The sequence below is a fragment of the Malaclemys terrapin genome, chromosome 10 (genome assembly GCF_027887155.1).
Source record: "Malaclemys terrapin pileata isolate rMalTer1 chromosome 10, rMalTer1.hap1, whole genome shotgun sequence".
In the NCBI taxonomy this organism is placed as follows: Eukaryota; Metazoa; Chordata; order Testudines; family Emydidae; genus Malaclemys; species Malaclemys terrapin.
In genome coordinates, this window is record NC_071514.1 from 40,490,169 (window position 1) to 40,631,794 (window position 141,626).

General features: G+C 50.1%; 4 protein-coding genes across 7 annotated transcripts in view; 1 reads left to right on the forward strand and 3 right to left on the reverse strand.

The window, feature by feature from the left end:
• Positions 1 to 4,100: 4,100 nt before the first annotated feature.
• Positions 4,101 to 17,862, reverse strand: DUOXA2 (dual oxidase maturation factor 2). Its single transcript, XM_054042073.1, has 7 exons — positions 17,807 to 17,862; positions 14,707 to 14,882; positions 11,808 to 11,865; positions 9,659 to 9,793; positions 8,859 to 9,072; positions 7,663 to 7,877; positions 4,101 to 6,600 (listed from the first exon to the last, which is right to left on the reverse strand). The coding sequence occupies exons 2-7, from the start codon at positions 14,851 to 14,853 to the stop codon at positions 6,401 to 6,403; spliced, it is 969 nt and encodes a 322-aa protein (XP_053898048.1). The 5' UTR covers positions 14,854 to 14,882; positions 17,807 to 17,862; the 3' UTR covers positions 4,101 to 6,400.
• A 165-nt stretch (positions 17,863 to 18,027) lies between these two features.
• Positions 18,028 to 62,418, forward strand: DUOX2 (dual oxidase 2). Its single transcript, XM_054042072.1, has 33 exons — positions 18,028 to 18,092; positions 23,345 to 23,455; positions 24,274 to 24,357; positions 25,755 to 25,919; positions 27,830 to 28,017; positions 31,635 to 31,836; positions 34,495 to 34,661; positions 34,792 to 34,852; positions 35,212 to 35,308; positions 35,848 to 35,941; positions 38,387 to 38,489; positions 38,913 to 39,073; positions 40,638 to 40,813; positions 41,274 to 41,392; positions 43,327 to 43,464; positions 44,472 to 44,585; positions 45,391 to 45,593; positions 46,492 to 46,677; positions 47,152 to 47,377; positions 49,121 to 49,214; positions 49,547 to 49,722; positions 50,062 to 50,131; positions 52,455 to 52,633; positions 53,385 to 53,615; positions 53,874 to 53,973; positions 54,276 to 54,325; positions 54,492 to 54,619; positions 55,748 to 55,901; positions 56,779 to 57,011; positions 57,473 to 57,631; positions 58,144 to 58,299; positions 58,717 to 58,845; positions 60,347 to 62,418. Exons 2-33 carry the CDS (start codon positions 23,386 to 23,388, stop codon positions 60,467 to 60,469), a joined length of 4,536 nt encoding a protein of 1,511 aa, XP_053898047.1. The 5' UTR covers positions 18,028 to 18,092; positions 23,345 to 23,385; the 3' UTR covers positions 60,470 to 62,418.
• Positions 62,419 to 102,661: 40,243 nt separating this feature from the next.
• SORD (sorbitol dehydrogenase) overlaps positions 102,662 to 141,626 on the reverse strand; it is a 40,075-nt gene continuing 1,110 nt past the window's right edge. The window contains exons 1-9 of one of the 4 annotated variants that reach the window (XM_054041026.1): positions 133,791 to 133,824; positions 133,406 to 133,536; positions 132,177 to 132,341; positions 129,611 to 129,770; positions 127,588 to 127,706; positions 127,024 to 127,089; positions 122,587 to 122,762; positions 109,901 to 110,022; positions 102,662 to 105,817 (exon numbers count right to left, since the gene is read on the reverse strand). In XM_054041026.1, coding sequence (XP_053897001.1) covers positions 105,652 to 105,817; positions 109,901 to 110,022; positions 122,587 to 122,762; positions 127,024 to 127,089; positions 127,588 to 127,706; positions 129,611 to 129,770; positions 132,177 to 132,327 — 960 coding nt within the window. In that variant the 5' untranslated portion in view covers positions 132,328 to 132,341; positions 133,406 to 133,536; positions 133,791 to 133,824 and the 3' untranslated portion in view covers positions 102,662 to 105,651. Of the gene's footprint in view, positions 105,818 to 109,900; positions 110,023 to 122,586; positions 122,763 to 127,023; positions 127,090 to 127,587; positions 127,707 to 129,610; positions 129,771 to 132,176; positions 132,342 to 133,405; positions 133,537 to 133,790; positions 133,825 to 141,626 lie in introns of those variants that run through there. The other 3 variants (XM_054041025.1, XM_054041027.1, XM_054041028.1) reach the window with 3 other exon arrangements.
• Positions 114,141 to 116,929, reverse strand: LOC128843900 (myb/SANT-like DNA-binding domain-containing protein 2). The gene is made up of 2 exons (XM_054041029.1): positions 115,397 to 116,929; positions 114,141 to 114,685 (listed from the first exon to the last, which is right to left on the reverse strand). Exon 1 carries the CDS (start codon positions 116,154 to 116,156, stop codon positions 115,620 to 115,622), a length of 537 nt encoding a protein of 178 aa, XP_053897004.1. The 5' UTR covers positions 116,157 to 116,929; the 3' UTR covers positions 114,141 to 114,685; positions 115,397 to 115,619.

The window sequence follows — 141,626 nt, forward strand, 5'->3', positions numbered from 1 at the left end:
CACCTAGTAGCCAGGGGAGGGGCTGGGGCTGTCTCAGGACGCTGTGCTGGGGCACGGTACTAGTGCATTGGAGACCCTATCGTCCCACCCTGCTCCCCCAACACAACACCCCTTGTGGCTCTGCAGCTCTTCGATGAGTGCTGCAAGTCATACGGCACTAGTATGCATTCTGCTGCCCTGCTCTCTCAGCTTAGCACCTGCTGACAAGGGGTGCAGACGTTTGTCCATCATTCCAAACGGAGTGGTGCCCTCTGCTTTCCCTGGCTTTGGTGGTGGCTTACGTGACTCCCAGCGTTTCTGTGATGAGGGGCAGCTGCTGCCTGCTCAGACCTGCTGCCTGTCCCTCCTTACAGCGATGGACCTGAGATTAGATCCCAAATTCCCCTCCAAAGATGGGCACTTGGGCAGAGGGAGTACGTGACCTATGCTAGGCCGCAGGGCTGAAGCCCAGGTTTATGGGGAACTATTATTCCATGTAAACATTATTAGTTTGCTGAACAGCAGCAAAGTGCACCCACCATAGGCCGGTGTGCACCCAACCAACCCACCCGACCTCTGCCCAGTCACGTCAGACTCTTCTAGCTGAGTGAGGCAGGGTTAGAGCATGTGGTCATGTGATTAAAGACTGGGTGGGGGAAGCAGAGGCACAAGGGGGCTGAATTAAGGCTGCAGAAGCAAGGTTAAAATTGGCATTTTCCAACTGTCAGGTGCTTGATTCTGCAACCTCAGTTATGGTTTTTTAATGCCATTTCCTAGGGGTGAAAAAGGCAAAAGTCACTTCCAGTTATGTGCACCTGCACCAGTCAGTTCATGACCTAGCATCATCAGGCTTTGAACCCTGAGTGGTCAGTACAGGCTGCTCCCACACGAGCCACAGAACTAACCTTGCCAGGGGGCCGTGGCGGAAAGCTGGGGAATGTGAATGAGCTGTTAACAGAGGCCAGCAACACACTGGGTTACCTAGGCCTGAGTGGCCCTGTTTTACAGTCAACATAGCCAAGGGGAAAGATAAGTGCTGAAAGCACGGTGGCTAATGGATGGCACTGGGCCTCCTGCTATAGTACGATGGGTTCTAATCTCAGCTTAATAATAAAAACAGTGAAGGATACAGAATTCTTAGCTCCGGTCTGTAGAATGACACAGTCTAGAGCTCCTGGGCTCCTGGGTCCCAGCACAGTGCCCCTTCCCTAGCCCACAGGGGAAAGCCAAAGGAGTCTGGCTGGTGATTGAGGTCTGTGTGCCAGGCTGAAGTGAGACACCAGGCTGGTGCATGCCCAGGGCTGGAGAATGTTGAGGCTCTGGGGCACACTGCTGAAACCAAGCGACCCATAGATGGGAGATGGTGTCTCAACAGTGTATAACTCAGAGCGGGGTGGATTAGGCCAGGAAAAGGCACCTCTGTGACGTTATTGACATAATCTGGGACCATATAGAACATGGTTGCAACCAAAGTCTTGTAGTGGCACCAAATCTTGTATAAAGGGGGTCAAATTAGGTGTCTAAGACAAGGTTATGGTTTGCTAGTTATGATTATGCTGTCTATATGTGTGTATCAATCTTGTAGTTAAAGTTATGAATATTGGCTCTATACTGTCTGTATTTCAAACTTATGCTATGCTTCTGGGAAACATCCCAGACAAGTTGGTGTTAGCTCTGCCTAGCCTGCCTGATGGCCCATTAAGGACCATTAGCTATACAATTGACCCATTGAGAGAAGGCAAATACGCCTTGTAACTCAGCAAAGTATGCAGGGACTGGCCCATGTGACTCCATTTTGCTGTAATTTTCCACAGTAAGAACAAAGAGGTGTTCTTACACCTGGAAAAGACTATAAAAGGCTGATGCCTTATTTCCAGCTGGTCTTCAATCCTGCTTCTTACCTCTGGAGGGACTTTGCTACAAACAGAAGCTCTACACAAAGGACTGATGACCCAAATCAAGTCTCTGGGATGTATTCCAGAGACTGATCTGAACCTGCAGTTTATTCTATCACTGCTACAAGCCTGAACCAAGAACTTTGCCATTACTTTATGTAATTGATTCCATTTAACCGATTCTAACTCTCATCTATATCTTTTTCCTTTTACAAATAAACCTTTAGATTTTAGATTCTAAAGGATTGGCAACAGCGTGATTTGGGGGTAAGATCTGATTTGTATATTGACTTGGGTCTGGGACTTGGTCCTTTGGGATCGGGAGAACCTTTTTTCTTTTAATGGGGTATTGGTTTTCATAACCATTCATCCCCATAACGAGAGATACTGGTGGTGATACTGGAGTGTCTAAGGGAATCGCTTGTGTGACTTGTGGTTAGCCAGTGGGGTGAGACCAAAGTCCTCTTTGTCTGGCTGGTTTGGTTTGCCTTAGAGGTGGAAAACCCCCAGCCTTGGGCTGTAACTGCCCTGTTTAAGCAATTTGTCCTGAATTGGCACTCTCAGTTGGGTCCCGCCAGAACCAGCATCGTTACAATCTCCTTGACCCCCAGGACCATTCCTTGGCCAAAGCTCAAGTCCTGCTACAGCTCAGGGGCGTGCAAGTGCTCTTGAAAGAAACCATCCCAAGAATTTTTATATTGGAAAGCATTAGCCAGCCTTAATACAGAGCTCTCTGCTTCTCCGCATATAGTGCTGTACAGCATCTCTCTTCCTTACAACAGGGCAAGGGAGCTCCTGGCTCAGCCCATGTGTGCGGGCATATGTGGGCACTCCAGCAGTAACTGGCATTTCCATAGAGGATACCATCTGCTAATCACTGCCAGAGTCATGCTGCCATCTCAGACATGTTCTTAAGTATAGACAGTATCAGCTGCTGGATCTGTTACCATCTCACTCATGTAATGAGCTTTTTTTTAAGATGTTGGGCTGTAACTTAACAGCCCATGAACCTCAACACACTTTTCTGCATGTTAGCTGTTAGCTCCCCACAGTCACCATTCAGCTTCAGTGTTGTTGCTGCCATGTTTGCATAAACAAATCCAGCATCATTCCTGGAACGGTCGTAGTGTATGGTTCTTGGCCTCTGTGTCCGACCTCTACAAGGAAGCATACTGCACAATCCCAGCTAAAAGCAAGCGGCTGGCAGTGAATCAGGCAGCACCTATTAGCTCTGAGTGGATAATACAAATCTCAGGACAGCTGCCACCCTTTCTTAAACAAATCCAGCGTTATTCCTGGAACAGTTGTGGATCTTGGCCTCTGTGTCCAACCTCTACAAGGAAGCATACAGCACAATCCCTGCTAAAAGGAAGCGTCTGTCAGTGAATCAGGCAGCACCTATCAGCTCTGAGTTGATAACACAGATCTCAGGGCATTACAGTGTGGAGAATGTGATATCATCGTTGGTAAATGATCCGCTCCTAGCTATGGCTGCTGGAGAGGTGTCAATCATGATGTCACCATGTCTGTTCACAGCCTTTGATACCAGGAACTGTGAAACTGTCTTGACTCATCATGTAATCCCTGAGCTGCAGGTCCCCTGCCCAATAAAGATTTTTGCCATAAGCAATGTCCTCTGAATGTGCCAGGTGTCAGATGCCCACAGCCTCAGGTAGGAAGATACCTAGTTTGCAGATAGGAAAGCTGAGTTTAAGTGACAAGAAGTAGAGGCATAGTGGGCTCATGACTTGGGTCCAGATCCTCCAAGGCATTTACGTGCCTAGTTCCCAGTGATTTCAGTGGAAGTGGGGAGCCTAAATACCTTTGATTTGGGCCTCAGAGACTGGGGACTAGATTCTGTTCTCCTCAGGCTTTCTACCACCTTGCAGCCTCTGAATTCTGGGTCTGCTGAGGGCTTTCTCAGACCCTGGTGCAATTAGAGCAGCCCCTGGGTTGACATTCAGTGTGACTTGTGCTCCTAACTCACTTAAGTGCTTTAGAAAATCCCATCTCACCTTTGCTTCAAAATGTGTCATTTGACACTTGCTGGGAGGCTGCTTTGAGGTGCTATTGAGGGAGTGGAAAAGACAGGAGAGCGCAGCCCCTCACAGAAGTGATCAGCCCTGGGGCATGGCTGGAGTTGCTCGGAGGCTCAGATCCCACTGTGTGAATTGCCCCTGGGAGCTGGCCCAGCCAATCAGAAAAGGTCAGGAGCCTGCACATTGCTACACTTCTCTTGTTTTTATTATGGTGTTCTTAGCATAAATACACAAACTCCAAAACTCACCCAGACATATCACAAATCACATGTGCACAGATGTTGAAGTGCAGCAGGGGATGTCGGATAAATAGAGGTCAGCCCAGCCAAGGGGAGCCAGCCACGAGATGATGGAGTCTCAGTGTGAGGTGACGCCTGCTCTCAGGACCAACTCAGTACAGAGAGTCGCCCAATCCCCTGAGCGGCTGCACACCGCAGCGCTGGCTCTGCGCGCTGGGTCATAGCTCACTTGAGGTCAGGCCCAGGTTTAGCAAAGGGAGCCAGGCCACTTCAAACACGCTGCTTTCCTTTTGTGCAGCCCTAGGACTGGCGCGTGTGCCTCCAGCTGGAGAGCCCCACAATGGCATGGCTGTCTGCGCAGTCCCATTCCCCACACCTGCATTCCTGCCCAACAGACACGCAGAGCCAGGGCATGGTCCCCCACCGCCTGCCCACTGTCAGACAGTCAGGTGCTGCCATGTGACCACCTGCCTGTGGGCCCCACGCTCAGCCTTAGTGTCTCCTTTGTGGAGCTCGCCTGCCTGTGGGCACTTACCCCACAAAACCTTTGCCCCAGCACATTCATAGAACCACTTGCCAGGGGCTTGGCTGACCACAGGGAGATTTACAGAGAACTCAGAGAGCTGGCCCCAGGATGGTGACTCACAGCACCAGGGAGGTGACAGCAGGGTCTCTGGAAGCAGTAGGTGATGGTGAACCCAAGTGCTGCCTCCCCAGGGGGAACAGGGAGCTAGATCTCCAAGGGGCGAGGCCCCAGGTGTGGCCCCTAGGGTTTGAGAGCTACAGGAGGAACATGAGCGTGGGCTGGCCTAAGACAGAGGACTTGCTGGCTCAGGTGCCAGCGAAGCCGTGGGACCTGGGGTGTGACTGGTACGTGGGACTGAATCCATGGCTTTAGGAGTCATTCAGCTTTGTACCCACCCAATGCATCTCTTTTTAAAGTGAAACCTCCCTAAGCCCTTGTTCCAGCAAGTGGATTAGGCCCATGGCTGTGCTATTAGCTACAGGCAGCATACAGCGCCTGCCCCATGTGGCTGCTGAAGCAGGCAAGGATACACGGTTTTTAAGGCCAGAATGGACCATTCAATCATCGAATGTAACCCTCCTATATGGCACGGGCCAGAGAACTTCACCCCCGTTGCCCCTGTATTGAGCCCCATAACTTGTGTTATGGGCCTTTTGCCAGAGTGGGTGGGGGAGGTTCTGTGGTCTGTAACACGCAGGAGGCTGTGATGGTCCCTTCTGGCCCTAAAGGCTGTGAGGCCCAGAAAGGTGCCAGCTGGAACTTGAAAACTTCCAGAGATGGAGAATCCACCCCTGCCTTGGGAGTTTGTGCCAGTCGTTATGCTCCCTCACTGTTAACAACTGGGGCCTTCTCTCCACTTTGAATTTGGCTGGCTTTAACCTCTGGCCATTGGTTCTTGTGCTGCCTTTTGCTGCTAGATTAGAGCCCTTTACTTGGCAACGTTTGCTCCCCATGAAGGTACTTCTACCCCCTTGCTGTACCTAACCTGGTTGCTGGCAGTGCTTTAGTGCAATGCTCCCCTGCTGTCTTGTTGTGCCAATATTCCAGCTGCCCTCCCTAACAGAGAGAGGTATAGTGCTGACCAGCGGGACTGCACCAGGAGGCAGCTCATTAGGGATCGTCATTGCATGACTTGATTGTTGTTCTTTGCGATCTCCCCTCATCCCCCCCGCCCAGAGCTGCTCATTGAACATACTAAAAAGCTTCAATATTCTTCATATTAGGTTTGGCCTTTTCAGTCTGTTACGTAGAATACTGGATGCCAGTAGCACTTCAGTCCTGCCTGCAGGATCCGAGTGTCTCTCACATACTTATTATATGTGGGTGTCACAGCCCCTCCATGCAAGATTCCATTCCCCCTACTCGTGGGTTCAACATCTGTAGCTGGATGTGAGTCCAGTGGGAAAAGGGAGAGTTTTGACTTGACTCCAGAAAGGGTGTGGAAGTGCAAGCGGAAACGGCCCCTGGGAACCCATTTGAGCAGAGCGACTATGCAGCGCAACTCCGAGGCAGCGTCTTCCCTTTCTCTGGAGATCACTGGAGAGGAGACGAACTTGGAGGGTTCTCAGCCCAGCAGAGCGTGGCAAGGCGCTTGCTGATCTCTCAGGTGCCAGCAGGACATGTGAGTTCGATCTCGGTGGAGAGCTGAAGAAGGATCTGGACTCCTTAGTGCTCTGCTTCCTCGTGCTTAGGGTCCAACTAGGGAGGGAGGAGGAGCTTCCTCTAGACCGCCTCAATGGTCAGTGCAAAGTTGTCATAAGGATTCTTTTTGCTTGCCCGGAAGTGGGGGTTGCCATATGCTTCCCCCAGCATCGCATCCCCTTCCTCTTCGTCCTCGCTCAGATCAAAGAAGGCTTTCAGTGCCTTAGGTCGGAGGTGGTGCAGCGCAACCACTACCACCCCAATCAGGAAACACAGCAAGCCTGGAAGACACAAGCAACGCACACACACTCAGCAAACTCCCCTACTGTGCACCCTCCACACAAGAAGGGCCCCTTGGGAGCAGCATGTCCCTTCCGCAGGGCGACAGATTGCACCCAGCTACCAGCCTGGGACACATCCCAGCTTCCACCCAGCTGATGCCCCCTGTGTGTATTCTGACAGGCAAGTGGGAACGGCCTCCAAATGGGGAACTATCACATCACCTTCCGCCTCTCATTGCAGTGACGGCACCATGGGCTGCTGTGCTCTGCCCTGCTTTCAAATCCCATGCCACACCCTACAGCGCCATCAGCTGGACGTTTTGGGAACATACATAGACTGTGGGAATTCTTACCACTACGGCTATTAAGCGCATACAAAACCCACAATCTACTGAAAAAGTCCCACAGTGGCCTGCCAGCCCACTCCGCTCCACCGCCAGGAGCGATGCTTTTCACTGTGCAAAGGAACTGGTACGTTTTGTTGAGCATGAAGCCTGTTTCTCCAAACAGCACCGGAGACCAGGCTGGCTGGGTGTTAGCGATTCAGAGCAGCTGCGGATACAGCCTGCTCAGCAGAGCTGTCTGGAGAATGACAGGGGTTTTTTGTGGAAAATTTTAATATTTTTTCCTTTTGATTTTTAAATTTCCTGTGATTTTTTTAATTTAACAAAAAAAAGTAGTTTTTTAAAAAACTGTTTTCAGTTAAAAAAACGAGTTTTTAAAAATCCCATTTTTTTTCCAAATGCCAAAACTTTTTACCCAAAACTAATAATTTCTATCAAAACATTTTCAGAAATGTCAATCACAGTCAAACGTCCAATGAAAAAACACCAGCTCCTGTGCTCCGTGGGAACACGTGCATTGCATCAGCCCCAGGGGGAGCTGCAGAGCATGGAGCAACACGGCCAGGTTCATAGCTGATGGCTCTGACCCTCACGGGTTGGCTGTGAGGGACTTAGAACTGGACAAGAAGCAGCAGGTGCACTGGGCGAATCTGCCTCCTCCTCAGCCACCTGGTCTCTCCTGGAACCATGTCACGCACAAAGCAAGTGTGATGCCTACTTGTTGCAAGTGTGAGCCAGAAGGATGCCCCGTAGACAGTCTGCAAGGAGGCTGGACCGAACTGGATGGCGCACATGGGGGAGTTCCTGACCGTGGAGAAGGAGAGCAGCGAGAAGATCATGAAGGCCCCAGTGACCAGGATCATGTAGCCCCCGTAGACCAGGACTGGCATGGAGAACAGCATGTTGGAAATGAGCCAAGCACAAAATGCCACCCTGGTGGGAACAGAAAGGCCACAAAATGATGAGACCCACACACAGCCGCTGGAACGGGCCACTGTCTTGGCCCCAAACTGACCGCTGGGCAAGCTCTGGCCTTGTAAACCCCTCGCTCCCTGAACGCTCACCTCCAGGGTGGTCTAGGAGCTCCAGGCTGTTCCTGGGCTTCCCACAGGCACTGCCAGGACAGTGTACTGGATGCCCCTCCCAGATTCCACGGGCCAAGACAGAGAGGCGGTACCCGTGGACAGAATGTGGCTCCTAATGTGGGACATGGCTGTTCCTTTGTAGGGAGTCAGGCAGCTTTTCTCCGTAGTTCTGCAAAGGGCCAGGAGGTGCTGAAAGCCATGCCAGGGGCAGGCTAAGGGAAGAGGCAGACTGCAGCAAATTCAGCCCCCTGTGCCCAGAGGGGTGGGCTCCAACCCTCAACTCCAAGTCAAAGGAAGGTTCCAAGTCAGATCGGAAGGACCGTATTTCCAGTTTCGCCCATCTGTCCAGCCCCAGTGGAGTTCACCCGCAGTCTCTCCACCCACTCATGCTTCCTGGATGTAGGCAACAGGGGCCAAGATTTTCAAAAACAGGAGCCTAAAGTCAGACTCCTCCATCCACATTTAAGCACCTGCCTGATTCTCAGCAATGCTGAGCACTCTCTAGCCCCCCTGGACCTACACCTGTGACCCCCAGGGCCTGGTTTCTGCTACAGATTGACTTGGCTGCTGTATGGTTATTGTGAATGGGCTGACTTGTGTAAACCCCATCGCAGTGGAGGATGGGGGGAGGCAGGCACCGCTGCAGGCCATGTCTGCTCCTAGGGAATGGGAGTCCAGTCTGGCTTTCCAGAGGAGTCTCCCAGCACAGCAGGCTTTGCTAGCAAACCCATTTCACTTGGAGCAGGCCCGGGCCAAACCCAGGATGCACAGTCTGCTCCTTTCAGGCAGGAAGACCGTCTGGCTCCCTATGAAGAAGGAGGAGGCTCACCAGAGAGTTGCTGATGCATAGTGGCCGGAGATCCTGTACTGGCTGTACACGCCGCAGGGGCTCTGCTGGCTGAACTTCTCTGCCACGTACAGGATGGGGCTGGGCAGCCCCTTCGCCAGGCCCTCGTTGTAGATTTGGTCGTAGTTTACGCCAAAGCGCCAGGCAAAGTGCTCGTTGTAGTTGATGGTTTCATTGATCTGATTCACTGGGTTCCCTGCAGGAAAGGGAAGCGTCTCATTAGCCTTGGGGCAGAACAGAGATTCCGCAGTGTGTGGGGATCCAGGGGGCCGAGCAGTAACCGAGGGGCCAGTTAGTTACCTCAAGAGCAGGGCTATTGCTGAGCTTACTGCCCCTTCATACCGCCAGCCTGCCTTGGGGTAGTCACCCCAGAAAGATGAGAAGCCCCATTGTCTCCCCTTCCCAGCTCTTCCCAGGCTGACCAGTTCTGGTGGGTTGTGTGTCATGGATGTGGCCCAGAATCCAGAAGTCAGACAGTACTGACTGGGTGGTGAGCAACTGTGCTCTCCCCAACCAGAGACAGGCATGTTACAGGCAGTTCCCCCCGCCCCCCCACCATGGATCTAGGTGGCCCAGCAAGCAGACTGGTACCCAGCATGCACTGGGAGCCAGAGGAGATGTACGAGGCCCCTGCGGCTGGTAGTGGAGTTGGTGACCTTACAACAAAGTGAGGGCCAACAGCTCATGCTACGATGTCCAAAGTCAAGGTTGGGGAGAGATCCCCACGTGCTGTGCACATGGGCCGCATCTCACTGGCTGATGCATCCCAGCGTTGCACTCACCTACTAGCGTGACGTTTACTCCCCCCAAGCCGATGTGCAGGCCAACGTCGGCGTTCACCATGGTGCGGCTGAAGGATTTGTAGGAGGTGTTTGCTGTCACCTGGCCAGTCTCCCAGTCCCCGGTGAACTGCACAGCTGGGAGGGGAGAGGAATCGTGGGTGGAATTAGTCAGGGGCTGGCACCAGGCGCTGCTGCCCTCATGATCACCAACTGTGGGCAGAGTCTGGGTTTGTAGGGATTTCAACTAACCCATGGACTCTGTGCAGTCATCTGTTCAAAGACAGAGGCCAGCCAAGCTCCAAAAGGCCCTGACTGGCTTCTCACTACTGAAATAAGCTCTTTAGGCTCACACCTAGCCCTGTCCGGGATCCCTCCAGGCAGAATTGCCCGGCCCTCTGGCAAATTGAAGCAGAGAGGAGCCTTTACATCTTGGATCCAAAGGGTCACCTTGACTAGGGCATGTTCCAGCAGGACCTGGGAAGCCAGTCACTGGCAGTGGTGCAAAGCAGTGGATGTGTGGCCTAGTGGATAGAGCACAGACGTAGGGTGCTGAGCTGCCCTGTGCTGCCCCCCTTGGTTGCTGAGCTGCCCTCTTTTAAAACAAACCATTTATTCATCCTTGAACCTTTCAGATTTTCAAAGCTCTAAAGATGGAGCCTGCACAGCCTTCCTGTCTCAGGCAGGTTCAGTCCATAGGGCCAGAATGCTCTCCTCCTCCTTCTCCCCCCAGGGGGAGACGCTCGGAGGTCTGGGAGTCTATGTGTGAAGAAGGAGTGGGGCAGAGGGGATGCATCAAATTGTCCCCCCTCCAGCCCATGGGGCATGTCAAGTTCATGCAACCTAAGACCCCTGGAGAACTGGCCTAGAAGGGGGCAGTGGTGGGGCTGGCACAGACCCTAGAGTTCTCAGCACCCCAGCTCCAATGACACTGCACTGCCAGGGAATAGGGGAGCCAGAGCTGGGGTGGCCTGCAACAGGTGGCCTTCAGCAGCCGCCTGAGATCCATGCAAAGCTCAGGGGCTGAACCTCCTGCTTCTGCTAGGGAGGCACAAACCCAGACCAGTTCCTTTCACCCAGGGGGAGAATTCAGAGGAAATGCCCCAAGGGCAAACTCTGAGATCTTGCTGTAGACACACTGCAGTCCAGAAGGACTGGGGGCTTGCAAAATGGTATGATCCCTGAGTACTCAGGAACCCCCCTTCCCCCCGCCAGTATTTGCTGGGGCGGGGTGTGTGTCACAGAGACGGAGTATCTATCTATGGAATCCAAACTGGGCTTCCGGGTGGTGCCAGACAGAGAAATTCTTGGCTTCAGCTCTGAAAACGATTCATTATTCTTGTGTGCCCAAGCAGCACTTGGACGTCTCGTTATGCTGAGAGCAGCATGTGGTGGCTCTCAAGTGCCTCAGGGAGGGTGGACTCACTCCCCGAGAAGGGCGTGGGGGCTGTGCCCGCTGCCTCTTGCCCCTTCTCTGAGAGCCAGACTTCTGCATTTCCTCAGAGCGCTCCCGTGTCACTTGGACTCAGGGAGCAGCCTGTAAAAATGGCAGGGACCGATCCTTAGGGCTATCGGGTGCTGCCAGTTGTAACAACACTCAGCATCTCTCCAGCAGCTGCCTTCTAAGGGTCCCAGTGTGCTTTACAAACAGGGATTCAGCCACACTCAGCACCTCTGAGAGAGGGGCAAATACGATAGTGTGTGCATGTATGTGTGCATGCACCACTGCCCTCTACTGGCTGGGAACTGTTCAGCTGTGCATCAGAGGCCTCCCTCCTGCTTACAGTCATTCTCCTGTAGATCACATAAGGGGCTGTGCTTTGGCACAGGGGGATTTGATTTCTATTCCCTGAGAAGCTCCGAGTGGCCACAGAGAGCAGAATAGTGACAGTTACAGCATTCCTAGATGGCCATGTATTTATTAAAATACTGTCAAGCCCATTATAGAGATGGGGAAACTGAGGCCCAGACAGGTTAAGTGACTTGTCCAGGTCACACAGGACGATTGAGTCAGAGTTGGGAATAGAACTCAGATCTCCTGTGCTCTAATCACTAGCTCATGCTTCCTGTGCACACACCCAAAGCCTCCCTACCAGGAAGTGCCCCTGCTTACAGCCGCAGGTGTCACTGGCTAGTTCAAGGGATCACTTACCAACAATCACCGCCCCAATGAAAAGGCTCAGGATAACCCGGAGTAGCCAATACAGCCTCTGTGAGGAGAGAGATGGGGGGGGGGGGGGTCAGCTGAAAGGAGTGGCCCAACAGGTCCTCAGTTCTCTGAGTCAGTGAATATAACAAAACCACTTAAAAGGCACAAAGCTAGTATGAGACTAAGTTCTCTGGGACAGAGACAGAAGCTCTGCACATGTTGGTGCAGCACCTCGCACCAATCCTGATCAGGGCTTCTAGGCTCTACTGTAATAGAAATATCATTAGACTTACAGCAAAACTGCTGTGAGGGGGGAGAGGCCAGGACTTGAGTAGCAGGAGGTGCAGCCTATCAGAGGGGAGGGGCAAATGCAGCGGTGGGGGAAGCCCAGGATTGGACTAGCAGGGGGCTGTGGGGCAGGGCTGGGGTGCCCTGGCAGAGCAGGGGGCAGGGCTATAGTGCTGGACTAGCAGGGGGCTGTGGGGCTGGGGTACCCTGGCAGAGCAGGGGGGCAGGGCTATAGTGCAGGACTAGTGGGGCGCTGTAGGGCAGGGCTGGGGTGCCCTGGCAGAGCAGGGGGGAGGGCTATAGTGCAGGACTAGCAGGGGGCTGTGGGGCAGGGCTGGGGTGCCCTGGCAGAGCAGGGGGGCAGGGCTATAGTGCTGGACTAGCAGGGGGCTGTGGGGCAGGGCTGGGGTGCCCTGGCAGAGCAGGGGGCAGGGCTATAGTGCAGGACTAGCAGGGGGCTGTGGGGCAGGGCTGGGGTGCCCTGGCAGAGCAGGGGGGCAGGGCTATAGTGCTGGACTAGCAGGGGGCTGTGGGGCTGCGCTGTGGTGCCCTGGCAGAGCAGGGGGGAGGGCTATAGTGCAGGACTAGCGGGGCGCTGTAGGGCAGGGCTGGGGTGCCCTGGCAGAGCAGGGGGCAGGGCTATAGTGCAGGACTAGCAGGGGGCTGTGGGGCAGGGCTGGGGTGCCTGGCAGAGCAGGGGGCAGGGCTATAGTGCTGGACTAGCAGGGGGCTGTGGGGCTGGGGTACCCTGGCAGAGCAGGGGGGCAGGGCTATAGTGCTGGACTAGCAGGGGGCTGTGGGGCTGCGCTGTGGTGCCCTGGCAGAGCAGTGGGGAGAGCTATAGTGCAGGACTAGTGGGGCGCTGTAGGGCAGGGCTGGGGTGCCCTGGTAGAGCAGGGGGGAGGGCTATAGTGCTGGACTAGCAGGGGGCTGTGGGGCAGGGCTGGGGTGCCCTGGCAGAGCAGGGGGCAGGGCTATAGTGCAGGACTAGCAGGGGGCTGTGGGGCAGGGCTGGGGTGCCCTGGCAGAGCAGGGGGCAGGGCTATAGTGCAGGACTAGCAGGGGGCTGTGGGGCAGGGCTGGGGTGCCCTGGCAGAGCAGGGGGCAGGGCTATAGTGCAGGACTAGCAGGGGGCTGTGGGGCAGGGCTGGGGTGCCCTGGCAGAGCAGGGGGCAGGGCTATAGTGCAGGACTAGCAGGGGGCTGTGGGGCAGGGCTGGGGTGCCCTGGCAGAGCAGTGGGGAGAGCTATAGTGCAGGACTAGTGGGGCGCTGTAGGGCAGGGCTGGGGTGCCCTGGCAGAGCAGGGGGGCAGGGCTATAGTGCTGGACTAGCAGGGGGCTGTGGGGCAGGGCTGGGGTGCCCTGGCAGAGCAGGGGGCAGGGCTATAGTGCTGGACTAGCAGGGGGCTGTGGGGCAGGGCTGGGGTGCCCTGGCAGAGCAGGGGGCAGGGCTATAGTGCTGGACTAGCAGGGGGCTGTGGGGCAGGGCTGGGGTGCCCTGGCAGAGCAGGGGGCAGGGCTATAGTGCAGGACTAGCAGGGGGCTGTGGGGCAGGGCTGGGGTGCCCTGGCAGAGCAGGGGGGCAGGGCTATAGTGCAGGACTAGCAGGGGGCTGTGGGGCAGGGCTGGGGTGCCCTGGCAGAGCAGGGGGGCAGGGCTATAGTGCAGGACTAGCAGGGGGCTGTGGGGCAGGGCTGGGGTGTCCTGGCAGAGCAGGGGGCAGGGCTATAGTGCAGGACTAGCAGGGGGCTGTGGGGCAGGGCTGGGGTGCCCTGGTAGAGCAGGGGGGAGGGCTATAGTGCAGGACTAGCAGGGGGCTGTGGGGCAGGGCTGGGGTGTCCTGGCAGAGCAGGGGGGCAGGGCTATAGTGCTGGACTAGCAGGGGGCTGTGGGGCAGGGCTGGGGTGCCCTGGCAGAGCAGGGGGCAGGGCTATAGTGCAGGACTAGCAGGGGGCTGTGGGGCAGGGCTGGGGTGCCCTGGCAGAGCAGGGGGCAGGGCTATAGTGCAGGACTAGCAGGGGGCTGTGGGGCAGGGCTGGGGTGCCCTGGCAGAGCAGGGGGCAGGGCTATAGTGCAGGACTAGCAGGGGGCTGTGGGGCAGGGCTGGGGTGCCCTGGCAGAGCGGTGGGGAGAGCTATAGTGCTGGACTAGCAGGGGGCTGTGGGGCAGGGCTGGGGTGCCCTGGCAGAGCAGGGGGCAGGGCTATAGTGCAGGACTAGCAGGGGGCTGTGGGGCAGGGCTGGGGTGCCCTGGCAGAGCAGGGGGCAGGGCTATAGTGCAGGACTAGCAGGGGGCTGTGGGGCAGGGCTGGGGTGCCCTGGCAGAGCAGGGGGCAGGGCTATAGTGCAGGACTAGCAGGGCGCTGTGGGGCAGGGCTGGGGTGCCCTGGCAGAGCAGGGGGCAGGGCTATAGTGCTGGACTAGCAGGGGGCTGTGGGGCAGGGCTGGGGTGCCCTGGCAGAGCAGGGGGCAGGGCTATAGTGCAGGACTAGCAGGGCGCTGTGGGGCAGGGCTGGGGTGCCCTGGCAGAGCTCTGGGGGGTGTCAGTGCCTGCACGGGTTAGGTGTGGCAGGTCAGAGCTCTCGGGCTCTCTGGGACCGGCTGGGGGCACTCACCGCTCGGCCCCGGATCCCCGGCAGGATGAGCAGGAAGCTGAGCCCCAGCGATAGGAAGACGGCGATGACGATGATGGAGCTCACATCGAACGCGTAGTCCTTCCTCGGCTGAGGGTAGAAGGGGTAGACGCCATCGAAGAGAGTCATTGTGCACGGCTGGGCAGAGGGCGGGAAACCTGAGAGAGAGACAGAGCGACTTAGACGTGCCCGGTGCCAGGGTGTCTAAGCACCGCCTCGGGCCTGGGATTCGCTCCGGGCATTGTGGGAGGGCCTGGGGCGAGGGCTGGGATGGCCCCAGGACCATCTGCTGCAACTCTGTCCTGGGGCTCGGGGGTGACTCCCGGCCCTGGCTCCTCCGCACTGAGCTGGGCTGAGTTCCCGAGCGGCGCCAGGAAACGCGGCCTGGGGCCAGAGGACACGCGCCGGACAAAGGCTCCGCTAGTCTGAGCGCCGGCCCCGTTCTCGGGGCGGGCTGGGCTTGTGGAAGCAGACGGTGCGGGGAGAGCCACGTCCCCACGGAGCGCCGCTCTGCTCCCCGCTGCTCAGCCTCCCGCTTCCCGGGACAGCCCGGACCCTAAGGCAGCCACCGCTCCGCGGGGACTAGCTGAGACCTGCCTGGCGCTGCAGCAGCCGGAATCGGGGCATGTGTATTTTGCGGTGCACCTTGCACTGCACCCGAAGGAGCGAGCGATCTCCCGGGCGAGCAGGCGCTCAGACCCGCCGCAGGCTGGGCTGTGCATTGGCTCTCCACCTATAACGCTGGCTTTGTATTCGCTCCGTTTCCTGGCCCTGGGTCTCAAATACCATTGGTGGGTTGGACATCGCTACCAGCAGCAAATAACCCCCGTTCCCGCCTGGCAGAGCAGGAATCCTGTATGCGCGCCAAAGGGGTGACAGGTGTTGCCCGAGGTCAAAGAGGGAGCAATTGGCAGAGTCAGGATTTGGCTTGGAGTTCCCAGCTCTAAACAGTCCCCCCTCCCCCCAGATTGGCTGGAGCACAGGTGTATTAGCTGGCATTTTCCAAAGCTGCCTAGGAGATTTAGATACATATTTGCCATCAGTTTTCATGGCAGCCGGGTCTGTTCTGTCCAGTTTGATTATCTCTTAAGATTGTTGTGTGATTTCTTTAGAAAATACACAGATTTAAAAAGCGTATTTCTATCTCATGATAGTCCGGACTGTTTGTCACTCTCCTCTTTCTCACAAATAGCTAAACTGATTTTGCTCAAACTTTCCAGCAAAAATCATTGCGTTTCCCCGGGAAGGCCCCGGAAGAGTTCAGCCCCAAAGGGGAAAGTTTCCGAATATTCCAATTCACTGAAAATAGGTGGAGGTTAGAAGGGGCAGAGCACGGGAACCTAAACTCAGTCGAATAAACACCCGACAAGACCTCTGACCTTTATAAAAAGGAATTTAGCGTATTTACTATGCGCTAGATTGGGATCTCTCCGTGTGTTTAAGGGTTTGTCTACACAGAGAAATTGACCGCAATAGCTACGGTGGAATAAGCTACGCCACAATAGCTCCCATGTAGAACCTCTCTTCCGGAGGAGAAATCACTTTATTCCAGAATAATTAACGCATTTCCAAAGCGGAGTAATTATTCGAGAATAAAATTACATTTATTCCAGAGCAATGATTCCACAAGAGCTTTTCCGGTCAATTCCCCCGTGTAGACAAGCCCTGAGTTAGAACCCACTCGCCTTCGCAAGCAGGGACTCCAGTGGGGTAACTCGCAGGGTAAGTGTGAATTGAGGAATCGGGTTCTGGTAAAGCCGCTCAGGCAGCTCTGAGATGCTGAGAAAAACCCGATACTCTGATCAGACGGCGTCAAACTTTGATCATTGAACGGCAGCCGGGCATTCTCTGGATCGCGCAGAAATGCCCTGCTCTGGGCAGGAATCTGCGCTGGACCCAACGCGCCGGCCCCAGCCCCATCATGCGAGGTAATTTTCTCAGTTCAAAAACCATCAGCCCCTGCCCACTTGCCGAGATTTCCCCTGATGAAACTATTCGGCCGTTGTAAGTCGCTACATTTGAACTGAAAATGTTTCCTGATGAAAAAGGGGGTTTTATAGATGTGTATATATATATATATATTTTTCCCCCCCACAGGAAAATGTTGGTTTCTAATTTTTTTAAATTATTATTTCTCAATGAGACATTTCAAAGCCAAACAACCATTTTCATCTGGCTTCATTCCGGATGGAAAGTTCACTTTTTGAAAGCGGAAAATTCTTTGAACTTTCAAAATTCTAGCCGGGGCGGCGTTCCCCCGTCTCTGGTGCTGGATCCAGGATTTCTAGACCTGGGGGTTAGTTTTTCCTCTTTTTCTCCCCTGAAATTTTTCAGAAGGCTGGGGGGAAATCGCAGAGGTGTTAAAAATGAAACGTGTGAACTCTGCGGCTCTGATAGTGTTCAAAGGGTGAAGGGGCTTTGAAAAGTTAGAGTGAGAAAAGAAAAGAAAGCAAAGTTGGCTGGCACGGTTCATCCTACCCCATTCAGCGGCAAAAGGAATCAAGGGGGAGCAAGCCGGGCGGGGAATGAAAACCAAACTCCGGCATTTTGGGGTGGGGGGGTTGTTGAAAAAAAAACCTGAATCGGAATCAACATCTCGCTCCGAATCCCGCCGCGGGCACGGGCCGATTTGTTTCCCAGCTCTCTTGCAAAAAGCGTCCTACGAAAATTCTCCCTTGGCAATTTCTGTCGGGGCTAGAAGAGGGTGTAGCTGGCTCTGGGGTGCCCCGGACGGGAAAGGCAAGTGATGAAATCCCACCCGGCCGCCGAGGGCTTCTCCGGGTATGGCCAATGCCCTGCCTGGGGGGGGGGGGGGGGGGCAGCCCGGACTTGGCTTCACGGTCCTTGCACCCACGCGTCCCCTGGGAACGAGGTCAGGCAAAGGGGCTGCGGGTCATGCCCCCAGGGATCTTCACGCAGGGACACAGCCAGTCCCCACGGGCTACACTGTGGCAACCCCGAGAAGCTCGGGGTGTTTGGCTTCTCCCTTGCAGCCCGCTCCGGGCAGAAATGCCCTGGCCGGGAGAGCATCTCCCTGCTGCCTGGAGCCCCAGCCCAGGATGGGCGCCTGCCCCTCGCTTACCTGTCCGGCAGGGCAGCGCTCAGGGTCCAGCAGTGCTGGCAATAGCTCGCGGGCTGCTCTCTTATAGTCCGCCCGCTCCCCTCTCGGGGTGCCCGCCCCACCCCGGGGTGCACGCCAGACTCCGGGGGCAGGTGTCTATGCAAATGTGGAAGCTGGGCCCCGCCCACAGCGCTTCCTCCCTGGCGCGGGAGCCGCCCAGCCCCAGTCTGCCAAGAGCCGGCCAGGCAGGAGGCACCGAGACAAGAGGGCTGCGCGGTACCGCATACAAGGCGCACCCGCTGTCTAGGTGAGTGTGCTGCCCTCTTAGGGCCGGGACCTGGGTTCGGGAGGTGCAGCGGGACGCACCTGCTGGGGGATTTGACCGGGAGCTAGCGGCGCAGTGCCGGCAGGGCGTCGCCAGAGGGCGCCGCGCCCCCGGTCCGTTCACACGTGGGAGCTGTGCCGGCGCCAGTCCAGCTGGCAGCCCAGCTGTGCGGAGCAGAGGGTCCTGCTGCGGGCAGGTGGCGTCCCTGGGGAGAGCCGGGCTGCGCCAGCCGCCCGCCGTCCTGGAGCTGGCCCGGCCACGGCAGGTGGAGCCTGGCACAGCCGCTGCGCAGCCCCCATCCCCGGCGCGGGTCGCTCTGCGCTTTGGAGGTGCCCAAACCGAATGCGGAGCGCCAGGCACAGCCCCCACCCCACCGAGGCTGGGAGCTCTGGGCGGCGCGCGCCCCCACCCCCAATTAAATCTTGGCCACGGGGACGCTTCTTCCTCCCAGCCCGGTCCCTTGCGCAGGGCTCAGGGCGCTGATGGAGGGGCTGGGCGGGAGGGTCTCTGCTCTGGGGAGGGGCTGAGTCCCAGGCTCTAGCCTGCCAGGGGAGCCGCGTGTGGGGTGGCTGGCTCTGTATTTCCCTCGCCGAGGCCAGGACTCAGGGCAGAGGCTCCTCGGGACGGGAGCCTCCTTTCCCTGGCCCTTTGAGGGCACCTGGCCTCCCCTGCACATTCTGTCCCCTTTGCTTCCGCCAGCTGCCCCCGGGCAGGGCTGTGCTGGGCACCCCAGTTGCTGGCTGTGTCCTGGCCAGAGGGAGGCGGGGAGTTAGATCAGGGCCCCAGCGCCTGTTCCCCGGGGCTCGCCAGGAGCCTGCTTTGCTTCCCGGACACCCCGTCTCCCCCTTTCCGCGCAGCGAGGCGGTCCCGGTCCGGGCGGTGGGAATCTGCCTCCTCGCCACGTAGAACCGCCCTGTGGGGCTACCGGGGCCCCGTTGGGTTAGTTCTCTTCATACTCCCGGGGTCCCAGACCCCCTCCGGGCACAGGGACAGCAAGTCCTGCCCTGCCCTGAGACGGGGCGAAATCCCATCCACCCCATCCCCTGCCAGCCGGTCCTGAGCACGGTCTGGCCCCAGACGGTTTCTCGCCCAGTCGGATTGGGCGCTGCTAAACGCACGGGCCCCATTGAGGAGCCGAGTCTTGGAAATGTAACCCGGGGGCTGAATGTGCTGCAAGATTAAGAAGCGTAAAGCAGCCACAAGTCGCATTCTGCAGCGTTTAATCTTTTTAAGAAACCAGCTTCCCGGAGCTGTCCAATCCCCTGTGCTGCGCAGCTCTGCTTAACTGAGCATAGAGCCTTTCTGGGGTACTTGTGAGCAGCCCTCCGTCAGCCTCCGGGGTTCCCACACAGGAGGGTGAGTGTTTGGGGGAGCTAGTCCCCCCCTTTTCAATACACAGCAGCTCAGCGGTGGAGGGCGCTTGTCCTTGCCAGTTCCTCCTGGAAGCCCTTCTTTGGCGCTGAGGGTTTGTTTGCATCACTCTTATCTGAAGTGCAGTTGCTGAAGTGTTTGCTAGGGCCCTGCGGTTTTGGATAGGATTCACTGGACGATTTGATGAAAGGCCTGGAGCCTTTGGAGATATCAAGGGAATCAAGGAGTCCCATGCCCAGACTCCTACCAGGAATCAAGGACCATGACTTGGCTCTGGCAGCACCAGGGTTCCCTGTTTTCATGGGGCAGGGAAGCTCAGAGCTAGAGTGGGGTGTGGGCAGAAGAGCAGGATCAAACCCCATTGCTGGACAGGGCAGAGCTGGCTTTCTGAATGTACCAGCAGGGATTTGAGGTACAGAGAGTGAGTGACCTTCCCTGGGGCAGAACTGAGACTAGATCCCCTGTCTAGTGTTACCTTCCAGCACATCCTCCCTCTCGCCACAGTAGAGGTGGTTTTCAAACCTTGCAAACTCCTTGTGGGGCTCCCAGGGCTTGTGGAGCACGCCCACATCTGCAAACTGGTTCCCCAGTCAAAGCCCCGTGTTTTCAGGAGTGGTTCAATAAACAGGCCAAAGAGCTGCTAGATGCCATAACGCAAGGCATTTGTTTGGCACCCAGGGGCTGGCCTGCATTTCGCTAGTTATGCTTGAGCTCACCAGCACCAACGTGCTTGCTCTTTCTCCACGGTGCTGGGAGAGAACGCTGGCCTGGTTCAGAACAAATACATGCGGGAAATCAGGCATATCAGCCCCCAGATGAGTAGATAGCAAAGCAACAAACAGCAGCACAGGCCGGTTGGAGCTCTAGGTGGCCATGCAATAGACTCCCATGCTCAAGGATCACTACTCCCAGGAGACCACATTATTCAGGTGCAGAAGGTCCTCTCAGCAGGCCTGAGTCCCAGAGTCCTTGCTCAGACTTGCTGGGATAGACATGCTGAATGGATAGTGTGGAGAGTTCCCAAAAGGACAGGCAAGGAAGTAGAACACGGAAACCACCAAAATAATCTTTGGTTAATTGCTCCCCATGAGGATTTTGGGATCTCGGTCCCTGTTGAATACTCCCCACAGTCTTGGATTTGTCAGTTGATAGAGGCTGGGTGGATCCTCCGGGCCAGGCCATGGAGAGATGAGAATCCCAGATATACAGAGTCAGCCTCCCTGCTTCACAGGCCTAGTACAAATCCCCCAGGCTGCACCAGAAGACAAGAACAAAAGATACTTTCCAAACTCTTGTCTGCTGGAACTCTGCATGAGAGCCAGAACCTTTCTGAGACAGTGAAGGGATGGGGAAAGGGAGGAAGGATGGTCTATTGGACAGTGCATTTGGTTTGATTTCTGTGGGACCATGGGTCAATCACAAAATCTACCATGTGTCTCTGGTCCTCAGCTATAAACTGGGGATAGCACTTCCCTACTTCCTGGAGGGAATGTTAAGATAAATCCATTAGTTGCTCATGTGCTATGGAGGACAGAGCATTGAACTCAGGTGCAGGAGATCTGGGCTCTATTCCTGACTTTGCCACTGACTTGCTGGGTGCCCACGAGCAAGTCACTTCCACGTTCTGTGCCTCAGTTTCCACATCTGTAAAATGTGGCTAACAATAACAACCTCTTTTATAAAGTGCTTTGAGATCTACTGATGAAAAGTGCTATATAAGAGCTAAATATTACCCTGGAGAGAATGAAAAACTTAACAAAGGCAAGTTGCTCATTAGTGTCTCTAGCCATCCTTGAGGCATGTGCTCAGCTCATCACATTTATGTACACAGGAGAAGTATGTGAAGTATGTGACCTGAATGGAGAGTGCATTGATTGATACCATGGCAGGAAGAGTACTGTATAAATGCCTTGGTGATAGAGACTAGAGTCTCTCTCTCTCTTTGCAGAAATATATGACTGGACACTCCATCTGTTGGCCATCTTCTAATAATTTTCCTTGCATAATATTCTCTCTTTCTCTGATGTTTATTTTCTATTTCTTTAAACTGGGCCAGGAGTGGAAATTTCCTGTTAATTTCATACCAGCCCAGATCCTATTACAGTCTGGATCTGTGGTTTTCTGCTTGTGAGAAGTAGCCATTTGTGAGTGTCTCTTTCTACTAGTGTTATGGATAATTCCATAGTAAGGATTCACTGTGCTAGTTGTATTGGAGCTATCTGAGTTAATGTTACACCCAGCTGGCAATTTTTGTAAATTTGGTTGTAACTCTTTCCTCTAGAAACTACTCTGTCAGCTGATAAATACATACCCATATGCATACATAGCCTACTGCTTGCAACTGAAGGGATGTCGCCATTCTGTGCTTTTCAAGCTAGAGGAATCTTTCAGTAGTAGTTCAATCTTAAATCCATGTGTCAAAAAGATGTAACTTTCTTTAAAAAGCTAATGAAGTGTTTGCTTGTAATAACACTTGATGACGTATGGATTTGAGATCATCTGAGAGGAGATTTATACAGTATTATTTCTCATAAGCAAAGGAAAATTTGTTTACAGTGTATCAAACCACCTGTAATGGCATCATGTATTCAAAGGGCAACAAAAATAATGGGCTTTAGATTGTGTATCTCCTCTTGCACACAAACTGAGGGCCTGGAGATGATATCTGGTTAGGTGGGCACAAATGCTAGCATTTAGATCTTAAACTACTGCATTGGAGTTAGAGGTGCACATGCTATAATTTGTACCTTCTGCTAATAATAGGAGAAATGTTCCAGCTATCATTAACTGCAGATGCAAAACTGAACCTATAAGATTATGGTCCAGGTTGAGGGTTTCTAAAAATCAGGTACAATACATGCATTCTATTAGCCTCTATGTAAAACACACGATACACCTGGAGTGTCACTTAGGCCTGGAATGTGGGAAAAGACGATTGTGTAATCTTTGTCAGAAGCTATGTCCAGAAAATGGTTTATCCAAACAATGTGACTTCTTGCCGAGGCAGTGCATTGAGGGGGTCCTTCCACAGAGCAGGTGAAAATAGCTTTGGAAGCAGACCCACCCTACTGCTATTTGCTGGAAGTGCTCAGCAAATATGTGAGCTCTGCAACCTCTTTCCCCTGCTGTGCAGACCTGCTATTCAGAAATGTGCCTTATGGACAGGAACACTATAAAAATACATAGGCAAGATGCCTTTGCAGACTGCTGGTCTTCACCCTTAAGATTTCTGCCTCAGAAGCAGAACAAGTGTTAAGCTGGTTGGATGATTTCAAGTATTGACTCCAATCTAGCATGTTAGGGGAGCCACCTACGCTAGCCAATGGGAGCTGCCAGCGAGAAGAGTGCATACTAAGTCCTGCCCCTGTCTCAGAGATAGGTACCTAAGCCTAGGCTGCAGGGAGGCATCCATCCCTCCTAGAGATCCACGGTTGGGAAGCCTTTGGAGTTAAGCACCCAAGGCATATTATATGAGGAGGAGCATCTCTCTGATAACTTTTAGCCTAGGGGGTCAGTCACCCACCTGGGATGTGGGAGAACCCCCAGTTCATGTCCCGCCTCTTCCTGATAGGGAGAAGGGATTTGAACAGGCATCTCCCAGCCGAGTGCCCTAACCACTAGATACTGGGATATTCTGACATGGGGCTGCCTCAGTCTCTCCGTTCCCCTGTGGATAAATAATTCAAACTTTATTGGAGCCGGGGGACTGAATCCTATGTCTCCCACATCCTGTGTGCGTACTCTAACCAGCAAGCTACAGTGTCATTCTTTGGCCCCCTGCACTCAGTGAGACACCAAGGCTTCCTGAGGTTTAGAAATTCTTCGTGGGGCTCCAATCCACCTGCTTTCCTCTCTGTTTTCAGAGGCATCAGTGGGAGGGTCTCCCAGGAAAAGTACAACCGTTATGGCCAGGACTAAGACTTGGATCCTGGTCTTGGTTGGGTGGCTCCTCTCCGGGACGTGGGGTGCAGTGGGTAAGTACCATTATTACCTTGCTTCCACCCCCCACCCCCACATCCGTGGTTACTGACATATTGGAATGCCCCACGTTTTCTCGCTTCTGTTTGGGCTTCTTTGATTAGAAAGAATCTACCGCCCAAGGCCACATCTCTTGGGGGAGGAGGAGAGGTGCTGAGATAAGGGTGTGTCCTGGCATGTGACTGTGGGGTGGATGCCCTGGCTCCGTTATGTGCTGTGACTAGTACTGTGTGGGCATGCCTGCTCAGTGACTGTCACTGGCATGCTGGTGTGTCTCATGCAGCGAGTGGGACATGTTGATATGGTCCCTGGGCTTTGTTTGGTCAGTAATATTGTTTTGCTGTTCAGTTCACTCGCAGCCCTGGGGATTGGCTGGGAGGCAGTCCAGCCCCTCACTCTGAGGTAAAAGTCCCGTGACACAGAAATCCAGTGTTAGTCTCTAAGGTGCCACAAGTACTCCTGTTCTTTTTGCAGATACAGACTAACACGGCTGCTACTCTGAAAAGTGTTCCTTGTGTAGCAGAGGGAGTTGTCTTGCCCTACTGGGAAGCATGTTTTCCTTGCTGGTAGTGTGAGGTGCTGCCTTAGTGACCCTTCAGCAGGCTGGGCTACCAGCACACCGATCCAGGGCCCCTCTCAATGTTTTGTTTAAAATCTCAGGAGACGCTGGTGTCAGTTTGCTCCAGCTGTGACTGTACAAACCAAACCTGCATCCTGTTCCCTGGGTTCAGTCCCCATCTCCCCTATAACAGCTGCCACTCATGCTTCATGCCATCCCAGCTCAATATGGCCCTGGGGTCTGGTGTCTTCACAGGCGCTCAAGAGAACGTTCACTGGGAAGTCCAGCGCTATGACGGCTGGTACAACAACCTCCTGTACCACAACCGCGGCTCTGCAGGTGAGTGTGGGAGCGCGGGAGGCCAGAACTGTTGATTTGAAACTGGGGCCTGATGGGGATTAGGAGGCTAAAGTTCACTCCAGACCTGCCTGAGCTGAAGATGGTGGCTTGGAGCAGCCAGAGGAGGTGGCATAGGAGATTTGCCTACCATTGGTTGCTCCTGGGTATTGCTCAGGGCTCTTGTTGGATTCCCAGGTCCTTTGAGGTGATTGTAATACAGCAGCATATGGCTTCTGCCACCTTCACTTGGCTGAGAGGTTGCAACTTTCACATTTAGATGCTACTGTCATCCATACCTTGGTCACCTCCAGGGCAGGCAGCCCCCACTCCACTGGCCAGGGCCAAAGCCTCCCGAGTCTTTCCATTGATTTCAGTGGGCTTTGATGAGGTCCTCAACAGGGCTGCGCCTTCAGGGAGGATTTTCAAAAGCATCTAAGAGAGTTAGGCACCCTGCTTCCACTGACTTTCAGTAGGTGATAGGCACCAAACTCCCTTAGGTACCCGGCTTCCACTGACTTTCAGTGGGTGATAGGCACCAAACTCCCTTAGGTACCCGGCTTCCACTGACTTTCAGTGGGTGATAGGCACCAAATTCCCTTAGGTACCCAGCTTCCACTGACTTTCAGTAGGTGTTGGCACCAAACTCTCTTATGCATGTGGCTTCTTTTGACTTTCAAAGGGTGGTGGCACCAAACTCCCTTAGGTGCTTTTAAAACCTCCCACCTGCGATCCCTCCAGAAACTCAAGCTTGTGTAGCTTGCGGCACGTTGTTTATTTTGGCCCGTCTCCACTGGCGAGGGCTTGCTGCTGGCATTGATCAGGAGAGCTGCACCAACAAACGAGTGCTTTTGCCAGGATAGTTTCTACCATTTCCCCAAACGAAATAATCTCTCCCAGAAAAAGGGCTTTTATGCAGGTTAGCTGCATCTGCAAGTGGGCTTTGGCTTTTGCCAGTTACGGGGGTTTTCATGCTCCTGGCTGACGTGGATCTGCTGGAATTAAATGTTTGTTCTCCTCTGACGCATCTGGCGTTGCCTGGTATCGGGGTGCCAGGTTGGATGGTCTGTGCTGCTGGTAGTTGACCCTTGTAAAAAACATCCCTTGTGCCCCGATGGAATGAGGAGATGCTGTGTGGATCTGATTGCACAGAGAAGGAATGTGTCTAGTTGGATGTTTAGCACACTGCAGCCCTGACTGTCCTTTACAAAGACACTAGGTTTTCTGGAAGGCAGGTTCCCAAACACTCCATCTATCTCATTCTCTCCCCCCAGCCCAGATTTCCCAGCCCTCTGGGCAGCCCCAAGGGCCCCCTTTCCCCTATATGCTGCCCACAACCTTGGGATCCCATCTGTCCTGGGGATACTGGACACAGTGACATGCTGATGTTGTACCACCAGGTTCCAAGTTGCTGCGTCTCCTGCCAGCTAACTATGCCGATGGCGTGTATGAGCCCCTGCAGGAACCGCATGTGCCCAATGCTCGCAGGCTCAGCAACGTGGCCGCACGGGGGCCCTCCGGGCTGGCCTCCAGCAGGAACAGAACCGTGCTGGGAGTCTTCTTTGGTAAGAGATGGCTGGCAGGGCACTAGGTACAGCCCTTGAGCTATTTCTTTACTCCCATCTTTGTGACCCCTCTTGCTTTTTCCCCTACAAAGCCCTTAGACAGATTCAAATCTATAACTTCCAAACCAAGACATCAGACCTTGCTGAGCCCTGGGGGTTAGGAACGGCCTGCAGGGGGCATGTCCCTCATCCATCTCAGAGGACATTCCTGTCGATGGGGACACGATCTGGGCTCCTCTCACACTGGGGCCTGTGGCCATGCTCTGTGCACTGGTGACTTCCTCCATTTGTCTGAGTCATGTTTGGAGAGTGTAATCCCCTGGGTATGTTCCCACAGGTTGAGCAAACAGGCTGCAGGTTTCCCAGAAGTCAAGGGCCCATCTCAGTGGAGGAGAAAGAGCAAGAGGAAATGGGGTTCAGTTATTATTTCCTTTAGTCTCACTGATTCAAGAGGCAAAGCAAACACAAGCTCACCTGGGGCAGTCCCTCTAGCCTGGGGCAGTCCCTCTAGCCTGGGGCAATCAGCAGTGTCCCTGTTGTCTGCAAGAGGCATGAAGCAATATCCATTCCTGTCACACGCAGAACTTCACCTATTCATTAGCCATGTCGCTGAGCATTTGTTCGATCGTCTGGGGAGTGGATCCCAGCAGGAGCCTGTCCCAGCAGTGCTCAGCGCTGGCTGCTAGCAGAGACTTTGGCCAGGATTCTGTGCTCTGTTCATTTTTATCTCAGAGATTTCAATAGTAAAGGGGACCAGCCTGACCCTCTCCTCTGATCACAGGCCAGAGAACCCATCCAGAGAGTACTGCATCCAGCCCATCTCTCCTGCTGAGCTAGAGGCTCTCTGAAGTGGGCAGGCGAGTTGTTATCCTGGCAAGATGCAATCCCCAGGCTGAGAGCAGCTATGCAGTACGCAGGAGTGGGAGAACCCTGGAAGGTTTAGGGGACTGGGTTGGATACGTCCTCAAAATTCCCCCACTTTCCCCGGGCCCTTTGCTCTGTTTTGGGCTAGAGATAGTGATGGTTGGTGCTTACACAATGCTTCAGAAATTCCCCTCCCGAGCACTGTACAGTCGGCCAGCATTAAAACGGCCTGTGAGATTTCCAGCCCTGACTGCTTCTAGGCAGACTGGACTAGCCCAAAAATGGGTTGTGGTTCACAGGGTTGTGGCACCTCTGCCTCCAGCTCCATCCAACACCAGACAGCTCAAAGGCTCCCGGCAAAGAAGGGTGTGAACCTCCGGCTTAGAACCTGCCTGTAGGACAGACGCTTCCTCAGTCCTTGCTTGCTGTGCATCACTCGGCTTACGGCAGGCAGTCGCCAGGCTTGGCGAACAGATCCCCCCAGTCTCTCAAGGCAGTTCCAGGAACAAGGACATGTGAGGGAGCAGGTCAAGCTGATGAAAGGCAGCACCTACTGGGGATCTCTGAACAGCCACTGGCTCAATCCGATTTAATCCCTGCTGACGATGGGACTCTGCGCGAGCCATGTGTTCGTCTGCCCAGCCCCACAAACGGGTAAAGCCCAGCACTCCTCACAGTACTCTGCCTCATAGCCCCTCCCATCCAGGGATCTCAAAGCACTGTAGAGAGAGGCAAGTATCATCACTCCCGTTTGCAGCTGGGGAACGGAGGAACAGAGATGTCAAGTGACTTCCCCAAGGTCAGCCAGCAAGCCAGTGGAAAGTCAGAGAAAGAATGTGGGTCATTGTCCAACATGGTCATCTGTGTGCAGCCCCCCCATCCGCATCTCACTTGACCCGCTCTGACTGAGCCGGAACAGCAGTCGTTACGCAGGGCCATGGAGAATTTGCCTGAATCTTGTTGAATGCTGTAATTCTTGGGGTGCAATTGACAACCCGCTCCCACCCAGCTGTCCCAGTCAGTGTCTCTGCTTGGGTCTCTTGCAGGTTTCCATGTGCTCTCGGAGATCCTGGCGGTGGAGAATCCCGGCTGTCCTGCTCAATTCATAAACATCCGCATCCCCGCTGGAGACCCCGTGTTTGACCCCGACAATGCTGGAGACGTGGTCCTACCCCTCCAGCGCAGCAAGTGGGCTGTGGAGTCGGGGCAGAGCCCCAACAACCCCCGAGAACAGGTGAAGTGGCAGCATTTCCTTTTCTGTTTCCTTTTGGGTTGTACTTATTTCTTCCATTGGTTGTTTACAAGAGTATTTCGTAACTGGCTGGGCTGAGGCAGGGCATGTGTCAACAGGTCTCTGGCACAGTGACATAAAGGTGCCTTATGAAATTAAGAGTACAGGAAAGCAATCTAGAGCAGAGAGCAGCAGCACCGTTCTCTCACACACCAGTCACTGTCCCCACCTATTAATGACATTAATGCCCACAGTGACCTGAGAACAGCACAGTTCCCACTGGTAACCAGGCCAGGATGCAAGAGAGGAAACATTGCAATGAAATGGACTAGACAGAAAATGCATTGTTGAAGATATATTGACCAAGATAAGCAGCTTCTGATAGGAACGCTGCACCCCTTTACAAGCATTAGCCAGCCAGGCCTCGCAAGCCAACCTGCAAGGTGGGGAATTGCCATTTTACAGACAGGAGGCATACTACCCTAGGTCACAGTACCCCTAGAAGAGAGCTCAGATCTCCTAGCTTCTAGCCACTGGAGTGGACTATCCTTCCTTTCATCATCTAGCTTGTTCTCTGGCCCTTTGAGCTCTTAGCTGGACCCCTGCATCTCCAGCACTCAGTGCATATGGACCTGGGCCAGGAAGAAGAGAGACAGAGAGTCTCCCTTGTAGGATCTGGTTTATTTATACCCCTTGGCTCTTTCTGTGTGACGCTTCAGATAGGCCAGGTGCCCTGACCCTCTGTCAGGCTTTCCCAATGAATTAATATCCAATTGTACGTGCTCAGGAGTCTCCCCTCAGTGCAGTATGCAGAGGTCATGCCGCCACTTAAAGGCCTTTTCATTCTTGCTGGTACTTAAGCAGCACTGCTTTGTTTGTGGACTGCAAACTGAATTGCTCTTTCACTAGTTTTAGGCCCTGGATTCCTGGAGGACACATCTGCTAACTTCAGTTTAAGGGGTTCATCCAAGCCCTCTTAGGGACACTGACGAGCTCTCTCCATGTTCTCCCAGTATCACACAGAGTTCCCATGACATAGGAAATAACAGGAACCTAAAATTCCCCACTCACCCCCCAGCAGAGAGCTCCCGGCCTCAAACAGGGCTCTGTTAGATGGGCGGCAGGCGGCATGGGGTACTGACTGCGTTACAGCCCAGTGAAGAAAGGCTGGAGAATAATATCTAATTTTTTTTTTGTTTAAAAAAAATCTGTGAAGACAGACAGTCAGCAGTACCTTACCCCATGTACAAAACCACACACAAATGGAGCATCCAGGCTGTTGGTGCAACTAGGCAAAGTCAGCATTCAGGGTCGTTTAACAAAATATTTGTTCTTTACAAAAGAAAGACGAACAATTTCTGCAGATTGTCACAGAACTATCCAATTTATTGGCAAATCAAGTCACAACTTTCTAGGAGGCCAGAGTTGGGGAAAAATGTAGCCACCTCAGATGATAATCATAGAATATCAGTGCTGGAAGGGACCTCAGATTATCTAGTCCAACCCCCTGCTCAAAGCAGGGCCAATCCCCAGACAGATTTTTGCCCCAGATCCCTAAATGGCCCCCTCAAGGATTGAATTTACAACCCTGGGTTTAGCAGGCCAATGCTCAAACCACTGAGCTATCCCTCTTGCTGCAGGAATTTCTATTGCTTTAGTGACAGGCTTCAGAGTAGCAGCTGTGTTAGTCTGTATCCGCAAAAAGAACAGGAGTACTTGTGGCACCTTAGAGACAAACAAATTTATTTGAGCATAAACTTCCATGGATGCATAGACTGGAACATACAGCAAGAAGATATTTATACATACAGAAAACATGAAAAGGTCGAAGTAGCCATACCAACTGTAAAAGGCCAATCAATTGAGATGAGCTATCAATGGTTGGGTCATTACACTAATTGAATCTATTTCCCCATGTTAAGTATCCTCACACCTTCTATGGGTCATCTCGATTATCACTTCAAAAGTTTTTTTTCTCCTGCTGATGATAGCTCATCTCAATTGATTGGCCTCTTACAGTTGGTATGGCTACTTCCACCTTTTCATGTTCTCTGTATGTATAAATATCTTCTTGCTGTATGTTCCATTCTATGCATCCGATGAAGTGGGCTGTAGCCCATGAAAGCTTATGCTCAAATAAATTTGTTAGTCTCTAAGGTGCCACAAGTACTCTTGTTCTTATCGCTTTAGTCAAAATGCCCAAGGAAAATGTTAGTGATAGGAGCTGAAGTAACTCTGGTGTGTTAGAAATGGGTTATGAGCAGTGTTATTTTAGGACTAATTTGATGAAATGCTTACACACACTTGAGTAACAAGCCTTTCTGTAATTGTGCTCCTATGTTGCATGTGATTGGTAATAAACAAGATATTCTAGGCAGTAAATTCTTTTTATCTTGGTGTAATAAACAATGGAATGTGTATGCTGTGCAAATGGGCAGTCATAGAGATTGCAAAAGGATAAATGCATTGTGGTACCCGAGTCTTGCTACTATGAAAAAACATCATGGGTTGGAATGCATTTCCATACAACAGCATGCCTGGCTCAGTGTAACCTGATAATATTCTGAAGTGTCAGGATATGGGAACATGTGGTACCATCACCATCAATACAACATCCAATAGTAGGCAGAGCTGGCTGAAAAATGAAAACACATTGCACACGTCATTTCATGTCACTGGTTTTCCAAATGGATTGATTTCATTTTTTTAAAAACCATCTACAGATTTTTTTAAACTGTTTTTGAAAATCAAAATTTCCCGTAATGAAGTTTTTCAGTTTTGAGATTGAAATTTTTTTCAGAACTGAAAATGTGTTATGTGCTGAAAAAAGTCCCACCGTGTACCTAATTTGGCCAGACACCTGATGAACACAAAGGGACAGAGCTCAAAAATGGAAAATCACAATGGAGCCTGATTAGCAGGTCACATTTTTAACTCAGTGTTTCTTAGAAAAATTTCAAATCCTCAAAAGTTTTGAAGACACCAAAATGTTTGCAAGGAAATGTATATTTTCAAAAGAGGCCATTTTTCAATGGAAATGTTTGCCACGTGAAATGCGTGGCCCAGCTGTAGCGGAAAGAGACTTCACAAAGCAGCAGCAGGAGACATGGCTCTAGGGATGGATGAGCAGCAGCCAAACGGAGGGGCTCTGGTTAGAACCACCGTGCTGAGAGCAGGTTTGCTGGGGAGGAGTCCAGGACTTCCTCCTGCCCTGCCTCACTCAGCCTGTGATTCAAGAGCTTCTGTCTTAGAATCCAAAGGAAAGCAGGAAATGAAAAATAATTTAAAAGAATGATAACGGAACTTCCTCCAGCCTCTGGGAAGGCCCCTTATCTGGAGGAAGGGTCACGGGGTTGGTAGTTTATCAACATTGGCAGGCCCATCCCTTTCTTGATGATTCTGGTGACTTCTGCTCCAGATTGATAAGAAGGTGGTAAGATTTCTGTTCCTTGTGGAGTACGTGCTGTTCATCTCACCGTGTATGTAGCGGACCATCAATAGATACAAGTGCACAGAGGACCTGGGTTTTGGCTAAGCCCTGATCCTTCTCCATCCCCATACAGAGACCAGGAGGCAGCTGATCATTCTGCTCTGACCCTAGCCCTTGCTTCTCTCCTCAGATAAACATGGTGACAGGCTGGCTTGATGGAAGTGCCATTTATGGCCCTTCTCATTCCTGGAGTGATGCCTTGAGGAGTTTCTCTGGTGGGAAGCTGGCTTCTGAGACTAACAGTAGCTTCCCAAAGCAGACTGATGGGAGAAACTTCATGTGGAAGGCTCTGGACCCGTCCACAGGAAAGGGGGGCTCCCAAGGGATCTATGGTAAGTAAGCCTCATGTCCCAGTTTCCCACCTTTCAGCCTCCCCTGGTGCATTTGCAAGGTTATTTCACACCCTACCCAGGCTGAAGTCTCCAACCCATCCTGGATCAGAATCAGGACGATTGCACAGGCTGCTTGAGAGAAATGCAGAAAAGCGGTTAAAACTGCTGGACTTCCCCCAGCACTGAGTCATCAGTCTCCCACCCGATTCCCTGAGCAAACCCACCACTGGGTGCATCCAAGCAGAGCATCACCTTGGCGCAGGGAGCAAGGGGCTGGGTGGGTAGGCCAGATCCCCCTGCATCTAGAGAACCTGATGCCAAGCACTCACCGTGGAAAGGGCGGCCCACTGGAAATTCCCAGACAAAAAGCTGTTTGTTTCCTGGGTGTGGTGTGTGGTTTGGAACCAAGGTGCATTCAAGCAGCACCATGAAGAGAAACATCTGTTAGCACCTGCCAGGCCCCGGCAGCAAAGTGCTGGCCACTCCCTGCAGCCAGGTGCTGCCCCTACAGACCCAGGCTGTGCTGGTGGGTCACCTAGACTTTAAGGCCAGAAGAAACCCTCATGATCATCTAGTCTGAGCTGCTGCATGTCGCAGGCCACAGAGCCTCAACCACTCCCTCGTGGCCGTACTAGACCCCTAACCTCTGGCTGAGTGACTGAAGTCCTCAAATCACAGTTTAAAGACTCATCTGTGTAATGTTCCTTCCCCAGAAACACCCGGAGTGAGGGAGGCAGTGATCAAAGAAGGCAGAATCTTGGTCAGACTCAGCACCATAAGGTCTTCCAGAGCTGGCCCTCTCCCTCGCCCTTATGGAGGGATTGCTTCAAGCCCAGGCGGCCCTGCAGCCAGGGCCGGCTCCAGGGTTTTTGCCGCCCCAAGCGGCGCAAAAAAAAAAAAGCCTTGATCACGATCTGCGGCGGCAATTCGGCGGGAGGTCCTTCGCTCCAAGTGGGAGTGAGGGACCGTCCGCCGAATAGCCGCCGAATAGCTGGATGTGACGCCCCTCTCCAGAATGGCCGCCCCAAACATCTGCTTGGCAAGCTGGTGCCTGGAGCCGGCCCTGCCTGCAGCCCATGCAGCCCTGAGAGTTATCGGGTGGTGCGTTGGGGCAGAACCTCCCTGCCAATGAGGGTCAGAACTCTGCCCAAAGCTGCTGAAGCTCCGCCCACTCATTATAGCAAGTGCATTGTGTTAATTCCATCCTGACTAGCCGGATTGGCTCCCTAGAGAGAGGGAACTAGGTCAGGGAGGCCCCTGGGGCGGCCAAGCTCAGGGAGGACGCGCCAGCGAAGGTTCCTGTTGGGATAATGTTGGTCAGGTCACAATAAAGTCAGTTCCCAGCAAGTGGGAAAGTTTTGGAACCACTCTGTGTGGGTGCCCAGCCGGGGAAGGAGGCAGGGACCCAGCCCAAGAGGGAGAGAAATGCCAAATCACGCAAGGGAGGTGACAGGAACCCCTGTGTAAGTTGAAGATGCAATGTGAATTTGAGGTAGCCCTGCGTCAGCTCCCAGCCCAAACTATGCTGATAGAAACCCACTCTTCCCCTCTAATCTGAAATGATCTAAGATGCAGGTAACAAACTTAGTAATAATCCTGCTGTGCTTTTTTAAAAATTCTTTATCTGGCCATCCTTTGCTCTCTGCCACTTTACCTGATGCTAGGAAGAGCTTAGCATCTCCCATGCCAAAGCAGGGGATGTGCTCATGCCATGCCACACTGCGGACGAGAGATGTTTTATGACTGACGAAGTGTACTGCTCATCCATAAAACTATCAAATAGCTGATGTGCATCTGACAGCTTTGTTTGCTTTGTCTTTTACTTTTTCCATGAGGAAAGATGAAAAACAGTAGGAGAAAGAAATGAGAGAGAAATGTAACCTCTTTTCTTGGCCACACTTTGTGGCAAGGAGTTCCATAGGGTAGCCATGTTCGGTGTTAAAGGGCTTCCTTTATCAGGTTTAAATGTGCTTTTTTTAAATTAATCAACTGCCTCCTTGTTTTTTCTATTTCTCTATTGTGTTCCCTCTTACTCCTATCCCCTCTGATATATATAGAGAGAGGACTAGAAAATAGTTACTGACGTCCTACAAGAACAAGGAAGGGCTCTTGTCTTCTCTTCTACCTTTCTTCTGTTCCCCACAGAATGGCCTCTGGCTGGCAGACTTGGACACTGAAAATCCCCTACCCAGTGCCGGCGGTACACAGCCCCCAGAACATCCCCTCTCCAATCTCTTCCCTCCCCATAGCACCAGGGAAGCCGTGTGTGGGAATCTAGCAGCAGGCTTCCTTTCTGTTCCATGGCAGCAACAGTCAGCTCTGTGGTGTATTGAAAACTGTCTTAAAAAAAAAAAGTTACTACTTTAAATTTCAAGGGGTTTCCTGGTTCTGCTTGCGGGGCAGGAGGTCTGGAGGGATATGTGCAATCTTTGGTATGCAGTCTGCAAAGAGCTAGCCTAGAGTAAGGTTTTGTGCCTTGCTGCCTTAGAGAGCAGCCTGCTCTGTCTCTCTCTGGATTTGGTTCTTGTGTGGTAGGGTTTTGGATTCTAAGAAATACAGTTGTGTTATGTGGCAACCTACCAGCAAGAGTATTTTATGTTTTCTTCTAACTTCTGTGTGTGTTTGTCCTGCACTTCATGGGCTCCTTGATTGTTGTAGATTTTGGGAATGCCAGAGGGAACGAGAACCTTTTCCTGCAGGCCGAGAGCATCGTCTGGTTCCGCTACCACAATCACTGGGCCTCGAAGCTGGCCCAGGAGAACCCCAGCTGGTCGGACGAGGACGTATTCCAGCATGCGCGCAAGTGGGTCGTTGCTACCTACCAGGTGAGGGAGCCGGGAGCCCCGTGCAGAGGGGCCAGCACGAGGGAGAGCCCCTGGAGTGATGATGGCTGGGGCCTCTGCCCCGAGCTCTGTGGGTGTTTGTGCTGACGCCATCTCCTCCTCTCCTCTGTAGAATATTGTGCTGTACGAGTGGCTGCCGACATTCCTACAGAAAACCATCCCATCATACGCAGGTGAGGGGGTAGGAAGCCCGGGGTGCAAGAGGCGAGCAGGAGTGTGGGGTGAGGGGCCTACGAGGGCTATGGAGAGCAGTGGGTGGATGGGGGAGCGAGGGGCCCTGAGGGGGGGGCTGTGGGGAGCACTGAACGGATGGGGAGGCGAGGGGTCCTGAGGGGGGGCTGTGGGGAGCAGTGGGTGGTTGGGGAGCGAGGGGCCCTGAGGGGGGGCTGTGAGGAGCAGTGGGTGGTTGGGGAACGAGGGGCCCTGAGGGGGGGCTGTGAGGAGGAGTGGGTGGATGGGGAGCGAGGGGCCCTGAGCGGGCTCTTCACTCCTCCGCCAGGAGGTGCAGCCCAGCAGCTGATCTTCGTTGCAGGTTACAAGCAGCATGTGGATCCCAGCATCTCCACCGAGTTCCTGGCTGCCATGGGGCACTCCCTGGCGACCATGGTGCCCCCTGGAGTCTACAGGAGGTAGGGAGAGTTGTGTGGCAGGTGGGGGTGCCCATCAGGTGGGGCAGCAGTGCCAGGCAGGTGAGGCGGAGGCAGCAGTTGCATCAGGCCCGTTGGTGGCCGTGCCACGCAGGTCCGACTGCAGCAGGGAGAGCTGCTCTCCGCTCCTGGAGGGCGGCTGATCCACCTCAAACCCTGAAAGACACAAGCCTCCAAAGCATCACCCAGCTCAGTGCTTTCCTGCCAGCTCCTAGCAGCAGGGCTGGCACCGCCGCCCTAGCAAGCGTTCCCTTCAGAGCCTGGGGCCACGCAGGCTCCCTGCCCTGCTGCCTCTCCCTGCCAGCAGAGAAGTATAGCACCGGTCATGCCATGTGAAGGCCGGGGCGGCTGGAGCTCCCACCCAGCTGTGTATGTAGCAGTAAGGATACAAAGGTGCTGTCTACACTCAGGACTGTTTTCTGGGGGCTCAGACTCTAGCAAGCTGCAGAAAAGCCCCTCCCAGCCCCACCATTATCCCCGCCCAGAGGGGCTGCAGGCCTCACCCTTCTCCTCTGTTTCAGAAACAACAGCTGCAGTTTCCAGGAAGTGCTCAACCAAGAGAAGAATAGCAAGTGGCCGGCCTTCCGGCTCTGCAACAGCTACTGGTGCAGAGAGGTACAGGGGGCCTGGGAAGGGCAGCGTCTCACCCGAGTCCTGGCCAAGGACAGGGACTACCTGCATCGCGGGCCAAGTCTTGTCCCTGCTGTGCAGCCTGGCACGGCCCCAGAAGCAGGAGGGCAGGATTTAGGGAGCTGCTCCATGCTTCTGCACAGCAGGTTCTTGAAGTTCCAGGAGCCCCGCCCCGAAACTCTGCCGCACTGGCAGCAAAGACCCAGCATTCAGGCTAATCCTCCCCCCAGGCCGGTCGCTGTCTGCCAGTCGAGGGGCTCTGGGAGCTGCTGTTTAAAAGACTCCCCCTTCCCCCCACCCCGTCCCTTTATTTACCTTCCTGAGAGCGTGGAATGCAAAGCTCTGGCCCAGCCGCTCAAAGGAAGCAGGCAGGGAAGAGGAATCCCCAGGGCTCTCAGACTTTATTGATGCAGGCCGGCTCCTGGCACAGCCACGCGGCATTCCCAGGGCCCCCAGACTTGCAGAGTTGGCCGCAGTCACAGCGAATGGGCTGGATTCAGGTCTCTGGTTCTGAATGCGCCTGCAATAGACAATAGCAGAGTACTCAAGGGTTAGGAGGGCAGGGTCTTGGTGCAGTATGGTGGTGGGCTCCTTTGGCCTGCCATGTAGCAGAGTTTGCGTTGACAGGTTGTGAGGAGTGAGGGTTACCGGCCATCCTGGGGATCAGAGCCTTGCTGGTCATCAGGGGGCCGAATGGACCGTTCCGGTGATGGCAAGGCCCTTGCCAACCGCATCCCATCACCAGAATGGCCTGGTGGGAATTCCACTGCACAGAGTGTCAGGCGGGAAGGAGCCAGCAGGGAGCACTCAGGGAGCCGGCAGGGAGCTGCCCCGCTGGGGCCACCCCACCCACCTGTCCCGCGCTTGACTAATGCAGTCACTGCCCCGCCCTAGCACTTCACTGCAAATGGCCACACGAGGCACTGCAGCTCTGAGGAGATAAAGAGGGAGTTACCCCGTGGACAGCGCCCCCCTGAGCAGAACGGGGTCTATATCCATCCAGAAAGTCCATTCGGTCAAAGTTTCTTTCCACCCCAAATAGCGAGGAAAGTTGGGATATTGCACTTGATGCCGCCCAAAGAAATTCAAACGTTTTTCCATTTGGAACGGTCGGGACTTTTCATTCTGAGCCAGCTCGATATTAAACTGCATCTGCCCACGCGGTGCCTCATGGGAGCTGGATTCATGTGCCTCTCATCCTCATTCTGCCCATGCGCTGGGCTCTCTCGTCACATTCTGCCTCCCGGCACGTGACTCCCATGATGCACCATATAGTTGGGTCAGAGGCGGGGTTATAGGGGAGAGCCAGGGCATGAGGCGCCTTCGGCAGATGCAGTTTCACGTTGAACAGACTTGAAACGAAATGCGTCCGTGCGGTTGAATGCACCAAATGTTCTCATTTGGGTCGAACCAACTGCAGACGAGAGATTTTGTTGAGATTTTCCCTAGAAAAGGTTGGTACGTTTTGGGTCAATGACAATTTTGCCGCAGAAAGAGCTCCTTCTTGTTCTCTGATGCTGCTTCTGTTCCTCCATCCCGATCCCTGGGGAGGCAGCTTCTGCAGACAGGAGACTCAGAAAGGGCCAAGATAATGGATCTGTCCTATGGGAACCAGATCTGGAGATGGTTACGCACAGGTGTATGGCAGCCGCACGGTGATGTGCTGCCCGGGCTCACAGGGAGACCAGGCACCTGTGGGAACAGACAAGGCACAGGGTGCTACACCCTCCAGGGCCTCAAGGGACCTTCTGCCTTCCATTGGCTGCTGATTTTCACCTGCTGTAACATTTTCACAAATAATGGCAAAAAAAATCATGTTTTTGGTACTAATTGTAAAAATGTCCCTGAAACAAAACCCAACAGTTCTGCCGACCAGTGAAAACGGCAGTGCATGAGCTGGATAACTGGCTTAATGAGCCTCAGGAGCCAGCCTTTTCCTGCCCTGGGCATTAACTGAACAATTCTCATTTAAGTCTAAGGCCAGATCTTCAGCTGATGTAGATCAGTAGTGACTTCCATCAGCTGAGGATCTAGCTTGATGCCTGCAGGACTGTGAAGGTCTGGAAGAAGCTGACATATTCCAGTTAGAGATCGGGCCCATGTTTCTCAGTGAGAGCGATCAACCTTTGGCACAAGCTATCAAGGGAACGGGTGGAGTTTCTGTCTCGGGATGCCTTCACATCCAGCCTGGATGCCTTTCTGGGAGACGTGCTTTAGTCAAACACAAGGGAGTGACTCAATAAAGGGGTAGCTGGGTAAAAGTCACTTGCCTGTGCTATGCAGGAAGTCAGACTAGAAAATCTAATGGTCCCTTCTGGCCTTAAACTCTATGAATCAAGGTTCCTTTGGGTGCTGGGTCAGGTGGGTGCGAACATCAAGGGTCTCTCACAGGTTTGCACCATAATGACAGAGAATCTTTCTTTCATTTAGAACCCCAATCTCCAGACGGCGGAGGACGTGGATGACCTGCTGCTGGGGATGAGCTCCCAGATCGCAGAGCTGGAGGACCACGTGGTGGTGGAGGATCTCAGAGGTTGAGACGCTTTCTTGTTGCAGTTGTGCAGTTCGGCTGAACGTCTGTCTCTTTCGGCTGTTTGAGGGAGTCTCATTGTCCCCCTTTTACACCTGGGGCAGAGAGGCACAGGGAGGGGACATGGCTTGGCAGAGAGTTGGTGGCAGAGTCAGGAATGGAACCCAGGAGTCCTGACACTCTCCTGCGCTACCTGCAGCTATGGCTGTGCCCAACTGCTCTCTTTCCTGTAGCCCTTCCTAGCTAGTGCTGGGCAGGGATCTTCATTTTAAGATGAGTCCATGAGGGAAGGGGACTTGGTGAGGGGAGAGGCCAGCATGCAGCATTATCCTCTCAGGGCCCCCGCTGTCCTGCGAGGGGAAGGGGGATTGTTGGAGATTGATTTTGCGTTACCGTGTCTTTAGCTCCTCTCTTTGTTCTCCCCAGATTACTGGTATGGACCCCTGAAGTACTCTCGCACCGACTATGTGGCAAGCTACATCCAGCGGGGGCGAGACCTCGGCTTGTCCACCTATACCAAGGCCAGGGAGCTCTTTGACTTAAAGCCTGCCGCAAACTGGTCACTTTTCGCCCACGTGAACAAAGAGGTCAGAAGCACGGAGATGTCATTTAACCTCAGCAGCTTATGTTAGCCTCAGACATCCACTGCTGGGGCCTCATCTGCATGCAAAAGTCGTACGGCTTTAACTGTCCTGGTGCAGTCAAGGCGCTACGACACCCTAGTGTGGACAGTTACCCTGGTCTAAAGGCGTTTCTGTTGGGATAGTTATTCACAAAGGGAAGGGGAGCGAGCCACAGCCCTCACCGATGTAGCTACACTAGCTCAAATGCGGTGTGTAAATCAGGCCTCAGTCTGGGTTTAAAACTGGCTAGAGAGAGATCACCACATGAGGGGCTGGGTTCCTTGCTGCTGCCCTCAGAGCAGCACTGGGGCCTCAGGCGTTGGTGGCTGGTGCAGTTGGCTGCCCTGCCCTGCGCTGGTGGCGAACTCTGTGCTGAGTTCGGTGCCTGGCGGCTGCCCACCCTCCCACATAGCTGTGTGTGCTCTACTCTTCCCTGGAGCTGCAGCTGCTCCTGGGTTGAGGATTGGAGCAGCCCGGGGGTTAGAGCAGTCACAGCTGTGAGCAAGGCTGATACAACTGAATCATCTGCCTACATCCGTGCAGTGCTTAGCCCCTTCCCCTCCCACTGACTTGCCATCTCTGGTCAGATCAGACCCTTAGCCTATGTCCACACAATAGTTAGAGGTAGTCTAGCTAGCGCAGCTACAGACAGCAGTGAAGACATGACGGCTTTATTGCAGGCCAGCAACACATGTTCATATCCAGGGTCCCTGGTGGACTTGTACAGCCTGCACTACAGCCCATGCCGCTGTGGTTTCACTGAGTTTTTAGCCTGCTAGTGAGATTAAAGCTAGTGTGGGTACATCTGCCTGATGGCAGTGTGGACGTAGGCTTCGAGTGGTCAGTAGGAAGGGCAGAGAGTACTGGCCAGGTTCTCCCCAGTCCTCCTACCTAGCTACAAGTATCATCAGCCCCCGCACCCAGGTGCTGCAACGTCTCTCTGCCAGTGGCGAGATGCATGCTGGGAGATCCTTAATCTGATGGCAAATAATCAGGCCCCAGCTCCAGCGAAGATGGTACAGGAGGGTTGGAGTCTACACGGTTTGGGGGAAAGGAGGCCACAGAGGACCTCGGTGAGGAGCTACGGTGGAGGTGCCAGGCATGGATCACAGACCATTGGGAGTCAAGCACAATGGGAAGCACAGTGATACTCCTGCCAATGACAGAGCAGCTAGGCTTTCCTGTGCTCTCATTGGCAGAGACCTGAGGGTACTCTGGAGCAGCGAGCCGGGGCTCTCGGCACCTGCCCCTCCCATACCAGACAAGTCTTGAAATCTCTGGGAGGGGCAGAGGGGATCTATTGACCTTGGTCAGTCCTTCCTTCCTTCCATTTCAGTGGGAAGGCTGTGGCACCTGTACAGGGTAATACACACAGCTGGCAATGTCACCATCCCACACCAGCTGGCTTTGCCATAAGACCCCAAAGGGCTAATGAAACTTCTCAAGGCTTTTTGATACACTCACCCCACAGTGCATGGGGGCACTGGGTGTAATCAGCCCTTCCTAACCCGCGGGGCTTGTTCTCCAGGTCCTTGGGAATGTATCTGCCCTATACAACAATGACATCTCCAAGCTGGAACTCCTGCCGGGGGGCATGCTGGAGAGCAACGGAGACCCTGGAGACCTCTTCAGCGCCATCATCTTGGACCAGTTTACACGCCTGCGTGACGGGGACAGGTTTTGGTTCGAAAACACTAAGAACAGGTAAGTGTCTCTTCCGGCAGCAAGCGCCATGGGTGGTCTCTGCATTGGCTGTTGTTCCTCCAGAGCACCACCAGGATGGTGTTGTGCAATTTAACATTCTGTAATGCACTGTAACTGGCCTGAGACTGGGGTCTGGAGCCCTACACAGTGGGAACCAATGGTGAAGCCCCAGAAGCACTTCAGGCCAATGGAGAACGAGCTCAGACTTTCATGTGGCTGAAGAAAGCCGTCCCAGCAGCGCCCTGGCAACCCATCGACGAGCTGCTGTGGAGCCTTGGTCTTCAATCCTCTTCCCCAGTTCCTGAGATGATGTGGGGTGGGTGTCAGAGTCTGTGCTATACAATCCTGGCACTCTCCTGGGGCTGATCTGGGGAGGGCGTGGGCTGGGGGGTCACACACACTCCTGATGTGGTCGGGGTTCTCTGATGCCTACACTGGATTCCATTTTCTCTTTCCGCAGGTTATTCACAGATGATGAAATTAAAGAGATTCAAAAGACCACATTCCGTGATGTCCTTGTTAATGTCACCTATGCGGAGCCGAGAGACTTCCCGATGCAGGTGTTTAACTGGAGTGCTAGTGAGTGTTTCCTTTCTGTGTTGCTGAGGCAATGACCCCGGGGAGCCAGGTTGCTATGTCCCTTCACCTTTCCCCATTGTCAGTCTTGGGCTTTACAGCCAGGTTGTACACAGCACTCTGCCCACCAGCTCAGAGGCTCTCCACTCGGGCATCGTCCAGGTGACACTCCCTGCATGGCTGTTCTCTAATGAACCCCACTGCACATCTGTACTGCGTGTCCATTAGCAGTTGGATTGGGCAGCACAAACGGGGCACAGGAATTGAATGAAAAGCTAAGGAGCTGGCCTGAATTGCCATGGTTTCTAATAGAACAGTGCTGCTGAGAAGGTTTGGAGGCCAAGACTGATGGAACCCCCTTGCAATAAGCAAAACCAACTCTGTTCACGTGGGAATGGCCCAGAGCTCACGCCCTGGCATGGCCATGAGTTGGGTCTGAGGTGGTAAAGCATTCTGGGTACTGGCAAAGTGAAGCACACAGCTGGCCAGAAGGAGCTCCAGAGGTCCCAGGCCAGCACCTATGGCTAACCCAGCATCCGTCGCTTTTCCTCACTTTCTGTGTCATGCGCTCGTCCCCTGTTACTGGCCTTGGCCTGAAGAAAGTAGGGCACGGTTTGTTTGTGAGTTGTGACCAGTAACATCAGTGGTCATTTCGCTGCTGTGTTTTTGCCCCACCCTGCCCCATAAAGTTATCCATTTACCGTGCAAACATTTTTATTGCATTCTTCCAATCCCATTGGAAGAGGTTTATTGATTTCTGTTTAAAACACAAAAATCCTGCCAACTTGTAATTGCACCAAGAGTGATTTCCAGAATTGCAACACGATCCTGCCGTGCGGCACTAAAGCCTGGCTGAGCACCTGGTCCATAGTGCCAGTAACTCATAAGACATGGTAATTCGCTTACTGCCCATTCCCAGGTCTTGTGGGAGAGCGAGCGCGGCAGAACACTATTGTACAAATGACTTCTCAAGGAATCCAGAGCAGGCCAATTCGGTTAAATCAGTGGTTCTCAAACTTTTTTTTTCGTGGACCACTTGAAAATTGCTGAGGGTCTCGGCGGACCACTTAGTGATCTTTCCAAATGTTGTTTCTACTGTTAGCTAACTATTGTAAAGTGCTTTGGATAAAAGCGCTGTATAAAAAAAATTTAATAATAATTAACGGTTTTTATTCTACAAATAAAAGTGCACAACTCATATTTTAATATCAGTAGTCTTACCTTTCTAATGCGATGGATGTGCCCTGTCTACCACTGCAGCAGCCCCCGAACTGGGGCTGGGAAGGACTGGGGTCTCTCCCCCACCACAGCAGCCACAGAGCTGAGGCTGGAAAGGCCATTTCTCCCCGGAAGCCGCAGCCCTGGAGCTGGGGAAAGGCGCCTCTTTCTCTGGCCATCACAGTCCTGCATGTCCCAAATTCCCCCCACCCCACTGCCCCCACCCAGCTATCCCCTATTCCCCCCAAGGCCACCACCTCACCTTACATGTGCATCTTCTTCAGGGTCCAGGCACCTAATTAGTAGAGCCACACCTGCGCAGCTCCACTAATTAGGTGAGTGGCCCTTCATTCTCTCGTGTGCGGCCACCCAGGCGCACACCTTAGAGGGAATTATCCGCGAACCACCTGAATGGAGCTCGCGGACCACTGGTGGTCCACGGACCACAGTTTGAGAACCACTGGGTTAAATGGGTGCAGCAGCCAGGGGACTGGAACCCATGTAACTGACAACAAGGATCTGGCCTCTAAAACTCTGAGTTGGAGTTAAATGTAGGGCCCAGAGCTTTTCCCCAAGACCTCCCAAGCTTTAGGGGAACCCTTCCGAACTCCAGAGAAGCCCTCTCATCATCCCATAGTGAGTGTGCTCCTAGAGAGGCAAAGCAAGCGTGAGCTGGGTTGGCATCATGGCATTCAGACTATTTTCTCTCTGCCTACTAGAGGATCCATGTCCTCAGCCCCAGCAGTTGACTGTGGAAAAGCTGGCAAACTGCGCACCCATGACAGTGCTGGACTATTTCAAAGGCAGCGGAGCTGGATTCGGGCTTATCCTCGTCGCCCTCTGCTGTTTTCCTTTAGGTTTGCACTTGTCTTCACTTCCTTTGTTTATTTACTTCTTGCTTAAATGCCGTTGTTGTGCCAAATCCCCCTGGGGGCTGAGCACCTGTGTCGCTGTCTGGCATCAGCAGGAGTTGCATGCACTCAGCCACCCTTGGGAATTGGCCCACTGCAGCTCCGTGCTGTCCCCTGCTCTGAAAAGGTCCAGTCCTGGCTGGAGTGGAGTACCTCCGAGAGATGTTGAGTACTCTCAGCTCCCATCACAGTCACTGAGGAAGGAGGATGCTCGGCAGCTTGCAGGATGATAGTTCCTGCTGCACTTGACTGAGAGTCACTTCACTGCACCAAGGTCCCCTGTGACACTGGGGCCATGTGTAATGGGGAAATGTACCTTAGATGGTGGCTGGGTGGCATTTAGGGGTCTGTGCTTGATTGGTGGTCAGATTAGACAATCTGATGATTCTGTCTTGATGAAGGTAGGACAAGAAGCAATGGACATAGTCTGCAGCAGGACAGATTTTTGTTCGATGTTAGGAAAAAACTTTCTAGTTCTAGAGGTAGTTAAGCTCTGGAATAGGTTACAAGGGAGGTTGTGGAATCCATGTCCTTGGAGGTTTTTAAGAATAGATTGGACACACAGCTGTTAGGGCTGGTCTAGGTTTACTTGGTCCTGCAGGGGGTTGGACCAAATGACCTCTCAAGGTCACTTCTAGCCCAACACATCTATGGTTGTGTGACTCTCTGGTCCCAGCAGCAGCAGGAACCTTCGGTGGGACATTAGCGATACCAGAGATAGAGGCAGAGACACAAATGTGACTGGAACCCTTGATTAAATAAAGTCATTTGCGGTTGAAACGTGGCGTAGTGGGGGAGGGGAACAATCCCATATTCCCTCCACGCCCCAGTGGTAGATGGGAATCGTTGTAAGCCCTCGTGGGTGACCACGAGGGCTGAACTGCCAGGAGGTGGGTGGTCCTGTGTCGCTCTGTTACCTCATTTCTCCCTTTCCTGCTCATTTGCTCCCCCAGTAAGTTTATTCGTTGCCTGGATCGTCGCTACTTTCCGCAAGCGCGATTTCAAGAAGCTGCAGAGAAAAGCAAACCCCAGCATGAGGAAAGAGGTTTCGGGCGAGGGAGTGCAGGGTAAGGCGGGGACCTTCGGCTGCCTCGGGGGGCATGGTGGAACCCCCGGCTCACTGGAGTTGGGTGGTTCCTCCGTAGTCCAAGTCATGCATCCACCAAACCCCCTTTGCTGTCAGCGTGGGTTACTGTCTAGAACAGTGTTGGCATGGAGCTGACGCCCTTCTTCATGCAGCTCACCTTCAGCTGGGTGCTGGGAGGGAAACTCCGGTACAGGGCACTCATGTGACGGCAGGTGGCAGCTTCTGGGGCTGGCCCTGGAGCAGGCTGCTGGCATTTGATCTGGAAGCTGTGGGGCCTCTCTCCAGCATTGCCCAGTTAGAGTAAAATCCCCCTCTCCCGTCTGCATGAGTGATCTCAGCTCTGACGCTCTGAGAGCCATGTGGATAGGATAAGGGAATTTTGCCCTCAGTGTTGCCTTGTGATTCAGTAGGAGATCTGGGTTACTGAATAATACGTATCCTCTATGAAATGGAGACCTCCAGCTCTATAATGTCCTTAAAAATGGAGCCTGGTGACCTGACCCTGATCTCCCTTATACAGGTATAAATCAGGAGTAACTGTATTGAAGACAATGGAATTATACCGGACAGAACCAGTCCATGTAATACCAGAATTGAGCTCATTAGCAGTACAGTTTGCTCTCAATTTGGATAGACTGCTTGATCAGCAGGGGAATAAAGGGCTTTTGTTACCTACCCCATACAGGAGTAGATGTATTTGTAGGCCCTCTCCCAGTGAAGAAAGGTGTTTGTTAATACTCACATACAACCATTCTGACCCAACTCCCTGCATTCTCTCCCGTCAGCCTTGGAGTGGCTAGGTCCCAAGACAGACAGCAATCTCATCTACCTTCAGCTTCATCCAGACAAGATTATCAAAGTGCTGGACAGCCGGCGAGCCGTGCTCCGCAGCATCAGTCTGAAAAACCAACAGCAGGTGGACATGGTCCTCTCCATCAACAAAGGGAACAAAGCTTTGCTCCTGAAGATTCCCAAAGAGTATGACCTGGTATGTAATGGGACACATGACGTGTGCTTGGCATTGCCTCTCAGCTCTCTTTCTGCCTGGCTGTGCCAATCACAAGGAATAAATTCACTACCCTGCACCTCCCTTGGTGGCGTGTTCTTGGGAGTTCAAAATAAATGCTTCGGCAGGGGTGGCTGGGTTTATTGCTGAGGTAGCCTTACACTGGGGATTCCAGGACAGTGGATAATAACACCAATGCTTTGTACTGATTCTGAAAAAGCCTTTTGCCCAGATCTGTGAGGTCTAATAACTGAATTTCTAGTAAACATGACGCTTCAAGGCTCCAAATCACACATGGCCCACGTATGCACGAAAGAAATGTCAGGATTCTACTTAGTGCTGGTAAACCAATCAAACAGGTAGAAACTCCAGTACATAGGAGGCATTTTTATCTCACGTGGTATTTTGGATCCTATATTTCCACTCTTTGGTACGTGCAGCATGAAACATGTTAATGGTGGCTATGCCTGCCTATCTAAATAACAACCAGAGCTCCACAGGAATGGCCCAGAGGTGTCTGATGGTCTGGCCTACACAGAGAATGCTTCAGGTGGGCCCCGTAGGTTCTGATCTTTAGTTACAAGAAGCTGTAGCCTTCTCAAACAATGAATCTACATCATCCCCCTGGAAATAGAAATGTCACTGGTTGGGTGGGTCTTGCTGGTTGGAAGCAGGGCTCGTGTGCCTAGGCACAGAGAGAACATGAGAGGAAAGAGAAATGAGATCTTCAAGCAAGAGCCTGATTAGCTGTGAGTGTTGTTGGGGCTGCTGCTGGGGTCTTGGCATTTTAGCCTGGTTTTAACACGCTAGTGGAGTGCCACTCCCAGCCCAGCTGAGAATGGCTCCAGCTCAACGGCTCATTCTTTGGGGGCTCCTCCAGGTGTTGCTTTTTAATGACGAGGTGGAGCGAAGTGACTTTGTCCGGAAACTGACCGACTACTTGGAGAGGAACGGACTGTCTCTCAACGTGTCGGACCTGACGGAACGCAGCCTGCTGAAGAGGGCTGTGACCAAAGAGCAGAGGAAGCAGATCCTGGAGACTTTCTTCAGACATTTATTTGCCCAGGTATGTACCAAGCCAGCACATGGGTGTGGTGAGCACTCCGGTAAATGGAGGGCAGTTATTTATATTGACTAAGCATTAGGCACTACTGCTATTGTTGCATACCATAATAGGCAAACCACACACCAGGAACAAGCTGCCAATCTGTTTGACAGTAAAGAATCCCTGTTATTTATAGAGGACTGAGGAAATGGCAGTGCTGGGATATTACCATTTAATACCTGGAACAGGCTGTTGCATGACAGCATGATGAGTACACTGTACCAGTAAATGCCCTCCAGTGTGTATTGTAATAATAAGGACCATCAGATGGGAGTCATAGGAGACTTTGTCAGAGCATCTGCTGTTAAACCTTGGCTAAGAGTTGGGGAGAGACCACCAGTGTTTGTATGGAATGGAAGGGGTGTGGATTAGGGTGGTTCTGTTGTTTGAGTGCTGAGTATGGGACTAACCCCCAGCCTGCCTCTCTCATCGCAGGTGCTGGACATTGACAAGTCAGATGCTGGAGACCTCAACTTTGAAACATCATTGACACCAAAACAATCTCTGAAGTGTGAGCTGAGCCGGGCTGAGTTTGCAGAGTCGCTGGGGCTCAAACCCCAGTCCATGTTTGTGGAGTCCATGTTCTCTCTTGCTGACAAAGATGGCAATGGATATCTCTCCTTCCGAGAGTTCCTGGACATCTTGGTGGTCTTCATGAAAGGTGAGACTTTGATGGAGGTCTGAGAGAGAGTCACTGACTCACGTTGCTAACAGAAGCATCTTGCTGCAGTCACAGCCCCAGCTAAACAGCTTCCTCCTTTGTCCACACTCTGCTCACCAGCCATCACTGCTCAGCTGAACCTTGGCATGGTCCATCTATCAAATGAAACATAAAGTGAAGGTCCTGTCCCTGTGTAGTCACTGAAGTTCACTGATGCCTTAGCCAAATTCCTTCAAACTCAAAACACAAGTGTGACCAAATCCCTCTCAATATGATGCATGTAAGAAGTAGCTAACTGAGGTCCTGATTCAGGCCAGCACGTAAGCATGTGCTTCAATTTAAATGTGTGCTCAAATGTTGTCCTGAATAGGAATGGATTTGGGCACAGGATAACTGCTTTCCTAAATTGGGGTCCAAGTTTCTACCCCAGTTTCACTCAGGCAGAGAGTGACCTCTACCTGTTAATTAACAATAGCATTTCTCCTTCAGCTGCTAACGCAGAGAAGGCGATCTCTTCTCTTTGTCAATGCTGGTGGGCAAAGTTTGGCTAGTTAGTCTCTGAAGCTGCCATGAATAGGTATCACTCCACCTGTCAGGAGGCCAGTGATGTAACACTCAAAATCTGTTTTTCTGATGCACTAGCATACAGGTAAAGCTACAGCAAACTCTGCAGCTGCCTTTTCAAGAGGCAGTGGCAGAGGGGCATCCCATGACCACTTCATACTGTCATTTTTTATACTGTCAGGCAGTTTTTGAGGATAGCTTCCTTGGGGGAAGTTGGGTGGTGTCGCATTATACTGGGTGCATTTGGAAGCTTTATTGAGAGCTTGTCTACATGGGGAAATTGACCAGACTAGCTATTGCAGAAAAGGCTATTCCCAGCAGCTATTCTAGAATAACTGCCTCTGTGGACACTTGGTTCCAAAATAAACATGATTTTATTCCTGGTCAGAGTACCAGACTCTGCCCCAGTTTACCCCCAGGTTGGAGAGAAATGCACAACCGTAATACTTTAATTGAGACACTGGGAGGGAATAAGGAGGTGGGATATGGTAACTGACAGACTAGATAAGGTGATTGCCAGAAAATCTTTGCTCTCCACTGGTTAGGAGAATAATTCACAACAAATAATTTGTTTGACAAATTGTGCTTCTTTTTCTCTTTGCAAACTGTCTGCAGACAGGTAGCCAAGGTCTCAGACTTATTCATTATTCAGAATCTCTGCAGATTTCCACAGCGACTCATCTTTGGTTGGGAGCTCATTAAGAAGGAGCTCGTTGGGAATATTCAAAATCTGTGCCCTGTTGGGTACTTAAATAAACACAGGGGATTGTTTCTGCTCCCTGACATGACGAGTTATGTCCTTAACTAACACAAGTGTGAATTGTGACTTTCACACTCAAATATGTCATAAAGAATTTGCATTTGATGAACATTCAGTTATTCAAGCTGTAAGATATTTCTCTTCATGTCTATTCATGCTGCTAAAGCTCGTGTGACAGCATTTAGAGAAATCAAACACAGAGGAGCAGCAAACACAGCTGAAACAAACTTGCTTACAAATTCCAAGTAACATTAGCAGTGTGCTTTTTTGCAGGAATTTCTCAGCTGGAATGATGACTGTGTTACTGCAGGTCCCATAAGCCCCACCTCAGTCCTTCTAAAGTGCCTTGAGACCATAATTTGCAAGGAACTACAGAAATAGGAAGTATTTCTTATTCCATCCATCTTCTTCCCCAACAGGGTCCCCAGAGGAGAAATCAAAGCTGATGTTCACCATGTACGACGTTGACGGGAATGGCTTCCTCTCCAAGGAAGAGCTCTTCAGGATGCTGAGGTATGTCTCCTGTCCGCGCTGCACTTGGATAGGTAGTCAGCATACGCCTTCTCAAAAGTGGCTGCTCATTTGAGGTGTTTCAACTTCTGGGGGTCCGGTGTGAAACCCTTTGGGTCCAGTACTCGGAACTGAGAACACCTGGATGTATCCTGATGCTCCGTCCAGTCTCATCTGAAGTGGCTCCAGTAATGGTGCTGCCACATCCCCTGCAGGGGTCTCTATAACCCGCGCCCCACCAGGGCTGCTAGCATATGCTGTGCACAGCCAGGCCTGTGTTCTCGCCCTCTGAGAGTCAGCTGATTGCAGCTCCCAGCTTTGTCCCTTTGCTCTAGGTCCTTCATCGAGATCTCCAACAACTGTCTCTCGGGCGATCAGATGGAGCAAGTGATTGAGTCCATGTTCCAGGCGTCAGGCTTTCAGGATAAGCAGGAGCTAACGTGGGAGGATTTTCATTACATGTTGCGAGACCATGACAGCGAGTTGCGCTTCACCCAGCTCTGCATCAAAGGTCAGCGTGGTGGGGCACAAAGAGCAAAGAAAGTCCAGGTGACCTTTCTGCTGCACTCAGCTGGGCTGGGGGTGGCTGACACTGGAGAGCAGAGCCAAGTCCTGTCTTTCCTCCAACGTCTCTTTTCCAGCCGCAACCCACAGAGGCGCCATTCGCTACAAGGTGGGGAAGTTGCCTTCTGCTGCGGAGACTCTACATGCTGGCCCTTCTCTTGAGCAGAGCAGGCTGCCCATCCCAGCAAAGCCCCTGCCCCCCGAGCAGAGAGTCCAGGGGCATGATTGGGACGTTCCTGGAAGTGTTGTGTCTGTGTCACACGTTTGTCCTTTCTGCTTCCCACAGGAGTTCCTGACGTGTTCAGGCAAAACATGAGCAACCGCGTCTCCTTTATAAACCGGACCAATGCCAATGGGTAAGTTGAGCCCACTGGCTTGGGGACTGCCCCTGGCCAGCAGGCAGTGTGCTGCTGCTGCATTCTGTCTTCCCAACCCTTCCCCTCCCCACCTGCACGCTCGGACTCGGCCGCTGCCCCAGCAGGATGAGGGGAGAGAGGGAAGGCAAGCGGCTGCTTCTGAAGCTCCAGCGTGCGTCTGGGAGCAGGCCAGCTGCAAGCCCAGTAAGGGAGAACACGGCCCCTCCTGTCTCTCCCCATGACTCCAGCCCCTGCTGGCTGCTGAGTTCACATGGTAGCTCATCAAGAGCTGGATTTCACATGAGAATTCTGGTACAGAACCCCCAGGCTTACACTGCATCATGGGAACGCGCAGCCTTCTGCTCTGGGGAGCTCTCTGGCTCCCCTGGCCTGGCGAGTCTGGATCCTTACACTGCAGTATAAGCGTGCAATAACCCAGCCTGCCAGGCTCCTGCTGCATGAGAACCTGGCATGCTCTGGCCTTCCCTAGCGTGCCTGGCCCCCCTGCCGGGCTGCTGTCAAAAGCCTCATTCCCTCACATCTGACTCTGAGCTGTGCTACGCAGGTTATCCACAGAGGCATCTCTGGCATATAAATAGTTCCTTTGGCAGCACAGTCCCAACCAGGGAGGAAGCCCCAACTCGAAATCATGGCACAGCTTGTGGAGTGCGAGAGGCCAGAGCCAGGGAAGAGGATGGGCAAGAAATGCGTATGCCACCCCCTCTCCTTGGGCACTAGCCTGAGCCTCTGAGTCAGCTGGCTGAGGGGTCAGGCTTTGGCTCAGCTGTTTCCTGTTTGATGCCTTGCTAATGCAGCTGTTCTCTATGGACGGTGACTGTAAAAAGGGCCCCGGAGTGTCATGTGTATTATGGCTGCGCGACTCTGTATCAGATTGGCTTGGATTATAAAATAAAACACCAGTTAGCGCAGGAAGTGAAGAAGGAATCTGGATCCAGTTGAAACTTCAGGGGCCCGTTAGCGAGGAAGAAAGCAGCTGCCAATTTTGGCGTTTAGGTAGGATGGCAGCATGGCATGAGCACCCCTGCCATTCCCTGCATGCCACACACAGCTACCAAGCACTGGTTTCTGATGCCCTTCCCTAGTCTGAGTAGTACCTTACACCTGGGGTAGCCTCACTAATTTCAGTGGACCTGCACAAGGACAAGTGGCTGTGCTGTGGGTGTCAGGGTGTCAGAATCCGGCCTATTGAGTAGTTGAAGTGCGACTCCAATCGGGTCGGTCAGGAAAGGAGCTAGTTTGTGAGGAACGTGTCCCTTTGGCTGAGTGGCTCCAGTCGAAGCTGGGCCTGGGGTTGAGGGCAGTTCTGAGCTAGGTCGGTCCCGAGCTCCCCTGGGTGGGGGACTCCCCGCACATCACCTCTCTGCTCTTGGGGGACTCTGCTTAGTGTAACCATATTTCCCAAAGGGGAAAACTGGACAGTGCGTGGGGCTGGCCCAAGCCGCTCACCCAGGCCCTGCCCCTCCCCCCTCCCCCCCGCACGGGGCTGGTGTTGCTGCTTGCCCGAGGCCTGCCTGCTTTCCCCGCCCCTCGCGAGGCTGGGGCTGGTGTCGCTCGAGCCTGCCTGCCTCTCCCCCAATCCCTGTCTCTCCCCCTGCATGGGACTGCCAAAAGCAAATGGAACAAATGCCCACTCTTGCCAAAGAAGTCTGGACTGTTGAGACAGAGCTTAAAAAAGGGATTATTCCGACCAAAACGGGACATATGGTCTCCCTACCTCTGCTTGTTCACCCTAACTCTCTCCCAACGAGCGGGAGAGGGGCGAGGCCCAGACCCACGGCTGTAGTGACACCAAACATCACCCAAGCAAGGAACACGCCCTGCAGCAACATTGGAACTCCGGTGAATTTACTGACCTACCTCGGAGTTCCCAGCCTTCTGCCCTGCCCTTAGTGCTGTCACTGAGGTTTCCCATTACTGTAATTCATGTCCTTTTATGGCTTCCCTTTAAACCGTATCTTATCTGCCTTTATTTAAGTATCTATTTATTTGTTGTTATCAAGTCCTGTATAACTCTGCCAGCTGGCATCACCCGACACACGTTTGCATCGTCTTACAACTCTCATTCATTAGCTGTAGCACAGGAGTGAGCAGAGGCGGCAGCCCAGCCAACGCGCTAGCTGCTGCTCAGACACGTAGCGAAGGAGTCTCTGTGCGCTCAGTGGCATTAAGGAACCACATGGTCCCTGTGGTTCCGTGACTGATCTAAGCCCCGCTCGCTCACAGTCAGATGGAGTTTTGCCCTCCGTCTGGTGGGAAGAGTGCTGCACTTGTTTAACCGGGAGCTGACGACTGTTCTTTTTAGGGCAACACCTCACCAGCCACATGTATACACCGAAGCCCAAAGGACAAAATACGAGCGGAGCAAAGTTCACCAGAAGATCCAGCAGTTCAAGCGTTTCATCGAGAATTACAGGCGCCACATTGCCTGTGTGGTTCTGTTCTCCGCCATCACTGCCGGCGTGTTTGCGGAGAGAGCATATTGTGAGTGGGCAGCTAGTGTAGAGTGTCCCCTGCTGATGGGGCAGCTCAGAGTGCCACCATCCAGGGAGGAGAGAAGCAGGAATGTGTGCTTCTGGGGGGGTGCCGGGAGCAGGGCCCTGCATGCTATGCCCGCCTGATGTGGGGGGTGATGGGCTGGGAAAGTGAGGGGAGTCCATGAACCAGTTACACACACGCACACACTGATGTCAGAACAACAAGGAGAACGGAGGTCCCCAGCCAGACTCTAGTGAGACTTGTCCCTGTCACCTGCAGTGCAAAGGGGCCTGGCTCTGGCCATAAGCGGCCAGCGTGGCATTCTTTCCCCTGGCATAAAGCTAGCAGAGCTAGTTCCTGTGCCTGCTGCCCCCACATTGGCATGGAGGGTCATGCCAGGGGCAGATAGGGTGCATGGCAGAGCCCGCCTCCACTACGCCAGTCCTTCCCTGGCATGACGTTCCACTGGTATCCCATACAGCAGGGGTGTAAGTTCAGACAGGCCCCTAGGCTGCTCTACATCATGGGAGGGCTCAGAATGGAGCTGGCACAGACTGGCCCTCAGAATCAGAGAGCCATAACCAGCCTTCCGCTAGCCCACCCCTGCATTCCACCATGTCCTGCTACCCTTGCCTTTGGAGAAATGAGCTGGTTTGTTGCCCCTCTATTAAGGAGACACAGAGAGGGAGCGAGCTCCTCCCCCGCGCTCTCTTGTGCTCGCCCTGTGTGTAACCCCCCTGCCCCACTTTGTCCGCAGACTATGCATTTGCATCGCCAGCAACAGGAATTGCAGACACCACCTACGTGGGCATTGTCATCTCCCGGGGGGCGGCAGCCAGCATCTCCTTCATGTACTCATACATCCTGCTCACCATGTGCCGCAACCTCATCACCTTCCTGCGCGAAACCTTCCTCAACCGCTACATCCCCTTTGACGCCGCCGTGGACTTCCATCGCTGGCTCGCTATGGCGGCCCTGATCTTTTCAAGTGAGTTGGCTACATGGGGGCAGGGGTGGAATCCCCCTGGCCCTGATACTGACAGGGAATGAGACATCCCCCAAAGCCAGCCGCTGTGCATCCTGCACAGCCAGAGTCAGACATGGGCAGTGCCATTCATAACTGACCAGCCCCCGCCCCCAGACACAGACAGAGATACCCGGGCAAAAATTGTGGTCTTTGGGTCTCTCGAGCACAGCTATATGATGGTACATGACCATGTATTTTCTCTGTCTCTGTGTCCTGCAGTTCTCCACACCGGGGGCCATGTAGTGAATGTCTATATCTTCTCGGTCAGCCCACTCAGCATCCTGTCTTGCCTCTTCTCCAATGCCTTCGTGGATGATGGGTGAGTGTGTTTTGGAAGTCCTGCCCTGGGCAAAGCACAACTGTCTGAGGAGCAGCTAGGTAAGACCATGGATGGAGGACAGTGTGATGCAGAAGGCTGGGCTAGATGGCTTGAGAGATCTTGTCCAACCTGCCTGGGAGGTGATCTTGGAGAGACTGCAGTCTGTGGACGGCCACCATTCCCAAAGGGCGATGTTAGAGGCCATTTGTCGAGTGGAAAGCCAAACAGTGGGTGTTTGGTTTGTTCTGTGGAGAAGTCTGTGATCTGATGTCAGAGGGTTAAGTCATCTCTTTCTTCTCTAGGTCACAGATGCCCCAGAAGTACTACTGGTGGTTCTTTGAGACCGTCCCAGGTAAGGGTGACCATCCGTGCATGCCAGGCATTCTGTGAGGGGAGGGGATCTGCATAGCTCCCCCACCCACCACCCCGGTGGTTCCAAGTGAGGGGTGGCTCTCTGCTGGGCACAGGCTATTCCGGTGACCCCTTGCCCCTCGTTCTTCAACCCCACTTTCTGGCAGGCATGACCGGGGTGCTGCTGCTGGTGATTCTGGCGGTGATGTACGTGTTCGCCTCCCATCACTTTCGGCGCATCAGCTTCCGGGGGTTCTGGATCACACACCACCTCTACGTATTGCTCTACATCATGGTATGTGGCTTGGAGTCCTGCGGCCTGGCTTCGCTCTTGTGCTAATCTTAGCTGTTGGGCACCAGGCCTGTTTTGTCCTGGTGCAGTGTGTTCCTCACAGCTGTTAGCAAGGAGCTGGAGGGACGTGCAGGGAGTGGATGGGCTTCCCAACCAGTCTTTCACCTCCGCAGATCCTGTGTGGGTGAGCACAGTGTGCAAACCTAGACTCGATAGGTGTGAGTTCCTATTGTCCTCCGCTCACTGCAGGACCAGAACCGGGCGGCAGGAGGGGCTGCTGAGCAGAAGGGAGGTGAATGTTTTGCGGACTAGCGTGGATTTGGAAGAATGAATGTTATTGGTAGCATAGAGAATATGCTTCAGTACAGGAGAGACAGGTGCAAATCCACTCACCACCCAGAGATTGTAGCATGGCACCGTGAGCCACCCAGCTCCCCTGGTTAGAAAGCATGTGCAGGTGCTGGAACCTTGCAAATACAGAGAGTGCACATGTGGCAGGCAGTGGGTCCTAGTGGGTACAGCGCGGGCCTGGGACTAAGGAGACCTGGGCAGGGGTGGTTCCAGGCACCAGCGTAGCAAGCGTGTGCCTGGGGCAGCAAGCCACGGGGGGCGGCCTGCCAGTTGCTGTGAGGGCAGCAGGCAGGCGGCTTTCGGCAGCTTGCCTCGGGAGGTCCGCCGGTCCCGCGGCTTCGGCGGCAATTCGGTGGCGGGTATGCCGATGGCACGGCACTGGCGGACCTCCCACAGGCATGCCGCCGAATCCGCATGACCAGCGGACCGCGCGCCGGCGCGCCACAGAAAGCCACCTGACAGCCGTGCTTGGGGCGGCAAAAAACATAGAGCCGCCCCTGGACCTGGGTTCTAGTCTGCACTCAGCCACTGGCCTGCTGGGTGACCTTTGGCAAGTCACCTCCCTGCTCTTTGTCTGTTTCCCCTTCTGTAGAATGGGCTGCAAAGAAGTAGGGATTATTATTGTCATAGCTAACAGCTGCTCAGGGCTCCTCTACCCTAGACTTACTGCCCACTGGGTAGCTCTGCCATCGTGCCCCTCCATTTGGGGCACGTTAACACCTGAGCAGTTTCCTGTGCTGAGTGCTGCAATCATGGGTGTGCTTGGCGCTATGTTCCCAGGTCGTTATCCATGGCAGCTACGGCCTGGTCCAGCAGCCCCGCTTCCACGTCTATTTCATCATCCCAGCTCTCATCTACGGGGCAGATAAGCTGATCAGCCTGAGCAGGAAGAAGGTGGAGATGAGTGTGCTGAAAGCTGAGCTCCTCCCTTCAGGTACAGTGGGGATGGCTCCCCGGGGGGTGTTAGCGTGTCAGGCAGTCTGCATGACCCTTCGCAGGTGTGGAGATCTGGAGCCTGGGAGCTCTTAGTGTCCCTGGTTAGCCACCGCCGGCTGGCAGGGGCAGGCCTGTGCTGCCTTGACCCAGAAGGCACATGGGTACGTCCCTGCTGAAGTCTGATGGCCATCGGACATGGCAGTGGCGCTGGAATGTACATCACCACGCTGCTGCTGTAACAGGAGAGCCGGCTGCACCCTGACGCTGGCGCACCTTCCAAGTGCTGGGAATGTGGTGACTCGCTGCCCCTCCCAGCGCCCCTGGCTGGCAGGGGAGGGCGTTACACCTGCCTCACGGGGTGGGAGCTGAGCCCCAGATACCTGCCTGACTAGGATCAAAGCTACCAATGGGAAAGACTTGCTAGAAAAGGAGAAACCAGGCCAAATCACCTATTAGAAATCTCCATCGCCTGGTCCCTGTTGGAGACCAAACCATGCTCAGCGACAGGAGCAGACACAGGCTCACAAGGCTTCCAGGAGCCTTCCACTGGCGTCGCTTTCCAGGCAGCCTGCTCAGCTGCCCTGCCCCTGGGGGCTAAGCTCTTCTCTGCTGGGAGCGCCACACCACTTTTCACCACCACCCAGCCGGACTCTCCCTCCACCCAATCTCCGCCCTCCCCTGCTGTCCCGCTCCCGCCCGGGGCCTGGCAGCATGGTGAGCGTTGGAGCATCTGTTCTGTGCATGTGCAACTCCCACCCAGGAAGGAGCCATGTGCAGCACCCCCGCATGGCTCAGACCAGGGGGAAGTCGATTTTACAGAGCAGGCAGCTGTTCTCTGAAGAAAGATGCTAAGGAAACCTTTGCTCTTCTCTTAGGCGTTACTTATCTCAAGTTCCAGCGGCCGCAGGATTTTGACTACAAGTCCGGGCAGTGGGTGCGAATTGCCTGCCTGTCCCTGGGGACAAATGAATACCACCCCTTCACCCTGACCTCTGCACCCCACGAGGACGCGCTGAGCCTGCATATCCGAGCTGCAGGGCCCTGGACCACCCGGCTGCGGGAGCTGTACTCCCCCGAGATTGTGGCTGAAATTGGCAGATATCCCAAGGTACAGCTGGGCGTTTCCTCCCCTGTGAGTCTGGGGATGGGTGAAAAAGCCACATCTCTGGAGAGTGGAGTCCTCTGAGCACTACAGAGCGCCAGCACCCTCTGTTTGGGCGGGGGAGGGGGGGAGGAGAGCTCAGGCTCCCAAGATCTAAGCCTCTGTCTTAGCACACCTAGATTCTTTGGAGCCACAAGTCCCTCTCCTGGCTGGGCTGACCCAGTCCTTCATCCTATCCCGGCCGGTGCGTTGGTTTCTATTACCACTGGCTGCATGTGGGACAGTCCAAGGAAACGTAGCCAGCCTGGCTTCTGTCTGCCCCAAGTGGGCATTAGAGATCTCCGGGCACTGCTTGTAAAATGTCCTCTTCCCTCATCCTGGGGCACTCTGTGCTGTGCTAGCTGGGTCTGCTCCCTGAGACAGCAGTGAGGGCAGGGCAGCGTTGCTAACTGCTGGCTCCTTTCCAGCTCTATCTGGACGGGCCGTTCGGCGAGGGCCACCAGGAGTGGAACAAGTTTGAAGTCTCTGTGCTGGTGGGAGGAGGCATCGGGGTGACTCCCTTCGCCTCTATCCTCAAAGACCTGGTCTTCAAGTCCTCGGTCAGCTCCAAGATGCCATGCAAGAAGGTGAGAGGGACTCCCTGGGCCCCTCCTCTCACTGCCCTGGTTACATGGGAGGAACCTCCGACAACAATCCCGCAGCACTCAGGAGAGAGCGGGCAGTGAGGCCAAGGGGTCAGGCTTAGCCTGTCTGCTCCAGGTCACTCTGAGGTCTGAGCAGTGTCGTCCCCTTGCTGTCTGTCTCAGACAGCTGCAGCGTGATGTCCCCTGGCCCTGCGCACGTCTCTGGGACCCAACCCATTCCCTCCGAGGATCTGAAACGCTCACTGACCAGCGCTGTGAGCTCTGCCCAGCACTCTCAGTGAGACCCCTCTGGGCTGCCACCTATCACCTCCCTTAGCGCAGAGATTTTATCTTTCGTGGCCGATCCTGGTGGGGCTGGCTATGGAGGGTATCCAGGGTGGGGCCAGCTGCGGGGACCTGGGGAACGGGAGCTGGCTGCAGGAGACTCCCCGGAGTGGGGGCTGGCTTGAGGTCACTAGGGCCCTGCCGGTGACCCGCTCTTTGTGTGCTCTCAGATCTATTTCATCTGGGTGACACGGACGCAGCGGCAGTTCGAGTGGCTGGCTGACATCATCCGCGAGGTGGAGGAGAACGACCAGCACGACCTGGTGTCTGTGCACATCTACATCACCCAGCTAGCTGAGAAGTTCGACCTGCGCACCACCATGCTGGTGAGAGCCCTGTGCCAGGGCTGCCGCTCTGTGCCACAGGGAGGTCCGGATACGGGAGAGGGCAGGGCCAATTTCACCTTCGCCAAGGCTGGGCTAGGGGGCCAGGACCCAACTGAGAGAGGGCACAAGGTGATAAGCCATTGCCCCAGTGCCGCTCTGGGCTGTCCTCCCTCCCCTCTGTGCTGGGCCAGCCCCCAGTGCTGTGTCCCTAGTCCCAGTGCCACTCTGTGCTGGGCCTGCCCCCAGTGCCGTGTCCCTGGTCCCCGTGCCACTCTGTGCTGGGCCGGCCCCCCATGCTGTGTCCCTGGTCCCAGTGCTGCTGCGCGCTGGTTCGGCCCCCCTGGGCCACATTAGAGTAGAGAGGCCCTGCCCCTGCCCACCTCCCCTCCCTGACGCATGGTGCCTTTCTCCTTTCAGTACATCTGCGAGCGGCACTTCCAGAAGGTGCTGAACCGGAGCCTGTTCACAGGGCTGCGTTCCATCACGCACTTCGGGCGGCCCCCCTTCGTGCCCTTCTTCAAGTCCCTGCAGGAGGTGCATCCCCAGGTCAGTGCCGGCCGGCCCTCGTCCCCACCGATCTCTGCCAAGCAAGGGGTGTAGGAATTGGCAGCTGAGTAGCGTGCCGGGGGGCACCCGGGGAACCCTGTAGTCAGCATTGGGAGCTCCAGAGGACCAGGAGGAAACGTTCCCAAATAGCCAAAGGGTGGGGCTGGGCCGGAGATTGCCCTGAAGCCTTGCCAAAGGAGGGGAGAGGCGTCTGCTAGGCCCACCTACAGGGAAAATGACAGCTTCATGCCAGCTGGCCTGGGCTGATCCTGCCACTGGCCCATGTTCCCTCCTGACCATGTCCTGTCGGGCAGACCCCAGTCCTGGCACCAAAGGGTTACAAAAATCTCTGAGCCCTGCCCCTGCAAAGCAAGAGCCAAAAGCCTTTGGAACATGGGCTTGGCAGCCTGGCGCCCAGCCAGTAATCCCCAAAGTGACTGGGGCTGATGGGGGCCAGCTGGCTGGACGGGAGTTTGCACCGTGCCATGGCGGTGAAAGACCAACATGGTCGAGGGCTGCATGCACAATGTCCTCTTGCCTTGGGGCAGAGACCGTGCACACCACATTGCTGGAAAGGTACCGACAAACTCGGCCACGCTCAGAGCAGAGCCACGAAAATGCCTGGGGAGGGATTGATGGGTGAGGGAGGCTGAGAAGAGCCAGCTCTGTCGTGCTTTGCAAAAGGAGACGAGCCACAGCCTGCATGTGTGCGAACACGGGGCAGGATGTCGGAGGCCCAACTAGAAGCAGTGGGATGAAATTAACTGATGTGTCTTGTGGCTGACCAGCAGGCAAGGCGGAGGGATGTGCCCGGCTAGGGGAGCCCCATTGCTTGGGGATTGTGAAAACTAGGCAAAAACCGTAGCAAATGCCCCGAAGGGGACAGTCCTGCCCTGAGGGGGATGGGACCTGGTACTGCCCAGTGCACCGCTGATGGGAGAGGGCGTGGCTGCAGTGAGCTTCTTGGTGCTGCCAGCGGCTGAAACTCCAGCTGGGGTGTTTGAGACACTCCGGGAAAGAGGCTCATTGTGAACAGAGAAACAAACGCAGCTTTTGTTTCCCCATCCCGCTGGGGAGGTCGAGGCTGTTCCTAAAGGGAGGTCTCTTTGGGGGCGTTCATGCAAGGTGCAGGCCAAGCAGGTACAAGTGCATTGGGCTGACGGTGGTGTGACCTGAGGGCAGTCTCTGCCCTTAGCATGTGTGCACATGGGTTCAGTTCCTGGACTCAAACCAGGGAAAATGCTGCCGAGAGAAGGGGAGGTGTGAGCTATGTGGCTCCAGCATCCCGCGCACAGTGGGTGTAGAGCCACCCACCTCTCCTGCTGGTGGGAGGAAACCAGAGCTGGCACTTGAGGGCAGCAGGGTGAACCGCTCCGAGCCTCTGGCAGAACTGAGATTGCTGGTGTGACGAGCCAGGCCAGTGCAGGGGGCTGGCTGGGGGAGCCCCTTGCTCTCCGCGGCTCTGTTACTTGACGCCCCTGCCTTTTTCCTGCATCCCCAGGTGTGGAAGATCGGCGTGTTCAGCTGCGGCCCCCCGGGGATGACCAAAAATGTGGAGCAAGCCTGTCAGCAGATCAACAAACTGGACCAGACCTACTTTGTGCATCACTATGAGAACTTCTAACCCTCCCACCCCCCACAGATACACAGCCCTGCCCCAGCGTGAGCGCTGCTCCCTGGGCTGCCGTGGGGCCAGCTGCTCTGTGAACTAGGTGCTTCCAGAGTCCTGGGAAAGGTTCCCTGCCACTTTTCAGACAGGCGCTGCTGGGTGTCCATGGCACATCCCCTGCACAGCCTCATGGAGATGCCCTCCTGGAGCCGCACTGTCCCAGAAGGGAATTGCAAGGGTGCTGAGGATCTGCACAGCATTGGCAGCAGGTTCCTGGAGATCACTGCCCAGCAGGGAGCAGCTTGGCCTGTGATTTATGGAAACCCCAACGGCAGCATAGCCAGCCAGCCAGCACTGCTCTCCCATCCGGTGGGGACACACCAGGTCCTGGCATGCATGTCTTGCACTGTTCCGTTAGGGCTTCCTTTTGTGTGCGTCTGACCTTAGGAACCGATGAAAAGGGGCTTTGATTGGGACTGTGTCAGCCTCTGTACTGGCATCCGGCAGCTTCTTGCTGTGTCACGGAGGCCCTGAAACAAGGGGCCTCTGTTCCAGGGTAGCATCACTGGAATGCAGTCCTCCTGGATTCTGGCCTACTTCCCTGTGGCCAGCTCCCCGGAGCAGGTGTGTGCGTGTGTGAGAGAGACCTCCGCCACTCAGCTGTGCTCCAGAGCAGTGGCTGGAATTTCACAGCGAGACACTGACATTAAGCGACTGAAATGCAAATCTTACCGAACGTAAAGACTTCAGATAAAAGAGCCCTTGGGCGCAGTCCTGTCCCACTGATTTTAATGGCAAAGCTGCCATTGACTTCACTAGGGCCAGAGTTCTAGCCTGCACTCAAACAACAATCCAATGCGGAGAAATTGCATCTCTGTGACCCCAAGCATCTCTGCGGTCTAGGTCGGGGGGCAGAGGGAGAGGAAGCAGAACGCCTGGGAGGACCTGGGGCAATGTGTTCACTTGGGTCCCTGGACCCCCCTTTTTGGCCCTCGCCTGCCCCAGCACAGCCCTCAGAGGAGCTCAGCACCAGCATTTTCATGTCCAGGGACTGTGGCCCGCAGCAGTGTGGTGTGCTAGGGTGGGTGGAAAGGGGAAACCAGCAGAGCCACACCAGGTTGCTTTGGGCAGGGAGGGTTAGTCTGCACAACTCCAGCTGAAGGGGAATCCTCAGCTAAGGGACCTTAGGAGGCTTTTCAGCTTGGCAGACACCAGTACAAAGAGCACCGGGATGCTTGCAAGTAAAACCTGAAAGGGCTTCTGGGTGGGCCTGAGCCATTGGAATAGAGGGAAAAGGGGTTCATTCCACGGGGCTGGCGTGGGACATAAGTGGTGCCTAGAGCTCGTGCTGCGCCCCTGCAGGGATGAACGTTCCTCCTCTCTGCTAATGACCGTAGCCATCCGCATAACGCAGCCCATTTCCTGCTCCTTCGAGGGATGAGTTGCCATTTGCTTTCCCATTCAAACACATTTCCACCATTTGCCCAGCTCTTGCTTGCTCCCACTACAACACAGAGAAGTGTGGCTCCCTTGTTTGGCCACTCAGGCGTGAATTGTACTGGAATAAGTGCATGCATTAAAGCAGTGCTTGCTGGCTGCTACCAAAAGAAACTATTCATTCCTTGCACTTGCTGCTGCTTTAAAGTCCGACTCATTTTGTCTATGTTTGTTCCCTTTACATATTTAATGGCTAAGCCCAGAGCTCTTATTTTTGTTGGCATATCACCAAAAAGCCCGGTGTAATTTGCTAGCTGACTATTCATGCCTCTTGTAAGAAAGACAATAATGATTATTGCAAACTGTCCAAGTATTAAAATACGCTTTTCGTGAATTGTGAATGTTAAGCTTCATGTTTCAGAACCAAAGCTGGAAAGTGAAATTATTAATCTAGATGAGCTGTGAATGTGTAAATTCAAATGACTGATTTTAAGGCACTTCCAAAATAAAACTGGTTAAATACGGAATCATTCTCTTGTATTTGGTAATTATTGGGGTTTGTTATTTGCTATGTAGCAATAATCCCTTCTTATCAGGGGTCACCAAATGAAATTAATAGGTAGCAGGCTTAAAACAAACAAAAGGAAGTATTTCTTCACACAACACACAGTCAACCTGCAGAACCCCTTCCCAGAGTATGTTGTGAAGGCCAAGACTATAACAGGGTTCAAAAATGACCTAGATACATTCATGGAGGATAGGTCCATCAGTGGCTATTAGCCAGGATGGACAGGGATGGTGTCCCTCGCCTCTGTTTGCCAGAAGCTGGGAATGGGCGATGGGATGGGTCACTTGATGATTACCTGTTCTGTTCATTCCCTCTGGGCACCTGGCATTGGCCACTGTCGGAAGACAGGATACTGGGCTGGATGGACCTTTGGTCTGACCCAGTATGGCTGTTCTTATGTTCTTATCAAGAAGCTGCGTTTGTTCCCTCCGCCTTGGTCAATGCACAGGAAGCAGCCGACGGCGCAGCTCCGGCATGACAGCACTGAACTCGACGACATGCAACTAGTAAGAATGAGTGAAGAGCATGTTCAGTAATGAGCATGGGTGGTATCTGCAGGAAGGTGCTGTAATGGCCACCTCTCGGCTGACAGAGGGGATGTAGCCAGGGAACCTTCAGAGCTAAAAGCCCAAAGATCTACAACTTGAGCTAAGGGGCCAAGGTCTGTGGGCAGGGCCTGGCAGACTCAGCTCCTCTGTGGGGGGCGGCAGAGGGCTTGGGACAATGCAGGAATCTGTACAATGTATGAAACCTTTGGCCTTGGGGGCTCTGTATGTATGTGTGTTGGACTGCAGACGTCACTTTGGATGGGGTGGGGAGTCTTCCCCTCTGTTGTCCTGGTACCGACAGGCCAGACTGAAATTCCAAGGGGCAGCGATGCAGGGTTTACAATAGAGGGAGCATTAAATGGGGCTGGTTCTCTATTTAAACACAAACATCTCAGACAACTGGCCTCCAGGCAGGACCCTGCGTGTGTTGAGGAATGGCTGCCTGGCAATGAAGTCACCTGGTAAAGGTCTGACCTGAAAGGTTATAAAAGGACTCACAGGGGACGACTCAGTGAGATGCACAGGAGTTGTGGCGGTAGAAGGGAAGGAGGATGGACCATCAAGATCAGAGGGGGTGAGCTGAGAGGGAAGAGGGGATGGCTCCATGATTCAGAATCAAAGCCATGCATTGCAGCAGGAGGACCCTGGCTGGCCAGACAACCCTGAAAGAATGCTCTGGAGTGGGGGGCGAAACCAGAAGCAGGACCACAGGTGTAGGGTTTATTCATGCTGTGTAGCGTAGCTCTGGGTATCTTGTACATAGCAATGGTGAATTAGGTGTGTGTGTGTGTGTGTGTGTGTGTGTGTGTGTGTGCACACGCACACCTCCTTGAAACAACAGCCCAGCTGGCTCAGGCTGTCAGGTGGAGTGCTGGGAGTGGCGTGTTCAAACTATCAGGGAGGGGGGCTGAGGGCTGGTGCCAGCAGGGACTGGGCCATGGGGTTACAGCTTTCAGGAGATGGTGATAGAAGAGCTGCACCCCCAGAGTGAGATCAGAGGCACTAAGTTAGGGACTTAGGCTTAAAACACGCAGACGCCAGAGTCTGGTGGGTAGCCAAGAAGCGGGCTTGACTGGAGCTGGGATGGGGGCACATGACCCACTGGCCAATGTATGTTGCCACCTGTAGCAAGGCTCCAACAACTCAAACTGAAACGAGCCCTGCCCTGGCAGGCCAGTGACTAACAAAATGTAGTCAGTGGTTTTAGTTTATTATTCATTTATGATTAACACAGAATCATAGAATCCTAGGACTGGAAGGGATCTCGAGAGGTCATCTAGTCCAGTCCCCTGCACTCATAGCAGGACTAAGTATTATCTAGACCATCCCTGACAGGTGTTTATCTAACCTGCTCTTAAAAATCTCCAATGATAGAGATTCCACATCCTCCCTGGGCAATTTATTCCAGTGCTTAACCACCCTGACAGTTAAGAAGTTTTTCCTAATGTCCAACCTAAACCTCCCTTGCTGCAATTTAAGCCCATTGCGTCTTATCCTAACCTCAGAGGTTAAAGAGAACAATTTTTCTCTCTTGTCCCTGTAACAATCTTTTATGTACTTAAAAACTATCATGTCCCCTCTGTCTTCTCTTTTCCAGACTAAACAAACATATTTTTTTCAATCGTCCCTCATAGGTCATGTTTTCTAGACTTTTAATCATTTTTGTTGCTCTTCTCTGGACTTTCTCCAATTTGTCCACATCTTTCCTGAAATGTGGCACCCAGAACTGGACACAATACTCCAGCTGAGGCCTAATCAGCGTGGAGTAGAATTACTTCTTGTGTTGTGTTTACAACTCCTCCTAATACATACATGTCCTGTTATGTATAATCATTGTCTGTTAGAGTTAAATAGAAGCATAAGATTGATTGATATTTAGAGGAAATCATGTAAGTAAGAAAGGCTGGTCCGCAAGTCCTGTAGACTGACGCCTGCAAGATTTTAGCTTAGCTATTTTAGGCCTTGGAGATAAGAAATGCTGACATAAGTAAATGAATGAAGACTAACCAATGCCCTAAGATGATGGGAAAAGAGGCACTGCGCGGCAATATGTGAAAAATCAGCTGGAAGATTAATTTTAAATCATAAAATGCTGTAGCAGCACATCCGGCTCCAACATGTGTCTTAACCACAGGATACAGGTGGTGCTGCAATGCGAATGAGAATAAAGAGAACCTACGCAGCCTATGGAAACCAGGGTCCCTTAAGTTTCTAGGGGAACATCAGCCCAATAAGGAAAAGAGGGGGTGACACATTCATGTACACAGCCAGAACATCGGTATAGGCAGAATCACATTAGAAAAGGGGGTGCCCAGAGGAAAATGGCGCTTGCTGTCGGAGAACGCCAGCAGGGCTCATCCCTTCACTGATGATCAAGCCATAAGAGAGCCATCAGCCCCTAACACTGTCTAGGAGGCTGTGAGGCTGGCTGTAGTTGTAACTGGTGCATGGCTAGATCTGGGAGTTGTCCATGCTGTGACTTTCATAACGTTGTTGGTAAGTTTAATAAAATTGATAAAAGAGAGAGGCCCTTGTTCTTGTGATTGCCTGTGTTACTCGCCTGTGGTTTCATGTGTTCCTAAGAACTCTAGCTCTAAAACAGGCAGAGTGAACTCTATGGCCTGATCTACACTGGGGGGGGGGGGGGGGGGATTGATCTAAGTTACGCAACTTCAGCTACGTGAATAACATAGCTGAAGTCGACATACTTAGATTGACTTATCCCAGTGTCTTCACCGCGGTGAGTCGACTGCTGCCGCTCCCCCGTCGACTGCCTGCGCCTCTCACGGCGCTGGAGTACAGGAGGCAACGGGAGAGCGCTCGGGGGTCGATTTATCGTGTCTAGACTAGATGCGATAAATCGACCCCCACTGGATTGATCGCTGCCCGCCGATCCGGCAGGTAGTATAGCCATACCCTAAGGAACATGAGGCTGTAGCTGCCAGAGCCGAACCCTCAATGGTGTAATATCACAGCACTACAATTAATGTTAAATAAAAACAAAGGCTACAAAAAGGAAACGCCCTGCAGCCCCGTTAGCTCTGACTCTATGCCCTTGTCCGCCGCAGCATCTCCCAGCCCCTGGCACAGGGCTTGGCTGAGCCCCATGTAGGCTGTTAATCCCACGCTTGCTGCTGCTCCTCCAGCGTGGGCGCATGACACAGTCCGGGGCGTATTTGTCATGTAACCGGCCTGTGGTTATTGTCAAGGCACAGCACAGCTGGGTTTGTTGGCAGCCTGCATGATGTCCCCGCAGCCACAGGATTTAGTGACTAATTTGCTCACCCAGGTCAGAAGGAGATGAGGCACCGGCACTTTGGGGCACCAGCCCCCTCACCCCGAAGGCCCAGCGTATTGGGAGGTGGTGGGTTGCCCAAACAGCTGCCTGAATGCAGGGGACCTGGCTTCTTAGATCTCCTCAATGGGTTGCCTAAGACGCTGATCCCGTCACGCTCAGGAGCAGGGAACACTGGAGGCCGCTGAGCAGGGTACGTGCCCCTCTGCAGAGCCCTGCAGATGCTAACGCTAGTGCTGGTGCTGACAAGTCACAGCAGCAACGGGAAACTGGCGAGTGTATAACCCACTGAGCCCTGGGCTAGGCCCAGTCCGTGACGGCGAGAGCGACACAGGTGCCCTCTCACCGCAGGGCAGCACCCTGTCGTGAGGTCCTTAAGAGCATGTATCCATGTCAGCAAAGCCCCACAAGGTGCAGCATGCAGGAGCCAGCAGACCTGCCTGGTAGCCCAGGGCCCCTCTGAGGCAGCGCTCCAGAGCACAAGCCATTGGGAGAGGTTATGGGTGCGCTGCTCTCCCTGCTCTGAGGCAAAGCCTCAGCGGGTCCATGCTGCACCGTGACCTGGAACACTGTGCGCTGTAGAAGGGGCTCAGACACCATAGGGATGGGTAAAAATCCATCACCCAAGCCAGGACCTTAGCTGGCTCCCCTCAGCCCAAGTGGGTGGACAAGGAGGTAAGGGTGTTACCCGCACCACCCACCCTTACCCCGGTCCTAGGGCTCAGGGCGTCAGAGGTGCCAACTTTCTGATTTCCCAAGGGTCTCAACCCCCCGGCTCTGTCCCAGGCCCCTCCCCCACTTCACTTCCAAGGCCCCACCCCGCCCTGTACCACCCCTCCCCCGAGTACGCCCCCACCCTCATTCCACCTCTTCCTGCCCCTGCTCCTCCCCCACCCCCCAGCACCTCCTGCCCGCCACTGAACAGCAGATACTTGGTCTGCGGGAGGCATTGAGGGGAGTGGGAGTGGGAAGAGCTGATTGGCAGGGCCCATCAGTCAGCGGGAGGCACTGGGGGGAGGGGGAGAGCTGATTGGTGGGCCCGCTGGTGGGTGCTGAACACTGACGTACCCATGGAGTCAGCACCTATGCAGGGCATAACCTCACACTCCAGGGCACCCACCTTTACCCTGTTCCTAGGGCTCAAGGCATAACCCTGTAAATTCAGTCACCCACCCTTATCCTTCCGTGGGCTCAGGGCATAACCTTACACTCTGTGGGTTTGCAGGGCCTTTTACCAGTGAAAGAGCCTTACACAGTAATATCCTTAACCTCTATTTATTAACCATCACCAAAACAGAACACACACGCTAAGCATTCAATGCTCACCACTGCCAATAAGGCAGACGAACTTTTCCTGGTGGCCAGTCAGGATCACGTCATCTGAGGACTCCAGCTTTTGCATGCTATTGTTGGCAGCAGGGTGTTGAGGTCTGGCAGCTCTGGTTGTGGGGCTGTCCCCTTGAGTTGCTGCCAAAGAACTTCCCTTTGGACCCCAGGTTGTATAGTGAAACTTGAGTCCTGCTTAGCTATACCCATCTTAGCCCATTATGAAACAATTCTTTAACCAATCACCCCCTACCACCTTAGTCGATTTACACCTTGCAAAGTTAGTTATGTAACAAACAATCGAAGAACCAGACAGAGACCCTACAGATAAACAATAGCAAAGTGGGGACCACAAAGGCAAGACAATAAAGAAGTAGCGATTTCACACCCACAACTGTTGAGGAGTGGTTCCTTGCCAGGTAGAATGCCATCGAAGTTTTCTTTAAACATCTTAAGATCTGTTTCTTTCTCTGGTGATGGTGGGTACTATTGGGAGAGGGGGGCCCTTCTGAACAGACAGATGCTACATTGTTTTGATATTATTTAGAAGGAATGTGAGGATGTGACTTCCGGCTTCTTGGCTCATGGCTGCTGCTCTCCTAATATGGCTGCAGAAAAAGGCCTCAGACCTTACAAGGGGGGTTGGCCCATCCTGTCCTGTAGCACCAGGGCTCCTCGTAGCCAGGGAAGCAGGCAGGGGCCCCTCCGGTACTAGTGTAACTACATCTGTGTTCCTCTCCAGGTGAATCGGAGGGACCGTCGGCCTGGGGCAGAGAAGCTGTCCATGAGGGAGCTTGGTGCCTGCACCCCTGCAAAGGTAATGGGACCTGGGGCTCCAATCCATTAGGCAGCTTTGACAAATCTCAGCCTAAATGTATATAAATATGGGGTGCCAAGGAGGTGAACTGCACTGCACCAGCTAGCATCTAATCAGACTCTGCCCTCTTTTCAACTGTGTCTTGTAGGCCCTATATTGCTAAAGGTGCAAGAGATTCTCCTATGCCTCTGGTCTTGGGGTAGAAAGACCTGCCTGCTAGCCCTGTCAGTACTGTGCAGTTATCACTAGCTATGGCCCACAGCATTGTGACCCCTGTGAGGTGCCCAAGTGGCCACAGATCTATACCTGGCTCAAGCCATTCCTGAGCTGGGCAAGCTGTTGCCTGACTGAACTGAGAAGCTCAGGCGTGCCTCATGCTGGGAATGAGGGGGTCTGCAATAGCAGCGAGATGGACTAGCAGGGCGGGATCTAGGATATGCCTTTCTAAGAGGAAAGGGCTAAATCCGGAGACATTTTATTACAAATTCTGTGGCCCAGGCCTTGCATTTGGTTCTTTGACCATCCCCCGCAAATTGCCTTCCACAGGAACTATTGGTGAGGTCTAATTTGATAACCTCCCACCCTCCTTCCAGGCCCGACATAAAGCAAGACTGGCCAATTTTTAACAACTGTCTGATTGCTCCTCTGCTGGTGTGAAGGGCCCGTGGAGCTGGTGCCTGACCTGTGTGAACACACGTGCACGTGAGCACACACTTTTTACATCGTTTCACTTTTACCTGAAAAAGCCAACGATCCATTTAACCCCTTGCCAACTTGATGGCTGGCTCTTTGCCACAGCGCTGACAAAGATCAATTCATAACTAGGTATTAACTCAGAGACCTGAAGAGGAAGTAAACGCTGCCTGCAGACAATCTCAACCAAAAAAAAATGGGCTGAGATTTTGCCTCAAGTTACACAATCCTTCAAGACGTGAACTCCCCTCTCTTCCTTCTTAAAGCTCCTTCCCCTTTTGCAGCTGGTGAAACTGGGGAGAAATGTAAATAAGGAAGCACATGTCACAGCGGGACGTGTCAGTTGCACTCGTGCCAGGTGACCCCCGGAAATACTGAGGGGTTGATCGTTGGGAGATGATGCAAAGGCCTCACCCTCTGCAACACAGCCCAGGAGTTTGTGCTGCTGCCTTTCCAAAGCAGGAGCAAATCGGCATGTGCCTGTCTGCTGGTTCACTTTGAAGCAGTGAGAACCACATTAAAAATGATTCCATTGCCCAGAAGGAATAGGCCTTTGGAGCGGGCTAGCAGAAACCGCATGTCAGGGCAAATTTATTCAAACCTGCCCCGAAGGGCAGCCGTGTTTGTTCCAGACATGCCACAGTGCTGTCCACCCCAAAGTCACCATGCCATCAGATCAGGGCTGTTCACAACCTCCCAGCAAATTCAGCCCAAGCCACAGCATTTGTGCGTTCCAGGCTGATCACTGCAACTCAGTGCATGTAGGCGTGAGACTGCAATGACCCAATGGGGATAACACAGAAGCTCGTCTGTGAGATGCATGAGGTCCTAGTAATGCAGCACACCCCAGCCTGCCCTGGCACCCCACTGGTGAGAACATGGTTCGAGGGGGCAGTCCTGAGAAGGAGGACCAGCAAGAGGCTGAAGCAGAGAAGCTGGTCAAGACTTGTCTGGATGGCCTGCTTTTCCACTGAGCTGCACATGTACACATGTGCACATGCTCCTGCACAGAGCCCCTTTGCCAGGGGTAAATGGCAACGCAAGGAGCGGGGCAGACGTGAAGCTGGTTCACCCTGTCTGTGGGGCAGTGCTGAAATTGACGTGTGTAGCAGCAGATGCCGGGAGTCCCACCAGCGCTAGAGTTAAATCCCTTGCTAGGACCTATTTGTGAAATGATTTTCCAAACCAGTTTAACATGCCCACCTCCCCGCTCCATGGACTAGTGATGTGCTGGGCCTCATTACGGTCTGCCAGCACTACGCTGGAGACTCAGCTGCCCAAAGCCCAGCCATATCCTGACCTGCCCAGCCCAAAGCCAGGGCAGGCTCTTTAACCCAGCTAAAGATGACACATCTCAAGCTGGGCAAAAGTTCCCCTTCTTTCTACTGGCTGCAGGTCATGCTGCTTTACCCCGCTGGGGCTGCCATTTCAAATGTGAAGAACGTGAGTCACGGGGACATGACTTTACTTTGACTTACAGTCCAGGTCTGGGGCTGGGATTTGGGCTGTGTTGTCTGGGATCATTACAGACCTGCCCAAGTGTTACTTCGGTTAGCAGGCTATTACACTGCAGCACTGTGTGTGTGGCTATTAAGTGTGTACATACATGCATTTTACACGTGTATGTCACAGCCTAGCCTGCAGCATGTAAATACATCATTGTTCTCCAGGTAATAGAGAATGGGAACTTGTAGGGAACTGTTTCAGGTCTGTATGTATGTGTATACCGGAGGGAGATAGTTACCATTCCCTGTTCTCTGTGTTTTGCTGGTCACATGAAGTCAGCAATTGCTTTTGATTCAGTTAATCTCTGCTCATTTTATAGATTTACAAACTAAAATGTGGATTTTGTCATTCTAAAATGACCTGTCATGGGCAGGTTAATAGGCAGTAGGTGCAATATACAAATCAAATGCAAGATTATATGGGCAAGGCTATGCTGTAAAATTAAGTCAACCTAAGTTACATCGACTTACAGCCACCGCAGTAATTAAACTGCTTTTGCTTGTCCACCCTATGCTCCTTGTGTCAGCAGTGCGCGTCCTGATTGAACTGTCAGTGTGGGGCATTGTGGGACAGCCTCTGAAAGGCAGCAACAGGTGATGTAAGGAATGCAGTGTCTACAATGACACTGCGTCGACCTAACTACACTGACCTAAACGCTATGCCTCTTGCGGAGGTGGAGTTATTACATTGGTGTAGTGGGTAAGTTCAATCAGTGGGAGCTGCATTTTAATGTAGACACTGACAGAGGCAGATGGACGTAAACTGCCATGCGTCAACCTAACTCTAGTGTAGACCAGGGCTAAGACAGCAGTACATTTGTTTACCTCCAGAACTATTTGTTCAATAACTGCATAAGCAACAGGAATGCATCAAAGTAATAAGAAGTCAATTCTAATGGGGGCTGGGCAAATACAGCAGAAACACTTATTGGGAAGTCAGTCACATTTGCCTTCAGTTTCCACAGCCCACACCCATTCTAGCAAATGAGTCAATTCTGAAGGAATGTTTACCAACGTTATGCATAGTATAAACAGGGCAGAAAGCCAATTTCAAATACAGCACTGCCTCTATGGCCAACTAAGTTTGAGAGTTTCCCCTAATCAGTCAGGAAATGGAAACATATCACATCACAGTTCATATGCTGAATGTCAAATACTTTCTACACCTGCTTATAACAATTTCAGAAGGTCTCATTTTTTGGTCTGATGCAGAGCTGAACAAAAAGTCAGAACCTCAACATTTTTCACAAAACAGAATTCTTGTTTTCCAGCCAGCTCTAATTAGTTGGGGACCATTTAAAAGTAATTAATGAATTTAAGAGAATTGGGATCTAGGCAAAAATAAAGGGGCAATTCATTGAATAACTTATTTGTCATGGGTTATTTACCAAGCTCTAATCATCATACACCATAAAACAATTGGAGTGCAGAATATTTACTTTTCCATGGCTCACTGATTCTGGCTGTTCTTGCTTTATATACTTAAACTGTCTCTGGCTATGTCTACACTACAAATTACTTAGGTATAAATAAGTAGCTCAGGGATGTGAATAATCCACACGCTTGACGGACATAAGTTATACGGACCTCAGCGCTGGGGGTGGGCAGTACTATGTCGGTGGGAGAGCTTCGACTGCCAACGTAGCTATCGCCATTCACGGAGGCAGGAATTATTAAGTAGATGGGAGCACTCTCTCCCATTGGCTTAAAGCATCTTCACCAGGAGTGCTACAGCTGCGCTGCTGTAGTGTAGACATAGCCTCTGTGTGGAACGACAAGGGGGGTGAGGCAATATCTGTTATTTTGGTGAGGGAGACAAGCTTTCGAGCCACACAGAGCTTTTCTTCAGGGCTGGGAAATGTTCCCAGAGTCACGGCTAGATACAAGGGGGAACAGATTGTTTAGTCTATGTAGTTCACACACATTTCAAGGGCCCAGTCAAGGAGAAGTGGCCTGTTAACCCCTCGCTAGTCATGGGGGGGGGAGGGATATGTGGGGGCTTGTTAGTAGGTTATAGATTGTTGTAATAAACCACAAATCCAGTGTGTAGCAGAGTTGGGAATTTACACTCCCAGGCTCATCTTTTGAAAGCATTGTGCAGGTTTCCTTCAAGGCCGAGGACTGAGAAGCGATACGTCTATAGGTTTTGCAGTTGTAGTGGCAGGGCCTGAGTTGGGGTGTCCTGGCTTGTGGGGCGCTTGCTTCTGATGATCTGCTTGGAGAGGCTGGGGGGGTTGCTTTGAAGCCCAGACTGTGGAGTATTAAGTGTCGTTCATTGTTTGGGCAGGGTGGTGTTGGTACAAGGGCCCACAACTCAGTCATTCTCCAGGAACACTGATTTGCTCTTATCATCTTGGAACAGCATCATCAACCTTTCCCCAAGCCAGGCTGATATGGGTGTCTGGCTGGGGTTCCGGTATCTTCCTGGTCCAAGCACACCCAAGGCTGCTAATGATCAACTACACATGACTCACAAGCCTGGTTTTCTTGAGAAGCCACTGAGCAAGGCAATGACTTGGCGGATGCTACGGAATTTTGTGCTCACGTACAACTTTGAGGAAGTTCCCAGAGTCCACAGGTTAGTGGCAAGCACATCAGGTCTACATGGAAACTCTTCCCAGCTACATCATCCATCTTCCATCCCAGCACAGACAGGGAGGCTCCTGGATCAGTGCCAGAGGGGGAGCGATTAAACCTTGTGTAAATGCTTTTGGCAAACCCGTCCTCACCAGTCTGCACTGTGGAGCAGTCTGTACTTCTTCACAGCCGGGTGACCTTCACACCCATACCGAGGGCCACACAACATGGCAGCCCACAAAGATTTAATCCCCAAATTCAACATGAGCAAGGCACCGTCAGACCCGGCACAGCAGCACATTCAGGGATAGTCACAGCTGGGAATGTGCTGCACTAGTTTGCACTCAGTCTTTGCAAGCTCACTTTGGTTCTTGATGCTTCCTGAGTAGTTCTAATTAGAGTCCAAGACTTTGCATCAGCTGCTGGCTAAGGGGGGGAAGGAGGCAGCAGAGACCACAGGAAAAGAAGTAGGAAGGGAAGGTGCAGGCCATCCCAGGGGAGAGGATAAGGAGGTAGCAGCCTGCAAGAGAAAGCAAGACAAGGTGGGTGAGTTAGTGTCTTTTACTGGACCAACTTCTGTTGGCAAGAGACAAGCTTTCGAGAAAGCGGAAGGTGAAAGGGAAAGCGGCAGCCAAGAGGGGAAGAGAAAAAGGGGAAGTCACAGGGGAGAGCCGAGATCATAGGACTGGAAGGGACCTTGAGAGGTCATCGAGTCCAGTCCCCTGCACTCATTCCCTCCCACCCCTTTTCCCTACTCCGTCCCAGAAGAATGGGCTCAGCCCCGCATCTGAAAGCCGACCAGTCCGTGGGCAGTCGGGGAAAGCGCTCGCTCAGCCATTGTGTGGGCTTGCTTCCCTTATCCTGCCACCCCCTTGAGGCAAAATCATGGCCGAGGATGGGAGAGCCGAGGGTGACTCCAGGAGCCCCAGCAGGAGAAGTGTCACCGCTGCCCACGTTCCACCGCCTCAGGAACCCACTTGTGGGGTGAACTACCCTTGTCCCTCAGCTTGTGACCCCGCTGGATACAGACTGCCCCATGGAGAAGGGTCCAGTGAATAAAGGCCCATCAACTCCCAGTGAATAAAGGGCTCTTGATAGTTAAGGACTGTTCAGCAATTCCCCCTCCCCAACCCACACCTTGGAGAACAAGAGTCTCCCAACTACAAAGGACTCTTGGCCCCTAATTACTGTGATTAATCTGGTAGCAAGAAACTACCTTGCCAACAACCCCTCCACATCACTGAGCCCCTTCCCTGGCCAGGAAGCGGGGAAATCCCTGGCCCAGGAAGTGACCTGGCTCTTGGAAAAACAGCTTGGCAGGTGGCTGCAGGGAGAAATCCCCGGGGAAGTGTGTACAAAGCTGGCTGTGGCTGTGACGGCCGGAGGCTACAGCTCGGTGCGGGTCTGTGTGCGACTAGAGGGGAAGCAGCAGCGACTGGGCAGAGAACCGGTGCAGAGCAGCCCCACTGACTGATTCCGGCCTGGAAACTGCAAACACCTATTTGCTAGAAGAGACACTGGCCTGGAAAGAGAAACCCAGCCACTAGGTCTAATTGGCCCCTGATTGGCCTGCCCACCCGACCAGGGCCCAGCTACGAACTGCTGTGCTGTCTCTTTACTTTAAGCCACAGTACTAGGGTATTTGCAACCTCCTTTCTTGCCAGCCTCAGTAAAATACCCCTTCACTTTAGCCATGCACCTGAGTGGCTACTGCGACCCACCAGAGCTAGCACCTACAAGGCCTTGCTGCTGAAGCGCCTGCGGGGTACACCAGGCACACTCCTGGCCCCGTAGGGGTGTGGTGGGCTCCAGCCTTGCGCAGTCCCAATAATTACATTATAATGGTGAGGAGAGAGGAGCTGGGGCAGCCCTGAAGGAAGCTGGAAGGGGGCAGGTTCTTGGTGGTTTATTTCAGTGCTAGCAGGGAAGGGTCTCAAGAGTTTTCTCCCTGGGGCAGTTGCACAGGATCAGCCCTGCCAAGGCAGCAGCATCAGGACGGAAACCTGCAAAGGCTGCAGGTTCTGCTCCTGGCTCCCAGTTCGCTTACAGATCTTCCTGATGCCGAGCCTCTGGCTCCCTGCCGCTCGGTGGTGCTCGGCTGCAGCTTCTCATTCTGGCCTGAGGCACACCCGCTCCTTTTTTTGACCTGTTGGCGTTTCCTTGCATTTGTGGCTGGGGAATTTGCCCCTTTTTCTGCTCTCGGCTCCACTGGCAGCAGTTTTCCCCTTCTGTCACTCATCACTTAGGTGGAGTCACAGCTCCAGCTGTCATGGATTACGATGCACACATAGTTCTATAGCAACTCAGCAGAGCTTGATACTTAAGCACAAGCGTTTCCTTCTTACACAATCCCCTGCCCTTTGCCCTTTCGTGTGCTGTTTGCTCCAAGGAAAGGTAGCGTCCCCAGAGCTACCAACGGGCAGCTTCACCGCCCAGCATAACCCTGGACCACTGCCCCTCCCAACCCAGCACTCCCTTCCTTCTCCCAGCAGGCCCCCACACTGGCTGCTCAGACTCTGGGGCAATTTTCCGAGGGGCTGTTTAATTCATATTCAGTGTAGCAACGTAAGTTATGGGTGTGGAGTGGGAGAATTCTACTTGCCTCCGAGGCCAGGACACCCCATCCTGATCCCGTGCCAGCAGATTAGATAGCTCACCCATCACTGAAGGGTTTATGTTCCAGAATTCACCCTCATGGAAAGGGAATGCCCCAGAAGAATTTTTTGGTGTCCTCTATTGGAAGATGACAGAGGACGATTTCTTAGCAGCTAGACAAGGACAAACCCAATATGTTGGCTTGATGGAGGGGGAACATGTCTGCACTGGGGTTAAATTGGTTACTCACTTTCCCAGTCACTGTTTTTTGAGATATATTGTGCACAGTATGTATGCATGCACCTGATGTGCTTAAGTCAGAGGCTTTTGACAGCAGTACCGGTGGGTGGAGCTTGTGTCCCTGCTATCTTTATGCTTGGAGACAAGGTTTTAGAGAGGTGCAACTGCCAACTCTCTCTCATTGGTTAAACTTCCTGATTATGGTGCTTGTGAGTTTTACTCCAGGTGGACTAGTGAGAGAGATTAGAAATATGTTTTCAGTTGCTAGGCTACGATTTATGTTAGTTGATCAAAACAGGTTCCTGAAGTAGTCTGTTCATATAATCAGATTGTTAAAGTGTCAGTGCCTAAATCAAAAGAGATGGGTTCATTTTCATGGAATCGGTGTATACACTGAAAATGAAGAGAAGAGACTAAATTAAAAAACTTCAAAGACTAAATTAGTAAAACTGATACTATACAGCAAAACTGATACTATACAGCTGTTGAGTACAATAAAAATGTTCATAAATACACCGCTACCTCGATATAACATGACATGATATAACACAAATTCGGATATAACGTGGTAAAGCAGTGCTCCGGGGAGGCGGGGCTGCACACTCCGGTGGATCAAAGCAAGTTCAATATAACACGGTTTCACCTATAACACGGTAAGATTTTTTGGCTCCCGAGGACAGCGTTTTTAAAACTAACACTATTAAAAACTAGCCTACTCATATTTTTCCTCCATTCTTTTGGGGAACCAAAGAGAAACTCTTTATCTGGAATGCCACTGGATTGATTTGAGTTCATTGTAAAAGAAATTGCTGAGCAGGAGAAAATGCCATTTGGTTTTTAAATGAAGGCTTTGGCCATGACTGATCTAAGTAGCCACATCAGTAAGAATGTGACGGTTTATGCCCCTAGGGTCAGGGCAGTGCGACCTAATGGCCAGAGTCTATAGCATCACCCTTAGATGCAGGGCAGTGTGGCCTAGGGGCCAGAGTCAATAGGGGTGGGGCACACACCAAGGTGTGGCAGCCCTGGTGGGGGGCCCAGGCCCTCCCGACCCCACCCAGGGCCCTAACAGTGGCGTAGCAACTTGCCACTGACTCGGGGGTGGGGTTCCTATGGAAACACGCTGAGGTACCACTCTGTCACCCTCCCTGGGTCACTTCCTACTAGTGTCTGCATTGGGATCTCCCATGAGACTTCGGGTTCTCCGTTGTCAGCTGGGCCGGTTGCCTCCTCTGGCTCCTCCAGTCGCTGGAGTTCAAGTGGGCCCAGGGAGGCTCTGATCCCGGCGCAGGCAGGGGCTGTGGCTGGCCCTCCTCAGGGGCTTCCAAGACAGGTTCTTCCCCTGTGGCCTCCAGCCTAGAATGAGCTGGGCTTCCTCCCTTTATACTGCTTGAGCATCTGGAGCATGCCCAGTCCCGCTGGGGAGACAGGACTTCCGCTGTCAATAATATGGGTTTAACCCTGTCTGGGCTAGTGTGGGGTAAGCAGACCCCATCACAAAGAGTTTTAAAAATTACATTTTCAATCATGTTAACATTAGAATTTTTAAGTTATTACTATTGTGACAGACCCAGACCAGTGGGGTACAGGAGTCTGGTAGAGGGCAAATATACTGGTCATTGGATGAGTAGTTTTCTGTTCCCTGAGTGACCAGAGCAGGGGCTGCACTAGAGTAATCAGGAACCTGCTAGAACCACTTAAGGCAGGCAGGCTAATTAGGACACCTGGAGCCAATTAAGAAGAAGCTTCTATAGGGTTACCATTCGTCCGGATTCCCCCGGACATGTCCGGCTTTTTGAGCTAAAAATAGTGTCCGGGGGGCAATTTGTAAATGTCCGGATTTCCCCCCCCCCCCATGCAGAGCGCGCGTGGCCAACAGGGCAGCTGGCCGGATCGTGCCACTTACATGGGGCTCCGACAGGCAGAGAGAGCCCCTCCTCCTCTCCCCTGCAGCAGAGATCACTCCCTCCCTCCCTGCATTCGCCTCCGGCAGTCTGGAGCTCCTCCCCCACTGCTGCCCAGCCTGCCGGGACAAACGGCTCAGACAGTTCCTGAGCAAGTTCACAGAGACGTTAGGCGAAAGCCAACAACAAGGGGGTCAGGGGGTCGGAGAAGGGGCAGGGAGGTTTTGGAGGGGACAGTCAAGAGACGGGGGGGTTGGGAATTTGGGGGGGCTTTCTGGAGGTGGGGTGGATAAGGTTTTGGGCAGTCAGGGTACAGGTAGGGGGTAGGATCTTGGGGGGCAGTTAGGGTGTGGGGGGGTCTGGGAGGGGGAAGTTGGGGGACAAGGAACAGGGAGGCTTAGGTAGGGGGTGGAGTCCTGGGGGGCAGTTAGGGGCAGGGGTTCCAGGAGGGGGCAGTCAAGGGACAAGGAGCAGGCGGAGGGTTGGGGGTTCTGGGGGGGGGGGAGTGGGAGGGGCATGGGGGGGGCTAGGGCAGGATGGGGGTGGGGTTATGGCGGGGCTCCTCCCGTCCTCTTTTTTACCTGCTGAAATATGGTAACCCTAAGCTTCTAGAATCAATTAAGGCAGGCTAATCAGGGCACCTGGGTTTTAAAAAGGAGCTCACCCCAGTTTGTGGGGGGAGTGTGAGGAGCTGGGAGCAAGAGGCGCAAGGAGCTGAGAGTGAGAGGGTGTGCTGCTGGAGGACTGAGGAGCACAAGCATTATCAGACACCAGGAGGAAGGTCCTGTGGTGAGAATAAGGAAGGTGTTTGGAGGAGGCCATGGGGAAGTAGCCCAGGGAGTTGTAGCTGTCATGCAGCTGTTGCAGGAAACACTATAGACAGCTGCAGTCCACAGGGCCCTGGGCTGGAACCCGGAGTAGAGATCGGGCCCGGGTTCCCCCCAACCTCCCAATTGGCCTGGACTGTGGGTTCTCCCAGAGGGGAAGGTCTCTGGGCTGTTCCCCAACCCACATGGTGAATCTTTGAGGCAAGAAAATCCCGCCAATAAGCACAGGACCCACCAAGATAGAGGAGGAACTTTGTCACACTATCCTAATTGATGTTTCCAAATTTCCTATGCCCAGTAAAACTGTGATATCTTAAAATTCTGGTTACATCTAATGTATATAAAAATCACAGTCCTCTTGAAAAACAGATTCCTGGCCGGCAGCTGGATCCTCAGGTAATAGTATCAATTTAGTTGGAACTGCCCTATACTTATCTTCTGTTAAAAACAGAGGTAGTGCAAAATAGAAGCTAAGCATTCTTGACTATTCTAGCCTTTTATTTAACACAGGGAAATGTGGGGCCGAAGGAACCTTGAGAACTGATCATGTCCAGCCCCCTTCATTGAGGCAGGACCAAATAAACCCAGACTATCCCTGACAGGAGTTTATCCAACCTGTTCTTAAAAACCTCCATTGTCAAGAATTCCACAACCTCCCTTGGAAGCCTGTTCCAGAGCTTAATTACCCTTAGAGTTAGAAAGTTTTCCTAATATCTAAACTAAATGTCCCTTGCTACAGATTAAACCCATTGCTTCTTGCCCTACCTTCAGTGGACATGAAGAACAATTGATCCCTGCCCCTTTATAACATCCCTTAACATATTTGATGACTGTTATCAGTTCCCCCTCAGTTTTTATTTCTCAAGACTAAACATGTCTTGAGATATGGGTAACAAGAAAACATTCTACAAATACATTAGAAGCAAGAGGAAAACCAAGGACAGGGTAGGCCAGTTACTCAATGAAGGGGGGGGAAATAATAACAGAAAATGTGGAAATGGCAGAGGTGCTTAATGACTTCTTTGTTTCAGTTTTCACCAAGAAGGTTGATGGTGACTGGACATCTAACATAGTGAATGCCTGTGAAAATGAGGTAGGATCAGAGGCTAAAATAGGAAAAGAACAAGTTAAAAATTACTTAGACAAGTTAGATGTCTTCACCAGGGCCTGATGAAATGCATCCTACAATATTAAAGAAGGAGGAGATATCTGAACCATTAGCAATTATCTCTGAAAAGTCATGGAAGACAGGAGAGATTCCTGAAGACTGGAAAAAGGCAAATACAGTGCCCATCTATAAAAAGGGAAATAAGGACAACACGTGGAACTATAGACCCCAGTCAGCTTAAGTTCTGTACACGGAAAGATAATGGAGCAAATAATTAAGCAATCAATCTGCAAACATCTAGAAGATGATAGAGGTGATCAGTAACAGTCAGCATGGATTTGTCAAGAACAAATCGTGTCAAACCAACCTGATAGCTTTCTTTGACAGGGTAAAAGCCTTGTGGCTAGTGGGGAAGCGATAGACATGGCATATCTTGACTTTAGTAAAGCTTTTGATACTGTCTCACATGACCTTCTCATAGACAAATTAGGGAAATTCAACCTAGATGAACCTATAAGGTGGAACCTATAGGGTGCAAAACTGGTTGGAAAACCATTCCCAGAGAGTAGTTATCAGTAGTTCACAGTCATACTGGAAGGGCATAACAAGTGGGGTCCCACAGGAATCAATTATGGGTCTGGTTCTGTTCAATAGAGAACACTGATAAAGTTTGGAGACAATACCAAGCTGGGAGGGGTTGCAAGTGCTTTGGAAGATAGGATTAAAATTCAAAATGATCTGGACAAACGGGAAAAATGGTCTGAAGTAAATAGGATGAAATTCAATAAGGACAAATGCAAAGTACTCCACTTAGAAGGAATAATCAGTCGCATACATACAAAATGGCAAATGATGGCCTAGGAAGGAGTACTGAGGAAATGGATCTGGGGGTCATAGTGGACCACAAGCGAGTCAACAATGTAACACTGCTGCAAAAAAAGCAAACATCATTCTGGGATGTATTAGCAGGAGTGTTGTAAGCAAGACTTGAGAAGTAATTCTTCTGCTCTACTCTATGCTGATTAGTCCTCAACTGGAGTATTGTGTCAAGTTCTGGGCACCACATTTCAGGAAAGATGTGGACAAACTGGAGAAAGTCCAGAGAAGAGCAACAAAAATGATTAAAGGTCTAAAAAACATGACCTATGAGGGAAGATTGAAAAAATTGGGTTTGTTTAGTCTGGAAAAGAGAAGACTTTTTTTTTTTCTTTTTTGAAAAGAGGGGACAATTTTCAAGTACATAAAAGGAGGAGGGAGAAGAATTGTTCTTCTTAACCTCTGAGGATAGGACAAGAAGCAATGGGCTTAAATTGCAGCAAAGGAGGTTTAGGTTGGACATTAGAAAAAAACTTCCTAACTGCCAGGGTGGTTAAGCACTGGAATAAATTGCCTAGGGAAGTTGTGGAATCTCAATCACTGGAGATTTTTAAGAGCAGGTTAGACAAATATCTGTCAGGAATGGTCTAGATAATAGTTAGTCCTGCCATGAGTGCAGGGGTCAGTACTAGATGATCTCTGGAGGTCCCTTCCAGTCCTATGAGTCTATGTCCAGTTTTTTTAACCTTTCTGTACAGGCCAGGTTTTCTAAACCTTTTGCCATTTTTGCTGCTCTCCTCTGGACTTTCTCCAGTTTGTCCACATCTTTTGCCAGAACTGGACACAGGACTCCAGCTGAGGCCTCACCAGTGCTGAATAGAGCAGGACAAATGCCTCCCATGTCTTACATACAACACTCCACACCAAAATGACATATGCCTTTTTCACAGCTGCATCTCATTGTTGACTCATATTCAGTTTGTGATCCACTATAATCCCCAGTTCCTTTTCATCAGTACTGCCGCCTACCCAGTTATTCCCAATTTTGTAATTCTGCGTTTGATTTTTTTCCTTCCTAAGTGAAGTAGTTTGCACTTGCCTTTATTGAATTTCATCTTGTTGATTTCAGACCAATTCTCCAATATGTCAAGGCTGTTTTTAATTCTGATTCTTTCTTCCAAAGTATTTGCAACTTCTCCCAGCTTGGTATCATCTGCAAATTTTATAAGCATACTCTCCACTCCATACCCAAGTCATTAATGAAAATATTGATTAGTATCAGACCAAGGACTGATCCACACAGCACCTCACTAGACCCCCCTCCCCACTAGCTCCCCCCTGCCCTGTTTGACAGTGAACCATTGAATACTATTCTCTGAGTATGATCCTTCAAACAGTTGTCCACTCACCTTGTAGTAATTTATCTACACCACATTTCCCTAGTTTGCTTATGAGAATGTTATATGGGACTACATCAAAAGCCTTTATAAAAATGAAGATATCTCAGGTCTACTGCTTACTCCGTAGCCACTAGGTCAGTAACCCTTTCAAAGAAGTAAATTGGGTTGGCTTGGCATGATTTGTTCTTGAAATCCATGCTGGCTGTTCCTTATAATCCCATTATCTTCTAGGTTCTTACAAACTGATTATGTATCTTTACTCTATGCAATGATTCCAAGTACTAAGCTATATTTATGGTTCTAAATGCTTGCACTCAGAGGAGAACCACTAGCCAACCTCAGTTTCCCAACTGCAGTGATTTTGGAGTAGTGTGTCATGAGAATGTTTGCATCTCTTGCAAAGGCTGATTAATCAATGTATTTAGCATAGAAGTTGCTGTTGAATGAAGCAACTTCTTAGTTTCCCACAGAAAAAAATTACAAAAGAAATCATAAGGTTAGTGTACCGATAATCAGGACACCTAATGCATCCAAGTGAGATCAGAATTAGCTGGATAGCTAAGGAAAGGCTAGAGTGTAAACAGAGCAATAGGGAATTGTGAAGTTTCTTATGGAATGAAAGTGATGTCCCCAACTCATACTCTAATTGTTAGTGTTGAGTGTGGACTTAAAAGGATAAGGCTAATAATTTTCTTTCATCTTGGCTTATTATTTCTAACTGCAAAATGGTAGGTTTAGAATAGTTTCAGTACCTTTGTGGGTTGGAAATGCCCATGTGAAACAGAAGCTCAAGAACAGTTGCATGTAAATATGCAAGTAACCATTTTGAGAGACATGATATCTGACAGTTTTATACTGCTGCTCATTACCATGGTATCAGTGCCTTCCATGTAAAATCAAAAGCAAAGTTCTTCCTGGACTTTGTGGAGTCCCTGGTTCCTCTCTCTTTTCAGAGTAAAATCTCTGCTTCAGGAATGGGGTTTGCTTTGCTTGTTGTTTGATTTGTTTGTGTTGGGTTTCTTGGTGTGTGGCGGGTGGGGCCGTCAGCATTGTGGTGGTCCTGATTCAAACGAACAAGGCTGCATAAATCAGCAAGGAAGTTCTGCTGGTGCAAGTCCATCCCGCAATGTTCTTAACTGTACATAGCTGGCAGGAGGAGAGCACTGCGGCAGACAACAAAGTCAATTAACAATGGATCCTTATGAGCAGTTTCTGTAGCAGGGAGTGATGGACCAGGTTTTCCTCCATCGGGGGACACTAGAAGCTGATCTCCTCTTGATCATCTAGACAAGAAGCTTATTCTTCAGCACATGGCAACGAGAAACGTTTGCATTGCCAAGGGACTCCTATATTGCCTTTCCACCAGCCAGGACCTGACAAGCTCAGGGGAGACTGTTTTAATGCTCAACATCGCCCCTGCTGGCCCAGGCAGGTATAGTTCTCAACTCTATTGTAGACATCCAGTCCCATTAAGCTCAGTCTGGCCTCTGTTAATCACTCGAACCAGGGTACATACTTCCACTCCAATTTTGCAGGCCTCTTGTTGACAGCCGTTCAGGTTGAGTACCTTAAAAACCACTTCTAACCTTGGCATCCCTGCCAATCTCTGCTCCATTTTTCTAAGAGGACACTTATTAGTGGCCTTGGGTATCTCTTAATCACTTTTTAAACTTTGACAGGTCTTTAGTTCTCACCAAAAATAGACCAGTTTGGATTTTTGTTATTAACATGATCCTGTTTAGAATTCTGCGTTTTTCCACATATTAAATCAGAGGTGAATTAGTGCCTATTTTACCCCCAAAATCTCAACTAACTTTTTGTATTATGCTGATTTCTGTTACAGAAAAAAATCATGCTATTGTCCAGATCTTAATCCCTAGAGGCTGGAGTTTATTAAAGAAGTGGAAATTCTGACAGTTTGCACACATGCTTGTTTATACAAAGAGTTGAGTGATGGCCAAACATTCATGCATTAAAGTAATGACTTTAACCAAAAAACAATCAATACCTTTTAGAAAAAAGTGTAGCAGGAAAGCTCTCTGCCATCTGAATTTACAACATTGGTAACTGCTTCCTTCTGATTACTTTTTGAAAGACTAGAATGCATTTTGTAATGTATGTGAGCTGGTCATTGGTATGTAGTACACCTTAGATAAATAGTTACAGAAACACTGAATAGTTCTGATTATGTTTGAAGATTCAGAATTTAGGATATCTGCTTTTTGCAGAACCTTTTAAAAATATGGAAGCAGAAAGTTATCTGTTTCCAGTATTATGTTACTGTCATAGAGTTTTTCATTCCAGTCACTCCAGGTTTTCACCATATTGTGTTCTAGGGATCCATGATTCGTGCTTTCCCAACAGCTGTCTTCTGCATAACAAAGTGGAAAGGGGACACGGAAGCTAAACTTAGTGTCAACTCACTAACCAAGACAAGCCCTTTGGTTATTTAGATTGTATTTCTGGCTCTGTCAGTGACTTGTTTTGTGACAAATAGAAAATCACTGCACCTCCTGGCCTCAGTTTCCCCAACTCAAAAATGAATTGGCATCCTTATGAGGTAGGTATTGCATAATGAATGCTGGCTGAGTGCTTTGAGACTTGGGGTAGAATTGTTAAATATTGTTGTGATTTATAAGTAATTTAGGACGCTTCCATTGCTTTGAGAAGTCATAGCACAAGAAACGTATGCACACTTGCCAGGGAGATAACATACAGAGTAAACATTTTCTTTTACAAGAATAGCTAAAACTTTTTTCTTGTTTCAGTTGCTTTTTCCCTCCTTGCAGTCTTCAAAGCAATTGATTTTTTTTTTAAATCTGAAAGATCAGCTATTCAAAAATACTCAGCATCTAGCAGCTCTGATTAACTATTGGACTTTTACTGGCTGACTGGGCACTCCCAAGGTTGGAAATGTATTTGGGATAAATTACATTTGTCCTTGCAGTGCAAAAGCATATTAATATTTATCCACCAGGATAGAGAATCTAAAGCTTGCCTTATATTTGGCCAACATAAATGGCTCTTTCGGTAGGGGGTGTATTTACTGAGACAATATCCAGACACTCCCCAGCCTCTGGACAGTAATCAGAATTGGAATCTGTAACCAAAATAGTGACCACAAAACTCCTTCTGTTCCATCTGGGTTGCCTGAACCTGTTTCAGGTTCTTGACTTGGACTCTAGAAAAAGCCACTTTTCTGGTGCTGTATTTACTTATTCATTTCCACAACTGAAGACATTTGTAAGCAGTTGCTGTCTAAAGTATGGCTCTACTCTGAAAAGTGATCTAATCAAAATGGCACCATGGAATTCCATGTTCATGTTTCAGTAACTTGTAAAGCAAATCTGTACAATCACAGAAATCATGGAAATGTAGGACTGGAAGGGACCTCGAGAGGTCATCCAGTCCAGTTCCCTGCACAGAGGCAGGACTAAATAGTATCTAGACCATCCCTGAAAGGGGTTCGTGACTGGAGATTTTTAAGAACAGGTTAAACAGATTCCACAACCTCCCTAGGTAATTTGTTCCAGTGCTTAATTACCCTTATGGTTCATAAGCTTTTCCTCATGTTTAACCTAAATGTCCCTCGCTATAATTTAAGCCCATTATTTCTTGTCCTGTCTTCAGTGGTTAAGGAGAACAGTTTATCACCCTCCCCTTTATAACAACCTTTCACATACTTGAATATTGGTATCATGTCCCTCCTCAGTCTTCTCTTCTCCAGACTAAACAAACCCAATTTTTTCAATCTTTCCTCAGAGGTCATGTTTTCTAGACTTTTAATCATTTTTGTTGCTATCCTCTGGAGTTTCTCCAATTTGTCCACATCTTTCCCAGAACTGGACACAATACTCCAGCTGAGGCCTTATCAGTGCAGAGTAGAGTGGAAGAATTACTTCTTGTGTCTTGCTTACAATACTCCTGCTAATACAGCCCAGTATGACATTCACTTTTTTTGTGGTGATATTACATTATTTGACTCATTTAGTTTGTGATTCACTATAACCCCGAGATCCTTTTCTGCAATACTCCCTCCTAGACAGTCATTTCACATTTTGTTTTTGTGCAACTGATTGTTCTTTCTAAGCACAGTACTTTGCATTTGCCCTTATTGAATTTCATCCTATTTATTTCAGACCATTTCTCCCATTGGTCAAGATCATTTTGAATTCTAACCCTGTCCTCAGAAGCACTTGCAACCCCTCCCAGCTTGGTATTGTCTGCAAGCTTTGTAAGTGCACTCTCTATGCCATTATCCAAATCATTGATGAAGAGATTGAATAGAACCGGACCCAGGACAGATCCCTGTGGGACCCCACTGAATATGGCCTTCCATCTTGATTGCAAACCATTGATAGCTACTCTCTGAGTACACTTTTTCAACTAGTTGTGCAGCTACCTTCTAGTAGGTTTGTCTCTATATTTCTCTAATTTGTTTATAAGAAGTTCATGTGAAACAATATCAAAGCCTTACTAAAGTCGAGATATATCACATCTACAGCTTCCCCCCATCCACAAGCTTGTTAGCCTGTGAAAAACAGATATTAGGTTGTGTTGACATGATTTGTTCTCAACAAATCCATGTTGACTGTTACTTATTACCTCAGTCTGTAAGCACCGAGAAGAAAATGATTGTTTCATTATTTGCTCTCTTATCTGTCTGAGAACCAAAGTTAAGCTGACTGGTCTATAATTCCCTGGATGTCCCTTCTTATAGATGGGCAAATATAGCACCTTTTTCCAGTCCTCTGGGATCTCTCCCATGCTTCATGAGTTCTCAAAGAGAGCCACGAATGGCTCAGAGATCAATTTAGCCAGTTCCTTGAGTATTCCAGGATGAATTTCATCAGGTCCTGCCTACTCAAAGACATCTAACTTGTCTACGTAGTTCTTAACTTGTTTATTTCCCATTTGAGCCTTAGATCCTACCCCACTTACACTGATGTTCATATGGTAGATGTCTGGCTATCACCCTAACTTTTTTGGTGAAGACTGAAACAAAAAAGGCATTTAATAAAGGCTAAGATTTTGTCACGGTTATTTTTAATAAAAGTCATGGACAGGTCATGGGTAAGACTGTGAGTCTGTCATGGAGGACACGGATTCTTTGACTTTCTGGGACCACTGTGACTTCTGCAGCTGGCAGGTGCGATTGACCCCCAGGCCGCCCGAGCTGTTCAGGAGGCCCCGGGGCCAGATGCACTGCCTACCCTCCAACAGCAGCGGTCCCAGGCCGCTCCCCCGCCAGCAGTAGCGCAGCAGTCCCAGGCCACCCCCCCGCCAGCAGCAGCAGTGACGGTCCCAGGCTGCCCCCCCGCCAGAAGCAGCAACAGTCCTATGCCACCCCCCCAGCAGCGGCAGTGGTCCCATGCCGCTCCCTTGCACAAGCAGGTGCCCCCAGAACACCAAAGATTTAGTCAGGGGTATATCGTACAAGTCATGGAGAGGTAACAGGGCCGTGAAGTTTTGTTTATTGCTAGTGATCCGTCCATGACTTTTACTAAACATGCCCATGATTAAATCTTAGTCTTAGTGATGGCCAATGAACAAAAATTCACGGCAGCCCATCTGTGACCTGTCAGTGACATTTATTAAAAATAACTATGACAAAATGGGGTTGAAAGCCTGAGTACAAGCCCGGCTGCAGGAGGGGAGGGAGGGATGTCCAGCACCTCCCACCACTGTGGCTGACAACTCCATGGCCCTCCCGGTGCCCGTGGTGGCTGGGAGCTGTGGGGTCCCCCAGCTACCCACAGCAGCTCAGAACTGTGGGGGCCCCTATCCTCTGTGGCAGCTGGGAATTTGGGGACCAGTGGCTGGGAGCTCTGAGGTCTCCCTGCTTCCCGTGGTGGCCAGGAGCTGCGGTGGGCTCCCCAGGAGTTGAGGGGCCTGCCTGGGAGCTCCAGCCCCGCTGCCCCGGGGCTGAAATGAAAAATGTCACAGAGGTCACGGAAATCACAGATTCCATGACCATCTTACGCTTACATTTACTACTTTGGCCTTGCTGTATTTTCTGTTATTGTCTTTCCCTGCCTCATTGAGCAATGGCCCTCTCCTGTCCTTGGTCTTCCTCTTGCTTCTCATGTATTTGTAAAATATTTTCTTGTTACCCTCTATGGCCCTAGCTAGTTTAATCTCAGTTTTTGCCCTGGCCTTTCTAATTCTCCCTACATGCTTGTGCTGTTTTTTTATATGTTCATTGTTTGTACTTTAATCTAGTTTCCACTTTTTGTATGACTCTTCTCTGAGTTTCAGGTTGTTGAAGATCTCCTGGTTAAGCCCGGGTGATCTCTTACTATACTGCCTACCTTTCCTATGCATTGGGTTAGTTTGCTCTTGTGCCCTTAATAATGCCTCTTTAAAAAACTGCCAAGTCTCCTGAACTCCCCCCACCCCTCCAGATTTGCTTCCCCCAGGAGCTTACGTCCCAATTATCTGAGTTTGCTAAAGTCTGCCTTCTTGAAGTCCACTGTCTTTATTCTGCTGTTTTCTCTCCTGCCATTCTATAGGATCATGAACTCTATCACCTCAGGATCACTTTCACCCAAGCTGCCTTCACCTTCAAGTTCTCAATTAGTTCCTCCCTGGTTGTCAGAATCAAATCTTGATCAGCCTCTCTCCTAGTTGCGTTGTTCACCTTCCGTAATAAAAAGTTTGCTGCAATGTACAAGTTTAAACTAAATTTAGTGGAATAAGCTATGCCAGTAGTTCTCAAACTTATTTAATCGCCAAAACCCTTCTTTGTGTCTGTAGTCGCTTATGCCCCCCTCTCCCCAAATACATATACCGCCACCTAGCTGTGAAGGCAGAGTGGAGAGCAGCAGCTACTGACCAAGCACCCAGCTCTGAAAACAGCCCCGCACCAGCAGCAGCACAGAAAGGGCCGGCTCCAGGGTTTTGGCTGCCCCAAGCAGCCAAAAAAAAAAAAAAAAGCCGCGATCGTGATCTGCAGCGGTAATTCGGCGGGAGGTCCTTCGCTCCGAGGCATAGTGAGGGACTGTCTGCCGAATTGCCGCCAAATACCTGGATGTGCCGTCCCTCTCCGGAGCGGCCGCCCCAAGCACCTGCTTGACAAGCTGGTGCCTGGAGCCGGCCCTGAGCACAGAAGTAAAGGTGGCAAAGTGATACTATAAACAGGGCTGGCTTTAGGCTGTTACCCTTCCCTTTATAGTTATGACAGGCCTGAACTAGAAATGAGCTCCGTTTCATATGTGTGGGTCCCTGCCACTCCCTGGGGGTGTGCTAGGGTGACCAGATGTCCCGATTTTATAGGGACAGTCCCGATTTTTGGGTCTTTTTCTTATATAGGATGCTATTACCTCCCACCCCCGTCCTGATTTTTCACACTTGCTATCTGGTCGCCCTAGGGTGTGCACATGTGTGGATCCCAGCTGCTCCCTGCTCCCCTCATTGAAGCAGGTGTGCAGGGTTACTGCCCTGGGAATGCAGGGCACCAGTGGACATGGGGCTGGCTGGAGGCAGGGTAGTAGCTGACTGGAGGTAGGGTCTGGCTGCAGGCAGGGCAAGGGGTGCAGGGTTGGCTGGAGACAGGGGTGTGTGGGGTGGGCTGGCTTGCTTCAGGAAGGACCGCAGGAAGGTGTGGCATGGGTTGGCAGGGCTGGAGACAGAGGAGTGCGGGACTGGCTGGCTTCAGGCAGGGGGGTGCGGCAGGGGTTGGCTGGAGACAGGGCAGGGGGTGCGGCAGGGGCTGGCTGTGGGCCGGGGCAGGGGGGCGGGGCTGGTGTGGGCAGGACAGGGGGTGCAGGGCTGGTGTGGGCAGGGCAGGGGGTGCAGGGCTGGCTGTGGGCAGGGACTGGTGTGGGCAGGGCAGGGGGTGCAGGGCTGGTGCGTGCAGGGGTGCAGTAGGGGCTGGCTGTGGGCAGGGGGTATGGGTACAGAGGGTACAGCTCACCCTGTAAGGTAAATGCCCCCTCCTCCTCCTCCTCCCTCCCACACGGGGTAGCAGCAGCCCGGGGCTCGGGGGCTATTTAAAGGGCCCGGGGCAGCAGAGGCAGCTGGAGCCCCTCGCTAGCTCAGGGCTCTGGGGGCTATTTAAAGGGCCCGGGGCTCCCCTGCTTCTACTGCCCTGGCCCTTTAAATAGCTGCGGGAGCCCTGGGGAAGCGGCTGGGCTCCCGTGGCTATTTAAAGGACCGGGGCGGAAGAGGCAGCTGGAGTCCCCTGCTACCCCAGGGCTCTGGGGTCCGGGGCTCCCCTGCTTCTACCGCCCCAGTTCTTTAAATAGCCGCGGGAACCCTGGGGAAGCGGTGGGGCTCCAGCGGCTATTTAAAGGGCCAGGGCGGTAGAAGCAAGGGGAGCCCAGGACTTTTTAAATAGCCCCCAGAGCCCCGCAGCCCTACCCCAGGGCTCCAACAGTGGGGCTCTAGTGGCAATTTAAAGGGCCTGGGGCTCCAGCCCCTGCGGGGAGCCCCAGGCCCTTTAAATTGCCCCCTGGGGAAGCTGGGCCACCCCGGTACGGCGCACCGGCTCTTGGGCGCGGGGCCCTCTTAGGGGTGGGGCCCGATTCAGGGGAATCGGTGGAATCAGCCTAAAGCCAGCCCTGATTGTAAATATCGCTGTTCACAGCAGACTTAGCGCCCTATTGCCACCCTGGAAAAACAAGGCCAACAGAGAGATGATCTCTTTGCAAACAGTCATTCAATTTAATCTTCAAATTTATTTAAAGTTTCATTTGTCAAACTTCAAAAAGTATTATGTAAAAGATCAAGCACGTTAACTTTGTCTTTCATGAGAAACTCTGGTTTCTCTTTTCAGGGAAGTGCAACGGTCTGTGTCATACAGGAGAGTTGAGGCTCAGCCCTTACACCAAGGAAAAATGCAAATCACATTTACTTATGCTTATCGATCATCAAATTCTTTAGTACCCAACACGTTTATCACACTTCCAGTATTTCTCCAAGGAGCCAGGATGCACTTGTTTTTAAGGTACGTTTAAGAGTCTAGTCCCGACTCCCTGCTATTTGAATGGATTGATTCAAAAGAGACAAGTTTAGAATATCAAAAGCAGATGCTTAAAGTTATGGTTCAAACCTCTTAGACTCCATCTACCCTTGGAGCTGGGGCAGTCATTCCCAGCTCACGTAGACATACTTGCACTAGTTCACATTAAACGAGCATGCTAAAACTAGTAGTATAGCTCACAGGCTCCACCCCGAGGCCCTGCCCCTGCTCTGCCCCTTCCCCCAAAGCCCCGCCCCATCCCCTAGGCCCCACCCTCATTCCATCCCCTCCCCTGAGGCTCCACCCTTGCACCACCTCTTCCTGCCCCCGTTCCGCCCTGATCAGCTGATCAGCCGAGCTGCCCCCAATCAGCTGTGTCTGCTGGGGCTGAGCACTCATTATTTTTTTTCCCCAGGGGTGTTCCAGCCCCGGAGCACTCACGGAGTTGGCACCTATTGGATAGCTGCTGTAGCACAGGAAGTGGTGAGCCAACAGCATGGGCCTAGCCACCCTGAAGCTATGTCTACACTACCACTTATGTCGGTATCACTTCTGTAGCTCAGGGATGTAAATAAATTGCACCAAGCTAAGTGCCAGTGTGGACAGCGCTATGTCAGTGGAGAGCGTCTTCCGCCAACATATCTACTGCTGTTCGTTGGGGGTGGATTAATTACATTGATGGGAGAGCAGCTGCACCGCTGTAAGCTCTCTAGTGTAGCCATAACCTTAGTACAAACCTGTCTGGACCCCCTGGGTACGCACTCAGGGTGACCATCTTGTGCTGCTGCTCACCGCGGCTCCACTACTATTTTTAGCATGCTTGCTCAATGAGAACTAGTGCAAGAATGCCTACTCAAGCTGGGATTCACACATCCACCTCCTAGCGTAGACATGGGCCAAGGCCTATTTGCTTGGGCTTATAAAGGAGAGCACGCATATAGCATTAGTTAAAACCTAAAATATGGTGACTTGATGGCTCACCAGAGAGTGTAGACACAGGAAGATAACCACCAGTTATTGTGTTGAAGAACACAAGGGAAAATACAAGCTTTGAAATGGAATCTCACCACTTTTTATCCTGTTAAGTGTGCAATGGGGGAAGAGTCCTTTCCCACCCGGCTGTCCGGGCAGCCGTCACACTGGGGATTCTGCACCTTCTTCTTGGGTTTAGTCAACTCTTGGTCTTGTGACCCTGGATGAGGGGAAAGTCTTTCCCATGCAGGGGTTCAGTAAGCTCTGGGGTCCCACATGGTGACCTCAGTTTTATGTGCCCTGATTTCAGACCTTGGTGTGGGGGGGAGGTGGGGAAAGAGAGGAAGAGACACAGTCTGATTTCTATTGGCTATTTGGCAGCTGAGCGCTCAGATTTCAGTTCTGTTTCTCTGCTGCTTCTGTCACTTTCCAGGAGATGATGTTGGTGTAGAACAAATTTCTTCACTCATTTTGGTATTGGAGGATTTTTATGTTTGGTTCATTTCAAGGACTGTATTTCACCATTAGCTCACATTAGTAATTGGAATTTCCCCCTTTTAAAGTAATTTCTTTTAATAATGCATAATTATGCCCTTGGTTATATTTTACAACATTCCTCCTTCCTTATGCAAGACAATTCCTATTACTTCTAAAGTGCAGCAAGTATTCACAGTGAAGACCAACAAATCTCTTATAATCTTCTAAATCTAATGGCCATGCTTCATACATTCTTTGTACATAAGGATTTCACATTATTTAGGCCTTGCAAAAGAACAAGAGACATTCTCCATATATAGAGAGATGTAGATCAGGCAAACAAGGCAAACAAATGTATAGTTTATATTTTGGGGTGCAAACACGTGATTTGGATTTCTTGAGACAACAGGCAGTTTACCTCATTTTACCTTCAATCTCACAAGTTATATCTTGTTGATTTGACTCACAGCTTCCCTCCTCATCACTCGGTCCACTCACAATGTGTAATGTGCCGCTTTGCATAGGAAAACAGGACATAACCTGGCTTGGTAACTTTTTGGACTGCTTGTTGGCTAGATTGGGAAGGAGAAAGAGGTTTTATCCATATGTAAATTATGAGATTCTTGCTTAGATGATTAACAATACTCACATTTAGTCATTTTAGTTTCTATTCTTGGGGGTAGAATTCTTGACTGTGCAGATCTGTGGGTCCTTAGACAAAATGTCTCACATGATATGAAACATTTTCTACTTGTCTTTATTTTCTAGGTGGAGCCTATTTGTAATCAACAGAGGCATCCACTTTTCTGATTTTTGAGGGCCAGGAGGAGTGAATAGTTATTAATCATTGAAAGCGTATCTGTTCCCCATACCGCTCCCAGATGGTAAACAGAGTGAAGCCAGGCCTGCAAACCCCTGAGGTGAAGTCTTGAAGCTGAACAAGTCCGAACAGTATTAACCGTGTACTCACAGTGCGCCCTTCTGATCACAAACCTTAGATATTTCCTCTAGCTTGGAGGTCCAGCTGTGTGAAAATACGCATTCTACAAATCAAGGGCTGCACACCTGTCTCCAAGTTCCAGGAAAGGGAAAACTGAAGAAAGGGAACAATCCTGAATTTCAGTTTCTTGAGGAACTTGTTCAAGTTCCTCAAGTCCAGAACCCACCTCTTTCTAGAGAATCAGGAACTAACAAAAATAAAATAATTTCTCTCTGTGTTAAGAACTTCCTCCATAGTTCCCAAGTCTGGAAGAGACAGCATCTCCTGAAGTAAAGCAGCCTTGTGAGTTAGGTCCCTGAATAGGGACAGCAAAGGTGGTGGGAGTAAGGAAGGGAATTGAACTGGATGATATATCCACCTTTCATAGTGCTGAGAACCCATTTATCTGATGTTATATTGGCCCAAGCACTGCGAAAAAGGGACAGATGGTTCCCAAAAGGAGGTATTGTGTCTTGAAGAATTGTCATGGCTGGTACGCTGTCCTCGATAAAAACCTCAGCATGACTGCTTTGTTGATGTAGATGTCTGGTGAGAGGATTCCACGGCCAATGAAGTTGAAGACCAGTGTCTCAGGGGTTTACACCTATGCTTACAAGAGTTTTGGAGTATAGGCTGATAGTATGAAGATCTGAATTGTGACTAAGGTTTGAACTGCTTTCTCTTTGGTGTGGAAGTATAAACCCCCCAGGAGTCTTTCGATGTGTGCATAGCATTGTGGGTCTTTTCAGATGACAATTTTGATCCTTCAGAAGGCAAGTTCTCAGTCATGCTTTGCAGCTCTTTTGGGATCCCCAAGGCCTGATGCCATGAGGAGGAACTCAGATATTGCTGTGGCTGATTAACATGAAGCAGTGTCTGAGAAGTCTATGGCTGCTTGAAGAGTTGTTCTTGTAGAAAGATGACTCTCAGCCACTATAGCCATACATTGATCTTTGTACTCCTCTGGCAGCTTATCTGCCAACAGAAATGCATGTCCCATTAATAAATATATTAATATTGATAATATGTGACCCTCATTTGTAGGCTCCCAAAAGCCTTCCTGCCCTATAGGTCAATTCTTTTATGGGCCTTGTCTTTTGGGGTAGACTTGGACTGAGATTGTCTTGACTGCCTTTTAGCTGCTGTGACTTTCTGAAGAAGGATGAGTAAAACAAAAACAAAACCCTGCATTCCTGCTGAAGCACTTGATAGCACCTCTCAGCATGCTTAGCTACAGGAGGTATGGATGCTGGGGTCTACCAGAGTGTTCAAGAAGGGGGTCATTAATTGAAAGGGTGACTTTTCCTAGAGATGGAGCCTGCAAAATATCCAAACATTTATGCAGACTGTGTGGAATGACTTCTACCTCGATACTTAAAGATACAGCCACTCTCTGCATTAAATCTTGGAAAACCTTCAAATTCTCAGCTAGGTGAGGAGGACTCAGGGTAATAGCTTCATCTGGGGAAGATGGGGCTATACAAGGAGGTTGATCCATGACATCCTTCCTTCTATCCTGTCATTCAGTGACCTCTAGATGTGGCAATGGATCTTGAGGCAGATGGAGTGGCTCTTTCCTGATGAAGCAGTGATAGGTAATGGAGATTTGTTCCTTGAGTGAGAGGCTGATGGAGATCTAGTGCCTCTAGAACCAGCCCAGAGGGTCCAATATGGCCAAAATGAGCAGTCAGATCTCTGTACTGTTCATGGTGGTAGACACCAAGATGGAATGTCCTTAGACAGGCAATATTCCTGCCTAACACCACGGGTCCTTGCAGCATGTCATGTCTTCAATGAATAACAGAGTGAACAAAATGATCTGGCTGGTGAAGATGGTCTACTAACCCCCAAGTTCAAAGAAATGTAACGTTCCTCAGGGAAGGGTGGAGCAGTTCAGGGCCACCTGCGGGGCACAAAAGGTAGTTTGCCCAAGCCACCCCATTTGAGAGGAACCCCAAATGGAGTGGCTTTGCAATCTGGCAGTTGGGGTCGCAGCAGCACTCAGGTATGGCCTGGCTACCCCTCCATAGATGGAGGGGTGGACAGGCCAAACCTGAGTGTCGCTGCATCCTGCTTTAGCCACTTTAAATGTCATGGCTGTCTGCAAGGGAACCCATCAGCCTTGCAAGGCCTGTGAGTTCAACCAGGCTTTTCACTGGTGTCTGTCTCTGGTATGGGATAGGTTCCGTGGAAGTTTTAGGCCAGGGGAAGGATGAGAAGGTTTTTCACTCCTTGGGAGTACTTGCCATCCCACTATACTCAACGAACGAATCATTGTCACCACACACAGCACTAATTAAGGATGGACCTCATTTTAATCCAGAGATGGCTCCAACTCGACCACAAGCTATTGGGCTGGATGCAGAACTCATGGGTGGGATGCTGTAGCCTGGGTTATGCAGGAGGCCAGACTAGATCCTAACAGCCCTTCTGGCTTTAACATCTAGGAATCACTGAAACGCTGTCATGAGAACATAAAAATGGCCGTACTGGGTCAGACCAAAGGTCCATCTAGCCCAGTATCCTGTCTACCGACAGTGGCCAATACCAGGTGCCCCAGAGGGAGTGAACCTAACAGGTAATGATCAAGTGATCTCTCTCCTGCTGTCCATCACCAACCTCTGACAAACAGAGGCTAGGGTCACCATTCCTTACCCATCCTGGCTCATAGCCATTAATGGACTTAACCTCCATGAATTTATCCAGTTCTCTTTTAAACCCTGTTATAGTCCAAGCCTTCACAACCTCCTCAGGCAAGGAGTTCCACAAGTTGACTGTGTGCTGTGTGAAAAACTTCCTTTATTTGTTTTAAACCTGCTGCCCATTAATTTCATTTGGTGGCCCCTAGTTCTTATATTATGGGAACAAGTAAATAACTTTTCCTTATTCATTTTCTCCACATCATTCATGATTTTATATACCTCTATCATATCCCCCCTTAGTCTCCTCTTTTCCAAGCTGAAGAGTCCTAGCCTCTTTAATCTCTCCTCATATGGGACCCGTTCCAAACCCCTAATCATTTTAGTTGCCCTTCTCTGAACCTTTTCTAGTGCCAGTATATCTTTTTTGAGATGAGGAGACAAGTCATGAATTAAATCAAATTCTAGCAGGAAATTTAGAATTAAGATTCCCCCAGCCTTTTAATTCTGTCTCTTCTGCCTGCCTGTTGGCCACCTCTAGGCCAACAACACGTTACTCAGAGCCAACCTTCATGTGTTACAGAGTCCACTGTCCCCTCTTCGATCTACATGCTAATCCCACTCCCCAGGCACAAAACCAGCTGTATCAATATCTCATGCCTTGCGCTCCACAAAGCAGCTGGAGTCCTGACTCCTCCCCACAGCCCATGCTGCTCTGGCCTAGACATCACAACATTTCACATCATGCCCTCCGCATAGGCTCACACTCTCCTCCTTGCCCCCCAGAGGTAGCTGCACTTCAGCTGTGAGTGACATGCTTTGAGCAGCACTCTGCGCTCCTCCGGACAATGGGGCTAAAGAGAGGTGAGCTGATTATTTAACTAATACGATTTCTTGGACACAGGCCAGTGGGGCTTGGGCCAGAGCTACAGTTGTTGACTGAGTTTCTGCCTGCATTCTACGGAATTGAGGCTGGCTGATAGAGGGAATTGACCGGACATGGTGAAGATAACACCTGCCTTCTCCGGTCAGGGGTTTTGTCCACCTTCAGTGAAGCAAGTTCATAACGTCGCGTTCTTATGAGACCTTTGACTACTCCTGGATATCCAGGTCGCTTGCAGCAGCAGCTGTTCAACAGCTAGGAAGCCTGCTCCTCTCTGATATGGGGAGCACACCAATAATCCAGGTCTTTTTCTCTTCCAGATTAAATCCAGGCAACGTGCTCTCTCTAGGGCTACACTGGAAGACCACCCTGAGCTTTCAGCTGACATAGGTAGGGCCCTACCAAATTCATGGCCATGAAAAATGCATTATAGACCATGAAATCTGATATCCCCCATGGAATCTGGCTAGTGTAGGGGAGGGGCCGGGCTCCAGATACTAGTCCCGGACAGGCTGGGGAGGAATGTCCCGGACAGGCTGCAGGAAACTCCGCGGCTGCTGGCTGGAAGCCCAGCTCTGAAGGCAGTTCTGCCGCCAGCAGCAGCAGAGAAGTGGGGGTGGTAATACCTTGACCCCCTACAATAGCCTTGCAACCCTCCTAGGGCCCCCTTTTGGGTTGGGATCCCCAGTTACAACACTGTGAAGTTTCAGATTTAAATATCTGAAATAATGAAATTTACGATTTTTAAGATCCTATGACCATGAAATTGACCAATGTGGACCCTGAATTTGGTAGGACCCTACACTTAGGATGTGGTTGCCTGCTCCTGCTAATCTGTAGCAGCCATTTCAATGGCTTCTCTCGCATGCTGGGCCTTCTACCGCTGGTACTATGTAGTATCTCACTGATGAGCAGCGTTATCCCGCAGTAAAACTTTTTAGGAATGGAAACTATGTCCAGAAATATGGTAACAGAACTCCCTGCTACTCTCTGGCTGCAGCCTGCGACTGCCCTGTGTTGGGCTCCTTTGTTTCTGCTCCCCAGCTGGCAGCAGGTCCCAGGAACCAAAGACTGCCTGCAGTGTGTGCAGAAGGTGTGGCATCTCTAATGCATCTCTCCACCACAATTGAGTTCCTGGGGACGGTCATCCTCCCTCTCATCTGGCCAGCGCAAGGACAAAGGCAAAGCAGCTCTGACCTCCTCTATGCTGGAGCAGGTGGGGGCCCCCGGAACCTGCTACAGCAGCTTTGAGGAGTGCAGTGTCTTGTGCCCCTGTTGTGATGGGCCATAGCAACAGCACAGAAGTCCTGAGGCATAAGAATACCCTGGCCAATCCTGTGCCCATCCTAGAACATATAATGGGGTTGGCTGCAAGGAAGAGAGTGTGGGGCAGAGCAGGCAGAACTGAGCCTGTGGCTCCCATAGAGGGTCTCTTGTACCAAGCAACAAAGAGTCCTGTGGCACCTTAAAGACTAACAGATGTATTGGAGCATAAGCTTTCGTGGGTGAAAACCCACTTCGTCAGATGCATGTTGCGTCTGACGAAGTGGGTTTTCACCCACGAAAGCTTATGCTCCAATACATCTGAATTCTTTAAGGTGCCACAGGACTCTTTGTTGCTTTTTACAGATCCAGACTAACACGGCTACCCCTCTGATCTTGTACCAAGAGAATTCCCAGATAGACCTTATGGCCCTTTTGTACTGGTAGCATGGGGTGAATTTCTGGATCACTTCAGGGAAGAAGTCAGCAGGCAGCCCTGCTCGGTGGCTGGTGCTTCTCTCAGCCCTGCCCATTCTCCAGCTGAAAGACCCTACAATAAATATCACCCACGGAGCAGAAACACCTCCATTAAACCTTGCCAAAAAATGTTTTTCAAGCATCCCAGGCCAGGTCTTCCCAATCCCCGGAGCAGAGACAGGAAGTGTTTGCTGCTGCTGAGTTCCTGCCCAAACATTCCCCCCGATGCCATCTCCTTGATGGCATTCTCATTACTATTTTATGACACTACCTTAATTATTACACATATTTCGGTAACTGGTTGATTAGCATTAGAGGGGTTAATTATTACTTATTGTATTTGTTTTGACAGCCATTGGTTAAAATTCTTAGCTATTTATGACTATTTTCCCCATGTTTTTATTATTCATTCCAAGAGCAGCAGTTGAGAGAGACCGACCCAAGTTAGCCAGCAGGGGTTAAGGCACTCACGTGGCACATGGGAGAAGTAGTGTCTTGCATTCATGTTTTGAGCAGAAATTGCATGCTGGACTGTGGTAGTTTTGTCGGAACGGATATAGTCCTAGGAATGGGTTCACTTTCGACAAATTGGCATTTTCAGCTAAACAGGTTTTTTTCTGGAAAATTCCTGACTAGAGTTAGTAAGCCGGGCCCAAGCAAACACTACAAGTTTCAGTATGGCCAAACATAAATGTTTACATCAAGCAACAAGGACTGCAGGCCTTGCTTACAGAATAGGTGGAAGGTCTCTACTCAGCAACTCTGGAAAGGACTGCGGAGTGGGTGTCACAGATCCACTCATTGCTAGGGGCGCCTCCTCCTGGCCACTCTGGGATTAGCTCCTTCCAGGTGCTGCACCTTCCTCTGGCAGTCTTTCCACCAGTCATCCTCTCTCTCACCCTGTAGCCCCTCTCACTCCAAGAGCTGCAGCTTCCTCTTCATGACTTGGCCGTCCAGCCAGCTTACTATGGTCCTCCCTTTCCCAGCTATCAAAGTCTTTCAGGGCAAACTGTCCCAGGCTCTCCTCTGCCTGGTCTCTGCCACTTCTCCCCTGGCTGGTCGGAGAACCCAGGCCTGCCCTCTGCTCTGGGGTCCAGCTCAGGGACCGTCTGATCAGCAGCCACTATCCTATGCCTTACTGTTTTTCCCCTGAGCCTGTCATGCCCTCCCCCCAGCTTTACCAGCCCAGACTCACCCGTCCCAGCGAATAACTGTCCACTACCCTCCATAGTCCCAGCACACCTCCCTTCACCAGGGAGTCACAGCCAACTCCTTCCCTGCAGCCCCTGGCTGCTCTCAGCTCCTGGGCTATGTATAGGTCCCTCCTGGTCCCATCCAGTTAAGCCTCATCTCTAATTAGCCCTTGCTCCCTGGCTCCTCCTCCAGGTGCAGCCTAGATGCTTAATTGGTCCACCTGGCCACCTTAACCCCTTCAGGCCCTGTGTGGGGTGAATACCCATCACAGAGATCCTGGGGGGTGATCAGCTGAACCTGAGCTCCCAGTGTGACACTGAGTTAGAAAAACCTGAAGGGTGGTTGGGGCCCCTCCCTTTTGCATGCCCTTGGGACCCTGCAGCAACCTGGTGGGGCAGAGAGTGGCTCTGGTGCATGCTGCTCTCCAGAAGCTCAGGGGGTGCAGCAGTGGTAGGTATGTCTGGGGGGTAACAGGAGCAGCAGGTCAGAATAGTTGCTGCAGCAGATGAGTGTCAGACTCCAGAGTCCTCCTGAGCCAGGGAGGAGCAGCAGCTGAGGAAGGGAGAGTCCCCTCCAGGCTGGCCATTGAGGGATCCGAGAGCTCAGCACAGTTTCAGTCCAACACTTGTGTGCTGTCTGGGTGTTAGGCTGTGCCCCTCACCAGGGTATTGGGGCACACTAGTATCATGTGTGCATGCAATTTCCATTGTGGGTGGAGCTTGTGTCGCAGGTGGAGCCTGGGAGAACCTCACCACCTTTTTTTTTTTTTTTTTGTAATTAGACCCTTGCTCCCAGCCCTCTGCTCAGTCCACTAGTCCTATGCCCCTCCCCGAAGCACAGCAGGGACAGGAGCTCTGGGGAACTCACTTGATCCTGCAGTGGGCTGCTTAAGGCCCATAAAATCCAGACCAGATTCCAGGACTGTACAGAGTCTGCACAATGATCCGGACACATCAGTGGCTTTTAATAATTACATAATCTGTCCCCACCACACACACACACACACACACACACACACACACAAACTAGCAATCCTGGCTGAGGCCAACAGAACAAAACAAAAATGAGGAGGTTCCATTTCAAGCCATTTTGGAGCAATGATGAGCCAAAGCACAGCCAGGAAACTTCAAAACATGAACATTTTGTGAACCCTAAATTCCATCCGGGACTTTGACCAATCGGCCTTAAACTTTCCAACAAAATTCTACCCTAGCATCAGCTCCTGCGCATGAACCGTCCAATGGCCAGGTTAGTTTTCAAGAAGTTAGAGTGGTGGCTGTCCAAACAGGGTTCATAATAGCAAACAACTTGCCTCTTTAGCTATGGGGAGACTAGCATTCCTCCAGAGTAAAGTTTGGAAAGTACTAGCTCTGCCAGACATGCTGGAGCCTGCCAAATCTAGCTGATGTCCTGTTGAAACATGAACATGATGGTACCTCATCAAGGCTCTCTGCAAAACAGCTCTTCCTCTCATGAGTATCCCCTTTCCTAGCATTGTTTTGGAGGTGACCCCAGACTTCTGAGTATATGCACAACGTGCATTGTGACCAGGATTCATCACCAATTTGGTCCGCTGGCTGGATCATTAGCTTCCCCAGCCCAAGCCAGGTACTGACGGGGGCTGTGACATGAACACTGATCCATACCCCTGGTGACCTCATTGAACTGACAGATCCAGCCCTTTTGCTCCTGCCACATGCTTGCCTCAGATATCCAGCATTAGAGATAGCACTGCTTTGTCAGCACTAATAAACAAACGAGTTAAATCGCCATACAGCCAATGCCTGCAGGGAAGGACGTCATGAAGCTCTGAAGGTTACCGGCTCCTGAGTGTCCGGAGTGAGTGAGGAGGTGGCAGTTTGGGTGGTCAGAGTCAGTGGCATGTGCTGCTCCATGAGCAGACTAAGAACAGCGACCTAAGTGCTTAGCTCACCTGAGTTACCTCCCTGTGTGCCTGGCTGCTGCTCTGCATCTTTAAACCCCTCAGAATGATGCTGAGCCTTTCTAACAGCACAGTATACTCTCCTGTGGAAAGAATTCCTAACCCTCCAATCCCAGCTCCCTTTGTGCGGCAGCCCCCAGCTAGAAGGATGAGAGTTACAGCATGTGGAGATCAGGGTCTTAGGTTGGCCCACAATCGGAAGAGGTCTGGAGGTGCCACTTGCACAGATCTCCCCTACACTATGTGGCGCTGGTGAATGGGCTTGGCCACCTCCATAGCATTCCTCTCTTATGATGTGATGTTCTCATTATAATAGTGCATAAGGCCATAACTGACCTGCTGGCCATAGAATAGGGGCAGCTGTGAACTCTGCACTCTTCTCCACTGGCCTCAGTCACCACTTGCTGGATCACTATGTTTAAGGATAAGAAGATAACAAAGGCTCATCCTAGGAAAAGTGCCAAGACTCTCAGCTATCCAACACTGACAACTGGGCAGTTGGGCTTGTGATATGGACTAAAATCTGCAACCCCCTTTTAGCTCCTTTGGGCACACCCAACGGAGGCACTCCTTAGGCAAATGGGGCATGCCCAGCTACTGAGGTGGGGAATGGGATTGCACAGGGATACAGCTGGCTCAAACCTTCCTTAGGAAGGCGTGTGGGATGGGACGAGAACATGGTCCCCAAGATGAACAGCCACAAATCCCATCAGGAACCACCACCAAGTGCTTTGAGAAACATACAGCAGGCAGTGAGACAGGCCCATTTCCATCAACATTTATTGTGAAAGCTCAGTACTGGCCCAAGAAACAGACCTCAGGCCATTAGGCAGATTTCTTGCTAACAGAATAAAAACAACTGGAAACACAAAGTAGGAGATGGAAATAGCAGGCTGTTTTGTTATTTGCAACTCAGTGAGCTTGTACCCCACAGCACAAATCATTGCCCTGTGCTTGTGATATGGATTAAAATCTGTAACCCCCTTTTAGCTCCTTTGGGCACACCCAACAGAGGCACTCCCTAGGCAAATGGGGCATGCCTAGCTCTGAGAGAAGCAATTGCAGTGGCACAGATCCAAGCTGCTGAACATCCAATCACAAACTGAGCACCTACCATTCAACATATCCCATCTTTTCCTGTGTTATCAGAATTTAAGAACAAAACATTTTTAATGAATTATTATTTCATCAAAGTAGCTAAACCCCTCTAGTGACTGGCCTCTGCCCCTCCCCCAGGCAGATCAGTCCAGCCTCTGGCTTAAAGCTTTCCATTCTCATTGTGCAGGGATAGTGTGCACAGAGCTGGTGCAGTGGATGGGTAAGCATTGCAGACTTCACCTCTTCAGTACAACCTCCTGTGCTAAAAAACAACAAACCAATAAACCCATGGAAACTCTTGTGAAGTCGCCTTTCCTTCCCCAATGCTCACTTTTCACTGGAAGAAAAGGGGCTGCTCAACCCATCTTTGTATCCTGTGTTGCAAAATCTGGATCTGTAATTCTCCATGGGTGCAGATCCACTAGTGCTAGCAGCAGAAGAAGCTGTAAGTGTAGCCTTTTTGCACTACCATGGAACCTAATCCTGCTGCTGGTAAGAATGTCAAAGAGTGTCTGCTCTGCAGCCTCCACATTCCCCTCACAGGTGGAGATGTCTAGGTGGGGAATGATGGAGTAGCTGTCACAACTATAAAAGGAAGGGTAACAGCCCTTCTGTGTACTATACTATAAAATCCCTCCTGGCCAGAGACACCAAAATCCTTTTACCTGTAAAGCTCAGGTAACACCTGACCCAAAGGACCAATAAGGGGACAAGATACTTTCAAATCTTGGTGTGGGGAAGGCTTTTGTTTGTGCTCTTTGTTTTGGGGGTTGTTCGCTCTTGGGACTAAGAGGGACTGGGCATCAATCCATGCTCTCCAAATCTTTCTGAACAAGTCTCTCATATTTCAAACTTGTAAGTAACAGGCAAGGCGTGTTAGGTTCATCTTTGTTTTCGCAACTTGTAAATGTTCCTTTTGCTAGAGGGTTTACCTCTGTTTGCTGTAACTTTGAACCTAAGGCTAGAGGGGGTTCCTCTGGGCTCTTTGAATCTGATTACCCTGTAAAGTTATTTTCCATCCTGATTTTACAGAGATGATTTTTACCTTTCTTTCTTTAATTAAAAACCTTCTTTTTAAGGACCTGATTGATTTTTCCTTGATTTAAGATCCAAGGGGGTTGGATTTGGACTCACCAGGAAATTGGTGGAGAAGTCTCTCAAGGCTACCCAGGGAAGGGTTATATTACTTGGGAGGGAGATATTCTGGGGGGGTGGAGGGGAGGTACACAGAGTTTCCCAAATAACTCATAAATAATGTGGGTGGTGGCAGCAAAAGCAGATCTAAGCTGGTAGTTAAGCTTAGAGGTTTTCATGCAGGTCCCCACATCTGTACCCTAGAGTTCAGAGTGGGAAAGGAACCTTGACAGTAGCCATGGCTGGTTTCTCTTGCAAGTGCTTTGTGACTGCTGGAGCCTGAATGGTGTGTGTCTTGTTAAAGCTGTTTGCAAACATTATGGGAAAACAACTTGCATTTGATATGCCTATCTCATGGAACTGGAAGGGACCCTGAAAGGACATTGAGTCCAGTCCCCTGGCTTCGCTAGCAGGACCAAGTACTGTCCCTGAGATTTTTTGCCCCAGATCCCTAAATGGCTCCCTCATGGATTGAGCTCACAACCCTGGGGTTAACAGGCCAATGCTCAAACCACTGAGCTATCTCTCCCCCCCTCCCCAAGAAAAAGAAAAAAAAATCATAGAATATCAGGGTTGGAAGGGACCTCAGGAGGTCATCTAGTCCAACCCCCTGCTCAAGGCAGGACCAATCCCCAGACAGATTTTTTTTGCCACAGATCCCTAAATGGTCCTTCAAGGATTGAGCTCACAACCCTGGGTTTAGCAGGTCAATGCTCAAACCACTGAGCTATCCCTCCCCCCCTTTTACAACATGAATGTTAAAGAACATCACACAGAGATGAAATGCCCAGACTTCATTCCATGTTTGTAAATCCCTGACAGAGTATTCAAGTATTAGTATTCCATAACTCCGCTTTGCAGGGGATTGTACACAGGTCTGACCGCACCGAACAGGCCCAACACCCGCTTAGAACAAATCTTGGCCCAGAATAGTATTGTCCCAGCCTTGAATAGAGCCCCAGACAAACTATTCTGCACAATTTTCATTACCATCAACAGGAGTCAAGTGTGAAACTCTTATTCAGTGCTTCAGCATGTACAAATCCCGGCTGTGACATAGGTGGTTCTTCAATGCAAGTGGGCAGGGTGAAGCCCTTTGTCCGATATACAACATAGAGAGATCGATGGTTTTCAGAATGTATAGTCTATTAGAGAAGAGGTGAATACCAACAGGTCCTCTCCAGGAGAAAAGTTCTCCTCTCAGGATCCTCAGTGAGCTGCATTCGTAGGGGAAGAAGACTGAGACAAGATCTCCTGTACAGATCTGAGGGGAGGATTTTGGCCCAAATTTGGTTCCCAAATAGTTGTTCCCCATTTAAGCAGCTATAAGGCTGTAAATATCCTTAACCCATAATCCCTTTTCCTTCAATGCACTGTCTGCACAACAGGTGATGGTAACTTTATTCCCCAAACACTACATACTACTTATAAACTTATGATTACAGTTCCCATCTCACTATAGAGCCCATTCGTCGTCTTTAAGCCAGGCAGTATAATAGGGGAGGAGTGCAGTGCCATGCTTCAGGGATTCTGGTCACTGGGGTCACACTTTAGCATAACTTTCACCCCCAAACCCTTCTTGGTTGTCTCAAAGGCCTCCAGCGCTTTTTCCAAAGGGAAGCGGTGTGTAACCAAAGGCTTGATGTCCACTCTCTTGGATGCAAGCATAGAAATCGCCATGGGCCACCTGGAAGGGAACACAAACAGCGAAAGATAAGGGTAGCCCTCTAGGTCTAGGGAATTTGTATATTGACCAGCAGATCTGCATAATTGCACAAGAACCATCCAGACATGAGGCAGCATTCTTACAACGCTCAAAAACAGGACATGACAGGTCTGCAGGGGCCTTCCTCAGTTATTGCTAAACAGGCGAGAAACAATTTCTTTAGAGCCCAGTTCCATATGTCACTCCCATAAAATCATGCAAAAGGCTTCAGGACTGAGCTCTCAAGCAGAGTGCAAAGCCTGCTCATGATTAGCAGGGACTATATGGGACAGGGCAGGTCCATGGCTCTGTCCCTGTCCCCACATTCCACACTGGCAGGCAGAGCAGGCCAGGCTCAGAAGCACACACACTGCAACTGTTCAGGGGTGGAGCAGTGAGAACTCCAGGAGCTCCATGAAGCACAGTGCCTCCTGGAGCTCCTGTTGGAGCAGGGGACCTCAACTGAGCCCTCTGCTTGCAGCTCGTTTACATCCTGATTCTCTGCTTGCTATAAAACACCACCATAGTCTTTCTGTTTGGAAGCACTAAGCTTGCATTGGCCAAGGGTTTATGAGGTTTTGTGTATAAGGCAATGACTCCAAAGTGAGTACAGTAATACTGAGCCAATGGTTATGCACACTCTTCACATGGGACAGCTAGCTGTGGTCTGCTCCAGCAGAATAAGTGACAAGCATTGGGAATTACTATGTATTCAAATCACAGCAAAATGAAGTTTGAAAAAATATCAGTGCTGCGCGCTGCTCCTTTATCGCTCTGCCTCCTTGGTTATGCATGTTGGTTACTAGGTAAAATCGAAACCTCAGGCCTCTCTATTGTGTTTTTAGCTCAAATGGTTCACTTAGAGTTCAGTGCATTTAAGGAGCCAGTGGTGTGTATCCACAGATAACTGCTTGTGCGTGCCAATACTGCCCCCTTTGGTGGTAAGAGGAGTATGGAAATTCACAGAGTAGCTTCCACTGGTTGTATTGCACTTGTATTGGCTTACAGCTCAAACTCTGCCTGGGCAAAAGAATTCAACAGAGATTGATGGGATCGAACAAAACCAACACAGAAACAAACCTTCCAATTAAACAGATCCCCCAGGATGAACTTGAAGAGACAAAGATCTACACAAAACTAAACCCAGCTCTGCCACATCAGTGAGACCAAGGTTATAGCCTGCTCCAGAGAGCACGGCTCAGTCCCATCTACACTGCGAGACTGACCTACATCCATCAACATGGCTGTTTCTACAGCATAGACCAGGGTGGGCAAACTTTTTGACCCAAGGGCCACATCGGGGGGGGCCACAACTGTATGGCGGGCCGGGTAGGAAAGGCTGTGCCACCCCAAACAGCCTGGCCCCCACCCCCTCCCACTTCTTGCCCCCTGACTGCCCCCCTCAGACCTTCCAACCCATCCAACCCCAGTTGCTCCTTGTCCCCTGACCACCCACCCTTAACTGCCCCCCAGGATCCCCTCCCCTTATCCACCCCCCCGCTCCCTGTCCCTACTGCTCTCCCGACCCCTATCCACATCCCCACTCCCTATCCACATCCCCACCCCCTGACAGGCCCCCTGGGACTCCCACTCCCAACCCTCCTTGTTCCCCCATCCCTTGACCATCCCCCAGAACCTCCGCCCCATCCAACCGCCCCCTCCTCCCTGACTGCTCCCCAGGATCCCCCGCCCCCTTACCCAATCCTCCCCACTGCCCGCCCCCTTACCAACAGCAAGAGCTCACAGCTGCGACACTGAGCCAGAGCCAGCTGCACTCCCCACACTGCCCAGCGGGAGTGGTGGGCCAGAGCGCGGCCTGCACGGTGGCGTGGCTGCAGGTGAGGGGGGACAGCGGGGGAGGGGCTGGGGACTAGGCTCCCTGGCCGGGAGCTCAGGGGCTGGGCAGGACGGGTCCCGTGGACCAGATGTGGCCCACGGGCCCTAATTTGCCCACGTCTGGCATAGACAGAACCTAAAACTGTATAGATGAGGTCTAAATCTGTGTCTTCTTTATTCAGCCATTCTGTCATAATTACATTGCCATAAATCACATGACAATTCCATGAACAAACCCTTGGAGATCAGAGCTGGGAAACTACAGCCTAGACTAAGTGCAAAATCACCAAACTAGCAAGACTGGATCAAGCTTGTTATAGGTAAGGACCTACCAGATTCACTGCCATGAAAAATGCATCATGGACCATGAAATCTGATCTCCCCCGTGAAATCTGGCTATTGTAGGGGAGACTGGATTTCACATAGTTGGGTGGACAGAGAGCAGTAGCTGCTGACCAGGAGCTGAGCTCTGAAGGCAGTGTCACCCCCAGCAGCAGCGCAGAAATGAGGGTGGCATGTTATGGGGGGGTCATCAATTTTTGGGGGGGTCAGGACTGGCCTTACAGGTGTGGGCGAGTGGGCAACCACCCAAGGCCTTGTGGTCAGGGGGGTGCCATGGTCACCCCCTCCCACACACACACGGAGTCAGCCCAAGGCCCTTTTAACTCCCAAGCACTGGGTGTGGAGCCAGGAAGGGACAAGGCTGAGGGCACCCCAGCTGGGGGCTCCTACTGTCCGCTGGGCTCCAGGTGCTAGTCCCGGACAGGCTGGGGATGGACAGGACTTCCTTTTCCTCTGCACGGGCCATGTCAGACCCATCTTTGGGAACGTCCCCTGGCTGCAGGAAGCTCCACATCTGTTGTCTGGTAGTCCAGCTCTGAAGGCAGCGCTGCCACTAGCAGCAGCGCAGAAGTGAGGGTGGCATGTATGGTATTGCCACCCTTACTTCTGCACTGCTGCTGGCAGTGGTGCTGCCTTCAGAGCTGGGCACCTGGCCAGCAGCTGCCCAGCTCTGAAGGCAGTAGCACAGAAGTAAGGGTGGCAATACCATGATCTCCCAGCAATAGCCTTGCAACCCCTCCTCCCCACCACCTCTTTTTGGGTTTGAATCCCCAGGGTTACAATACCGTGAAATTTCTGATTTAAATATCTGAAACCATGAAATTTATTATTTTTAAAATCCTATGACTGTGAAATTGACCAAAATGGACCAGAAATTTGGTAGGGCCCTAGTTATAGGACACAAACAAGTAGGATCTTATTTTTACCCTCTAGATCTGCAGGATTGGTTGTTAAATCCAGGTTCATATCCCACTGCCACAAGAGGTCAAAACACACACATGACAGGATTTTCAGAGGGTTTGATAATTTTGCAGCCAATAATGAGATGTGTGTCTATCTGCGTGAAGGCAGAGCTCTCAAACTTCTTCCCAGCACAGACCGTATCTCATTACAGAGATTGCCTCATGGACACCTCCCACCCGTCCTCCATTGCCCACACCCCATTTCCTCACTGCCACCTCATCTCCCCACCTACTCACCCAACTTCTGGCCCACATCTACCCACCCCCACATGCCCACTCATCCCCTGTCTCCCAGTGCCCAGCTCCCCACCCATCCTGCATTGCCCACCTCCCTTGGCCACCACTTCCTCATTGATTCTCTATCGCCCAGCTCCCACTCCTCATGCATTGGCCACTTCCCCATCCATCTCCCAGCCCCGACCTCGCCACACAACCCCCTCCTCACCTATTCCCTATCATCCAGCTCCCACCTCATCCCGCATCTGCTGGCCCCCACCTATCCTCCAGACCCACCTCCCAATCCATCCTCCAACTCCTTACCCATCTCCTGGCCCCCATCTTCCCACCCAATCTCCATTGCCTATTCCTCCACCTCACCCATTGCCTGGCTCCCACCTCCTCACCATTCCTGTGTTGAAGGGGGAGCAGGTTTGCACTGCACACATTTGCCAGTTTCCCTAAAATGTTGCAGTGTCACTTGGAAAGCCAGCCAGTCTCCAAGACGCGTGATGCAGGAGGAGTGGGGCTGATGGTCTGACAGGGACCCCACTCTGCAACAGGGACATTTACATTGTCCTGAGAAGGAGTGATTAGAGGGGGAACATTACAGGGTCTTCCATTTCCTCCTTCCTTGTGGAGGAATTAATTCCTTCATGGACAATGGAGTAGTCTGTTGGCATGCCAGTGCACCCTGACCAATACTCACGTATTGCAGTAGCGAAATATCCCCTTGATATCCACCTCCCGCACAGCAGCATTCACGATGGGGACATGGACCATCTCCGGTCCCAGCCCCACCAGAACCAGGGTCCCGCCCGAGCGAGTGGCCTGAGAAGGAATAACAGAAACAAAATAAATGCAAGTGCTGCCTGCCCATGGAAGGTGACAAGCTCCTGTGTATATAGCAAAAATGGACATTGCTGCCAGTTTTCTGAGCAGGCTATAAAAGGAGTTGATACCCTAAAGCAGTGATTCTCAAACTTTTTTGATCGGGTCCCCGCTTCTGTGTGTCTGTAGTCATTTACACCCCACCCCACCCCCGTTTCCCCCCCAGTGCATATACCCAGCCAGAGTGGAGAACAGCGGTTGCTTGCTGGGGGCCCAGTTCTGAAGGCAGCAGCAGCAGCAGCAGCAGCACAGAAGTAAGGGTGGCAACGTGAAAAGTGGTATTTGACAATATCACTTTTCACAGCAGACTTAGTGCCCCATTGCCAACCTTACTCCTGCGCTGCTGCTGCCACCCCGGGGCTGACAGCCAGAACCCCGCTGCCTCCAAGTGAGCGACTGGGGAAGTGGGGGGAAGGAGAGCCTGAGCCTGGGCTGCCTCCTGGTGAAGGATGAGTCGAGGGAAGAGAGCCTGAATCTAAGTGGTGCGGCTCCAGCTGTCCCCTTTCTCTCCACTTCCCGGGTGTGCACAGCCTTTCTTTATGAGCCCACCCACCAGGGGCTGACAGCCACAGCTCTTAAAAAAAAGCACACAGTTCACGCCTCCCTTGACACATTCCCGCACCTCCCTTGGAAGGCCTACCCCACAGCTTGAGAACCACTGCCCTAAAGCATGTACAGGCTTGTACTTGGGGCAGCTGGCCCATCCTGCAGTTCACACTGCCACAGCTACATTCTCTCTTTAGCATACTAGCTTGATGACAGCTCACACGAGTATGCCTCCTTCAGATGGGAAGCACACTCCCAGCTTCAAGTGTAGACATACCCATAGGTGCTTTTGACGTTTCAGACAGTTTCCAATAAAACCACCCAGATCCTCTTCCCCATCATCCTGTGCATGGAGGTGTCCCATTCTCCTACCCTTCTAAGTCCCAAGGTGGCACTCCACTGCTCTTTGTACATACACAAGGAGGGGACAGAGAGTGGTCAGGACAGAGGGAGCAGTGAGTGGGCTGTGGAGAAGCACATTGCTCCCCCTCAAGCCCTGCAGAGCTTACCAGGAAAAGACAGTACACTGTATGGAGCTGAATTGTTTTTTCTAGTGAGCTCCATGTATGGGTCCTAAGGACCTCTGGCAAGGGAGTCCCTGCTAGTTCAGCTCTCCTGGAGTCTAACTGCCAGGGGGCAGGGAGAAAGGCACTGGGGCAGAGCCGAAGGATAAAATGAACAGGTGCAACCTGCACGGCATTGATGTAATCACCTCTACACTGGGGTTTTGTACTGGGCTGCTCCACTAGTGGCTGAAACACCCCTGTAGACAAGGCCTAAGAAACAAACTATCCCAATTACTCTTATTAATTATTCGTGTAACAGTAGCATCTAGAGGCCGCATGCAAGATTGGGGCTCCACTGCAAGAGACAGTCCCTGAGTCCCTGCCCCAGAAATTAGAATCTAAACAGACAAGCTGGACAGAAAGGGGAACAGGCAGGGTTCAAGGTCACACAGCACTGCAGTGTCGGGAGTGGGATTACAACTCAGCCCTTTTGAGTCACAGTCCAGTGCCCTGCCACAACACTATGCTGTCAAAACATTAAAGTTGATAATAAAATAATTTCACGGCAGGAGTGCTCAGAATGTCTAATAATAACCTGCACATCTATTGATGTATTTATTCTGCCTGAGCTGCATACCAGCACATTATTTTGGATCTCTAAATAACGCTGTCAGTTACTCCATAGCACATACAACTTAGGGTACGTCTACACTATGAGAGTAGTTCGATTTTACTTAAATCGAATTAGTGGAACCGATATTACAAAGTCGAACGTGTGTATCCACACTAAGAACAGTAATTCGACTTTGTGAGTCCACACTAACGGGGCAAGCGCTGACATTGGAAGCAGTGCACTGTGGGCAGCTATCCCACAGTTCCCGCAGCCCATTGGAATTCTGGGTTGAGCCCCCAATGCCTGCTGGGGAAAAAAAATGTGTCAAGGGTGGTTTTGGGTAACTGTTGTCATTCAACCGTCACTCCCGCCCTCCCTCCCTGAAAGCGCCGGCGGGCAATCAGTTCGCGCACTTTTCTGGTGAGTGACAGCGCGGATGCCACAGCACTGCGAGCATGGAGCCTGCTGCGACCATCACTGCAGTTATGGCCATTGTCAACACCTCGCACCTTATCATCCACCTTTTTCAGAGTCAGATGCTGAGAAATCGGGTGGGGAGGCTACGGCAGCACGGTCAGAACATTAAGTCTGAGAGTGGCACAGACCTCTCACAAAGCATGGGACCCCGCGCTGTGGACATCATGGTGGCAATGGGTCATGCTGATGCTGTGGAACGGCAATTCTGGGCCCGGGAAACAAGCACGGACTGGTGGGACCGCATAGTGCTGCAGGTCTGCGATGAATCACAGTGGCTGCAAAACTTTCGCATGCGTAAGGGAACTTTCCTGGAACTTTGTGAGTTGCTGTCCCCTGCCCTGAAGTGCAAGGACACCCGGATGCGAGCAGCCCTGACTGTCCAGAAGCGAGTGGCCATAGCCCTCTGGAAGCTTGCAACGCCAGACAGCTACCGGTCAGTCGCGAACCACTTTGGCGTGGGCAAATCTACCGTGGGGGATGTTGTGATGCAAGTAGCCAACGCAATCGTTGAGCTACTGCTCTCAAAGGTAGTGACCCTGGGAAACATGCAAGTCATCATAGATTCCCAAACTGCGGTGGGGCTATAGATGGAACTCATATCACTATCCTGGGACCGGACCACCAGGCCAGCCAGTACATTAACCGAAAGGGCTACTTTTCAATGGTGCTGCAAGCACTGGTGGACCATAGGGGACGTTTTACAAACATCAACGTCGGATGGCCGGGCAAGGTTCATGACGCTCGTGTTTTCAGGAACTCTGGTCTGTTTAGATGGCTGCAGGAAGGTATTTACTTCCCGGACCACAAAATAACTACTGGGGATGTGGAGATGCCTATAGTCATCCTCGGGGACCCAGCCTACCCGCTAATGCCCTGGCTCATGAAGCCCTATACTGGCGCCCTGGACACTGAAAAAGAACTCTTCAACTACCGCCTGAGCAAGTGCAGAATGGTGGTGGAGTGTGCTTTTGGACGTCTCAAGGGGAGATGGAGAAGCTTACTGACTCGCTGTGATCTCAGCGAAACCAATATCCCCATTGTTATAGCAGCTTGCTGTGTGCTCCACAATCTCTGTGAGAGCAAGGGGGAGATGTTTATGGCGGGGTGGGAGGTTGAGGCAAATAGCCTGGCTGCTGATTACGCACAGCCAGACAGCCGTGCGATTAGAAGAGCCCAGCGGGACGCGCTGTGCATCCGGGAGGCTTTGAAAGCTAGGTTCCTCAGTGAGCAGGATAACCTGTGACTATTAAGTTTGTTTAAAGAGAAGCTGAACCTGCCCCCATTTCTTTACCCACTTAATGTTGACTATCCTCTCCAGTTACATACCCCCTTCACCCCGTTGCCCCCTTCCAACACACCTTTAAAAATAAAATAAATGGAACTTTGTTCATTAACACCGTTTTCTTTATTAAGGGTTTCGTGGTAAAGGGTTGAAACTGGGACGCAGACTGTGGTGGGGAGTGGGCGTAGTGATGGAAAGGACGCTTCTAAACTTGAGGAATGACAGGCTCCTGCTCCTAGAGGGTCCACAGTGGTGGACTGGTTGTTTCAATGGAGCCTGCCACCCCTCCTTTTCGGAACTCTGTGTGTGGTGGCTATGTGACTTTGTGGCGGGGGAGGACGGTTACAGATCCCCTGCTACGTGGCTCTGTCATCCAGGCTAAGGACCCCTGCATAAGATCTGTAACCGCCCTCCCCCGCCACAAACTCACATAGCGCCCCCCCCCCCCCCCCGAACATGAAAACCACCTCCCAGACTGACCAGGGTGCCTAGTGACTGCAATGTGTGTGTGACCTGGTGCTGAACCTGCCCCCATGTCTGTACCCTGGTAAAGGTGACTGTCCTCTCCAATTATCAACCCTCTTTCCCCCCTTCAAACACACTCTCCTCTAAAAGAACCTGACGGAAACAGTAATGAACAGAAACGTATTTTTTATTAACAACTACACAGTTAGGGGATGAAACTGGGACGGGGGCTTGGGTGAGGTGCTTTTGGAGTGAAGGAAAGGACTTATCAAAACTTTGGGAATGAGAGCCGTCTGTTACTTGAGCAGTCTGCAGGAGTGGAGTGACTGTTTTCACGGCCCCTGCCGCCCCTCCTTCTTGGGACTTTGGGTGAGGGGGGTCGGTTAGAGATAGACTGCAGCGGGGCTCTGTCCTCCTGTCTCCGGTCCTGCAGAACATCAACAAGGCACCGGAGCGTGTCCGTTTGCTCCCTCATTAGTCCAAGGAGCGTTTGAGTCACCTGCTGGTCTTCCTGCCGCCATCTGTCCTCCCGTTCGCTGTGTGATCGCTGGTATTGCGACATGTTCTCCCTCCACTGGGTCTGCTGTGCCGCCTCAGCTCGGGAGCAGCCCATAAGTTCGGAGAACATCTCGTCCCGTGTCCTTCTCTTTCGGCACCTAATCTGTGCCAGCCTCTGGGAAGGGGATGCCGGGGTAGGTCGGGAGACACTCGCAGCTGTGGGATGGGAAAAAGGGAGTGAATTCCTCACAAAGATACATTTTTGTGAACAATGAACATAGTCTTTCTCTGTGAACAAGACCTTGCACAGCACTTATCACATGCGCACTCAGGACAAGGTCAAATTTTCGGCCTTCGCATTCAGTGCCTGGGGTCTTGGAGTACAGATCACATAAGCAGGAATTCGGAATTCGGCTAGCAGGCTGACATGGTAAGCCATAGACTTTTGGCTGCTGAAAGCTTAATTTATAGCAGTGCCCTCCTTTTACGTTCAAAGCAGTGCCCCTAGCGTTGGCCAGTTCCTGCTGCTGGCAATCCGGCCAGCATGAACTCTGCCCCTGTCCCATCCCCCTCGCGGCTGTCCGCGGGAAAGATCCCTGTATGCTGCCCCTGTCCCGCCTCCACCGCGTGGCTGTAAACCGCTGGTTACAGTTATGTAAAGGAACAGGCAATCAGTCCCAATACTAACATTCCCCTAATTTAAAGCAAGTCACCATGAGTGATATCACTCTGATGAGGATCTCTGACACAGAGAAAGACCGCATGCTGCGTGAATGCCAGCAAAAACCAGGGCCGTATGCCGCCATGCTGTGCGAGGCACTGATCCTGGAGTACTTGCTGCTAGCCTGGCGCGGAAAAGTTTCCTACCAAGGAGGACACAATAAGGCCGCTCTCCCCAGGAACCTAATGCAAAGGCTTTCAAATTACCTCCAGGAGAGCTTCATGGAGATGTCCCAGGAGGATTTCTGCTCTATCCCCGGACATATTGACACAATTTTCCAGTAGCTGCACTGGCAAGGACTAAAAAGTAGAGCGCCTAGGGCAAAGTAATCATGAAAAACCCATTGTTAATATTCCATTCCTGTTCTGATCAAAATAAATGTTTACATGTTTAAAACACTTACCGACTGATCCTTCCCCTGATTCAGGGTCAGGGTTGGTAAGGGATCTCCGTGAGGGTGATGAAGAGATCCTGGCTGTCTGCTGAAATCAGCGTTGTATGCGCTGTCAACTGCCTCATCCTCCTCATCTCCTTCCTCATCTTCCCCGTCCGCGAAATCTCCGAGGAAGCGGCCGTCGACAATACTCCATTGTCAGAGTCCACAGTCACTGGCGGGGTAGTGGTGGCAGCTGCACCTAGAATAGAATGCAGTGCCTCGTAGAAACGGCATGTCTGGGGCTGGGATCCGGATCGTCCATTTGCCGCTTTGGTCTTCTGATAGCCTTGATTCAGGTCCTTGATTTTCACGCGGCACTGCGTTGCATCCCGGCTGTATCCTCTCTCCGTCATGGCTTTGGAGATCTTCTCGTAGACCTTCGCATTCAGTTTTTTCGATCGCAGCTCCGAAAGCACGGACTCATCGCCCCACACAGCGATCAGATCCAAGACTTCCCGATCAGTCCATGCTGGGGCCCTCTTTCTATTCTGCGATTGCATGGTCACCTCTGCTGGAGAGCTCTGCATCATTGCCAGTGCTGCTGAGCTCGCCACGACATCCAAACAGGAAATGAGATTCAAACTGCCCAGACAGGAAAAGGAATTCAAATTTTCCCGGGGCTTTTCCTGTGTGGCTGGTCAGAGCATCCGAGCTCGGACTGCTGTCCAGAGCGTCAACAGAGTGGTGCACTGTGGGATAGCTCCCAGAGCTATTAGCGTCAAATTCCATCCACACCTACCCTAATTCGACATGGCCATGTCGAATTTAGCGCTACTCCCCTCATCGGGGAGGAGTACAGAAATCGATTTAAAGAGACCTCTATGTCGAACTAAATAGCTTCGTTGTGTGGACAGGTGCAGGGTTAATTCGATTTAACGCTGCTAAATTCGACATAACCTCCTAGTGTAGACCAGGCCTTAATGATGTTCTCAATGGGTCTTCAATATCCCACCTGGGCTATATTCTTGGCTCTTGGCACCTGACCCAAGAAGGATCAATTCTCTTTCAAGCCTGGGATTGAGAAGTTTTCTGAAGAAAACACTGCTTAGTCACAAGTGCTGTTATTTGCACAGGCCTACGTGACTGCTGACAGGTTCCGCAGTGCTCCAGACCACAGCAAGTGGGAGCTGCAGAGCACAGAGATAGGCATGTGCATCCTCATTGCAGGGACTGGCTCATACCAGGGACCCAGCCTCACTGTAACTAAGGATATCTCAGCTCTTTGATACTGCTCTGGCAGCCAGAGATCTACAGATCTCTAGGTTTCAGAGTAGCAGCCGTGTTAGTCTGTATCCGCAAAAAGAACAGGAGTACTTGTGGCACCTTAGAGACTAACAAATTTATTAGAGCATAAGCTTTCGTGGGCTACAGCCCAGTTCTTCGGATGCATATAGAGTGGAACATATATTGAGGAGATATATATACACACACAGAGAGCATGAGCAGGTGGGAGTTGTCTTACCAACTCTGAGAGGCCAATTAAGTAAGAGAAAAAAACTTTTGAAGTGATAAGATAGTACTGGGCTATCTTGATTATCACTTCAAAAGTTTTTTTCTCTTACTTAATTGGCCTCTCAGAGTTGGTAAGACAACTCCCACCTGCTCATGCTCTCTGTGTGTATATATATCTCCTCAATATATGTTCCACTCTATATGCATCCGAAGAAGTGGGCTGTAGCCCACAAAAGCTTATGCTCTAATAAATTCGTTAGTCTCTACGGTGCCACAAGTACTCCTGTTCTTTTTACAGATCTCTAGAGATCTTCTAGAGAAAGGGCCCTAGCTCCAGGATTCTGATGATGCTGAAAATCCAGACCATAATTTTCAAATGTCTGAAGTCCTCTTAGACCATGAGTTCAATACAGTCACAATGATGTTATAGCAATTGTATGACAGGTGGAATGTATGGGACTAGATCTGCACAAGGAGGAATCAATATGCAGATCTCTACCCGCCTGGCAGATGATCAGCCACCTTCGTGGAATCACTATGCTCCAACAACCCCCCCAAAAAGGGAGAGGCAGAAAAGTGACATTGTTCCCCTTCTCCCAGTGGAGGTTCCCAGGAAAAGATGATGTTGCCAAACAGAGTATGAATCAGTGTCTAATCTCAGATATGAGGCTAGGTTACACTCCCCCACAACACAAAGTGCAAGAGACGCCAAAATCCCACTGCTTGCAAATATAGCTCAGTTGTTACTAGGCTGCAGAGCAGCACTCCTGAGACAGGAGCTATCTGTAGTGCAGCTTGTTTCAAAATCCCAGTGCTTCCGGGCACTACTTCCTCTAGGCTTCACTCATCTCGGTTAGTCACAGAAAACTTATGCAAATAGGTCTTTATTTAACTTAGAAATTGCCGAGACCCTGATTGCAAAATCAGTGGGGTCAGTGTAAACAATGGTAATGTTTTCTGCAGTAAATATAGACTCATAGTACATTAATATTACATCAGAGGGAGAGCTCATGTGATCATCTAGTCAAGACAGCATGGAAATGTAGGGCTGGATGAGACCTCAAGAGGTCATCCTGTCCAGCCCCCTGCACTTGGGCAGGACCAAGTAAACCTAGGTGAGCCCTGACAGGTGGCTGTCCTACCGGTTCTTAAAAACTTCCAATGACGGGGATTCCACAAACTCCCTTGGAATCCTGTTCCAGAGCTTAACTACCCTTAGAGTTAGAAAGTTTTTCCTAATATCTAACTTAAATCTCCCTTGCTGTAGACTAAGCTGATTACTTCTTGTCCTGCCTTCAGTGGACATGGAGAGCAATTGATCACAGTCCTCTTTATAACAGCCCTTAACATATCTGAAGAACATTATCGGGTCCCTCCTCAGTCTTTTCTCAAAACTAAACATGTCCAGTTTTTATTACTTTCCCTCATACGTTAGGTTTTCTAAATGTTTTATAATTTTTGCTGTTCTCTGGACTCTCTCCGGTTTGTCCACACCTTTCCTGAAGTGCAGCACCGAGAACTGGATACAATACTCCAGCTGAGGCCTCACCAGTGCCAAGCAGAGCAGAACAATTCTGTCCCGTGTGTTACATATGACACTCCTGTTAATACACCCTAAAATGATAGCCTTTTCTGCAACTTTATCACATTGCTGGCTCATAATTTGTGATCTACTCTAACCCCCAGCTCCTTTTCAGCAGTGCTACCACCTAACCAATTATTCCCCATGTTGTAGTGGTGCATTTGATTTTTCCTTCCTAAGTACAGTACTTTGCACTTGCCTTTATTGAATTTCATCTTGTTGATTTCAGACCAATTCTCCTATTTGTCAAGGTTGTTTTGAATTCTAAGCCTGTCCTTCAAATTACTTGCAACCCATCCCAGCTTGGAGTCATCTACAAATTTTATAAGCGTGGTCTCTGCTCCATTATTCAAGTCATTAATGAAAATATTGACGAGTACCGGACTCAGGACTAACCTCTGCAGAACCACATTAGATAGGCCTCCCAGTTTGACAGAAAACCATAGAATCATAGAATATCAGGGTTGGAAGGGACTTCAGGAGGTGATCTAGTCCAATCCCCTGCTCAAAGCAGGACCAATCCCCATTGCTAAATACTTTTTGAGCACAGTCTTTCAACCATTTGTACACCCACCTTTATAGTCATTTCATCTAGACCATATTTCCTTAGTTTGGCTATGAGAATGTAATGTGGGAATGTATCAAAAGTAGGGCTGTCAAACGATTACAAAAAATTAATTGCAATTAATCATGCAATTAAAAAAAATCAATAGCGATTAATTGCACTGTTAAACACTAATAGAATACCATTTATTTAAATATTTTTGAATGTTTTCTACATTTTCAAATATATTGATTTCAATTACAACACAATAAAAAGTGTATAGTGCTGACTTTATATTTAAGTATTTGCACTGTAAAAAAACAAAAGAAATTGTATTTTTCAATTCACCTAATACAAGTACTGTAGGGCAATCTCTTTATCATGAAAGTTGAATTTACAAATGTAGAATTATGTACAAAAAAACCCTGTATTCAAAAATAAAACAATGTAAAATTTTAGAGCCTGCAAGTCCACTCAGTCCTATTTCTTGTTCAGCCAATCACTCAGACAAACAAGTTTGTTTACATTTGCAGGTGATAATGCTGCCCGCTTCTTGCTTATGTCACCTGAAAGTGAGAACAGCAGTTCTCATGGCACTGTTGTAGCCGGCGTCGCAAGATATTTACGTGCCAGATGCGCAAAAGACTCATATGTCCCTTCATGCTTCAACCACCATTCCCGGGAACATGCGTCCATGCTGATGACGGGTTCTGCTCGATAACAATCCAAAGCAGCGAGGACCGACACATGTTCATTTTCATTATCTGAGTCAGATCCCACCAGCAGAAGGTTGATTTTCTTTTTTGGTGGTTCGGGTTCTGTAGTTTCCGCATTGATGTGTTGCTCTTTTAAGACTTCTGAAAGCATGCTCCACACCTCGTCCCTCTCAGATTTTAGAAAGCACTTCAGATTTTTAAACCTTGGGGCGAGTGCTGTTGCTATCTTTAGAAATCTCACACTTGTACCTGCTTTGTGCTTTGTCAAATCTGCAAATCAACTACTACGTGACCCCAGGAGGAGAGACCGAAGCTTGAGCCCACCCAAGCCCCACCACCCCTGGTGGGGGGCCAAAGCCAAAAGGCTTCAGCCCCAGGCAGAGGGCCTATAATCTGAGCCCCAGTGCACAGGGTTGAAGTCCTCAGGCTTTGGCTTCAGCCCCAGGCAGTGGGGCTCGGGTTTCAGCTTCAGTCCTAGGCCTCAGAAAGTCTAAGACAGCCCTGGTGACCCCATTAAAACGGGGTCGTGACCCACTTTGGAGTCCCAACCCACAGTTTGAGAATCACTGCACTACAGTACTTTTATGAGGTGAGTTGAAAAATACTATTTCTTTTGTTTATCATTTTTACAGGGCAAATATTTTTAATAAAAAATAATATACACTTTGATTTCAATTACAACACAGAATACAATATATATGAAAACGTAGAAAAACATCCAAAATATTTAATACATTTCAATTGGTGTTCTATTATTTAACAGTGCGATTAAAACTGCGATTAATCGCGATTCATTTTTTTTAGTTAATTGCGTGAGTTAACTGCGATTAATCCACAGCCCTAGTCAAAAGCATTACTAAAATCAAGATATATCAGATCTAGTGCTTCCCCGTAGCATTAGGCAAGTAACCCTGTTAAAGAAGGAAATTAGGTTGGTTTGGCATGATTAGTTCTTGACAAATCCATGCTGGATATTCCTTATAACCAGAAGACATCTGGTCGATGATCAGTCCCATAATTGTAGGCACAAATACTAGCATTGCTATGGCAATCTAATGGATAGCAATGAGAATCCTGCACAAATACTGAGGGGAAGATGGGACCAGTGCTTGAGAGCCTAGAGATGGAAAAGGCCCATCAAGTCAGAGCTGTTCCCTAGAATACATTACCCTATGTTTTGTCTGTACCATTCTACATCCTAGCAGAATGCACAGTAGGGGGTATGGCCCTGTGATTCAGCCTGCATTTTCACTTACTTGGCTTCATTTCAGTGCTCCTAGTTCTTACTACAACTAGCCTTCCAACAGCACTGCTAGGGTACAAAGGGTACATGAAGCAAGTTGCCCAGAAAAGCTCACAAGGCAAACAATGCATACATACACAAGCCAAGGGACAGTGTGTGAAATTTGGGGTAAGACAGAAGAAGAAGGTGCTTGGTGGACAAAATCTCGGAGACAATTCCAGGCTTGAGAGGAGTGGGGGGCAAGTCATGAGTGGGAGGAGACACAGGAAGCAGTGAGGACAGTATATGAAAGATGAAGAGGGGACATATGACAAATTGGGGATGCTAACAGATAACGGAGTGAGGAGATGAAGAGCCATTGAAGGAGATACTGTAGAAGTCAGCAAGGCAGGAGGAGAATGGGAAAACACAACATCAATCAAGGATGGGAAAACACAACAGTTCTGCCAATCACCATTACCCACAGAAGACCACGGCCAATTGGGAGCCAACACAACACATTCCCTTGGGCTGATGCAACCCTCTCTTTCTTGCATGCTGTGTGCTGCTAGCTGCAAGGGAAGTGGAGCTGCTCACCTCAATCAATGGCCAACATAGACATCTACAAACAGGAGAGGTGAAGGAGCAAGGAGAGGACACAATGCATAAAGAACTCAGCACCCTCTCTATGCCACACGTCAGTGCAGAGTACTGCACAGTAAGCCAGAGACCATCCCTGGAAATACAAATCAGGGCCTATGTAGTCAGAGAGTCTAGGGGTCCAACTAGGGACATCCTAAAAGGACCCAGTTTTCAGAAATTATTAAGCACCTGCCCTGTGAAATTCAGGCTTCTTTAAAGTTAGGCACCCAAAAATCATAGCAGCTTTGGAATATTTAGGCCAAGGTCCCCTGCACAGAGGAAAAGAGCACTTCCAGTCCCTGATAGCATGGGGAGGGCATGGCTACCCCATGGCACAGAATTGCAGCTCTCCTGCAGGGGAGCAGAGCAATATTATTTCTGCATATGCACACTCGACTAAGTTCTGCCCTGAGATACACACACACAAGTTAGAGGGAAGTAAATGCACATATGCTATCTACCACTAACTCTGCTTAAGGTGGCACAGAGGACTGACAGCTCCATTGCAAGCCTTGGCTCTGACACAGATCCACCACGAGGTAAATTCAGCCAAGTGGCCTCAGGGAGACTATGGTGGGTGCAGCCATCCGTCTGCCTGAACAAGCGGCTGCACGCCAGCAAAGGACTGAAATCTCCATTGTCATGCATTGACTCTGCCCTGCCGGTAGAGGAGTCTGGCCAGTAAAGTGGGTTTCTCACACAGTTTCACCTCTCATTTTATTTTTAGCCACTCCAATGACCAACCTGAAAGGAGAGAAGTAAATGCTGGCACTGATCTTGGATAGGGGAAGGAGGAACTCACGTAAATGCCAGTTTGGATGCTGGCCTCTGCCCCGGAGCACTCCATGGTTATGTCAGGCATGCAGTTAAGCAAACCTTGCACCATGCAGGCCATGTCCTTTGGGGTTTCTTTCTTTATCTGAATGGTGAAGTCTGCCCCAATCTCTTTGGCTTTTTCCAGGCGGGAGGCGGATAAATCTGGGGAAGGAAGAAATAAATCACAGAATTGCAGCTCGCTGACAAACGTCATGCAAGAAAAGATGTCACACAGAAAGGTCCTGCAGCAAGCATGCCCAGTGGGGCATGGGCACACTGTATGCACACAATGCAGGCACATTGGGTGGAAAAGTCTGGTTCCCCTTCAGAACTCCCCCAGCCTGACTGTGCGCGGATGGGGTAGGAGATCAGCTCTCCTCTCTGGGCTGGTGGGGAAAAGATGTGCAACAAGCAACTTAAAGGCACAAGAGATGCCAACAGGACTCTGGCCACAGGGAAAGTTGCTGGTTTCAAAGACGCTGAGGTCTTAATATTCTGAAGCCCATAGACAAGTCATTGTGACCAGGGCATGTAGCAAAGGTGCAGCTGCAGGCACCTGACAACAATGAGGTTCTCTACAGATGTAACATTATCACCATGTAAAAACAGCAAAGAGTCCTGTGGCACCTTATAGACTAACAGATGTATAGGAGCATGAGCTTTCGTGGGTGAATACCCACTTCTTCGGATGCATGAATCCGACGAAGTGGGTATTCACCCACGAAAGCTCATGCTCCTGTATGTCTGTTAGTCTATAAGGTGCCACAGGACTCTTTGCTGCTTTTACAGATCCAGACTAACATGGCTACCTCTTTGATAATTATCACCATGGTTATTCATGATTTGTACCAAATTAGCAAACTGCCTAGAAGTCCCGGCCCCTCTGTGCTGACTGCTGTACAACTATGGATAAAAGAAGGGGTCCTTGCTCCAAATCGCTTAAAATCAACATATAAGACAAGAGACAGTTGGCAGAGAGGGTAAGCAGATGGGAGAGAACATAAGAATGGCCATACGTCATCAGATCAAAGGTCCATCTAGCCCTGTATCCTGTCTTCCGACAGTGGCCAATGCCAGGTGCCCCAGAGGGAATGAACAGAACAGGTAATCATCAAGTGATCCATCCCATCACCCATTCCCAGCTTCTGGCAAACAGAGGCTACAGACACCATCCCTGCCCATCCTGGTTAATAGCCATTGATGGACCTATCATCCATGAATTTATCAAGTTCTTTTTTGAACCCTGTTATAGTCTTGGGTTTCACAACATCCTCTGGCAGAGTTCCACAGGTTGACTGGGTGTTGTGTGAAGAAATACTTGCTTTTGTTTGTTTTAAACCTGCTGCCTATTAATTTCATTTGGTGACACCTAGTTCATGTGTTATGAGAAGGAGTAAATAACACTTTCTTATTTACATAAGGAGCATAAAGTAACAGTGAGAAAATTATGAAGAAGCGTAATATACAGTGATCACAGTCTACCAGCTGCCTAACCATAACTTGCCTTGCTGGTGAATTCAATACCATCACTTTGGCAGCAAATGCATGGAGACCAGAGCATTGCTTGGTGTCTGGCATTAAGGCCTATGGGAATTCTTCTTAACCAGAGGGGTCTATCCCTTTGAGGCCAGCACACTGTAACACGGTTGAGAAACAGGTGGTGGGGAGGGAATTCCACAGAGCTGCTAGGAAAGTTTCCAAATTTCTTATAAGGGTTCCCTTTAGCTTCATGTTCTCTGGGTCTTTGGGGAAGAAATCTGCTCTGGAAAGGAGGACAGTATCCATGGTGAAGGATACCACTGCATGGCTGCCAGATGCAGGACTGTGGTGAAACCTTTGGGTTCCCACATGTAATAAATCATTGCGGGCTATTTGCTAAGGTGCAGATTATGACCGTGGACATCCTCTCTGCACATTTCCTCCCCCCAGCAGCCAAGCCTGGGGGGAGGAAAGGAGGGAAATCCCTCTTCCTGATTTTGCTGTGACACCAGTTTCATGGTTAGATTCCAAGCATCCACCTCCATGAGGATATGGAAAGGAAATCGGGGAGAGGCCACCTGTATGCCCTAGATTGTCTCCTTCCCTTTTTTAGCATTATTTTTATTGGGCCATTGCACAGTTGCTGGGGAATAAGTTTGCTCTTTTCAGCCCTTTAGTGACAAAGACAGCCTTTTGAAAGGGCAGGTGTACCTCCCCATCAAGGAGAGGACAGGCCTGGGGGATGTCCCCATCAAAATCCTTGGCCTCATGACAAGAGCAGGGCTGAAGCAGAGGGACAATGACCCATTTAATAACCGGTGCAGGAGCTGGCAGCACTTAGAGGTCCATTCCTTATTGATGGGGAGCAGCTAGGAGACTTGCCTCCATAGCAGGAATGGGTGCCTGGCTCCCTTTAACTGCAAGTACCAGTCATAAGAACGGCCATACTGGGTCAGACCAATGGCCCATTTATTCCAGTATACTGTCTTCCAACAGGTGGCCAGTGCTAGACGCTTCAGAGGGAATGAACAGAACAGGGCAATTATTGAGTGATCCATCCCCTGTCATCCAGCCCCAGCTTCTGGCAGTCAGAGGCTAGGGACACCCAGAGCGTAGGGTTGAATTCCTGATCAAACTGGCTAACAGCCACTGATGGACCTATCCTCCATGAACTTACCTAATTCGTTTTTGAACCCAGCTATACTTTTGGCTTTCACAACATCCCCTGGGAACGAATTCAACAGGTTGACTGTGCATTCTTTGAAGAAGTACTTCCTTTTGTTTGTTTTAAACCTGCTTTTAATTGCATTGTGTGAGCCCTAGTTCTGGTGTGACATGAAAGGGTAAATAACAATTCCTTATTCACTTTCTCCACACCAGTCATGTTTTTATAGACTTCTACCATATTCCCTCTTAGCCATCTCTTTTCCAAGCTGAACAGTCCCCAGTCTTTTTAATCTCTCCTCATACAGAAGCAGTTCCATACTTATAATAATTTTTGTAACCTTCTCTGTAATTTTTCCAATTCTTATACATCTTTTCTGACATTGGGCGAGCAGAAATGCATTGCGTGGGTCTGCGTCATTTATTCTACCTTTCAGCTATTTACGTCCTGCTATAGACGCAATAGGAAAATATCTCCACAAACAGATGAATTTGAAATGTGCTATGCAGATAAAGAGTTTTATAGGCAAATATTTTACAAGTATGACTAAAACAAAATATTCCACCGGGAAGTGCAGTAAAAATGTCTGGGCAAATAATGGTTGGAGAGGCGTTCCTCCTAATGCCAACATGAAAAGTATTTTCCTGAAGGCAGCCAGCCTCCTACAGTTCAAAGAAGGGTGATCTCGCTCCTCATCACAGATAACATGGGAAACATTTGAACAAGACTGCCCCATAGTGGGCATTTTTGAGCCTCTTGCTGTCTGAGTAACAGCATCTGTGATGCAGGTGGCTTGGGGAGGACCAAATGTCAGGGACAATTACAGAGGCCTCCGTGATAGCTTCACCATCTGACGGAACTTCGTGGATGACCAATCAACATTTGTCACACTACGCACAGATTTTATTTCTATAGCACCTCAAGGATGGCAAAGCACTCGGTTAGCACCACAACTCTTGAAGAATGTGTCTTTAATGAGCAGGTGGAGCATCAGTTTTATGCCTCAGTCTGAAGACTGAAACAATAATTGCAATGCTGATGAACATGCATCCTCCTAGCTGTGAAGGGTGCAGTTGGGGGAGGGATAGCTCAGTGGTTTGAGCATTGGCCTGCTAAACCCAGGGTTGTGAGTTCAATCCTTGAGGGGGCTACTTAGGGATCTGGGGCAAAATCAGTACTTGGTCCTGCTAGTGAAGGCAGGGGGCTGGACTCGACCTTTCAAGGTCCCTTCCAGTTCTAGGAGATAGGATATCTCCATTAATTTTACACCTCTACCCCGATATAACGCTGTCCTCGGGAGCCAAAAAATCTTACCGCGTTATAGGTGAAACCGTGTTATATCGAACTTGCTTTGATCTGCCGGAGTGCACAGCCCCCCCCCCCACCTCCCCAGGAGCGCTGCTTTACCACGTTAGATCTGAATCCATGTTATATTGGGTCGCATTATATCGGGGTAGAGGTGTAGTTTCTATGTGGGCTCTGGCCTGGGAAACATTTCAGTAAACCTGTGCTAATTAAGCACAGTCCTATTTATATCTGCCTTCACTGGTCATTAAGATGCAGAAGGAAAAACTGGACAGAGAACGGGTCTGCTGAAGACACCTACATGCCTCATACAGACACCAGGTGATGATCTTCACATGGGTACCTAGCATAGCTTTGTCCTCCCACCTGGCACTTCTGCTGCTAATTTGTACAGTGACCTGCCACACAGAAAGAGCAGCCTTTTTCAGATATGTGAGAACGAGCAGTGTTTTAAGGGTTAAAAGAAGATCTTACCAGTGATTACTACCTGGGCAGCACCCATCATCTTGGCGACGAGCAAGCAAACTAGCCCAATGGGTCCTTGAGCAACAGGAAAGGAAAAGGAGATGTCAGAATGCAGGAAAATCACGATCACTTTGAAGTGAGTGTAAAGCTCGCTGGGTTGGGGGTATAGCAGGGCTCCAGGGAGTATTAACACTGGGATTATGGCAGATGTCATGATCTGCTGCAGTGCACTGAGAATGGCAGCGGGCATGGCTGTTATTGTTCCAGGTTTGGGGCTGGCAGTGAGGAGAATACTGCCAGACTCCTAGGTATCTTGTTACCACCCAAACTGCCTGTTTAGCCACAACATGCACTTCAAATCCATTTTGGAGCAGGGCTGGCCAAGGAGTGCACTGCTGCCCAAGGTCACCCTCAGCCTCAGTACAGAAATGTGGGCCATGGAGACTGGAGTGGTCAGCACACAATGCTCCATCCTGAACCTAGAAACCAGGCTGGTCACTCTGTTGCATTTCTCTGTGACAGAGCACTCATGACAGGTGGGAAGCACAAGGCACAAGGTGGGTTATTCCATACCAGCCCCACAGATTAAGACTTTGGATCCCAGAGTGACTCCGCCCCTTCGGCAGGCATGGATTCCCACAGAAAGTGGTTCAATGAGGGCCCCTTCTTCAAAGGTGACGTTATCTGGAAGCCTGCAAGAACCAGAGACACAGGAAAGTCACAATAGGGGCTTTTACTGGTTGTGGAGTGAAGCTAACATTTTACGATCCACAGGACCATGTCTGCAAAGATTAGTGTCTAAGCTGTGCTGGCAAAATGCCCTTATAATCGGAATAAAACACAGACCTGAGCACTGAATAAGGGGCTACTATGCAACTAACTACCCATCAGACTCTGCAATCTCTCTTTTGGCAGGCACAATTTAGGCACCCACCCTAGAAAACATGATGCTTGTTGTTTGCTGCAATGATTCGTGAGGATGTTCAACAATGTGCTGTGGGGAAGAGGTGTGCCCTACCTTCATGGATGGGTACGGGAGAGAAGGCTTCTGCACCTTCAACTTCTATCATTGTTCTATTCCTGGAGGAGAAGGGGAATGTGCTGCAGATCATCCACTCTTCAGGTTAACAAGGGAAGTGTTCCCCTAGGTGACTCCTGCCAGACCCATGAAATGCTATAGCTTGTAGAGGTGGCCACTTCATCTCACAAAGCAAAGGGACATATGATAAGACATCTCCCTATTCATTACCCCATCATACTCTATTGCTGGTCACCAACCAGTGGGTTGGCCTGAGATTCATACAAATGTGTGGTATATACAAAGAGTTTAACACTTGGTAACTAGGTCCTAGCACTCACTCTCCCAAGAAGAATCGAAGCCCTTGGCTCTCCATAGTCAGTGGAGTAACTAACACCTGGTGCAAAGAGGGAGTCAAATGGCCCCAAACCACAGTGGCAGTGTCTTGTATGCAGTTGAAACAGGAGTTAGTGCATTTCTCGATTTACAGGTTTGTTCTTTCTTCAGTGTACCTGGAACTCCCTGTTCCACACGGGCCTCAAAAGGGGAGCTAACTCCATAGATTAAATATCTACATGGCACTGCCACAGAGTATTTCCAGGGTGGATACGCTGGACCCAATTCATCCCCAGCACGATTCTACTGAAGTCAGAGCAGTTATGCATGGATGAATTTGGACTGCTAGGTTTTCTAATGCTCCAATTCAGTAAAGTACTTCAGCACATGCTTAACGTTAAGCTTGTGCTTAAGTCCCATTGCAATCAAGCAATACGGATGCTCATATGCTTAAATATTTTGCTGAATTGGAGCCCAAGTGAGTTTCTCTGACAACCAGGATGTGACCTTTGGCATCAGTGAGGTCAAAATTGTCTTCAGTGTTGCACAAAGGCTAGATAAGCAGAGGTACTGGCTGCCTGGGACAATCAGAACCAGTCTAGGTCTTCTCAGTTAATAACTGAGCAAATCATATTGCAGGTTTAGCAGTTCTTGCAGTGCTTTCTACAGAGCAGCAACGGGGCTGGCTCTCCTTGACGAATGAGGAAAAGCCCTTCCTGGGGTTTCCAACAGCAGAACCCAAAAAACCATCAGGCCTTACCTTGCCTTGTAGAAATGAGAGCAAGAAGAGAGAGGATTTAAGAAAAGGAAACCCTTTGGGGTTAAAGCAGTGACAAAGTCATACGAAATCTGCAGGAAAGAAATGTCTAACTACTTGCTGTCATAAAGTTCTCAGATACCACGGTGAAGAGTGGAGATAAAAACAAAAACAAACAAACACATAAATAAATAATCCCTAGCTCTTCTACAGTACTTAGCATCCGTAGCTCTAATAGTGCATTACACAGGAGGTCAGTACAAAGGAGGTCAGATTAAGTTCTAGATCACATTCCCAAACACTTGGCAACCAGGCCTCAATCTGAACCCCACCCATGCCAGGGGCATCCTGGGAAATAAGAAGCGCTTCATGTAACTAGATTACTATCCCCATTGTGCAGATGGCTGAGGGAGAGAGGGAGGAGCCATATGGCTAACTCCACACAGGGAGTGGTTATCTGTAGGCAGAGGGAGTGTGTGACTGACTTGTAGCAAAAGCTGGCATTGTGTGCATAATATCGGCACAGGTTTCCATCATCGGGAGGTGTCGCACAGAAGAAGATAGTCGGAGACAGATTGTAGCGTCCGATTTTGCAGAATTCATCGATGTCTCGCGGAGCACCAGGCTCAATGGCCACTCGATCGCCTGAGTGAGTGAAAGGAAAGTGGGGTGAGACAAGGAGTGTGTGGGCACAGCACCATGTGGAGACCTGAATGCTCAAGAGGGACGCCAAGGAAGGAAGAGATCTACCCTGTTCTTTAAACACCCACTGAAAGACAAAGTGGTCTTTGATACACTTGAATCTATTTCCCTAAGGCCATGCTACGGAGGACGCATCACCCAGCCCCAGGGACCCAGCCATACACATTGTTCATCATTACAGAAGGAAATATAATATGCAAGAGGCAGACAGACACTAAGAGGATGTCGGATCAGTCACATGCAGAGCTACCTACATCTTCCCCTCGGTCTAATCACTGTAAATTGGCAGCTTTCCTATTCCCATCAGAAAGCTAGAGTTTGTCACAGAGTATCACTGAGTGGTTTCTGAGATCTCCTGCAATTAGGAACTAAACGGAATCACCATGCAGGATCTGTTGGCAAACGTTCGATTTTAATGGCAATCACTGTACTTGCTCTCCAGACTGACAGTTATGATGGGAAGGGAGGCTGGGCTCCTGGTAAAGACCTGGAAGCGCATGTAGGAGTCAGGAGATCAGTATCCAAAATACATAGAGCACAAAATCCCCTTACTCCCATGTGGGAGAGCTCCACATTGCCTGATCAATCCTCAGACAGCTCAGAGTGGCAAAGGGGCAGTTGTTCACCTGCTCCACAGTCAGGTTTTCTGAGATTCATAAAACATCCAAAATGCTTCCAGCCCTTTTCACTCAGCACCAGAAAGCCAATAATTGGGCAAATCCCTCAGTGAGGCTGTGGTCATCTCTCTAGCTCAGAGGTCCCCCTCAGGATGTCCAGGCAGATGGAGGGCCCTTTGGTCATTACTATTGTTTATTAATTACAGAGTGGCATCAGCCTACTCAGCACTGCACAGAACACAGAGAAAGATTTAGTCCCTGCCCCATAGATCTAACTCTGGGGCCAAACTCTGCTCTGTGTTACACCTATTTAAATCTGGAGTCACTCTAATGAAGCTAACAGTTACCCTAGATTTACAGTGGTGTAAATGAGAAATAATGCACCACATTTCTTAGTAAGCCAGCACCTAACCGTCAATGTGAGATGTCCTCAACTTCCGGAGCACGTACACACAGCAAAAGGAAGTTATGATACACCTCTACCTCGATATAACACTGTCCTCGGGAGCCAAAAAAATCTTACCGCATTATAAGTGAAACCGCGTTATACTGAACTTGTTTTGATCCACTGGAGTGCGCAGCCCTGCCCCCCTGGAGCACTGCTTTACCACGTTATATCCGAATTCGTGTTATATCGGGTCGTGTTATATCGAGGTAGAGGTGTATTGAGTTAATTGGCTCAATAAAAGGGTTTACAAGCAGCAAGAGTGACTTACATGCATGGTCTACAAAGGCTTTATGGTCTCGCTTGGATTGCACATTTAACACATATCCTTTAAATACACAACAGGGCATGTGCAATATTCAAATCATATTAGCATTCTCCAAAAGGTCAAAGCAAGTGATTCCTAAGAAGTGCCATGAAGTCAGATATCCAAAGTGAGTAATGGATGGCAGTGAGCTTTGTCGTTTGTGAGGGGACAGTGTTGGACAAATCACAACAGATCTCAATCTGCCCAATGTACTGTGCAATAAAGCAGGGACAGGAGACAAAACCCAAGAGGAGCTGTTTTTATTGTAACATCTTACTCTAGGTTTGATTTTCAATAAAAGAGAGACAGATTTGGCTTGGAAGGGCTGGTGGTTGGTTAGGAGGATTTGTGCAAGGGGTGAAGAGAGTAGTGAACCAACAGATAAAGGACAACAGCTGTGTTTTAGGTAGATAAAGGTGCAAACCATAACACTGGAACCCAGCTCTGGCTCCTAAACCCCAAGTCCAGTGGTGCTGGGACCTGCACACCAGTTTTAACCCCATATAAAGGCAGAGTAATTTATGAAATTCAAATGCAAGTTAAGATTTTCATCTAAGGCCTTTTCTGGCCCCCATTATCATAGTACCCCAGCATCTCACAATCTTTAACGTACTGATTTTCCCAACACCCCTGTGAGATAGGGGGTGCTATTATCCCCACTTTACAAAAGGGGAACAGAGGCAAAAGGAGATTAAGTGACTTGCCCAAGATCACCCAAGAAGTCTAGCGTAGCAGGGGACTGAGCCCAGGAGTGCTGAGTTCCAAGTTGGCACTCACATCACTGGACCATCTTTCTCCTCTTTTTATCACTCCTAAACTGAAGGTTTTGGCTTAGGCTTCTCTGGTTTGCAGGATTCCTAATGTTTCATCAATGCACAATGAACATTTACCATTTCCTAGCCGGCTACCCTCTCAACCTCATCACAACAGAGAAAGTACATATCAGGCAACCGTCCACAAGATTCAAGGAAGCTGCTCACCTGGCTTCAGATGGGTTACTGATGACCCCACTTTGATGACGGTTCCGGATGCCTCATGCCCTAGCACCATGGGCTTCTTTATGATAAAGTCCCCAATTCTACCATTCTGCCAATAGTGGACATCAGACCCACAGATCCCGACTGAATGCATCCTCAGCAGCACCTCTGGCAAAGAAAGAAAGAGGCATAAACCAGAGACCAACTGCATCAGAACAGAATTAGGCCAATGCTGAGAGCACTTTTGAAAATCTCATTCTAATGTTTATCACTAGAAAATATACTAGTGGACAATCCTGCACTAGCCCTGGGGGTGGACTACACAAGTTTCAATAGGTTTTCCATCATCTTCTTCCCTCTATTTCTTCACCTTCCTAATCCGTTCCCCATCATTTACTAACATGTTTCATAGTATCACATTTGCAATTACATCCTATAGGACAGTCAACATTTATGAGCTACTTACTGAAATCTGAACATTCTAGATAAGAACCTAAAACTTCCAAGAGCTTAAAATAAAATACATCTCTTGTAAATGAAGGCAAATGTAATCTAAGAGGAGAGCTCAAGTTGGGTGCCAAATGTGACCTTTGATTAAATATGATTCACAGAACTTCTGGCTACTTGAATAATTTTCAGTTAGAATGGTGTACTATGCACTTGAACGCAGCCATAAAGCATATATACTTCAGGGTTAGGGTAATCAGATTATCAAGATGAAATTATGTTTAGTGTTTCCGATCACATGATAAGCAGCAAGTATCAGTGGGTAGCCGTGTTAGTCTGGATCTACAAAAACAACAAGGAGTCTGGTGGCACCTTAAAGACTAACAGATTTATTTGGGCATAAGTTTTCGTGAGTAAAAACCTCACGAAAGCTTATGCCCAAATAAATCTGTTAGTCTTTAAGGTGCCACCAGACTCATGATAAGCAGCCTGAGGCATCAAAATCCCAATGGAATTTCCATTTTACAATCTTGTTATCTGAATGAGGCCAGAATGGAGTTTCTAGCTAATTTTTCCTTCTCTAGTTTCTATGGGCCCAATCCTGAGAAGTGCAGATCATTTCCAACTCCCATCAGCACCCCTTTGTGACATTGTTCTCTTTCAGAGGAAGGTAATATGAAGCTCACAAACACTGCTGGTTATTTAGATGTTATTAAAATGACCTAGTCTCTCGCCCAACTTTATTTACACCTTCTTCCTTCACAGTGCAAGTCCCATCCACTTACACTTCAGCAGAGTGGATGCAGGTAGGTCTAAAGGAAGAGAACTAATTTTCCAGACCTTATGCATCATTTCTCAATAGGACCCTCAGGATTGTGTCTTTCATAAGTTGTTATTGTTCCCAGATCTTGTTAACCTAAAACATAGGGAGAGGGCATTAGCTAACGCCACATACATTTCAGATTTCACCCCCATTCCGTCTCAAATGGATGAAATATTTGACCTGCTCCACCTACATGCTCCTTCTGGGGCAATGTTATATGTTATCATAGACACTATAGTTGGTTTGCAGCGGGAGATCAGCGAAGGGTAAATAGAGAATTTAGAAAGAAATTACACTCATAAAGAAAACCACAAGGTAGAAGGCAGGCAGTCACTCTAGAGACCTACCATTGGGACCTGGTTCTGGGACCGAGCGATTTTCCTATAGGGAAACAAACAAAAAGCATTCAGATTGCATGAAAATTTGGGGCTGCTTTCTGAGAAATCCCTAGAATTTTCTCCAGTATATAAGTAACTACAGTAGTGGGATCATGTCATATACACCAAATGTCCCTAGAATGGAACAGGACTTGTGGTTTCAGTTAAGCACCTTATCCCATGATCTGAAAACAAACTCATCGTCTGAAACCAAACTGGCTTTTGAACCAGATATTCACAGTAAAGCAACAACTTATAAAGACAGTCAGGATTAAATGTCCCTTTCTAAATGCCTATTCTCACGCCCTTGTCTTGTAATGCTATTATTACTGGAATAGCTGTTCCTTGAGATTGTTATATGAATGAGGCATTATAAAACTTGAATCATTGACCAATGGGGAAAACCCATAGAAGGGAAAAACAACAAAAATTCCATGTGGCTGAGGGCAAGAACACCATCTTTTCCCCCACAAGTGGATATAATGGGAGCATTATAGAAGCAGGGTACAGTGGCTATTTAACAGTGTGGAGCCTGAGGATCCCAGGAAAATGAGCATTACACAGCTACTTTGTCATACATAGAAGGGTTCAGCTACAACCCTGGGTCACATTGCACACCAATAAAAGGTCATCTATATGTTTGCAGGACTTTTATCTCTTCTCTCTATATTTATGTAATTACATGGTTCCCCAACATTGTGGTATCTGAGCTCCTCCCAAGTATTCAAAGAAAAAAGAGTAAGTCCTTCGGATTTCACTACACAAGGAGGTTAAACAAAATGTCCAAGTACAAAAATAAACACTGTGCTTTCAAACCCCTATAACTGTCTCTGTTCACAGGATTGGGGAGCTAGTGTATAATGGGGAGGAAAAGTGGATTTCTGAGTTCTCAACAGGTTTGCTGCAAAGTTTCTTCCTAACTTTAAAAATGAAAGTGGGGTGGTTGCATTGTCTTTTCAAGATTACTGGAACCAGCCCAACTCCCAGTTGAAAGACTCCCATTTACTGCAATGGAAACTGAATTGGTCCTTCGCTGGGACTCACGTAAACACTGTATAATCTGCTTGCTTAGAAGTTACTTTGTTATCAAAGTCATACATTGTGTCCTACACCTAATTACCCCCACACATAAACCTGGGCGTTGGACCTCTGAACGCAGATATTTTTTCTTAAAGAATTTACAATTTAAAAACTTCATAAACACTAAACTCAATATTTGACATCACTATCACAGTAGGAAAGCAAACATTAAAGTGAAGAGAATTATGTTGTGTTCAGTTTGATTTCACCTCACTACGTTTATCTTTTGCTGCACCTTTCTCCAAAGATGATTTAAATGTTTAGTCAATAAGCAAATATTACTTTGGATTGAAGAAATGGATGGTCTTGTTATATGGTCCACAGAGCATCAGCTACAGCAGTCATGTAGAGATTACCACAACAGGGCACCAAAGACACCAGATTTACCACCCATTTTAGGGAAATATTGTAGTATCTCTGATATCTCTGTGAGGCAAATGCTGACTTTTTAGTGGAGCCACTGCACTACACTTCAATATAGAGTCTCAATCCCAGCAGTGCTTTTGAACCCACCCTGCTGTCTTTGCTTTCCTTGACTCTTTAGTAGTGTAGGGCATAAAGCTTGGGGAAGCATGAGATTTGATTAGTGTGATTTAGTGACTGTAAAGACAAATAAACATGGTGGGTCTGATGCTCATTTGCATCAAGGTCCCTTAACACAGTCAGAGTTATTTAAAAGTGAATAAGTGTAAATGTGAATCAGGTCCAGTGTGCATAGGGACAGGGAAGTGGGTGGAGGGGCAGGGTGAAGACTCAAGGAGAGGGACGGTTGGACCGAAAGAGTCTGTCTTCCACTCCTTAAAACGTATCTTGTCGTACAATACTGCAGCTAGACAAATAGTTACAAAGCATGTATTCTATTGGGAAGTTAATGGTAGAAAGGTAAGTGAGGAGTCATTTGATTCATAAAAATCTATAGAATCATAATTTCAATAGTGCCACCTTCTGAGGCATGGCAGGGGGACACACTGCCTCCCAGCTCCAGGTCCTCTGGTTGGTGGAAATTTCGATAACACAAAGTTGTCCTAAGTGGGTCAAGAGGGTTGTCATTTGAGAGCCCTTTCTCCCATGAACACAATGGTAGTAGTAGCAAACACGACAAACTTAGAACAATTATGTAAATATATATATATATATATGAGAAATATTTTAAAATCATTTTTTAAAATTATACTTTAACACGCCCATGTCAAACATGTAGCTCTCACAAAGCTAAATTGTGGCCCTCCACTGAGAGTACTATGTTACCAGTTCATGCTCAGAAATATGATACCTGATTTTTTTTTAATGTGACAGATTACTATAAATGGAAGGAGTGCCTCCAGTTGTGCCATCATCAGCAAAAAAAGAGAAATGGTTCAGTGGTACTGATTATTAGCTTTATTGTGCCAAAAGAGTTGTAATGGGGCACTGGTTAAGACATCAGCATCAGACAGAAGCTACTGGAATCCATTCACAAATGGCATACTCATAATTACATAACATAATTAATTGCAATCCCAAAGTAATTTATTACAGAATCCTCATTTTTACTTTGGTCTCGATGATTTTTAGGCACAATGAGGAAACAAAGAGTTCCAACTAGCAGTGAATCTTTGGAGAATACCATCATGAAGGACCTGGTTAAACACAATGCTCAGTGGCACCTTACAAGCTATAACAAGTGCACCCATAAACTGAATTTGGTATGTTTGGAGAGGAAGTATGTTGAGCCTCAGGAAAAGCTGAAGATGCCAGGACAAATGACAGCTGTGGGTGAGACTTGCCTTACACTATTTCCCATGGAATACATTTCAAGAAGAACATCTGCTTCTTCTGCAGTAAGCCGGAAGCCCAAAGGCATCCTCTAAGAGTCTAAGCACAGTTTCAACACGAAAAACAGGTGAAAAATTGTATGAAGCAGTCACTGTTAGCAAGAATGTTGCATGGAAAGTAAAGTAAAATGAGTACACTGACCCCAAAGATGCCTATGCATATGACATTGTGTATCACATCAAGTGATGCACCAAGAACATAGGTAACATGTTGCATCTAAAGGTCAAAGCAACAGAAACAAATAATGATACTACTACTACTGCAAACTACGTGACTAAACTGGATTTCATAAAATACCTTGCAGAGACGCTAATGAATGGGAAAGTCATGGCAATGGCTGATACAGACACTAAGTACAGAGAGAATATGTGCTTTGAACGGGATTGAAGAGGAACAAATGCTTAGCAGACAGGCTCTTAAAGCACTTACTAAAGATGAACTGTGGGATATGGACAAAGTTTTTAGCAATCCTATTCACAGAAAGGAATCACAGGGCATATCGTTAAAATCTGCAAAAGACATGGTGCTACCAAAAGTGGAAGAAAGCACTGATGTCAACTGTTCAACAGAACACTGTTTACAGCCACTAAATTTTTACAGAAAAGCATTTTGTATTGCAGCACATGGGAATTTCAGGGGAATGCCAAACCTAAAGAAATAATACCATGTGACCGGTACTACTTCTTTAAATGGTGCATTGGTGGTCACAGTGACATCAGCACCAGATCTTTCATGACCATCCAGAACTCCATCAAACTTCTACTTCAACATTAAGCTTGGGTGGGATGACCTCCCCCAAAGAAACCAAGCACCAGCTAGACTCATTAGGTGCTGCTAAATGCCAAGAAAGGGCAATTTTAAAGCTACAGGATAAACTTACTCACACTGGCAAACCATTCTCCTATGATGGACCAGAACTCATTAATATCATGACAAAAGCAGTCTTCAGTGATGAGACAGCTAAAGATGTCAACTGAATGGATACTTTGGGTCATGACTTGTATCAAGCCTTCAAAACCCAAAGAATTATCCAAGGCTCCATCAATCAAGAAGCATTCCTCAAATGCAAAGACGACAGTCAAAGTGAAGGTGGCAGGGACTATTACAGAGCTAACCAGACAAGTCATCACTTGTTTGTCTCCTGGTTGTGTCCAGATCTCAGTGTCATATTGACCTACATGAGACTTTGGAAAGTATGAGTTCTCTGTGGTATCATAACTGATGTCTGAATGTGATGGAACAATGCAGGTGTGCTAGGTGAAAACCAAACTTATGCACATCTTGCATGGTCTTCCTGAGCCAGCACCTATTGATGTGACTGGTATCTTATCCCAGCCAAGGTCTTTCAGAGTAGCAATCACAGATGGTATGGCTGAGGTACAAGCTCTCAACAAACCAGAAACTGTTAATACCTGCCAAGATTTGGCCTACAGAGAAAATGTTGGACCTATAACGAAGTCCACCTCATGTTTGACACGTATGTGTAGGCATCTATTACAGAAAGAATAGACTCCATGGTATTGCACCTGTCCAATACAAAATTATTGACTCCACAAACATTTCCAGTGTCACAATGAAGAAGCTACTGTCCCATACTTGCACAAAGCATGAGTTAACCACACACTGCAGGAAAAACATTACAGCATGCAAAGAATTGCTCAAAGAATTTCATTGTCACATGGCGTAATGAAACTTCTGCCTCACACTTTTCAGTGGAGTTTCTTTGTAATTCCCAAGACTTCTTCAAATTCTGCTTCTGTGCCTGCTGCTGGGGAACAGAATCACTGTATATCCCTCTGAGATGTGTTCCTATCTCCTAGACCATTAAAAGATGCCACACTGCCAGGTTTTCACACCCTTTCAGGGTGGAAGACAAAATTTCCTTTCTGGAAGGCATCTGATTCAGCCTCCGAAGACTCTCTCGCACTGAAGGTGCTTGGAATGGCTGAGACAGTCATTGATGAGATCATAAATGCACTGGAGGTGTTCATATGTCAAATTTACTATTTGAGATCAACATTACAACACTTGCAGACCTACATTGGTAGCTGTTTTCCAAGGATCAGACAAATGGAGAAAAATTGCCATGAAGAGGTTCATGTTTTTACCTGCTATCGAGAAGATAAAACCATCAAGCAAAGGAATGGCTCCAGGATGACAGAGCACATCCAAAAGTACCCTCTCCTATCAAGCATGAATGGGTTTTTCCAGTTACACATGAAATACAATGCATTCTCAAATCAATCCTAATCAAATGGTCATGTGCAAAAACCAGACGCTCGCCACCATGCAAATGATTGGCCAGCAGCCTGCCTTGTATGGTGATGTGTGAGTGTGGCGCAGATGAGGATCAGTATATGTTACAATGTAATTTAATTTTTTTTTATTTTTAAACATTTTCTTGAATATATATCTTCGTAAGTGTTCTAGGTTTGTCATGTTTGGTACCATTGTGTTTGGGGGGGGGGAAAAAGGGCTTTCAAATGAAACCCAACCGAATCCTTTTCTGACAACCCTGCATTATCAAAATTTCCACCAACCCGAGGACCTGAAGCTGGGAGCCAGGGGATGGGGCAGTGAGTCCTCCCTGCCACAATGCACAGCATGACACTAATAAAATTCTGACAGAATCATAATTTCAATGATCAAATAATGCCTCACTTACCTTTCTATCACTAACTTGCCCATGGAATGAGATTTGACTACATCAGTGTTCTCGGACTAAAATGCTCGCCTGCCTGTGCATATCTCACAAGCATTGCACTGCCATTCATTGTTAAAATAAGCAGTAAATGATTAACACTGCATATGGACAGTATGTGGCCAAATTCTGCCTGTTGATATTAATGAAGCTCAATGAGGTGTGCATCTGGGCACAACCCGCTCTATGTAATTTTTAGTGCCCAGAACTTTATTTCTGACACAGATTTCTTCAGTCCAAGGCATTTTGTCCCACTCAGGATACAGCCAGAGTGAATTGGAAGCTTTTAAAGAAAGCCTTTTTTGAGTTATCCACATGCATAGAAAGCATCTAATAAATGTGTGAATCGGAGAAACACAATTTTTTAACCTCAGCTTTTTTTTTTTTAGAAAAGTTCTGTGTGAAAATAGGAGCTTGCAATATGTATAAAAGATAATGAAGCTCACAATATTGGAAGTGGTGTATCTAAGAGCATCCTAAAAAACATGCACCCATTTGTTCATTAGGGAGCTCAAAGAAGAACGACAAGAATGATCTTTAGTCCAGAAAAACTCTCATATGGAGAAAGACTGAAGAGATCGGGACTGTTACTTTAGAGAGGAGACAAATAAGAGGGGACATGATAATGATTGTGATAAAGGGGATTTTCAATTAAATTAAAAACTGGCAAATTTAAAATTGATAAAAGCATGTAAATACTATACAAATATAACATATAAATATTATTTATTATTTGTATTACCATAGCACCTAGGAGTCCCAGTAGTGGATCAGGACCCCATTGTGCAGGAGATTTTTTCAAACAAAGAAAAACAGACTCTGGAACTCACTGCCACAGGAAGTTATTAAGGTCAAGAACTTAATGAGATTCAAAAAGGGATTGGACACTTATATGAATAATAAGAATATCCAGTTATTACAGTTAATGCTAACAAATATTTTGAAAGGAATATTAAACCCCATGTTTCAGGGCTTAAGCCAATCTCTAACTATTAGAAATTATGAGGTGATCCAAAGTGGGCACCACTTGGCCTTAGTCAGAGTCAGGATACTGGGCTAGATGGACCTTGGGTGTGATCTAGTATGGCAATTCCTATGTTTCTATTTAGAAAACTGTACATTATATGTGTATGAGATGCACATTATTATAAGTGTTGCTTTTTAATACTGTTTTGGCAGATGTTACTGCTATCTCAAATGTGGCTGTGAGCCACGCATTGTATGTAACACTGCTTATGCAGACACACTCTGTTTGAGCTGCACTGGAGCGATAAAAATAAACTGAGCCACACAGGTGACCAAAGTCCATATTTAATCACAAGCACCTGCCAGATCAAAACTATTTTCTATGGCTACCTCACTGCTTATCAAAGTTCATTAAACACAGGCCTTGATTTTTAGAAGTGGCCTCTTATTTGGCATCGTCCAAATTTGCAAATGCAAATACCTGTACACACAACAGATGTCTAACTACCTGACTGCAGCCAGAAAGTTGGAGTACAAAATTCCATGTACAAAAACATGAAAGTAACGAAAATCAGGCCGATAGTGTGCAAGTTTGGGTCAGTTCTGGCACTCTGTCATTCCTAACTGTTAGCCATGTTCACATGAGCTGTTAAAATGTACACCATGAAATGTTGTTTATCTTTTCTCTTGCTTCCCAGCAGCACCTTCTGGCACAGGAATATGTACTGAACTGTATGGCTTCCAAAGCCCTCCCCACCACACACCATCAAATGTAGTACAGACAAACAGGATGTTAGCAATGTTCTTCTTTGCCAGAACCTGTATGATAGGGATGCCCACACTTTGCCAGCGGAGGCTCATGCTAGCAACTTGCTGGATCCTGAGGACTGCGCAGAATTTGGGTAAAATAGAGAAGACTGCAGGGCTAGTTTGTCACTCTGCAGTCTAGTGTGGTGAAATTTCTCCAGCGTCATTTCCCTTCCATCTCTTGTCTGATCGCTTCCACTCCTTTGGGAGTGCCCCTACCCTGCCAAATAGAGCTTCAGCAGTGCCAAACCCTGTCTCCCCAGCTAACCCACTGAGCCCTACGATCCTCACTCCCTGCCAAACTCAGGGGCAAAGGGAGCTTCCATTCCACTCCTGGCCTGCGAGGGCCCTAGTCCTCTGAATTGTGAGGAGCTACAAAACAGCCTTGCCAAAGACCAGAAAGATTCGAAACCTCCCTTCATTTAATTCTAGTAGGT

Coding starts and splice junctions, on each gene's coding strand:
- DUOX2 (XM_054042072.1), top strand. CDS start 23,386: ATGGCCAGGACTAAGACTTGGATCCTGGTCTTGGTTGGGTGGCTCCTC. Junction 38,490..38,912: donor GGTGGTGGAGGATCTCAGAG/GTTGAGACGCTT, acceptor TGTTCTCCCCAG/ATTACTGGTATGGACCCCTG. Junction 43,465..44,471: donor CCTCTGCTGTTTTCCTTTAG/GTTTGCACTTGT, acceptor TTGCTCCCCCAG/TAAGTTTATTCGTTGCCTGG.
- DUOXA2 (XM_054042073.1), bottom strand. CDS start 14,853: ATGACTCTCTTCGATGGCGTCTACCCCTTCTACCCTCAGCCGAGGAAG. Junction 9,794..11,807: donor CATTGGGGCGGTGATTGTTG/GTAAGTGATCCC, acceptor CTCCCCTCCCAG/CTGTGCAGTTCACCGGGGAC. Junction 6,601..7,662: donor CTGGCTCACACTTGCAACAA/GTAGGCATCACA, acceptor TGTGTCTTCCAG/GCTTGCTGTGTTTCCTGATT.
- LOC128843900 (XM_054041029.1), bottom strand. CDS start 116,156: ATGATGCAGAGCTCTCCAGCAGAGGTGACCATGCAATCGCAGAATAGA.